Raw genomic sequence first — 144179 nt, 5'->3', positions numbered from 1 at the left:
CATATTTCTTGTATACTGTGTAAATTGGTTATTCACATTGCCTCTGAAATACAAACAAATGAGAAATTTTGCAATCTTACAATTGTAATTAATCACTTGTATTGAAGAAATAAATTTTATTTCCACAAAAAATTTGCTGACAACGAGTTTTCAAATTACATGCCAGAAAAAATGAATTGTGCGCCAGAACAATAAAATGCATTTTACAAAAGTTGGTGTATCAACCTTGCCACACAGTACCAGTAAAACCAATGTCGCATAAACAACACCTTACTTGACAAATCTACAGAAGCCTTCAAGTACTGACTTACCAGCAGCTAACGTGATCCTTTGTCCAATTGCAAGAAAAACTCTTGTCTTTCTTGTTAGATAACCCAATATTGTGGCTTACATAACTTGAGTCTATTCACTTTGTCACATATCAATTGAGATGAATCTAAATATAGGTATGTGGTGACTGAACGAGCAAATGGCTATGTAAGTGAAAGACATGCTAGGTTCGCCACCAAGCAACCGTTATATCAAACATTCCATTGTGATGGGCTTGTCGCAGTCAGAAATTAAGTGACTTGAAGAATAGCTCCATATTGAAAAAGTCTGCTATGGCACACCATTTCAACTACTACATCATATTAACATGCTGCCACGACAAACGTGTTGACGCTATTTGTATGCAACGTTGCACTTCCTCATGACATTTACCTGATTAACAGATTTATAATTTCCGAGGAAATGTGTTACATCTAATTTGAATGTCATCCATACAATTCTCTTCGTATAATTCAAGAAGTCTTTGAAGTGGGTGTCAGCAATTACCCTTCATATATTTTTTTTGTTTGTTTTGGTTTTAGGGCGCAAAACTTCTATGGTCATTAGCGCCCGGTCCGTGACTTAGAAAACAGTAAAAAGCCGAAATTGAAAACCAGCAGCAATGGGAACGAAAGTCATAAAATTGGAGAGACTAAAAGCAGAAGGAAGGCTTAAAAATCCACTACGGAAAGGGGTTGGTTGTCCCCAAAAAAACTTCAAATGACTGACGTCATTTCACTGGCACTAATAAACTTGAGAACGCGATCGGCTGAGCGCGTGTCATCTGCTAAAATCGACGATATATCAGGCGATAGCTGTAGACGGGAGCGTAACGGATTAAAAAGGGGCACTCAATTAAAAGGTGTCTTACCGTCCACAGCTGAGAGCAGTGGGGACAGAGTGGGGGAGAATCGCCGCTTAAAAGATGTCGATGGCTAAAAAGACAGTGCCCTATCCGGAGTATAGTTACAATTACCTCCTCCCGACGACGCGTTCGGGAGGAAGAGGTACAAGCATAAGGAAGAGCTTTCATGTCCCGCAATTTATTATGGGTAAGTGTCGACCAATGCGTGTGCCATAAATGAACAACACGTCGACATAGAACGCTCCGTCGATCGGCGAAGGGAATCGATTGAATAGCTGGCCGAGGAAGAGAGACTGCAGCCTTGGCTGCAATATCGGCCGCCTCATTTCCACCGATACCAACGTGTCCCGGGAGCCAGAGGAACGCCACCGAGACGCCCCCCAGGTGGAGCAAGCGCAGACAGTCCTGAATCCGGTGGACCAGAGGGTGCACAGGATAAAGAGCTTGGAGACTGAGGAGAGAGCTGAGAGAATCTGAGCAGATAACGTACTGTATCCGCTGATGGCGGCGGATGTAGTGGACAGCCTGGAGAACAGCGTAGAGCTCCGCAGTATGAACCGAACACTGGTCGGGAAGCCGAAAGTGATTTGGGGTGTCGCAAACAATATAGGCACTCCCTACACCTAACGATGTTTTCGAGCCGTCGGTGTAAATAAATGTGGCGTCCGTCATTTGTGCACATAGAGCAGCAAATGCCCGACGATAAACAAGTGAAGGGGTACCATCCTTGGGAAATTGACAAAAGTCACGGAGCAGGCAGATCCGGGGACGGAGCCAAGGCGGTGCTGTAGCCCAAGTTGTCAAGAAGGTTTTAGGAAAACGGAAGGAAAGAGAATGGAGCAGTTGACGGAAGCGGACTCCCGGTGGTAGTAGGGAGGAGGGGCGGCCTGCATACCCTACATCAAAGGAGGCGTCGAAAAAAAGCTCATGGGCTGGATTAGCAGGCATGGAGGACAGATGGCTAGCATAACGACTCAGAAGGACTGCTCGCCGAATGGACAGCGGAGGTTCAGCAGTCTCAGCATAAAGGCTTTCCACAGGGCTGGTGTAAAAAGCTCCAGACACTAAACGTAATCCACGGTGGTGGATAGAGTCGAGACGCCGAAGGATAGACGGCCGAGCAGAGGAGTAGACTATGCTTCCATAGTCCAATTTCGAGCACACTAAAGCGCAATAGAGGCGGAGAAGGACCACTCGGTCCGCTCCCCAGGAGGTACCATTCAGGACACGGAGGGTGTTGAGGGATCGCAGACAGCGAGCCGAAAGATAGGAAACGTGGGAGGACCAGCACAGTTTTCTGTCAAACATAAGACCCAAGAATTTAGCGACGTCTGTAAACGGAAGGTTGACAGGACCTAGATGTAAGGAGGGCGGAAGAAACTCCTTATGTCGCCAAAAATTAACACAAACGGTCTTACTGGGAGAAAAACGGAAGCCGGTTTCGATGCTCCAAGAGTGGAGGCGATCGAGACATCCTTGAAGACGTCGTTCAAGAAGGCTGGTCCGTTGAGAGCTGTAGTATTTCGCAAAATCGTCAACAAAGAGGGAGCCCGAGACATCAGGAAGGAGACAATCCATAATTGGATTGATGGCAATGGCAAACAGTACAACACTCAGCACTGAGCCCTGGGGTACACCGTTTTCTTGGGAGGAAGTACGGGAGAGAGTAGTGTTCACCCGCACCCTAAATGTGCGCTCTGCCATAAATTCGCGAAGAAAAAGGGGCAGCCGACCTCGAAAGCCCCAAGAGAACAGTGTGCGGAGGATGCCTGTCCTCCAACAGGTATCGTATGCTCTCTCCAGATCAAAAAATATTGCTACTGTTTGGCGTTTCCGGAGAAAATTGTTCATGATATAAGTGGAGAGAGCAACAAGATGGTCAACTGCAGAACGATGCTTTCGGAATCCGCATTGGGCAGGTGTTAAAAGACTGCGGGATTCCAGCCACCACGCTAAACGGTAATTCACCATACGCTCCAAAACCTTACAGACACTACTCGTGAGAGAAATGGGGCGATAGCTAGAGGGGAGATGTTTGTCCTTTCCAGGTTTCGGAACAGGAACGACGATAGCTTCCCGCCATCGTCTGGGAAAAGTACTGTCGGTCCAAATTCGATTATAAAGGCAAAGGACGTAACGCAGACTATGGGTTGATAAATGCAGCAACATTTGGACGTGGATACCATCTGGTCCTGGGGCGTAGGAGCGAGAAGAAGAGAGTGCATGTTGGAGTTCCCGCAAGGAGGAAACAGTGTTGTAGCTTTCGCGATTTTGAGAGGAGAAAGCAAGAGGTCGCACTTCCGCTACAGGTTTCTTCGGGAGAAACACTGGTGGGTAATTTGAAGAGCTCGAAATCTCAGCAATGTGCTGATCCAACGAGTTAGAAATTGCGACGGGGTCCACTAATGTGTCATGCGCGACAGTGAGCCCAGAGACCGGGGAGAAAGTAGGCGCGCCTGAGAACCGTCGAAGCCGACTCCAAACTTCCGAGGAGGGAGTTTTTTTTTTTTTTTTTTTTTGTTGTTTTAGGGCGCAAAACTTCTATGGTCATTAGCGCCCAGCCCGTGACGTAGAAAACAGGAAAAAAACGAAATTTAAAATCAGCAGCAATGGAAACAAAGTCAGAAAATTTGAGAAACTAAAGGCAGAAGGAATGCTTAAAAGTCCACTATAGAAAGGGGTTGGTTGTCCCCAAAAAAAAGCTTCAAATGACTGACGTCATTTCACTGTCACTAATAAACTGTAGAACGCGGTCAGCTGAGCGCGTGTCATCTGCTAAAATCGACGATAGATCAGGCGAGAGCTGTAGACGGGAGCGTAACGGATTAAAATAGGGGCATTCAATTAAAAGGTGTCTGACCGTCCACAGCTGAGAGCAGTGGGGACAGAGTGGGGGAGGATCACCGCTTAAAAGATGTCGATGACTAAAAAGACAGTGCCCTATCCGGAGTCGAGCTAAAATTACCTCCTCCCGACGACGCGTTCGGGAGGAAGAGGTCCAAGCGCAAGGAAGGGCTTTCACTTCCCGCAATTTATTGTGGGGAAGTGTTGACCAATGCGCATGCCATAAATGAGTAACTTGGCGACATAAACCGCTCCGTAAATCGGTAAACGGAAGAGACTGAAGAGCTAGCCGAGGAAGGGAGACTGCAGCCTTGGCCGCTATATCGGCCGCCTCATTTCCACAGATACCAGCGTGTCCCGGGAGCCAGAGGAACGCCACTGAGACGCCCCCCAGGTGGAGCAAGCGCAGACAGTCCTGAATCCGGTGGACCAGAGGGTGCACAGGGTAAAGAGCTTGGAGACTTAGGAGAGAGCTGAGAGAATCTGAGCAGATTACGTACTGTATCCGCTGATGGCGGCGGATGTAGTGGACAGCCTGGAGAACAGCGTAAAGCTCCGCAGTATAAACCGAACACTGGTCGGGAAGCCGAAAGTGATTTGGGGTGTCGCCAACAATATAGGCACTCCCTACACCTAACGATGTTTTCGAGCCATCGGTGTAAATAAATGTGGCTTCCGTCATTTGTGCACATAGAGCAGCAAATGCCCGACGGTAAACAAGTGTAGGGGTACCATCCTTGGGAAATTGACATAGGTCTCTGAGCAAGTCGATCCGGGGACGGAGCCAAGGCGGTGCTGTACCCCAAGTTGTCAAGAAGGTTTTAGGAAAGCGGAAGGAAAGAGAATGGAGCAGTTGACGGAAGCGGACTCCCGGGGGTAGTAGGGAGGAGGAGCGGCCTGCATACCCGACATCAAAGGAGGCGTCGAAAAAAAGGTTATGGGCTGGATTAGCAGGCATGGAAGACAGATGGCTAGCATAACGACTCAGAAGGACTGCCCGCCGATTGGACAGCGGAGGTTCAGCAGTCTCAGCATAAAGGCTGTCCACAGGGCTGGTGTAAAAAGCTCCAGACACTAAACGTAATCCACGGTGGTGGATAGAGTCGAGACGCCGAAGAATAGACGGCCGAGCAGAGGAGTAGACTATGCTTCCATAATCCAATTTCGAGCGCACTAAGGCGCGATAGAGGCGGAGAAGGACCACTCGGTCCGCTCCCCAAGAGGTACCATTCAGGACACGGAGGGTGTTAAGGGAACGCAGACAGCGAGCCGAAAGATAGGAAACGTGGGAGGACCAGCACAGTTTTCTGTCAAACATAAGACCCAAGAATTTAGCGACGTCGGAAAACGGAAGGTTGACAGGACCTAGATGTAAGGAGGGCGGAAGAAACTCCTTACGTCGCCAAAAATTAACACAAACGGTCTTACTGGGTGAGAAACGGAAGCCGGTTTCGATGCTCCACGAGTGGAGGCGATCGAGACATCCTTGAAGACGTCTTTCAAGAAGGCTGGTCCGTTGAGAGCTGTAGTAGATCGCAAAATCGTCCACAAAGAGGGAGCCCGAGACATCAGGAAGGAGACAATCCATAATTGGATTAATGGCGATGGCAAACAGTACAACACTCAGCACGGAGCCCTGGGGTACCCCGTTTTCTTGGGAGAAAGTACGGGAGAGAGTAGTGTTCACCCGCACCCTAAATGTGCGCTCTGCCATAAATTCGCGAAGAAAAAGGGGCAGCCGGCCTCTAAAGCCCCAAGAGAACAGTGTGCGGAGGATGCCTGTCCTCCAACAGGTATCATACGCTCTCTCCAGATCAAAAAATATTGCTACCGTTTGGCGTTTCCGGAGAAAATTGTTCATGTTATAAGTGGAGAGAGCAACAAGATGGTCAACAGCAGAACGATGCTTTCGGAATCCGCATTGGGCTGGTGTTAAAAGACTGCGGGACTCCAGCCACCAAGCTAAACGGTAATTCACCATACGCTCCAAAACCTTACAGACACTACTCGTGAGAGAAATGGGACGATAGCTAGAGGGGAGATGTTTGTCCTTTCCAGGTTTCGGAACGGGAACGACAATAGCTTCCCGCCATCGCCTGGGAAAGGTACTGTCGGTCCAAATTCGATTATAAAGGCGAAGGAGGTAACGCAGGCTATGGGTTGATAAATGCAGCAACATTTGGACATGGATACCATCCGGTCCTGGGGCGGAGGAGCGAGAAGGAGAGAGTGCATGTTGGAGTTCGCGCATGGAGAAAACAGTATTGTAGCTTTCGCGATTTTGAGAGGAGAAAGCAACATGTCGCACTTCCGCTGCACGTTTCTTCGGGAGAAACGCTGGCGGGTAATTTGAAGAGCTCGAAATCTCAGCAAAGTGCTGACCCAATGAGTTAGAAATTGCGACGGGGTCCACTAAGGTATCATGCGCGACAGTGAGCCCAGAGACCGGGGAGAAACTAGGCGCGCCTGAGAACCGTCGAAGCCGACTCCAAACTTCCGAGGAGGGAGTGAAGTTGTTAAATGAGCTAGTAAAGAATTTCCAGCTTGCCTTCTTGCTATCGCGGATGACGCGACGGCATCGCGCACGGAGCTGCTTATATCGGATACAGTTGGACAAAGTTGGATGGTGACGGAAAATGCGAAGAGCACGTCGCCGCTCACGTATTGCGTCACGGCATGCCTCGTTCCACCAAGGAACTGGGGGGCGCCGGGGCAATTCGGAGGTGCGTGGTATTGAACGTTCCGCAGCTGTGAGAATAACGTCGGTAAAATGTGTGACCTCATCGTCGACGCTGGGAAAGCGACGGTCATCGAATGTCGCTAGAGACGAAAAAAGTGTCCAATCGGCTTGGGCAAACTTCCAGCGTCGCGAGCGCATATATGGCAGTTGAGGCTGCAGTCTAAGAACACATGGAAAGTGGTCACTCGAGTGTGTATCATCAAGGGCGAACCATTCCAAGCGCCGAGCTAGCGGAACAGTACCGACCGCAAGGTCCAAATGAGATAAATTTGCCGTGGAGGCAGACAAAAATGTGGGGACCCCAGTGTTGAGGCAGACTAGATCCGCTTGGTGGAAGACGTCTAGCAATAGTGAGCCACGTGGACAAGGATGTGGAGATCCCCAAAGCGGGTGGTGGGCATTGAAGTCCCCAACCAGCAAATAGGGGGGTGGAAGCTGATCAAGAAGATGAAGGAGATCAGCTCGTGCCATTGGTGTGGACGATGGAATGTATACCGTACAAAGAGAGAACGTGTATCCAGAAAGGGAAAGACGGACGGCGACAGCTTGGAATGAAGTGTTTATGGGGATTGGGTGATAATGGAGAGTATCATGGAGCAGAATCATGAGTCCTCCATGGGCTGGAGTGCCTTCAACAGAGGGGAGGTCATATCGGATGGACTGAAAATGAGGGAGAACAAAGCGGTCATGGGGACGCAGCTTTGTTTCCTGAAGACAGAAGATGACCGGCGAGTAGGATCTTAAGAGGATCGACAATTCCTCCAGATTGGCGCGAATGCCGCGGATATTCCAGTGGATAATGGACATAGGGTGAACAGAAAATGGAGGAACGTCACCAAGGGTGCTGTCAACTCAACGACTGCTCAGAGCTTGCGACCGACAGCATGGAATGGCATTCAGTCGAAGGCAGAAGTTCCTGATCCATAGGTTGGTCAGGAGCAGCTCCTGCCACCAACGATCGGCCAGTTGACCGGCCACCAACAGTGCGCCTCGGCGACACAGAAGATGGCCGAGGGCGATTTCCGCCAGGTGGTGCTGTAGATGGGACACACCTTGGCGGAGAAGGAGAGGAACTGTGTTTCTTCGTAGCCTTCTTGGAGGTATGTTTAGATGAAGGAGGAACCGATGGTTGTGAAGTTGCAGTACGTAAAAACTCTTCACGAGAATGCTCTTTTTTTGAAGACTTGGCGTCTGACTTTTGGGCTCGAGATTTAGCAGAACCCGACGAAGGGTGAGCCATAGAGTGGGCAGGCGAAAGTGGTGAGGTTGAACGGGCGATCTTTGCGCTGGCCGATCTGACGACCGTGGTACTAAATGTAAGATCGCAAGTCTGCGTGGCCGCCTCCTTTGTTGGCCGAGGAGAAGCAAGAACAGTGCTGTATGTTCCTTTCTGAGGCACGGTGGGCTGTCGACTGGCGAGTAACTTTCGAGCAGCAAAGGTCGACACCTTTTCCTTCACTCTTATTTCCTGGATCAGCTTTTCGTCCTTAAAAACAGGGCAATCTCGAGAGGAAGCAGCGTGGTCACCCATACAGTTGATGCAGCGAGGGGATGGAGGTGGACAAGCACCCTCATGGGCATCCCTGCCACACGTAACACATTTGGCCGGATTGGAACAGGACTGGCTGGTGTGATTGAACCGCTGACACCGATAGCAACGCGTAGGGTTTGGGACATAAGGGCGAACGGAAATTATCTCATAGCCTGCTTTGATTTTTGATGGGAGTTGAACTTTGTCAAATGTCAAGAAGACAATGCGGGTTGGGATGATAACCCGATGAACAGCAGTGACGCCCTGGTCAGACAGGTAGTGCTGAATTTCTTCGTCAGACAATCCATCGAGGGAGCGTGTATAAACGACTCCACGCGAGGAATTTAAGGTACGGTGCGGTTCCACCCGGACAGGGAAGGTGTGGAGCAGAGACGTACGCAGCAATTTTTGAGCCTGGAGGGCACTGTGTGTTTCTAACAACAGGGTGCCATTCCGTAATCTGGAACAAGACTTTACAGGACCCGCAATTGCGTCGACACCTTTCTGAATAATGAAAGGGTTGACCGTGGAAAAGTCGTGACCTTCGTCAGACCGAGAAACAACAAGGAACTGTGGCAACGATGGAAGAACCGTCTGTGGCTGAGACTCAGTGAACTTACGTTTGTGAGCAGACATAGTGGAAGGTGAGGAAACCATTGCGGAAGAATCCCCCATGATTACCGGCGTCTCCGATGGCGCGCTCCTCCCTTGTGGGGGCCCTCACCGAGGGCACACCCGCCTTAGGTGATTGTTCACACCTCAGGTCACACCTCCCGACAAACGGACGGAGGGACCAATCGGCACTTTCGGAAGGTATCAGCTCGGGTAATCACCCCTCCCTGGGCCTGGCCGTTACCAGGGGGTACGTACGTGTCCTACCTGTCTACCCGGGGCGGGGAATTACGCGTTACCCCGTCACCGGCTACGCATGGAAGTGCGTGGGTCGGCCTTCAGACACGCACAGGGAGGAAGAAAGAGACAGGGAAAGGAAAGAAGAGAGGTCTCAAACGCCGCAGCGGAGAAAAGGGTAAAGAGAAGAGGTAAAGAGAAGAGGTAAGGAAAAGAGAAGGACGAAGAAAGATGAAGACATACAAGCAAGGAAGGCGAAGAGTGCGGTACATTTACAAGCGTCCGTCTCCGGACGTAGGCACAAACCATACTCCCAGAGGGGGAGAAAGGGAAGGAAAGAGCCAGAGGTGAGGGGGGGGGCGAAGATGGGGGATGGGGAAGGATACGGAAAGGGAAGGTATGCAGCCCGGAAAGGAAGGAAGGCCACATTAGCTCGGGGTCCCGTGCTCGCTACACACGTATCCACAAAAGAGTTGTGGATCCCCTGGGGGGCCGAGGAGGGAGTGAAGGTGTAAATGAGCTAATAAAGAATTTCCAGCTTGCCTTCTCGCTATCGCGGATGACACGACGGCATCGCGCATGGAACTGCTTATAGCGGATACAGTTGGCCAAAGTAGGATGGTGGCGGAAAACGCGGAGAGCACGTCGCCGCTCACGTATTGCATCACGGCATGCCTCGTTCCACCAAGGAACTGGGGGGCGCCGGGGCAATTTGGAGGTGCGTGGTATTGATTGTTCCGCAGCTGTAAGAATAACGTCGGTAATATGTGTGACCTCATCGTCGACGCTGGGAAAGTAACGGTTATCGAAAGTCGCTAGAGACGAAAAAAGTGTCCAATCGGCTTGGGCAAACTTCCAGCATCGTGGGCGCATGTAGGGCAGTTGAGGCTGCAGTCTAAGGACACATGGAAAGTGGTCACTCGAGTGTGTATCATCAAGGGCGAACCATTCGAAGCGCCGAGCTAGCGGAACAGTACCGACCGCAAGGTCCAAATGAGAGAAATTTGTCGTGGAGTATTGAGGCAAACTAGATATGCTTGGTGGAAGACGTCTAGCAATAGTGAGCCACGTGGACATGGATGTGGAGATCCCCAAAGCGGGTGGTGGGCATTGAAGTCCCCAACCAGCAAATATGGGGGTGGAAGCTGACCAAGAAGATGAAGGAGATCAGCTCGTGCCATTGGTGTGGACGATGGAATGTATACCGTACAAAGAGAGAACGTGTATCCAGAAAGGGAAAGACGGACGGCGGCAGCTTGGAAGGAACTGTTTAAGGGGATTTGGTGATAATGGAGAGTATCTTGGAGCAGAATCATGAGTCCTCCATGGGCTGGAGTGCCTTCAACAGATGGGAGGTCATATCGGACGGACTGAAAATGAGGGAGAACAAAGCGGTCATGGGGACGCAGCTTTGTTTCCTGAAGACAGAAGATGACCGGCGAGTAGGATCGTAAGAGGATCGACAATTCATCCCGATTGGCTCGAATGCCACGGATATTCCAGTGGATAATGGACATAGGGTGAACAGAAAATGGAGGAATGTGACCAAGGTCGCTGTCAACCCAACGACTGCTCAGAGCTTGCGACCGACAGCATGGAATGGCATTCAGCCGAAGGCAGAAGATCCTGATCCATAGGTTGGTCAGGAGCAGCTCCTGCCACCAGCGATCGGCCAGTTGACCGGCCGCCAGCAGTGCGCATCGGCGACACAGAGGACGGCCGAGAGCGATTTCCGCCAGGTGGTGCTGTAGATGGGACACACCTTGGCGGAGAAGGAGAGGAACTGGGTTTCTTTGTAGCCTTCTTGGAAGTATGATGTTTAGAGGAAGGAGGAACCGATGGTTGGGAAGTTGCGGTACGTAAAAACTCTTCACGAGTATGCTCTTTTTTCGAAGTCTTTGTGTCTGACTCTTGGGCTCGAGATTTAGCAGAACTCGACGAAGGGTGAGCCAGAGAGTGGGCAGGCGAAAGTGGTGAGGTTGAACGGGCGATCTTTGCGCTGGCCGATCTGACGACCGTGGCACTAAAGGTGAGGTCACAAGTCTGCGTTGCCGCCTCCTTTGTTGACCGAGGAGAAGCAAGGACAGTGCTGTATTTTCCTTTCTGAGGCACGGTGGGCTGGCGACTGGCGAATAATTTTCGAGCAGCAAAGGTCGACACCTTTTCCTTCACTCTTATTTCCTGGATGAGCTTTTCGTCCTTAAAAACGGGACAATCTCGAGAGGAAGCAGCGTGGTCACCCATACAGTTGATGCAGCGAGGGGATGGAGGTGGACAAGCACCCTCATGGGCATCCTTGCCACATGTAACACATTTGCCCGGATTGGAACAGGACTGGCTGGTGTGATTGAACCGCTGACACCGATAGCAACGCGTAGGGTTTGGGACCTAAGGGCGAACGGAAATTATCTCATAGCCTGCTTTGATTTTCGATGGGAGTTGAACTTTGTCAAATGTCAAGAAGACAATGCGGGTTGGGATGATGTTCGTGTCAACCCTTTTCATAACTCTATGAACAGCCGTTACGCCCTAGTCAGACAGGTAGTGCTGAATTTCTTCGTCAGACAATCCATCGAGGGAGCGAGTATAAACGACTCCGCGCGAGGAATTTAAAGTACGGTGCGGTTCCACCCGGACAGGGAAGGTGTGTAGTAGTGAGGTACGCAGCAATTTTTGTGCCTGGAGGGCACTGACTGTTTCTAACAACAGGGTGCCATTCCGTAATCTGGAACAAGACTTTACAGGACCTGCAATTGCGTCGCCACCTTTCTGAATAATGAAAGGGTTGACCGTGGAGAAGTCGTGACCTTCGTCAGACCGAGAAACAACAAGGAACTGTGGCAACGATGGAAGAACTGACTGTGGCTGAGACTCAGTGAACTTACGCTTGTGAGTAGACAAAGTGGAAGGTGAGGAAACCATTGCGGAAGAATCCCCCATGATAACCGGCGTCTCCGACAGCGCGCTCCTCCCTTGTGGGGGCACTCCCGCCTTAGGTGATTGTTCACACCTCAGGTCACACCTCCCGACAAACGGATGGAGGGACCAATCGGCACTTTCGGAAGGTATCAGCTCGGGTAATCACCCCTCCCTGGGCCTGGCCGTTACCAGGGGAAAAACAAAGACAGAGAAAGGAAAGAGGAGAGGTCTCAAACGCCGCAGGGGAGAAAAGGGTAAAGAGAAGAGGTAAGGAAAAGAGAAGGACAAAGGAAGGATGAAGACATACAAGCAAGGAAGGCAAAGAAGGCGATACATTTACAAGCGTCCGTCTCCGGACGTGGGCACAAACCATACTCCCAGAGGGGGAGAAAGGGAAGGAAAGAGCCAGAGGTGAGGCGGGGGGGGGGGGGGGGGGCGAAGATGGGGATGGGGAAGGATGCGGAAAGGGAAGGTATGCAGCCCGGAAAGGAAGAAAGGCCACATTAGCTCGGGGTCCCGTGCTCGCTACGCACATATCCACAAAAGAGTTGTGGATCCCCTCGGGGGACCCATCATGTATGAACACTGCTTTCATTTTCGCATGAATCTACTGTGGAAACTTGTTGCACAGGTACCAAAAAGCATGTGTGTTATGTAGTGCTTTCACGAAATTGTTCATTAGCCCCAGCTTGGAGAAAAGCAATGGAATAATAACCTTCACAGTCAACACAACACGAAGGACATCAGTATTTCCTAGCGTATTCCGTTTCTATCTGACCAGTTTTTCTTTTGGATTGATTATGGGAGACAAATAGCACAGTTTAGACAAGAAGAAAGGAAAATGGACAAACAGATAAGTAAAAGGAAAGTCAGAGCAGCAGAAAGAGGAAGTAACAGTAGCGGGATGAGAGGGGGAGGGGGGTGTCGACAGTGAGAGCAGGGTGCCCCAGAATCGCTATGCTCATTGTAGCACCATCACCACCTCCAACCCATCGCAATCCCATACCATACCATAATCATGACGTCAGGACAAACCAGGGTAAAAAGAGACAACAGATGAGGAAAAGAAGAAACCTTCATACAGAGCACTGTGGAACACCATTCTCCTGCGTCTGTGGAGAAAAGAGAGTGATGCCAACCTCCAGTTATGAACGACCAGTGGGACAGGAACTGGCGAATAAAAAAGGAATGGGGCCCCAAAGACCCAAACTCAAGGAGCTTAAGGAGGATGCAATGGCACCAAGCTGTTTTGTAGACCTTATAAAGTTTGATGAAAATTGCGACAAGATGGCGACACTGAGAAAAGGCCTGCCAAACTGCAGTTTCCAATCGAAACCAATGATCGCTCAGACTGTCCCTCGTGAAAGCCACAATAAGGACGCAAAAAGTGCTGAGCTTCAAGGACCCAATTGATTCTATGTGGCACCATCCATTCTAGTAACTTACGGGGGACATTTCTCGAGTTGATGGACCAATAAGTATCAAGGGACGATGGATCCTTGTCAGGTTCAAGGACAGGAACAACATTACTGTCTCTCCATTGAGAGGGGAAAACGCCTTCTACCGAAATGCAATTAAACACTTGAACGAGATATTATCCTTGTGGAGAACTTAAGTGTTGAAGCAATTGGTTATGAATGGTATCAGGGCCAGGGGCTGAATCATAGGAAAAAGACTGGGCCAGAAGAGGCTCCCATCAGTAAAAGGTGAATTGTAGGATTCCACACGACAAGGGATAATACATATGTGAGAAACTTCAGCCTGCTGTTTGGAGTAAAGCAGCTGGATTGGAGGCTGATGCCAATATAAAATGGTTCCTTAGGTGTTCTGCAAGAAGTGGTGGATCTTCCTGAAACAGGAAGGAAAAGGTCTGGAATGGAAGACTGCCTCTGATAACCTTGGAGCATGCCGAGTGTATCCCACACTTGTGATAAGGGACTGAAGAACCTACAGAGGAGGCAAAGAATTCTCAATTCACCCACCTGCATTGTTTGATTAAGTAATTGACTGTGGCACGAAGACGTTGAAAGATGATAACACCAGCGGAGGACAGATGCCACTGAAGACGGTTCAAGGCACAAATATGATCACAGATGACGGTGGCAATAGCTGTGCTCTACCATGGAAAGGGCTGACAGTGAATGGGTCCCACCGAGTGAAGAACGTCAATTCTGGCAGTATGGGTTATTTTTTCAGACACATCGCGGACGCCTTCATCAATAGTCCCACTAATAAGGTGTTCCACGACCTGAAAAGTATGCAGAGGCCTAATAGTATGCTGGAAAGCTCAGTGGGGTAAACTGGTCATTGGAAGGTGGGAAGGGAGTGAGAGAATCAATGTGAAGTGTTCACTATGACAGTGATCATTATGAAAGAAAGGAAGAAGGGGGAGGAGGTGAGTGAAAAATAACTGGCAGAGAAAGTGCCTCATGTGTCATAAAATGAGTAGAGGACCAATCATTAAGAAGGCACAGGTGGTCGTCAACAAGACATTTGTCAGTGAGGGCCCCCCCGACTAGACAAAAATGCACTGCTCCACAAAGGGTCATTGGTATTAAAATAACGAGGAGGAGTAAGTGACGGGTGAGTTGCTAAAGGATGGCAGTTGGAACAGCAGGTCCAGGTGGCCTGTTAGGAGGGAAACAGAGATTGGAAACTGACCACACAGTCCAAGTAGACACAGTTGGCAACTGCTCTTAATGTGGTACAAAAATAAATCCTTCTACTAGTAACTTCCCTATGGGCCCATTCCGATGAAGTACAGAACCTATGAAGGATCAGTGGGTGAGTATCAGTAAAATTAGACTTGAGATTACTGGAAAACAACAGAAGCTGCGTGGTGGTGATGGTGATATTTGGTTTATGAGGCACTCAAATGCACAGTCATCAGCACCCATACAAAGTCCCATTGTTTTTACACAGTCCAATCTAACTACTGTCACGAATGATGATGGTGAAATTATAATGCCAACACGAGTGCCCAGTGCGTGGGCAGAGAAAATCCCCAACCCTGCCAGGAATCTGACCTGGGACCCCATGAACCCGAGGCAGCAACACTAGTTTCTAGACCATGAGCTGCAGATGAGGGGTCAGGAAAGAAAGGCCCATCGCCAGTAGGCGCTGAAGCAGGGGAAGAGGTCCCTGGCTGGAGGAGTAGTGGCACCTGGAGGGGGGGTGGGCATAGGGACCAAAGGGGAGTGGGAGAGGGAAGGTCGCAGGACTGGGGTAAGGATGAAGGATGAGGGGCATAGGACGTAACAGAGACCAAGGTAGAAGTCATTGGCACATAGTGAAGTCGCTTGTATTTCTGAGGAGGCTCAGTGTAAGATCAACCATCAAGGGACCTACTCGTGTGTGTTCTTTACTTTCTTATAGGGTGGGCAATATGGTGAGTGTGGAGAGTGACAGGTATGACAACATACACAGGCGGCAGAACACATACGCTCCCCTAATCGAAAAGGCCTCATTCACAGCTCAAAGGGTCTGCCATACAGCATTAAGACATGAGCTGTAAACAAGGGCTGAAAGCACCTAATGCATGGCAGGATGTACAGCTCCACATCACCCCAATAACACACAACCTTGGGCACCTTCAATTAGGTATCTCCCTCAAATGCCAGAATAAAGGCGCCAGCACCAGTGCAATTGTTCTTACAACCTTTCTGAATGAACCAAACGAAACGAACGCCCCATTGTACCAGATGGGTCCAAAGTTAGTTCATTTGATGCTTAGGATTTCTATGAAAAATGACTCCGTGAGCAGTGCTCAACGACTGGATATGGGTAAAGGACACTGGGACGTCGTCAATATAATTGCAAGAATGAAAGGCTGCAGATTGGGCGGCAGATAAGTTTATCAATAGTCAACTGCATGTTACCGAGACACTCCATTTTTTCCAAACTCGTCTTCGGTATTTTCCACAAAGACTAACGGGTTTGTGGTGGTGAACGTGTCCCTGCCTGTCCTGGTGCAAACCAGGTAGCGGGGAAAGTGTTTTACTCCAAGCCAGAGAGCCTTTCCTCCTACCAGTGTGTGGCCAGAGAAGGGAAGCCCACAGGGCCATAGGAAGCAGCATTAAATGATACATTACCAAATGAAGAGAGTGCCATAGAAGAACGACCAGTTTTTTGGAGTTTTCTATATTTCATACACAAAGCATCCATCCTGATACCACCTAATTCTATCAGGGGCTCTGCCCATGGGTGCCATCCAGCCACAGAAAGGGCTCTCTGGCAAGGTGGTTGTTTCTGGTAGTTCTGATGATCCAAAATGACAAGCAACCACTCCCAGGCTTACATGGAGAGCCAACAGTTCAGATATCGGAAGTGTGATCTCTATGTAGTCAGGAGGCACAGCCAGATGGGTTCATAACAGAACACCACACTGGCTGGCTACACGTGTTGGTGACCTAGTGGGTTGGAAGGGGCTTTGGCAGGCAAGAAAGAGGGGAAGGAAGGGGGGGAGGGGTATCCACTCCAGAGATGCTACAGAGGGAATTCTTCCTACAATAGTTCACACTAAAGGGAGAAAATTTAAACGTGGTCAAACCCCTAAGGGGGACCAAAAACGCCAAAAAAGGAAAGAGGAAAGGTTGACTTAAGTAAGAACACAGAGAGGGGGAGGATGGGGCAAAGGGGAAGGAGGATCATGGGGAGGGAAATACAGCCCAGGCATAAAGAATAGGCTGCAGTTAGTAGGGGCCTCGTGTGCGCCATGCACCAAGTCACAGAAGAACGTGAGCCCTATGGGCTTGACAGTAGGAATGAAATAGGAGAAAGACTAATTGAGTTCAGCAATAAATCTCCACTAGTAGTAGAGAATTCTATGTTCAAAAATCCCAAGAGGAAGAGGTATACTTGGAAATGACCAGAAGATAAATGAAGATTCCAGTTAGATTACATCGTGGTCAGGTAGATACTCTGAACTCAGATAGTGGATTGTAAGGCGTACCCAGGAGAATAATTTAAAAGCAAGGGCAGTGGGAATTACACTGCCAAATTACACTGCCAAATGCAGAGAACACATAGCTGGAAAGCACACAGTGAAGGCCTCTGAGAGGGAGAGAACCTCTCTGGTGTGATAAAAGAAGGAGAGTCGACAGGGAAGGGAGAGTGGATCTAATGTTAAAATCGGAATTTCGAGGACGTTTGGAAGACTGAAGCTCAAATAAGATAACATTCCAGTAAAAATTCTGACATTATTGGAGGAAGATTAAACAAAATGACTATTTACGTTGGTGTGTAGACTGAGATCGACGATATACCATCAGGCTTTCAGAAAAACATTTCGGAAAACCACTTTCATAGGGTTCAGTTTTTAACAGTTCTTAAGCCATGCAGAAAATTGCTGAAATTACAAAAATCAACAATGTTAGTTTAACGAGAGGTCGCAGTTCCTTATTGTTGAAAAGATATGTTGTGGCAGTCAGACAGCAGCCCCACTGTGAACACTATTCAGGCAGTGCACGAGTTAATTGCTGTTCGTAGGCAGCCTTAAATCACTGTGACTGGTTTTAAACTTTCAGTAGCTAATGCAAGTGGGTGCGCCTGATGGACTATAATGTCATTTACTAGAATTACCACTGCTGCCTCGAGCTTATGCTGTCCAATGTATTCTGTCTCCTGAAGGACGTCTACTCCACAACTAGACGGAGGGGCAAGTCAGTGGTACATCTAATGCCCTGCACAGAGGAGGTGGGGATCAGGGAGAACTCAAGGTACAACTATCACCCGTCTGATCAATATGAATGAGGTGATATCTCTAACAGAAATTCCCACGCATGGGGCTCACGACTTTCAAGAGTACGTGCGTGGCGAGCATGGGTCCCTGAGCTATTGCAGCCTTCCTTCCTTTCCTGGGCTGCATTTTCTTTCCCTTCCCCTCCTGTCCTGTTCTTGATCATTCCCTGTCCTTGCTCCTTCCCCTTTCCCTCTCTTCTCCCTCCCTTGGTGTCCTTAGTTATGTTGGCTTCGCAATTTGGTTTTGTTGCATAATTACCTCATCCTTTTGGCATCCTCTGGTCCCTTCTGGGGTTTGAACTCCATTACAAAATTCCTATTCCATAATGTGAGTCATTTGGGGAAGAGCACCTTAACTAGTGTCCACGGCATGTGCCCTCCTAGTTCCCTTCCATCTTATCCTTCATGTTGTCTGATTCTAGGGTACATAGCCAGCACGGTAGCCAGCCCATGTGGTGGGGTCGCTATGTACCCATGTGGTTGAGCCCCCTGAAAACACAGGGATCACATTTCTGATACCTGATCTGTGACCTCGTTATGTAAGCCTAAGAGTGGTGGCGGTTGTCCTGGAGCATCGGAACTCCTGGCAATGGCTGCTGTGCCAGATGGCCCTTGCTGTGGCTGGGTGGTACCTGCGGGAAGAGCCCCTGATCGGAGGGGGCAGTATCAGGGTGGACTCTATGCAAATGAAACGCATACGGGTCCAGAACTCTGGCCATTCTCCTACAGCCATCTCTTTGAATGGATATGAATCTTTTAGTGCTGCTTCTTCGGCCCCTTCGCCCTTCCCTTCTGTGGCTACTGCCTTGGAGGAGGGTCAGGCTCGTGGGCTCAGGGCGAAACCTTTTCCCCACTATCTGGTTTGCACCAAGACTGATGGGGATACTTACACCAATACCAAACCTTTATTTTTTGTGGAACACATTGAAGACAAGTGGCCAAGTGGACTCTGAGCAAGATGCAGTTGGGTTTGTTGTTGATCAAAACTGCTTCAGCTGACTAGTCTGCAGTCCCTTCGTGCCTGTGATCATCTTGGCACAATTCCTGTGGCAATTACCAGCACCAGTCTTTGAATATGATTCAAGTTGTAATTTTTCACAGGGACCTCATCCTTCAAACTGATGAACTTAGGGGCAATCTAGGACGGTGGGGTGTTCACTTTGTTTGGCATGTTCAGAAGGCACCGAAGGACAATCACATTGATACTGGTGCCTGTATCATGGCCTTTGAAGGGGAGACCCCCTGAGATTGTAAAGATTATGGTCTATCGATGTGACGTGAAGCTGTACATCCCACCTCCCATGAGATGTTTTAAGTGCTTCCATTTAGGACACATCTTCCCACTGTTCACAAACGGCTCTCTGTTGTGACTGTGGACATCCACTCCATGAGGGGAGTTCCTGTGCTCCCCCCTCCTGTGTGTGTTAATTGTCATGGCAATCATTCTCCATGTTCACCGGATTTCCCAGGTTATAAGAAGGAAATGAAGACAGAGGAGTACATGTCGCTTGATCGTCTAACCTACACACAGGCTCGGAAGAAGTATGCATGCCTTTGTTTTGTGTCAGTGACATCTAGCTATGCTTTAGTTACATCTTCACCCCTTCCTCTCCCTTCCTTATCCCGGTCCCAAACCCCTCTCCTCCCCCATCACCTGCGGTTCCCACACCCTCCCCTCTGGACGACGCTCCCCCTCCACAGCCAGAGAAGTGTCCCACTTCTTCATCTGCTGGTCAAGGGCACCCCTCCCGAGACCCTCCCCCTTCCTGGCACCTCCCAGGCCAAAGGTCTGCTGCCCCACAACGACCACGAGAACCATGGTCTCTGGGCCCACAAATCGCCCACACACTTTCTGTTCCAGATCTTGCTGCAGCTGGCTCCTTTTTGCAGCACAGACCTCCTCGATCTCAAACAGAAAAGAAGAAGAAACATAAGTCCGGCGACAAGAAGCCTCCAGTGTCGCCAGTGGTCCCATCCTCACCTTCACATCCTGATTCTGACGTACTGTTCAAGGATGTTGCCCCCCTCCTTTTCATTGACAGATGGTGACCTGGCGGTATGATTGGCTTTAGCCTGTTCACCCCCCATTTGAATAATCATTCTGTGATTAGCCAATGAAGTTGTAATGGATATTACAGTCACCTTCCAGAGTTTAAATCCCTTATTTCGTTTTAATTTGCAGATTGTGTGGGTCTACAGGAATCTCGTTTTACTGATGATCACTCACCGAATCTCTGTGGGTTCAGTCTTTTCTGTCGAAATCGGGTCAGCTCCCTGTGGGCTTCTGGTAGCGTTTGTACGTTGGTCCGTAAAGACGTTGCTAGCATGTGGATTCCTCTTCAAACTACACTGGAAGCGGCTGCTGTTAGGGTCCACCTGGACTCTGAGGTCGCGGTTTGCGATATTTATCTCCCTCCTGACAGGCGTTAACTGCCCTTCTTCAGCAATTTCCTCCTCCATTCCTCCTCTTCGGGGATTTTAATACTCATCATCCCTTGTGGGGCAGTGCATTTCCATCTAGTTGGGGTCTTCTCATGTACCAATTTCTTGCAGACCAGGACTTGTGAATTCTTAATGGTGGCTCCCCTACCTATTTCTGTGCCGGTCATGGTACCTTTTCTACCACTGATCTTCCTCTTTCTTCTACCTCCCTCCTCCCTTCCTTACACTGGTCGCCACAAGACGACCTTTGCAATAATGACCGCTTTTCACTGATTCTCTCGCTCCCTTCCGGCTCTCCGATGGACAGGTTACCTCGTTGGTCTTCCCATCGCGCCGATTGACCTCTATATACTGCACAGGTCGTTTTTTCTCTCTCTTTGTCGGGTTATATTGATGACGTCCTAAGTGACGTGTCTGATGGGATTGTTCACACTGCTAGCCTTGATATCCCACGCTCATCTGGATCATTTCGCCGCCGGCAAGCCCCATGGTGGAGTACAGCCATTGCCACTGCCGTCTGTGATCTCCATCGAGCTTTGCAACACCTTATGAGGCACCCATCCACTGCCAATCTTATTGCCTTTAAACGCCTTCGCACCAAAGTCCGTTACTTATTGAAACGGAGCGAACGGGTGTGTTGGGAATGCTTTGTTTCTTCCCTCGGTCCTATTGTCCCTATGTCACGGGTATGGGCTACACTGCGCTCTCACCAAGGTTGCATCGGCAGTCTGCCCTCTCGGGCCTTGCACAGACCCATTGATTCCAGGGGAACATCTTGGAACCCATTTTGCAACAGCATCAGCAACAACCTCCTATCTGGCTGCTTTCCTTCACCAGAAATAGCGGTCCAAAGTTTCTGCCGTATATTTTACCCCTTGTCATTCAGTATATTACAATGAACGTTTTACTGAGTGGGAACTTTTCCCCGCTTTCTTCTTCTCGTGATACGGCCCCTGGCCCAGACTACATTCATAACCAATTGCTTCAACGTCTCAGTGCTCCACAACGACATCTTCTCTGGGTGCTTAACTGTATTTGGCTCCAGGGTGAATTCCCTTCTCTATGGAGAAAGAGAATCGTGGTTCCCATCCTTAAGCCTTGTAAGAACCTCCATTTTGTCTAAAGCTATAGGCCAATTAGTCTGACAAACGTTGTTTGCAAGTTACTTGAATGTATGGTAGGCCGTCAGCTCAATTGGATCCTCGAATCTCTGGATATATTGTCCCATTACCAGTGTGGCTTCTGAGAGGGACAGTCTCAGATCAATCATTTACTTTGCTTGGAATCTACAGCTCTGCAGGCTTTTTCCCAGCGCCACCATTTGGTTGCAGTATTTTTGGACCTTCACAAGGACTATGACATGGCTTGGCGCCATCACATCTTACTTGCACTTCATGAGTGGGTTCTTTGGGGCCCACTTCCAATTTTTATCAGCCCGTTCCTGTTCCACCGGTTGTACAGGGTTTTTATAGTCTCCTGGCTGAAGCTGTGATTCCCACCCCCCTCTCTTTCTGTTCGGCGGTCCCAGCTTATGGTCTCTTATGCAATTGCTGTATGTTCCTCTCCCACTCATCCTTCCTATTCTATGCTGTTCCCGTCCCCAACAATCCCCCCCCCCACCCTTGGTTAGTTCCTCAGCCCCGGATTCGGATGGATCTCCACCGAGGTCCGAATGATTCCATTACCCCCGATGGTGTTCCGTTGTTTCTTCCGTCGAATTTTATGGGAGTTTCAGGATGCTGTTTTTTACACCGATGGCTCTAGTTCTGATGATCGTGTGGGATATGCCTCCACGTTTTCTGTTGGCATCTAAAATCATCTCCTGCCAACTGCATGTGAGGTGTTCACTGCAGAATTGATAGCGATTTCCCAGGCCCTTACCTTTATTAAACAATCCCAACTCAACCGCGTTTTGTTATGTACGGACTCAATGAGTGGCCTTCAGGCTATTGACCGGTGTTTTTCCCACCATCCCTTGGTCTCAGCCATATATGACCACATCGCTTATCTTCACCATGCTGCTTGTTCCGTTGACTTCCTTTGGGTCCCTGGCCATGTGGGTATCCCAGGTAATGAGCTTGCTGATCGTTTGGCTGGGGGAGCAGTCACTTACCCCTTTCTCTGCAACCCCTCCTGCGGAGGATTTACGGCTTCATATCAAATTCCACATCGCACAATCATGGGCCAACTCTTGGGAGGCTACCTCCCTGTCTAATAAAATTTGTGCACTTCAGGTGACACCTTCCAGGGACGTTCTTCCTTCCGCCTCTCCCGAAAGGATTCTACCACCTTTTATCGTCTCCGCATCGACCATACCAGGCTGATGAATGGTTTTGTTTTGCGCAATGAGCCACCCCCACTTTGTGATTGTGGAGCTTTCCAGTCAGTAGCCCACATTTTGGTGGAATGCCTCCTTCTTTTGGCTCTGCGTACTAAGTACAGACTTCCCTGCACTTTACCTTTAATACTGGCAGACGATTCGTGGACGTTTGAACTGGTTTCCTCCATGAAAGTGGTTTTTATTTTCAGTTCTAACGTTTTTAATCTCCCTCTGGAGTAGGGGCAGGCGGTGAGGGTTGGTGTGTCTTCCACTGTGAGCTGTATTTCGAGATTCCTGACTCCCCTCCCTAGCCAAGATCCTGTTTTCTCTCCCTTTTACTCTTTTCTTATCGTTTTTAAAATTTGGTTAGTGTCCTTTTACAATACGCATTTCTACATTCTTGTGGTTGAGCGCTTTTGAATAGCAGGTGGTCTTGCCTGTACTGCATCAGAGATGGGATATTTCCTGCCTCTAGCATAGCCTTCGGGTTGCCCACCTGCAGACTTCCCTCCTTTTGTTTTCTCCATTGACAACATGACTGCACTTCTACGTTTTTTTAGCCTTTTACCTTTTATCGTTTTAACACTCTTGAGATGTAAATCCGTCCCAATGGACCACCTTTGACACACAGGACTGATGACATTGCTGTTTGGTCCCTTAAACCCCAATCAACCAACCAATCATCTAACATAAATTGAAACAGCCAGTACAACGAAACTAAGAACAGCCTCTTGAGCCCCGTGTCAGGGACTCAAGTGCGAAACACAGAAATCGGTTAATCGTCGGCGTTTGAAACACATGGCGAATAATTTAATCTCTTAGGGAAAACGCATCACTTTGTGCGCTCACTTGCCCTCAGGCAAGCAAACTAAAAGCATTCTGTATTAATTACAGGGTGCAACATTATAGAATTACTTGTTATGTTCGAGAACATGTTACGTCATATGTGTATGTTTTCAGTAAAATGCCGCAGGGGTATACGTCAGAACGCTGCCTCCGGTTTCCTCTTATAAGCTAACTGCAGAAAGCTGGCAGGACACGTAAGAGTATATATACAGGGCTATTACAAATGATTGAAGCGATTTCATAAATTCACTGTAGCTCCATTCATTGACATATGGTCACGACACACTACAGATACGTAGAAAAACTCAATGTTTTGTTCGGCTGAAGCCGCACTTCAGGTTTCTGCCGCCAGAGCGCTTGAGAGCGCAGTGAGACAAAATGGCGACAGGAGCCGAGAAAGCGTATGTCGTGCTGGAAATGCACTCACATCAGTCAGTCATAACAGTGCAACGACACTTCAGGACGAAGTTCAACAAAGATCCACCAACTGCTAACTCCATTCGGCGATGGTATACGCAGTTTAAAGCTTCTGGATGCCTCTGGAAGGGGAAATCAACGGGTCGGCCTGCAGTGAGCGAAGAAACGGTTGAACGCGTGCGGGCAAGTTTCACGCGTAGCCCGCGGAAGTCGACGAATAAAGCAAGCAGGGAGCTAAACGTACCACAGCCGACGGTTTGGAAAATCTTACGGAAAAGGCTAAAGCAGAAGCCTTACCGTTTACAATTGCTACAAGCCCTGACACCCGATGACAAAGTCAAACGCTTTGAATTTTCGGCGCGGTTGCAACAGCTCTTGGAAGAGGAAGCGTTCAATGCGAAACTTGTTTTCAGTGATGAAGCAACATTTTTTCTTAATGGTGAAGTGAACAGACACAATGTGCGAATTTGGGCGGTAGAGAATCCTCACGCATTCGTGCAGCAAATTCGCAATTCAACAAAAGTTAACGTGTTTTGTGCAATCTCACGGTTTAAAGTTTACGGCCCCTTTTTCTTCTGCGAAAAAAACGTTACAGGACACGTGTATCTGGACATGCTGGAAAATTGGCTCATGACACAACTGGAGACAGACAGCGCCGACTTCATCTTTCAACAGGATGGTGCTCCACCGCACTTTCATCGTGATGTTCGGCATTTCTTAAACAGGAGATTTGAAAACCGATGGATCGGTCGTGGTGGAGATCATGATCAACAATTCATGTCATGGCCTCCACGCTCTCCCGACTTAACCCCATGCGATTTCTTTCTGTGGGGTTACGTGAAAGATTCAGTGTTTAAACCTCCTCTACCAAGAAACGTGCTAGAACTGCGAGCTCGCATCAACGATGCTCTCTAACTCATTGATGGGAACATGCTGCGCCAAGTGTGGGAGGAACTTGATTATCGGCTTGATGTCTGCCGAATCACTAAAGGGGCACGTATCGAACATTTGTGAACGCCTAAAAAAACTGAGTTTTTGTATGTGTGTGCAAAGCGTTGTGAAAATATCTCAAATAATAAAGTTATTGTAGAGCTGTGAAATCGCTTCAATCATTTGTAATAACCCTGTACATGTGAGCACATGTCGTATTAATTCATACAATGTACTCCTGGAGTTATTATTTAAAGGCCAACACCGGCCGAAATTTGTCGTCGGTAACTAGTATTAATTACGAAGTAGAGTGCAGTAGTAAGCATATGCTGCAAGGCTGAATACTCGCCATTGTGAGGGTAATGACTACATTACACTTTCACCGATGTATTTAATTTTCACATAATGCTGCATATCGTTTCAGATTTCACCTGCTTACAGTGCAGGTTCGATAGAAGAGCTGAACTAGACAACAGTCCAGGAGGCAGATAGTTGGGGGCCGCCTAATTATGGGCGGAAGTCAACAACTTTCCTGAAGCTGTCGGCTTAGCAGTGTTTATTTTCCTTCAGAACTACTGAGTCATATCGCCAACAACTTGGTAAAAATATGAAAACATACGCATAGACATATCACAACAATGTAAGATTATTTTACAGAATTTACTTAGGCCATGGACTAGAGCCAATGAATCTTGACATGATGCAAAAAGAATCCAGTAGGTTTTAGAGTATATAGGTGTTAACGTAACTACTGATAATTACTTTGATATTTTTATGACAAAGTAAACCCCATTCTTCATATTCACAATGAAAGTTTTAGTTATCTTCGAAAAAACTGTTGGGAAACAGAGCGTGGTTTATATATCTCCCTCTTCCGACAGCTGCTGAGAGGTTTGTCCTTGATACCTATCTGGTGTAACTGGAAAAATTTCAGCCATCACTATTAAGAATTCTTAACAGAATAGTTATCAACTTCCTCTTCTCCTAAAAATTTTGAGACTAGGGATTTCTAATTAGGGGTTAATTCTCAGTGCAATACTCTGCATTAAGACAGTCTTAAAGGCTTTCTATTCCTCGTCATCCAGTTTCCGTAAACATGTCTGGAGGGAGGTAGTGATGGCCCTTGTAGGACCACATACACTGCCTTCCTTCCCTGACTGATCCACCTTGTCATTCTGAACCAGACCTACAGAACTTAGGGACCATGCAAGAGTCTCGCACCTGTTCTCTTGCTGTGTACAGTTTCTAGAAAATTTGAAAGTTTTACTTCCCCACCTATTGTTTTCAGTAGACTGCAATATATTTTTTGGAATGACGACCAAATGTTTGACCGTATCGTATCAAACTGCTTTGGTAGTAAATATAGTTCTATATCGGTCAGTTAAAATTCCTCGCAGAACTACTTCTTTGGGATAAACAATACACATCCTACAAATGTTTAGATACTGAGAGCCCACAGAGGTTAGTGTAAGGGCTGAAACTTTAATTAGCTGTTCAAACGGAACCTCAACATGAGACCATGAAATAATTAGATTGAGTTCAACACTAGTAGCAGACAAAGATTCCACATACTCGAGATGGGCCTTATGAACGAAGGTATCTCATTTCTTGTAGGATGTTATTAGAGAGTTTTTCCAAAACTGCTGAATAACAAAATGAATAAACCATTATTCAGACGAGGATACCCAATCCATTAAAATCCGCAATACTGCATGAAAGTATGCACACATTTAAATCTAATACCAATGATAGCAGATATAAAGTAGAATCCACTTCCTCATCACAAGGAGTGACTACTACTACTACTACTACTACTACTACTACTACTACTACTACAACTACAACTACAACTACAACCTTTAAGGAAGACATTTTTTGTACTGCCTGCAGAATCAAAATAGAGGGTACACAGACGGGCCCCTGAGCCCCATTTGATCGCCAGTGACAAATGGATCACTAACACCATTACCCTTGAGTATGCCACTGAACAGTCCTTGAGTGTGTGGCACTTATTTTTTCGGCGTCCTGAGAGTTGACAGGCGCATTTTCTAATGTTTCGGCAGGTATTTCCAATATCGTTCTTGCAATGTAGCTGGAGCCAGCTCAGACGAATACTGCTCATTACGTCTTTCATCCACGTTACGCCTTTTCCGTTAAAGAATTACTTAAAGCAGAATTTTGCGTGCCATTTGGATATAGAGCTAGAAATCAGTGAAGTGTTATACTCGTTTTGATAATACGCATTACCAGGAACTGTAAGTGACTAAGGATAACCATTACTGAACAGTGATGGTACCGTCCTGCACGCTACCATCATGTAGCAGCGCTGCTCGTTCGCTGCTGGTGTACTAGTTATTCTTAATGTCTTACTATCCCTGTCAAGACTTATCGATAAAACAAACATCTGAACATCCCACTCAACTAATTTTGACCACTATATCGAATAGGGACATAAGTCTGTTTTAAAATCATTTTTAACAGGAAACATATCGACACTTTCCGTCTACACTGGGTACCGCGTGAAAGACGTTGTGAGCAGTGTTTGTCTGGTCTAACTCCAGCTATGCCGTCTGGTGCAAAGCATCGCAGTTAGATATAAATATTCATGGATTAAAATCTTGCATTGCCGTAGAGGTAGAACACAGAATCTTGTGACTACGATTATTAGTGAGTCATAGTTGCAGTAAATTCAAACATTTCGATGTAACAGTTCGTGAGAGTAAGAGTATTCAGTCGTTGGTACAGAAGCCGGTAGATTTCGGGTCAGTGACAAGGTATTTGTGTTAGGGGCCCTAAACGACGAGATTATCAGAGACCAGGTATGTCATGCACTTTCAAGAAGCGGTGTGCAACGGTTGTCACGATTACTGGAATGTGTTTGACCCATACGATATAGGATGATTATGGGTTATTGAAAGTGTGGACAAAGATTGATTTGACCCACGGGAAAGTATCGCGGAAATGCTCAAGAACCTGAACTTAAAATCGCTTAAATATAGACGCCTACTTACGACGTTTCAAATCTTTTATTCAGGAATATGCCATAACCTACCTATTGTTCGTTTAGGGACTGCGAAGAGAAGATTAGACATATTGCCGCGCGCACAGCGATTAAGCAGTGCTGCTTCCCACTTTCCAACGCGAAAGAACAGAAAGAAATCCAAATAAATGCATCACAGACACCATCTCCCTTTACTGTGATAGCAATATCCTAAATATGGATGCAGATTTAGACGTCAGTTGTAGGTAGTAGTATTAAATTTTAGACTGGCATACGAAAGAAAATTTTAATAGGCCACTTGAAACTAGTTACAATGCTGATTCTTTTTAATTCGGCTTAAATAAAAAAAAAAGAAAAGAAACGCTGGTTTTCAGACTCAGTAAGCAAAGCTGCAGCTGAGGTTCTTGTCTGAGCCGAAGAGTCTGCAAGCGCAAGACCGCTACGGTCGCAGGTTCGAATCCTGCCTCGGGCATGGATGTTTGTGATGTCGTTAGGCTAGTTAGGTTTACCTAGTTCTAAGTTCTAGGGGACTAATGACCTCAGCAGTTGAGTCCCATAGTGCTCAGAGCCATTTGAGCCGAAGAACTGAACCGATGTTTCAAATTAAACCAAGTAAACCACATACGAAACAGATGTTCATTTATTACTTTATGGGGGTAAACGACTGTAGTCACGAAAAATTCTGCCTAAAGCATGTTATTTGCAGTACCTCCACGAAAGTCCATCATGAGTTATCAATGAGCATCTAGTGGACATTGTGGTATCACAGGTCGAAATGAGGTAACTTATTATTAACCCGCTAATGCCCATTTCGCAACCACCTACACCATGTGATCAAAAGTATCCGGACACCTGGCTGAAAATAACTTACAAGTTAGTGGCGCCCTCCATCGGTAATGCTTGAATTCAGTATGGTGTTGGCCCACCCTTAGCCTTGATGACAGCTTCCACTCTCGCAGACATGCGTTCAGTTAGGTACTGGAGGGTTTCTTGGGGAATGGCAGCCCATTCTTCATGGATTGCTGCACTGAGGAGAGGTATCGATGTCGGTCGGTGAGGCCTGGCACGAAGTTGGCGTTCCAAAACATCCCAAAGGTGTTCTATAGGATTCAGGTCAGGACTCTGCAGGCCAGTCCATTACAGGGATGCTATTGTCGTGTAACCACTCCGCCACAGGCTGTGTTTTATGAACTGGTGCTCGATCATGTTGAAAGATGCAATCGCCATCCCCGAATTGCTCTTTAACAGTGGGAAGCAAGAAGGTATTTAAAACAGTAGTGCAGGCCTGTGTTAGAGTGTCATGCAAAACGAGGGGTGCAAGCCATCTCCATGAAAAACACGACCACACCGTAACACCGCCGCCTTCGAATTGTACTGTTGGCACCACATACACTGGCAGATGACGTTCATCGGGCATTCGCCATACCCACACCCATCATCGCATCGCCACACTGTGTACCGTGATTCGTCACTTCACACAACGGTTTACCGCTGTTCAATCGTCCAATGTTTATGCTCCTTACACCAAGCAAAGCGTCGTTTGGCATTTGCCGGCGTGATGGTTGGCTTATGAGCAGCCGCTAGACCATGAAATCCAAGTTTTATCACCTCCCGCCTAACTGTCATAGTACTTGTAGTGGATCCTGATGCAGTATACAACTCCTGTCCGATGATATGGATAGGTGTCTCTGCCTATAACACACTTCGACCCTCTTCAACTGTCGGCGATCTCTGGAAGTCAACAGAAGAGATCGGCCTGTACGCTTTTGTGCTGTAACTGTCCCTTCACGTTTCCACTCTACTAACGCATCGGAAACAGTGGACCTAGGGATGTTTGGAATGTGGAATTCCTGCGTACAGACGTATGACAAGTGACACCCAATCACCTGACCACGTTCGAAGTCCGTTAGTTCCGCGGAGGGCCCCATTCTGCTGTCTCACAATGTCTAACGACTACTGAGGTCGCTGATATGGAGTAGCTCGCAGCACAATGCACGTAATATGAAAAACTTATGTTTTTGGGGGTGTCTGGGTAAGTTTGACCACATAGTGTATGTTTCCCTGAGGTCTGGGAACAGGAACTCAGTAAGCTACTAGCTGAAGGACATTGCCACAGTACACACTGATTTTCGACCTATTTTTATTCTTCCTGTACTGTTGAAGGTCTTAGAATGTGTAGTCCACGACTAGCTAATGAACTACCTAATTACAAACAAACTACTAGACGAACACTTACCAGACATCCGTAAACATCGAAGAGTAATGAAGGAAACAGATGAGCTGAAGCTTACCATTTTTTTTTATGATGCACGAGACGCGACTATCGTGTTGTTCTTAGACTTCAGCAAAGCGCTTGACACTGTCGACCTCTATGACGTCTCGCCAACAAGGCGTCATGTCCTACCGCAAATACCAGACGTACCCTCATGACCATCAGTTGTATCCAAGTGCGAAGCCAATAAACTTGTAGACAGCTATCGAGAGTCTCAATACCGACCAGTGTGAAGTACTACATTGGGGACAGTATGTAGTATTAAACGCAACCCATTCAGAACTTAAGCTATACTGGTTGGTCATTCTAGGCCCATTAGCCCCAATTACTGGGAATCCCTACCGTCTTTAGTAATAAATAGGACAAATATGAACTTCTCACTTACAGCAACGAGTCTAGAAGTAATAACGGATAAATGTCTACATTGGACTGAGCACGTAACTCCTACGTGCAAGAAGGCATCACCATCTCTCCATGTTCGAAAAAAAGAAACATCATCAAAAACCTCTTCCCTCTTGAGTTGAAAAGAAACTTTTACCAACACTTTCAGTTATTGATTACAGCGATGTTATCGGAGAAGATACTTCTCAGGAAAGACCATGACGCCTGGAACTGACAATTAATATCTGTATTCGACATATCTGTAGTATTCGACTCTTGAATCACTTTTCACCATCATATGCTCAGCTATCCTGGCTACGTTGAGACAAGCGCAGTGTATTTGCATACATTCTCTACTCTACTGTCTTAACGTTCACAGTCCGTCATCTCTCCTCAACCTTAACGCTTTTGTCTGAACAAGATTGCAGAAATTACTGTTCCCGTCAGAACAAAACCCTTTCTGTCCCATTCCATCGTCCAGTCACTTTCTCGATGTCCTCAGTAGCAGGAACCCGACTCTGAAATAAGGTCCCGGTTTATATTAGAGAAATGAACACCGCCTCCAGCTTCAGAGGATAGTTAATGATATCTGTTAAAGCAACACTAATGATTACTATTGACCGTGTTTGCAATAGTTACTGTTTTACATCCTTGTTTCCGACCCATCTTCCTTATTTCCAGTTCCTTAGCAGATGATGCCTCCTTTAATTTCCTTTACCCAGAACACGCTATATCAGGAAACACCTACTTTGCATACCTGTTAATTCTTTGTATATCTGTCGTCACCACCACCACCACCACCACCACCACCACCACCACCGGCGGCGGCGGCGGCGGCGGCAGCAGCAGCAGCACTGCCAGTGTTTAGTTGATTAGTTCGTAATCAATATCATTAACATTGTCAGTAAAGACAATATTGTCCCAGAAGAAGCTGTGGTGTAGTGGTTATGATACTAGACTGTTGCATGGAGGGTCGTGAGTTCAAAACTCACCTGAACGGTAAAATTTTAATTTCTATATTCGGTTCGAGTACATTATAGAAATATCCACAGATCTCAAGATCTGCCGGAGGCAGTTCGCTCCACGCTCTTGTATGTGCAAGTGCTGAATAAACCATCGTTCAGTGAAGTTAGTGTTCGTCATTCATCTAATTACACCTTTTTCTACGTGGCAGTATGTCATATTAGAATTGTTACTTCTTAGGTACTATGATGTAAAGGAAGGTATTGTATGTATGAGAACCTTGTCCGATGTAAGATAGGGGCCGATGGCCCTAATCAGATCGGGTTAAATAAATAAGACTCTAGGAAGTTCACACTCACGGTGACACACAATACTAGAACATGTTTCAAATCCAAACTAATTTAATGTTGTCCTCGATGGGACATGGACATTTTAGAATCATTATTGAAAACTCTGAAATAAATGATAGTAACAACGTACTAACAATATTGATATGCACAACTCTAGGAGCTGAAGTGTCAGTTGTGAACACGACTTTTGGATAGTGTGTGACTACTTCAGAATTTCTTGGCCAAGTGTGGTTTAGGACAATATGAGCTTCGAATCCCAACTGCGACCTCAGCCAAATCTATAGACAGAACTGAAATCAATTTCCGTGAGAAACTTTATAAAACGACTGGCATCTGAACAGTTAGGAAAGCTACTACAGCCAATCGCTCTACTCCTACAATATAGTTTGCTGGGGCTCACGGCCCGCCATTCAACAATTCTTATCTAGAAAGATGTTTGAATTTTTCTGTAGATCCCAAGGAACACATGCCTCGGCTGAAGAAGTGAACAAAATCCATACTCCATCAATATCACCAATAGAAGAGATGACAACTTATACAGACAGATGTGGGTTGTTGAACACACTTAAACGACTTTTGAATGATGTTGCTAGGGGCTATTGGAGAGAGAGCAACGACCTATTTTATGATGGAGAAGACTATGGGAATCTCTATAGTAAAGGCACAATGAGTGTCCATAAGCCTGCAATTGAACAAGTGTATCATTTTTCTGCTGGCGAAAGATTTCTGATAAATTCATTCGGCTCTCTTGGAGGGGACTTCCAGGGGACACGACAAGAACAATGAGCAATGAGAGGGTAAAACTCTACGTGTCGGAACGTTTGATGTCGGGAGTCATCAGCGAAGCTAGAAAATATGCAAAGGGGAAAGTAAGGACTCAATATAGATATAGTGGAATGGAAAGAAGACACGGATTTGTGGCCAGACAATTTAAGGAAATTATTAAAGAAAATTGGGAACAGGAGTATGATTCATCATGAACAAGAACTTAGGGTTGAGGGTGACTTACTGGGAACAGTTCAGTGATAGAATCGTCATCTGAATTGAAAGCAATCCAAAACTGATAATAGTTTAGGTACAGATGTCGATATCACAAGCAAGACGAGAAGACGAAGTATATGAGGATATTGAAGGTGTAAGTCAGTACGTACTGGGAGATAAAATGTAATGATCATTGGCGATTGGACCAGTGAAGTGTGGGAGGAAACAAAATAGAGTTGCTATAGGAGCCTGAACGAGAAAGGAAAAATGATAGACTTCTGCAATAATAATAATTAGTAATAGCAATTACATGGATCAGAAAACATGAAACGTGGATGCGTACTAGGAAAAACCCTTAGGCACGACAAGATACCAGATGGATTACCTCTTGGCCAGATATGGCGAAATCACATAGCGAAGTATAATGCATATCCAGAAGCAGATGCAGGCTCAGATCACAATTTAGTACTGAATAGTAGGATGAAATTTAGGAGAATCATCTGGAATAATCAGCCTGGAAAGAAGTGAAATGCTGACGTACTGAGAAATGAACGTTTCAAATTATGTAAGGCTGTGGGTATTGCCATGATGAATACCACAGTAGTTGATATCTCTGGAAGAGACGATCACAGAACCTGGACAGACAACTATGTACAAGGAAGATAATGGATGGGAAAGCATGAATAACAAAAGAAACACTTCAATTGATCGATAAAAGAAGTAAGTACAAAATTCTAAGGGAAAGACGGGAATATAATAATCCAAGTCACTTATAAATTAAATAAACAGGAAGTACAGGGAAGCTAAGGTGAAATAGCTATAGGGAAAAATAAAGCAACAGGAAGAAAAATGAAATTCGGAGGGACAGATACAGCATATATCAAAGTCCTAACAACCTTTGGTGACACTGAAAGCAGATCTCTCGACGTTGCAGAAGGAATTCTGCTTTTAAACTGGGAGATTTTTTTTGTGAGCGAGGGGGAGGGGGGTGTATCATCAGTCTTCTGACTGGTTAGCTGAGGACCGCCACTATTTTCTCTGCTGTGCAAGCTACATCTCAGAGTAGCACTTGCAGTCTACGTCCTCAATTATTTGCTGCATGCATCCCAATGTCTTCCTCTTGAGTTTCTGCCCCCTACAGCTCCCTCCAGTACCATGGAACTCATTCCCTGATGATGTAACAGATGTCCTATCATCCTGTCCCTTCTCCTTGTCCGTGCTATCCACATATTCCTTTCCTCTCCGATTCTGTTCAGAACCTCCTCATTCCTTACCTTATCAGTGCACCTAATTTTCAACATTTTTCTGTTGCACCGCATCTCAAATGCTTTGATTCTTTTCTGTTCTGGTTTTCCCATATTCCATGTTTCACTACCATACAACGCTGTGCTGCACACGTAAATTCTCAGAAATTTCTTCCTCAAATTAAGGCCTATATTTGATACTAGTAGACGCCTCTTCGCCAGGAATTCCCTTTTTGCCATTGCTAACCTGATTATGATGTCCTCCTTGCTCCATCCGTCAATGGTTATTTTGGTGCCTAGGTAAAAGAATACCTATATTTCATCTACTTCGTGACAATCATTCCTGATGTTTCTCGGTGTTCTGATTCCCACTACTTTTGATTACTTTTGTGTTTCTTCAATTTCCTCTCAGTCCATATTCTTTACTCATGAGATTGTTCGTTTCACTCAGCATATCATGTAATTTTTCACTTTCACTCAGGATTGCAATGTCATCAGTGAATTATATCACTGCTATCGTTTAACCTTCGATTTTAATTCCACTCCTGAAACTTTCTTTTATTCCTATCATTGTTTCTTCCAAGTACAGATTAAGGGGAAGACTACATCCCTGTCTTACACCTTTTTTAATCCGAGCGCGTTCTTTATCGTCCACTCATTATTCCCTCTTGGCTACTGCACATTTTGTGTAGTACCAATCTTTCCCTATAGCTCACCCTGATTTTCTCAGAATTTCGAGCATCTTGCACCATTTTACATTGTCGATCGCTTTTTCAGGTTGACGTCCCCTCTGAACCTGTGTTTATTTTTCTTTAGCCGTGCTTCCATTATCAACAGCAAAGTCAGAATTGCCTCTCTCGTGCTTTTACCTTTCCTGAAGCCAAAGTGATAGTCATCTAGCACATCCTGTTTTCCTTTCCATTCTTTTGTGTATTATTGTTATAAGCAATTGGATGCATTAGTTGTTAAGCTGATTGTGCAAAACTTCTCGCACTTGTCTTCGGTCTTTGGAATTGTGTGGATGTTATTTTTCCGAAAGTCACATAGTATGTCGTCAGACGCATACATTTTACACACCAACGTGCATAGTCGTTTTGTTGCCACTTCCCGCAGTGATTTTGGATATGCTGATGGAATGTTATCTATACCTTCTGCCTTATGTGAACTTAAGTCCTCCAAAGCTATTTCAAATTTTGATTCTAATACTGGATCCCCTGTCTCTTAAATAGACTCCTGCTTCTTCTGTCGCATCAGACGAATCTTCCTTCTCATAGAGGACTTCAATGTACTCTTACCACCTATCCGCTCTCTCCTCCACATATAACAATGGAACTTCCACTGCGCCAAATGTTACCATCCTTGCTTTTAATGTCACTGAAGGTTGTTTTGACTTTCCTGAATGCTGAGTCAGTCCTTCCAAAATCATCTCTTTTTCGACTTTTCACGCAACCCTTTTGTCTTAGCTTCCCTGCACTTCCTATTTATTTCACTCACTTCTGCATTGCTGAATTTCCCTGAACGTTTTTGATCTTTCATCGATCAACTGAAATATTTCCTCTGTTACCTATGGTCTCTTCGCATTTACCTTCTTGGTACCTATATTTTTCTTTCCAACTGCATTATAGCCCTTTTTAGCTATGTCCATTCCTCATCAACTGTACTGCATACTGAACTATTCCTTGATGTTCCGTCTATAGCCTTGGAGAACTTTAAGCGTATCTGGTCATAACTTAGTACTTCTGTGTCCGACCTCTTTGCGTATTGATTCTTCCTGGCTGATCTCTTAAACTGTAGCCTCCGCTTCATCACTATTGCATTGTGATCGGAGTCTGTATCTGCTCCTGGGTACGCCTTACAATCCAGAATTTAATTTCGGAATCTTTCTGACCATGATGTAACTGGAATCTTCCCTTAACAACCTGTCTTTTCCAAGTATACCACCTCCTCTTGTGAATATTTAACAGAATATTCGCTATTACTAGATGAGATTTATTACAGAACTCAGTCTTTCTCCTCTCTCATTCTTTGTCCCAAGCCCGTATTCTCCTGAAACCTTTTCTTCCACTCCTTCCTCTGCAACAGTATTCCAGTCACCCATGACAGATTTTTATCCCCCTTTATGTATTTTATTACCCTTTGAATTTTCTCATATACGTTATCTCTTCATTTCCAGCTTGCGAAGTCGGCATGTATTCCTGAACTATCGTTGTCGGTGTTTATTTGCTGTTGATTCTGACAGGAACATCCCTATCACTGAACTGTTCACAGTAACACTCTTGCCCTACATTTCTATTCGTAAAGAATCCTACTCCCGTTGTACCATTTTTTACTACTGTTTATACTACCTTACACTCATCTGACCAGAAACCCTTGTCTTCTTTCCATTTCACTTCACTGACCCCGACTATATCTAGATTGAGCCTTTGCGTTTCCCTTTTCAGAATTTCTAACTTCCCTACCGCATTGAAGCTTGTGACATTCCACTCCCAAACTCGCAGAACGTTAACCTTTAGTTGATTATTGAATAGTTTTCTCTTGGTCCCCTTCCGGAGTTCAGAATGGGGAGCTGTTTCGCAATCTTTTTTCCAATGGAGAGACCATCGTGACACTTTCAACTATAGGCGAACTGTCCTGTGGATACACGTTATGTCTTTAATGCAGTGGTTTCTATTGCCGTCTGCTTTCTCATGCTGTTAGTCATTAGCGATTCTTCCGCCTTTAGGGGTAGTTTCCCATCCCAAGGACAAGAGAGTGCCCTGAACCTCTGTCCACTCTTCTGCCCTCTTTGACAATGAATATGACTTCTTATGCCGGAAGTCTTCGGCCGCCATTTGCTGATTATTAATCAAAATTTAAGCGGTGGCTGGTCTTGAATCCGGGACCAAGAATGTTTTGATTACTAATCAAAGACCCTAGCCCTAGATCACAACGTCTACAGAGAGTAGCGAGAGGACATGCGGAGAGAGTACGTCGGAGGCCTCTTGCAATGGGATGAACTATCCGGTAACGCTATAGAAGATTGGAATCAATGCGGAAGACGTGGAAAGATACAGTATTTGCATCGAAATTTGAGCTTTGGAAGACATACGATCGATTAATGTGTAATATCTGAAATCATCGTGGGACATGGGAACGTAACGACTATTCCGTTTAATGTGAAAAATCTCTAAGTCTAGAAAGATACCATATGACTTTAGGAAAGATATCGTCCATAGTATCACGAAGTTAACAAGGGCGGGTAAGTGCGGGCAGCGGGCAACATACAACCCATTGAAAAATGCTCCTATCAGAGAAGAAAAAAGGCGAATATGATCATGTTTATTAGAAGACAGGATGAGGTAGCTGGTATTTCACTGTCAATCGACCTCCCTCAGCACCTTTAAAAATTTTCTGGAAAACGCCCTTTTAAACATGCAACTCACCTCTCACTCCGACAAGCTGCCCAACTAACTTGCTCACACCTACTAGTCCATCGCTGTAAGTCGCTCATACCCATCCACCCCCTTCTCACTCATTCGTCATTTATCAACCATTCGTCATTTATCAACCATTCGTCATTTATCAACCATTCGTCATTTATCAACCATTCGTCATTTATCAACCATTCGTCATTTATCAACCATTCGTCATTTATCAACCATTCGTCATTTATCAACCATTCGTCATTTATCAACCATTCGTCTTTTATCAACCATTCGTCTTTTATCAACCATTCGTCTTTTATCAACCATTCGTCTTTTATCAACCATTCGTCTTTTATCAACCATTCGTCTTTTATCAACCATTCGTCTTTTATCAACCATTCGTCTTTTATCAACCATTCGTCTTTTATCAACCATTCGTCTTTTATCAACCATTCGTCTTTTATCAACCATTCGTCTTTTATCAACCATTCGTCTTTTATCAACCATTCGTCTTTTATCAACCATTCGTCTTTTATCAACCATTCGTCTTTTATCAACCATTCGTCTTTTATCAACCATTCGTCTTTTATCAACCATTCGTCATTTATCAACCATTCGTCATTTATCAACCATTCGTCATTTATCAACCATTCGTCATTTATCAACCATTCGTCATTTATCAACCATTCGTCATTTATCAACCATTCATCATTTATCAACCATTCATCATTTATCAACCATTCATCATTCAGTCTCATTGTCATTATCTCTTTGTGCCTCTCTGTCACTACCTCTCGCCTCTCAGCCATTGTCTCCATTCTGTCCGTCCAATACTGTCTCCTCTGACCGTCACTGTCTCCCTCTTGCTCTCTCTTACTGCTACCACCTCATTCACTCCTTCCCACTGCTGATCTCTCTCCTCCTCGTTGTCACTGTCATATATTCTCTTTTATTATCACTGGCTCTCATCAACTTCCACTTTCTCCTCCTCTTTATTCATCTACCACTGGCACAGTCTCCTTCCCTCTTTTCCTAGTACTGTTCTGTCACTGCCAACTATGTTGCACCATGACCACTGTCTACTGTCTCCTGTCTCCCAGACTTCTGCATCTTTCGGACATCAGCATAAATAAAGGGCGAGTATGTTCACATGCCAAGATTTTTGGAAAAATTTTTGAAGGTGCTGAGGAACGTAGAAAGGAGCAGCTAGTACCTCGCTTCAGTCAGTATTTTAATAAACAGGAGCAAATTCGCTGCTTTTGTGCTCCACTAGGAGCATTTTTCCGCTTATTCCCTTCTTGCTCCTGCAAGAAGCAGAGCATGTCACTGATATGAAAAGAACTTTATGGGTCAATAAAACAGGTAGTTTACATATGTAGCTAACTAATGTCACATCTCGAACCGGTTTTTCCACGCTCAAAAATTATTTATGTGCTTCATTACTACAACATGGGGTTCCGGGAACCATTCTGATTACAGACACTTCGCAGAATATTTATCCGCGCTACGTCACTATATAAACTGCGTTCTCGGCCCCCTGCCGCCGTTGGATAAGCAGCTGCCACCAGAAAGTCGTATACTCCTAGCTCACTTATTTGTTACATAGTTTAATTCTTAATTTCTTTGCGTGTTTTTGGTACTTGCATTGTTTAATTCATAAATTTCTGGCGTATTATAGTATTTGAGAGTTGTAGCATCGCGTTTTAGTACCTGAATAGTGTAAAATCGCGTAGTCTCCTTCCGCCGCCGAGCAGTGTGTCAGCAGTGCGCAAGTAGCAGCATTGCTGCATTTACTAGGAAATCTTGCATTTTAATAACCGTTTAAATTTTGTGTCGATTTGTTTGTGCTCTCTGTAGATTAGTTCAGACGTTCTTTGCACAACAGTTTTTAGCATGGATAGGGACTGCAACTGCTGTGTTCGGCTGCAGGCTGAGTTGGCATCCCTTCACTCCCAGCTTCAGGCAGTGTTGGCTTCAGTCATACAGCTTGAGGCTGTTGCCAATGGGCATCACTGTGGGGGTCCGGATGGGGGGTTTGTCGGGGACGGCCAGCTCGTCCCACGCATCCCCCGATCGGACTACGACTGTGGCTGCCCGGGATACTGCCCACATTGAGGCTGATCCCTCACCTGTGGTAGAGTGGGAGGTCGACTCAAGGTGTGGCAGGGGGCGAAAGACATTCCAGAGGGCTGAACGGAAGGCCTCTCCAGTTCGTCTGACGAACCGGTTTCAGGCTCTGTCTCAGGCTGATATTGATCTTCGGCCGGACGTGGCTGCTTGTCCTGTTCCAGAGGTTGCCCCTCAGTCTGCAAGATCCGGGCAGTCGCAGAGGGTGGGCTTACTGGTAGTTGGGAGCTCCAACGTCAGGCGCGTAATGGGGCCCCTTAGGGATACGGCAGCAAGAGAGGGGAAGAAAACCAATGTGCACTCCGTGTGCATACCGGGAGGAGTCATTCCAGATGTGGAAAGCGTCCTTCCGGATGCCATGAAGGTTACAGGGTGCACCCATCTGCAGGTGGTCGCTCATGTCGGCACCACTGATGTGTGTCGCTATGGACTGGAGGAAATCCTCTCTGGCTTCCAGCGGCTATCTGATTTAGTGAAGACTGCCAGTCTCGCTAGTGGGATGAAAGCAGAGCTCACCATCTGCAACATCGTCGACAGGACTGACAGCGGACCTTTGGTACAGAGCCCAGTGGAGGGTCTGAATCAGAGGCTGAGACGGTTCTGCGACCGTGTGGGCTGCATACTTGGGCCATAGGGTGGTGGGGTTTCGAGTTCCGCTGGATAAGTCAGAAGTCCACTACACGCAGCAAGCGGCTACACGGGTAGGAGGGGTTGTGTGGCGTGGACTGGGCAGTTTGTTTAGGTTAGATGGCTTCGGGCAAGTACAGAAAGGGCAACAGCCTCAAAGGGTGCGGGGCAAAGTCAGGACATGCGGGGACCAAGCAGCAATCGGTATTGTAATTGTAAACTGTCGAAGCTGCATTGGTAAAGTACCGGAACTTCAAGCGCTTATAGAAAGCACCGAGGCTGAAATCGTTGTATGTACAGAAAGCTGGCTGAAGCCAGAGATAAATTCTGCCGAAATTTTTACAAAGGCACAGACGGTGTTTAGAAAGGATAGATTGCATGCAACCGGTGGTGGCGTGTTTGTCGCTGTTAGAAGTAGTTTATCCTGTAGTGAAGTAGAAGTGGATAGTTCCTGTGAATTATTATGGGTGGAGGTTACACTCAACAACCGAGCTAGGTTAATAATTTGCTCCTTTTACCGACCTCCCGACTCAGCAGCATTAGTGGCAGAAAAACTGAGAGAGAATTTGGAATATATTTCACATAAATTTTCTCAGCATGTTATAGTCTTAGGTGGAGATTTCAATTTGCCAGATATAGACTGGGACACTCAGATGTTTAGGACGGGTGGTAGGGACAGAGCATCGAGTGACATTATACTGAGTGCACTACCCGAAAATTACCTCGAGCAATTAAACATTGAACCGACTCGTGGAGATAACATCTTGGACCTACTGATAACAAACAAACCCGAACTTTTCGACTCTGTACGCGCAGAACACGGAATCAGTGATCACAAGGCCGTTGCAGCATCCCTGAATATGTAAATTAATAGGAATCTTAAAAATGGAGGAAGGTTTATCTGTTTAGCAAGAGTAATAGAAGGCAGATTTCAGACTTCCTAACATATCAAAACGAAAATTTCTGTTCCGACACTGACAATGTTGAGTGTTTATGGAAAAAGTTCAAAGCAATCTTAAAATGCATTTTAGACAGGTACGTGCCGAGTAAAACTGTGAGGGACGGGAAAAACCCACCGTGGTTCAACAACGAAGTTAGGAAACTACTGCGAAAGCAAAGAGAGCTTCACTCCAAGTTTAAACGCAGCCAAACCCTCTCAGACAAACAGAAGCTAAACGATGTCAAAGTTAGCGTAAGGAGGGCTATGAGTGAGGCGTTCAGTGAATTTGAAAGTAAAATTCTATGTACCGACTTGACAGAAAATCCTAGGAAGTTCTGGTCTTACGTTAAATCAGTAAGTGGCTCGAAACAGCATATCCAGACACTCCGGGATGATGATGGCATTGAAACAGAGGATGACACGCGTGAAACTGAAATACTAAACACCTTTTTCCAAATCTGTTTCACAGAGGAAGACCGAACTGCAGTTCCTTCTCTAAATCCTCGCACAAACGAAAAAATGGCTGACATCGAAATAAGTGTCCAAGGAATAGAAAAGCAACTGGAATCACTCAACAGAGGAAAGTCCACTGGATCTGACGGGATACCAATTCGATTCTACACAGAGTACGCGAAAGAACTTGCCCCCCTTCCAACAGCCGTGTACCGCAAGTCTCTAGAGGAACGGAAGGTTCCAAATGATTGAAAAAGAGCACAGGTAGTTCCAGATTTCAAGAAGGGTCATTGAGCAGATGTGCAAAACTATAGACCTATATCTCTGACGTCGATCTGTTGTAGAATTTTAGAACATGTTTTTGCTCGAGTATCATGTTTTTGGAAACCCAGAATCTACTCTGTAGGAATCAACATGGATTCCGGAAACAGCGATCGTGTGAGACCCAACTTGCTTTGTTTGTTCACGAGACCCAGAAAATATTAGATACAGGCTCCCAGGTAGATGCCATTTTCCTTGACTTCCGGAAGGCGTTCGATACAGTTCCGCACTGTCGCCTGATAAAGTAAGAGCCTACGGAATATCAGACCAGCTGTGTGGCTGGATTGAACAGTTTCTAGCAAACAGAACACAGCATGTTGTTATCAATGGAGAGACGTCTACAGGCGAAGTAACCTCTGGCGTGCCACAAGGGAGTGTTATGGGACCATTGTTTTTCACAATATATATAAATGACCTAGTAGATAGTGTCGGAAGTTCCATGCGGCTTTTCGCGGATGATGCTGTAGTACACAGAGAAGTTGCAGCATTAGAAAATTGTAGCGAAATGCAGGAAGATCTGCAGCGGATAGGCACTTGGTGCAGGGAGTGGCAACTGACCCTTAACATAGACAAATGTAATGTATTGCGAATACATAGAAAGAAGGATCCTTTATTGCATGATTATATGATAGCGGAACAAACACTGGTAGCAGTTACTTCTGTAAAATATCTGGGAGTATGCCTGCGAAACTATTTGAAGTGGAATGATCATATAAAATTAATTGTTGGTAAGGCGGGTACCAGGTTGAGATTCACTGGGAGAGTCCTTAGAAAATGTAGTCCAACAAAGGAGGTGGCTTACAAAACACTCGTTCGACCTATACTTTAGTATTGCTCATCAGTGTGGGATCCGTACCAGATCGGGTTGACGGAGGAGATAGAGAAGATCCAAAGAAGAGCGGCGCGTTTCGTCACAGGGTTATTTGGTAACCGTGATAGCGTTACGGAGATGTTTAGCAAACTCAAGTGGCAGACTCTGGAAGAGAGGCGCTCTGCATCGCCGTGTAGCTTGCACGCCAGGTTTCGAGAGGGTGCGTTTCTGGATGAGGTATCGAATATATTGCTTCCCCCTACTTATACCTCCCGAGGAGATCACGAATGTAAAATTAGAGAGATTCTAGCGCGCACAGAGGCTTTCAGACAGTCGTTCTTCCCACGAACCATACGCGACTGGAACAGAAAAGGGAGGTAATGACAGTGGCACGTAAAGTGCCCTCCGCCACACAGCGTTGGGTGGCTTGCGGAGTATAAATGTAGATGTAGATCGGATTTTCACGCACGTATCTTACGTGCAGAAGTAGACTAACTTTTACCCTCTGTATCTCGGAAACTGATAAAGATACCAAGAATTTTCAATTCGAGATGGGGATCTTAGAATATATCGCAAAAATTTCAAGCATTGGCTGTGCATAGCGGTCTTCAAATCCGCAGCTAGGCTCTGGTACCCAAAAACCACGTGTTTTCGGTTTTCGTCAGGAACCGCCCCTGAACGAAATGGCGTCTCCGTAAGCCCCTTAAGGCGCACCACAGATCACATATAACTCTAGGAGAACCAATCGATTTGCTCCATTTGCCTAAGTTGAAGGAAATGTATCATATGCAGACTCTGACCCTGTATTGTAGGATAACATTATGACGATGCTTCTGTTAACAAATGGCCCCTAGTTCAAGAGCTACCTGAAACACTATCACGAACAGAACCCGAGGTATGTGCCCCGGAAAAATCCCGTTTATATGCTCGGCGCTTTGGAGCACGTTAGGTACCGCATGCTGTCGCATACGTTGAGATATTTACAAGAACCAAGAGAAATAAATGAGAATGGAAGACCAAACAAGAAGTGCTCGGATTAAAAATGAGGTAAGACAGGGATTTCGTCGTTTGCCTGTTATTCAGTTCATACACCATAGGAACAGTGACGAAAATTGAAGGAAGCGTCACGAGTTTGGTTAAAATTCTGTGATAAGATACGACTGTAAGTTTGCTATTCTCAGTGAATGTGAAGAAATAGGATCCTTTGAACTCAATATGCAGTCTTCGGTTTACTCTGTATTATAAGTGATGAGGAGAAGGAAAGAGACTGGTGATGAACGTATCAAAACTGGGAATACTGGGCGATTTTAAGTGATTCTGTTATACTGTCAGCCAAACAACATATGGCTGACTAAACGAAGACATAAAAAGCAGGCTAGCCCAGGCAGAGAGGACATTTCTGGCTAAGAAGTCTACTGGTATCAAACATATTCCTTACTTTTGAAGAAAATTTTCTGCAGTGCATGTCTGGGGCGCTGAATTATGTGGAAGTCGATCACAAAATGCGAGAAAACCAGAAAAAGAATGGAAACGCTGAGAGGTGGTGCCAAAAATGTTTAGTTAGGTGGCCTAATAAAGTAAGAAATGAGAGACTTCCCCCTCAAATTCGATGCTCAGAGGAACACGTGGAAAACATTGGCAAGAAGACGGGGCAGAATACTAAGACACGTCTCAAGATAAAAGGGAATAATTGCCACGGTACTTAAAGGAGGTGTAATGATGAAAACGGTGGAAGAAGATAGATTGGAATACAAACTAATAATCGACTACGATGATTAAAAGCTACCCTGAGAAGCTTGGCGTGACAGGCCGCATGAAGGCAGTCTTGAGTCTTATGGAGGAGACATCTCCAATTTAATAATTAGCGACTGGGTATCCCGTAACACTCAATAAATGTTACTGTGTTGAAACTTTATGGCAGATTAGAACTGTGTGGCGGGCCGAGACGCGAACTCGGGACTACTAGCTTTCGCGGGCAAATGTTTAATATCTTGAAAAAAAAAAAAAAAAAAAAAATAGGTTCACGTACCCAGCTCGACATCGTGTCTAGTGCCTCTGACGAGCACAATGAAGTGGACATGGACTATCTCCACGCTATAACTGTTTAGTGCTGACACGCTGTCAGCTGTAGATGGTCTGTGGTTAAGGTTCTTTAAGACCTTCACTGTTCTGACCCCCCAAAATTTGGGTGTTTTACGTGTTGCGTCTGCAGTCGTGACCAAAAATTGATTAAGGGCTCTGAGAAATGTTTTAGCGGTGGTAGCTAGATAAGTTATTACGACAGGCTTAATTATAAACCATTTTGTTGTTTGACATCTTGGACATTCGGGAATCCAGCCGGATGTTCGCATCGTTCTCGCACGATATTTCAACAGCGTGTCTCGCTGTCTTCTTCAGGTACTACCTGAAGTCTCAGGTAGCACCTGAAGAAGACAGCGAGGCACGCTGTTGAAATATCGTGCGAGAACGACGCGAACATCCAGCTGGATTCCCGGATATCCAAGATGTCAACAGATCGCCGGGAAAGCGTGAAGAATTACATTTTGTTGTTTATTTGTGTATCTTCGCATGACATTTCCATATGTTGCTTGATGTATACTTCCATCAGTGGTTTGTCCAACTTTTATCAAGCACAACATTACGTGACATCTGGAATCTATGGTCCTACTTTGAACAAAATGGTGGACAGCTGAAGTAAAGCAATAAATTGCAACAGGAAACTGAGGAGCACCGTAAGAATAGTAGTATTTAATATTGTGTATTAAACATGACGATGGTTATTACCTGGACTTAATTATATTTAGGTCTTCGACCTATTTGATTTGCATATTCAGAAACAACTAAGAAATTGAGGGACTTGCGGTCGTCAACGATGGTAACAATCAGGGGAAAGGTCTGGAAATGAATATGCAACTTTATACATTTTATACAATGACGAGGTGTAACACCTAGAAGAATTTCAGTCATCTACATCTACATACATACTCCGCAATCCACCATACGGTGCGTGGCGGAGGGTACCTCGTACCACATCTTCTCATCACGGATATCTTCTCTCCCTGTTCCACTCCCAAACAGAACGAGGGAAAAATGACTACCTATATGCCTCTGTACGAGCCATGTCTTTCCGCGACATGTAAGTTGGCGGCAGTAAAATTGTACTGCAGTCAGCCTCAAATGATGGTTCTCTAAATTTCCTCAGTAGTGATTCACGAAAAGAACGCCTCCTTTCCTCTAGAGACTCCCACCCGAGTTGCTGAAGCATTTCCCTAACACTCGCGTGATGATCAAACCTACCTGTAACAAATCTAGCAGCCCGCCTCTGAATTGCTTCTATGTCCTCCCTCAATCCGACCTGGTAGGGATCCCAAACGCTCTAGCAGTACTCAAGAATAGGTCGTATTAGTGTTTTATAAGCGGTCTACTTTACAGACGAACCTCATCTTCCCAAAACTCTACCAATGAACCGAAGACGACTATCCGCCTTCCCCACAACTGCCATTACATGCTTGTCCCACTTCATATCGCTCTGCAATGTTACGCCCAAATATTTAATCGACGTGACTGTGTCAAGCGCTACACTACTAATGGAGTATTCTAACATTACAGGATTCTTTTTCCTATTCATCTGCAGTAATTTGCATTTACCTATATTTAGAGTTAGCTAGCATTCTTTACACCAATCACAAAACCTGTCCAAGTCATCTTGTATCCTCCTACAGTCACTCAACGACACCACCTTCCCGTACACCACAGCATGATCAGCAAACAGCCGCACATTGCTATCCACCCTATCCAAAAGATCATTTATGTAGATAGAAAACAACAACGGACCTAACACACTTCCCTGGGGCACTCCAGATCAGAAGCACTCCAGATGATACCTTCACCTCCGATATACACTCACCATCGAGGACAACGTACTGGGTTCTATTACTTAAGAAGTCAATCGTGACACCAGCCGCAAAAGCCTACGTAGTTACATCATTGTTTAAGTGATTTGAAATACTTGACGCCTGATGACCACTGTTTGGTTCGAAATGCGTCACTAATAATGTCTTAAAATAAACTGACATTGTGCCTGGTTAGGGCACACACATTTCCTTTATTATAATTGTAACCAAAACCGTCAATAACGGCATTGATTAGTTTGAGGTATTCAAAAGACTTAACATCAATATTTAAGTTGACGGAACTTACCCGTGTTTCTGTAGACCTCATGTGGCTGCATCAGTGGCATGTTATCCATACTGCGGTAATATGATGGTTGCGACGGCTGATGATGATGCCGTCGGCCGCCGCCACAAGTAACTTCACTCCTACAATGCGAAGTGTTAATGAAAGTGTGCATCTTAGGTGGATATATTGACCATATCAAGCATATGACAGGCTCCGAATTCGCCCAGTTCGAAAATTGTGTCATCAAGACTGCCTGTCACTATCGCAGGATATCGCTAAAGAGAGGAAACAGCCCATGCTACTGCTGAGCTCCTGGGTCAGTGTTGCGGTCAGCAACGGTAGGATCTGGTGCTGATGACGCAGACAGAGTATCTACTGAAACAGTGGGAATAGATGTTGGTGGCACTTCAGTCTGGTTGTTACACTTCATGGTGGCAGCAGCTGTTCTCGGCACCATTACTATTACACTTTGACGCACATCGTGAGGTTGTGTTACCATTCCATATGGTGGTGTTCGATCGACGTTAGCTGCAGAAATCTGTAGTGCGACCGCAGACCCTGTCGAAGGACGGGTAGGTCGATGCATACGCTTTGGAGTGCGAGGTGCTGCGACAGTTCGTGGATATAGGAGTGGACTTTCTGGGAAAAGTGGTGGTGGTCTGGGTGTCACAAATTTCGGAGTAGGTAAAGAAGTAATCCCCGACTGTGGGATATGCCTTCGGATGGCATAATATGATGAAGCAGGAGGTGGAGGCAGCTGGAGCCGCGGCGGAACACCAGGTGGCTGTAATGGTGGCTGCTGTCTGGTGTCACTCCGCGAGAGATCAAGTGGCTGCATCTCAGCAGGTTGTGTGACGAATTTGTTTGCACCTATTACGGCAGATGATTGAGGTACCTGCCACCTGGTTGGCAAATTTCGCTGGTTCGTTTGGACTGAAGCAACCTCGCTGAATTGTAGGGATGGCCACAGTGACGCTTGACTCATCGTGCTGCGCTCTACACGTTCTCCCTCAACACGTGAAGTCTTTGCTTTCGAAGCCACTGAATAATTTAAGTGCTTTTCGTGTGTACCTCTCGAAAGTACTGTCTTTGCAATTTTTTTTGGCACCCTTGTCTGAGCTCCTAGAGAGTTACGAAATTGTGACATGTTAGGTAACATAGAATTTTGGACAGAAGACGTAATTGTGTTTTGCATGGTTGATGTAGGGAGCATCGCCAGTGTCACATTAAGGGACAGATCTTCTGTTGGAGTTGTGACAGACGAACAATGGGTATAGCTCTTGTGGGGGTACTGTGCTAAATGGCTCCTAGCTTCAGTTATCGGCGCAGAGCCTTCTCGCTTTGTCGTCGTCGATCCAACGCTAGTATTCTCCGTGCTCAAAGCAGCTTGTTGGCAGTTTGACCCAGGGACTGTCGTCTGGTCATGCGTGGGTTTCGGAAGTGCAGTGCTATGCGCCGGTGCACAGAAGTACTTCACGTCCTGTGAAGTCAACGTGGCCAGTTTTGTGGGCATAAATTCTCTGTCATTAGATTTGATGCTTGATGATCCCGTACCACCAGAATCCGGTGTTTTGCCTTTCATCTCTGTTACCGTACCTCCTACCCACGTTATTGTACAGTTTACAGGTCCTTTACATGTAACATTAGGAACTACTGTCTTTTCAACTGTCTTTGGGGTACTTTGTGCTGTCACAGAAACATGGAAGTTTGACAGGTTAGATAGCATCGACATTTCGACTGATGACGTAGGAACCGTGGTTCGTGAGCTTGATGCAGGTGACATCACTGTTGGGTTAATAGGCAGACTTCTTGGAATGGTGAGTGGCGACGAATTAGGATTATCCTGGTGGAGGGAATTTGCCATACTGTTCGTGGTTTGAACTGTAGGTTCTGATCCTACCACCCCCGTCACTGTCGGTTCGACACCGTTAGTTTCCACTGGTGAAATGTTCTGTTGAAAGCCTGAAAATGTGTATGAATATGGCCCTGTAAGACCAGTCATTTGTGTGCTTGATGTCGGTAAACTCAGTACCATCGGATTTACGGACATATTTGCTTGGTGAAAGGGAGTCGGTGACGAATCAGTATGGGAACTATACGGAGAGAATGCTGCGAGGTACGTAGCTCCGGCTATCGGTTCTGCCATCGCCGATCTGAAACCACCAGTCTGTGCAGCACCTCTACGTTTGCGCATAGTAAGTGCCCTACGAAGCTTGGATTGTGTGTTTTGTGTTGGCATTCTTAAGGGTGTCTGACTAGCAATCGGATTTGTTGGCAAAAAGAAACTTGGGACAAAGTCAGAAGGTATCGGGTAGGGAGACAGTACTGAGCCGTACGTAGCTCCAGCAATCGGCACTTTGTCTAGCACCTGTGGTGCTGCCGATTGAACTCCACCTGTTGGCACTGATAAAGTAGTCCACTGAGTGCCCGACAGTAGCTCTGCAGAGGGCTTCACCGGCTCCATCGTCTGGGCTGGCGACGACTTGGGAGGCTCAGTGGTTACCACCGTTGCACCAGAGTTCTCCGAGTCAGCAGAAGTCACCACACCCATCACATGAGATCCCACTCTTCCATCCAGAGATTCGTTGTCATCAGAACTGATACTTATAACCCTGGTGTCACGAGCAGCCGGTGCTGTTCCTTCACCTTTATTTGTTTCTGCTTCATCTTTGCACTTCGATTCTTGTTTCATATCAGAGGACTCCAACAATGGACAAGCTTCTGAATCAGTGGTCGCATCCTGAAACACCAAACAGTTACGTTAGATATATATTTCTACACAGACATAAGCAGTGCAGTAATAATTGATGAATGCAAGAGCTGAATCTGTGATGACTCAAGCCGAGACATTCTAGTGACGTCCAAACTCTAATAGAACTGAAAGAGTGAAAAAAAATAAATAAAAAAGCCACCAGCCCAGTTTAGAGCTACATGCGAGTCCTGAAACCGACAAATTCCTCCTGAGGATTCTGAATGTGAATCCTAAATAATGACTACATCGAATTCTACTCGCGGCGAAGGCTACATCGTGTACCATTGCAATTTCCACTATCTGTTGCAGTGGTGTATGGTTTGCAGAGAGTACGACTGCTGGTAAGCGTCCGTTTGGGCTCCGACCTTTAACTTTGGCTTCCCTCGAGATGGACGTGGGAGGAAGCAATGTATTTGTTTACTCTTCTAGGAACGTACGCTCTTTGAACAGTAAACCGCACCGTGACTAAGAACGGCTCTCTTGCAGCGTCTGCCAATGGAGTCGGCCGAGCATATCCATGATGCTTTCGCGCTTATAAAATGAACATGTGACAGACAGTGGTGCTCTTCTTTGGATCTTCTTTGTCCCCTGTATCAGACCTACTTGATACGGATTCGATACTATCTAGCAACGTTAAAGTATTGGTCTCAGTGTTGGCCGAACGAATGCTTTGGAAGGTGCTTCCTTTGTTTATGGACAGCATTTCCTGAGCGTTCCTCCGATGAACCTCATCCTGACACCTCATTCAGGATTAATTTTAGGCAGTCGTTCCACTTCAAATCGCTCTATAAGCACACTCTTGGACATTTTATGAAAGTAACTTCTTCCAGGTATTGTTCTGCAATTTTATAATCATACAATAAAGGGTGTTTGTTTCTATGTATCCACAATACGTTACATTTCTTTATATTGAGAATCAATTGCCAATCCTTGCACCAAGCGTCAATCCTCTGCAGGTCTTCCTGCATTTCGCTGCAATTTTCTAGCGTCGGGACCTGTCTGTAGACTACAGCATCATTCACGGAAACCCTCATGGAACTTCCGATGTTAATTACCAGGTAATTTATATACAACGTGGTTATAATTAAACTTTTGGTACTTGAGACAGTGTAGACGGACAACTATTAGGTGCGTTCGACAGCTAATGCAACCATTTCTTACCTGAAAGCTGGTTACTTTTATTCAGGATTCCAATACAACAGACTATTCCCCACTCTTTTGGCTATAAAACCCTAATTTTCAACATAATCTCCATTCCATGAGGCAGCCTTACGCAACTATCTTACTTGGAGGGCCTGTGTGGTACCACCCTACCAGTCGACGTCTGACCCCGACGTCTTACTGTATTAATAACTTCATCACTAAGCGAGGTGGCGCAGTGGTTATCAAAATGGACTCGCATTCGGGAAGACGACTGTTCAAACCCGCGGCCAGACGTCCTCATTTAGGTTTTCCGTGATTTCCCTAAATTGCTTCCGGCAAGTGCCAGGATGGTTCCTTTGCAAGGGCACGGCTATTTCCCTCCCCAACCTTCCCTATTCCGATGGGACCGATGACCCCACTGTTTGGTCCCCTCCATCAAATCAGCCAACCAACCTCTCCATCACCCACGTTCTGCTTCTCGCGGAGTCCATACTTTATTGGGCGAAACAGATGGAACTCGGAAAGTCTGACATCCGAGCTGTAGAGTGGATGAGGGAGAAATTCCAATAATGTTTTATGAGTTCCTCTCGCATTCGTAGACTTGTGTAAGGCATAACGTTGTCTTGGAGAGGAAATTCGTTTGCATTTTTGTGGCGACGAACAAGATAAAGTCTTTCCTCCATTTTGCTGAGGGTAGGTCAGTACACGTTATAGCTGATGATTGCATCTTGAGTCGGGACATCTAACACAACTCCTCCTTTAGAGTCCCAGATACGCTCTGTCGTTACCTTACCGGCTGAGGGTGTGTCATCCTCTGAGCAGAGGTGATGTGGCTCCCTCCATGGACTGCCGTTTATTTTCCGGTTCAAAGTGACAAATCTAAGTTTTATTCTTAGATTCTTTTTTGGCGGCGACGAACCCTGCGGGCAGCCACCTATCAGTACCCCAACTGGCGAACGAGTGTGTTACCACTACAGACAGAGACTTCCAGTTGGGCAGCAAAGTGTTTTATCGTGATCCATGCATCACCTCGAATGAAAATGTGGCCACGCTCCAACACTGCACGAGTCACAGCTGTGTGTGGATGCCGACACGCGGAAGATCAGACGATCTATGCCTCCCAACGACCTGCCGAGCTTTTCTTCACTCCCAGATCTCTTAGATAGTCTGCAAGGGTCTGAGTATTTGTAATGCTCTGATTTTCCGCCAACAGAAACTCAATGACAGGTCTCTGCTTGGAACGCACCTCCTTTAAAGACGCCATTTTGAAGGTCGCATATAGCGCCACTAACTATACGAACTTCATTGAGCTACGGGGGGCTGAAGATAGACAATTCCGTATTTTTCAACCAAAACTGGTCGAGAAAAAATGTGTTGCATTAATTATTGAACGCCCCTCGTCTACTACATCTACGTGATTACTCTGCTATTCACAATAAAGTGCCTGGCAGAGGGTTCAATGAACCACCTTCAAGCTGTCTCTCTACCGTTCCACTCTCGAACGGCACGCGGGAAAAACGATCACTTAAATTTATCTGTGCGAGCCCTGATTTCCTTTATTTTATCGTGATTATCATTTCTCCCGATTTAGGTGGGTGCCAAAAGAATGTTTTCGCAATCGGAGGAGAAAACTGGTGATTGAAATTTTATGACAAGATCCCGTCGCAACGAAAAACGCCTTTGTTTTAATGATTGCCACTCCAGTTCACGTATCATGTCTGTGAGACTATCTCCCCTATTTCGCTATAATACAAAACGAGCTGCCCTTCGTTGTACTTTTTCGATGTCATCCGTCAGTCCCACCTGATGCGGGATCCCACACCGCACAGCAGTACTCCAGAATAGGGCGGACAAGCGTGATTTAGGCAGTCTCTTTAGTAGACCTGTTGCACCTTCTAAGTGTTCTGCCACTGAATCGCAGTCTTTGGTTTGCTCTACCCACAATATTATATATGTGATCGTTCCAGTTTAGGTTATTTGTAATTGTAATCCGTAAGTATTTAGCTGCATTTACAGCCTTCAGATTTGTGTGACTTATCGCGTAATCGAAATTTAGTTGATTTCTTTTAGTACTCATGTGAATAACTTCACACTTTTCTTTACTCAGGGTCAATTGCCACTTCTCGCACCGTACAGATATCTTATCTAAATCATTTTGAAAGTCGTTTTGGTCATCTGATAACTTTACAAGACGGTAAATGACAGCATCATCTGCAAACAATGTAAGACGGCTACTGAGATTGTTTCCTATGGCGTTAATATAGGTCATGAACAATAGAGGGCCTATAACACTTCCTTAGGGAAATCGGGACATTACTTCTGTTTTACTCGATGACTTTCCGTCTATTACTACGAACTGTGACCTTTCTGAGAGGAAATCACAAATCAAGTCGCACGACTGAGGATATACTCCGTAGGTACGCAGTTTGGTTAGAAGACGCTTGTAAGGAACGGTGTCGAAAGCCTTCTGGAAATCTAAAAATATGGAATCAATTTGACATCCGCTATCTATAGCACTCATTACTTCATGAGTGTAAAGAGCTAGTTGTGTTTCACAAGAACAGTATTTTCTGAATCCGTGCTGACTGTGTCAATCTTTTTCTTCGAGGTACTTCATAATGTTCGAATACAGTTCATGTTCCAAAACCCTACTGCAAATCGACGTTAGTGATACAGGCCTGTAATTAAGTGTATTACTCCTACTTCCCTTTTGGGGTATTTGTGTTACTTGAGCAATTATCCAGTCTTTAGGTATGGATCTTTCTGTGAGCGAGTCGTTGTATATAATTGTTAAATATATTTTATCAGCATACTCAGAGGAATCTGACTGGTATACAATCTGGACCGGAGGCCTTGCCTTTATTAAGTGACTGAAGCTGCTTAGTTACACCGAGGATATCTACTAACTTTCTCATCTTGGCAGTTGTTCTTGATTGGAATTCGCCAATATTTACTGCGTCTTCTTTGCTGAAGGAGTTTCGGAAAACCGTGTTCAGCAATTCTGCTTTAGTGGCATTGTCATCAGTGACTTCACCGTTGTTATCGCGCAGTGAAGGTATCGATTGCGTCTTGCCACTGGTGTGCTTTATGTATGACCAGAATCTCTGAGTTGTCTGCCATATTTCGAGACAGAATTTCGTTGTGGAAATTATTAAAAGCATCTCGCACTGAAGTACGCACTATATTTCGAACTTCTGTAAAACTTTGCCAATCTTGGGGATTTTGCGTTCTTTTAAATCTGTCATGCTTTTTTCCGTATGTACGTTAAAGGTACCCAACTTTACAGGAATCATGTTCAGATTGTGCGCTTCGGGATTCGCGTTGTTTGGAGTGCGTCATAACTTACCGTTAGGCGTCAGTGCTGGTGCGACAACTTTGGAGGAACTCAGACCCCCAAGGACGAAGGACATGCAGCGTGAACGGCACACGTTGCTTTGATCTGCTTTGCCAAGATGTGATTCCTGCTATTCTGGGAAGACGTTTTGAGTCGTCTGTTTTTATGCACAAGGGTACTACTACTGACATTGCTAGTGAAGTCACTGTTACTCTGCAATAAGTTTGGAGAAAACAGAATCATTAACCGTCGTTCCAAACTGCGTGTCCACCAAGATCATTAGATTCGAACCAGTGTCACTTCTGGCTGTGGGGTTACCTGAAGGTAAGGATTTATCAATAGGATATTAACACATGTAGTCCAGTCACATGGCGATTCTCGTGAAAACTTCGTAGAAGTTTTTGACAATCTTTTTATATTTTCGAAGGCGCTGAATCCGAATTATTTAAGTCCAACCAAAATAGCTACACAGAAATGCGCATCTGCAACCAAGTCAGGAATTGGCCCAGTCCAACATATTATTGAGCGTCAGAATTCACTGCTTTGTCTCAGCAAGGTTCAGAACAGTCTCTCGCAGCCCACTTTAGGCACACAGTACGCCAGATTCCGTTGATTGCCTGGAAGCGTTTTTTGCTGACCCAGAGATTCTGGTGTAATAGTCGATCCGCACAAAAATAGTTTTTTTTTTAAATCAGATTCCAGGTGAGCAGATCGAGTTACTTTTCGTCTGGAACCAGCCGTAGCCTCTTCGCCTCCACAGAGATTAACTTTTTGTTAGTTTACTTTTTCGGCATGGTTCATGATCCTTAGTTTTGCCCTTCGAAAGAACAGCTATATGATTCCTTCTCTTACTTGGTTCAAGAACACCCTTCAGGCGCACTTCGGGCGTAAGTGACCACATTTTTCTCCCACAACCCAGTACACTGTAAAACAGAATGCACTACTCCCTTGAACTCATTATGTAAGAGTATTTTCTACATTTAAACCGAATTTATCGATCGCAAATGCAAATACATCGTAGGGGGAAAGCGTAAACAACAACCGGCGTAGGTGACCAACGCAAAGGACCGGCTTTCCGCCGTCAGGAGTAGAAGACACCTGTCTTCTCACGAGCAAAGTACCAACCACTGAAGTAACATCGTAACTGCTGGAGGATGGAATTCTGCAATGGGTATGTAACAAATTACGTTAAGGCCTCGGGGTTGTAGGTCTTGAGATAGCGCTATTTCGAAGCTGAGGACATGGACCAACGTCGACACGCTCTATATGCCATACTATTTGACGAAAATTTAGCTCATATCTAACATGCGGGAAATTTTTCCTTCTTTATTTTCATAAACAGTCAATTCTGCCGGGAAGTGCGTCGTTTCCGAGTTATACTATAAGCGAAAAAACAAGAAGTCCAGTTTCGTGGTTTGTAAATTTTTGACCCGTTTCCGGACCGACATTTTGGTTGGACTTTGAAAATTCGGATTCAGCATCATCGAAAATATGTAGAAATCTTGTTAAATTCCTCTGCGAAACTTGCAGCTATTTGGTGGTTAGGGCAACATTCGACTCCATTAACGGTGAAGATGAGTGTAGCGGGCGATAGCAGAGCAGTGTGTAGTGCTGTTCCAGGTTGTCGTAAATACATATGGTCTTCACATTTAGCATCGTTTGTAAACTGGAATGTGAACACAAAGTTTGATAGTCCTATGATCACTCGTTTTTCATGGGGATCCTCTGAAGTAGCGAAAGGCTAATTATAACCACCCTATAGATTATGAAAATGAATGGTCTTGTGAAAGTACCCTGTGACACTCGCGAACTAATTTTACGTCTGAGGTCACCTCTCAGTCCAGAATGATGTGTGTTCTGTTTAGCAAGAGCGGCAGATAGACATTTCAGATGACCCCTGAGGTCATCAAGAAAATTCCAACTCCGGCACTGAAAATGTTGAGCTTCAATGGACCATATTACAGAGCATCGCTAAACACGCCTCCGACATGAGCTGAACACGGTATTGTGAGGTATGGAAGAGACCAATCGTGATTTGACAACCGTGTTAGGAAGCTGTTACGAAAGCAAAGTGAGATTCACTGTCAATTTAAACGCAGGCAAAGCCTCACAGACAAATATCTAACGATACCAAAATTAACGTAAGAAGAGCCATGCGTCAAGTGTTCAACGAATGCGAAAGTAAAACTCCACAACATTGACAGAAAATCCTAAGTTGCTCCGATCTTGCGTTAAATTAGTAAACCGACCGAAGCCATCCGCATACACACACTGTGACCATAATGGTACTTAAATCTAGACTAACACAAAAAACGCCGAAATACGAAGCGTCCATTTTCAGAGCTGTTTCTCAGAGGAAGGTAACACCATAGTTCCTTCAAGCTGTCGTACTAACGACAAAGTGAGAGGTACCGAAATAAGTGACCATTGGATAGAACAGAAACGTGAAATCGCTTAAGCTAGGGAAGGCCACTGGACCTGACGGGATACCATTACGATTTTACACAGTTTGCTAAAGAACTTGTCCTTCCCAAGCAGCAGTGTACCACATATCCGTACAGGGGTGAAGCGTTCCTGACGATTGGAGAAAAAGAAGTTACTTCAGTTCTCAAGGAAGATTGCCAAGCAGAGAACAAAACTATAGGTCCCTATCTCTGACTTAGGTCTGTTGTGAAATTGCGGAACATGATTTGCGCTTTCACACAATTTTTTCTCTAGGAACCAAAATAGGTTACGAAAACAACTATCGTTTGTAACCCAACTCGCTTTGTTCTTCCACGGTACCCGGAACGCAGTAGATACAGGTTCCCTGGTGGCGGCTGCGTTGCTTGACTTGCAGGAGGCATTCGATACAGTCCCGAACTACCGTCAGATTAAGAAAATACGGGTGTATGGAGCATCAGACCAACAGTGTGATTGGCTTGAAGAATTTCTAGACAGAAAGGTCTTCCTGCTTTCCTTTGTCTTTCTATTCAGAACCGTATTCAGTAATCCTGTAATTGCCTTATGGTCACTGACTCCCCATCCTACGCTGATTAGGAAAGTTCGAGTCTGTGTCACGAACTTGTCTAAGACCTTGTCTAAGACCTTATCTTCACCAGTCTCTAACCGCCCAGGCTGATTTTCGGTTAAGGCACCTTGAACAATTTCGCATGATGCTCCGTCCCTACGATCCGTCATAATCACTTTAGTCTCGCAGTTTATACCTGAAAAGTTAAAATCTCCACCTAAAACTATAACGACAGAAATTTAAGCGGAAACATTCCAGTCGAAGTTTAAACTTTTATTGCGATTTACATCTGGTTTCAGCCACTTCTTGTCCCCCTAGTATAATGTGACTATACACCACTGCTCGTAAGAAAATCTAAAACTGTTAAGAGATTTGGGGGGGGGGGGGTGGAAGGACGAAAAGGTCCCAATAATTTTGGTATATACGACGAGGCAATACGAGAAACTGTCTTTCTAATGCTTGTCGAACTGATGTTTGTGACAGAGCATCTATTTGGAGGACTCAACCATCTGATGCGCCATTGAATTAAAATGTCTAGATTAACTGGTTTCATTCATGTCTTTGGCATAGTAGATGTGTGGCTGGACACCACCGACGTGATTGTAGGAATGGTAACGGGAAAGAGGGTCGAATAAACAGGTGTTGAACGCAAAAGGGAACCCCCAGGAATGCTGCGCGGAGTTCCTGGTAAGTTTCGACACAACGAATATGAATAATTAGTTTTGAAGTCTAGTTGGAATAGTGAAGGGGAGAAAGCACAAGTCTTTAACACACACAGTGGGCATGTGTCTGTGGAAAGTATGGATCTCGTAGGACAGAAGCGATTAACCCTCCATGGTACTACAGGGTGGCGCACGAAATGTGTTACCAATTGTTTCTTTCGCAATTTACGACGCACATTAGATATCCCGCTGGGATCTCTACAGCAGTACCAGCAGAGCTTGGAAAACAAATGAGTTACGAAATGACGTGTAATTCACGATACTGCCGTTAGGAGACTAGTAAGCAGCAATGGCTGACAATGGAAGACTGACGACATAGCAACGATCGGCAATTGTGTTACTTTTTCATCAAACGAAAAGCCTTGTTGTGACTCAGAGGCGTTTTCGACAACAGTTTAACACACGATGGGTCCCTTGCAAGAAGACTATACATAGGTTGTACGATAAATTTGTACAGGAAGGAACAATATTGAAACCGAAGCGACCTCGGCCTAAGCCTGTTTGTTCGCCGGAGAATATTGAAGCGGTACGAGTTGCTGTACAGAGAAGTCTCGGGAAATCGTGTAGAACGGCAACATTCATGTGGGTTTTTTAGGTTAGAGAATTCCCTCCCTAGGCCCGACAAGACGCCTCCTGAGACGCTGCAAGGTAGGAGTAGGCAAAATGCAACAGGGAATAACAATATTAATGTGCTAATAGTAAACTGCAGGAGCGTCTATAGAAAGGTCCCAGAACTGCTCTCATTAATAAACAGTCACAATGCCCATATAGTACTAGGGACAGAAAGTTGGCTGAAACCAGACGTAAACAGTAATGAAATCCTAAACTCAGATTGGTATGTATACCGCAGAGAGAGGCTGGGCAGTGAAGGGGGAGGCGTGTTTATAGCGATAAGAAGTGCAATAGTATCGAAGGAAATTGACGGAGATCCGAAATGTGAAATAATTTGGGTGAAGGTCACGGTTAAAGCAGGTTCAGACATGGTAATTTGATGTCTCTATAGGCCCCCTGGCTCAGCAGCTGTTGTGGCTGAGCATCTGAAGGATAATTTGGAAAATATTTCGAGTAGATTTCCCCACCATGTTATAGTTTTGGGTGGAGATTTTAATTTGCCGAACATAGACTGGGAGACTCAAACGTTCATAACGGGTGGCAGGGACAAAGAATCCAATGAAAATTTTTAAGTGCTTTATCTGAAAACTACCTTGAGCAGTTAAACAGAGAACCGACTCGTGGCGATAACATATTAGACGTTCTGGTGACTATTTGAAACAGTTAATGCAGAACAGGGAATCGGCGATCATAAAGCGGTTACTGCATCGATGATTTCAGCCGTAAATAGAAATATTAAAAAGGCAGGAAGATTTTTCTGTTTAGCAAAAGTGACAAAAAGCAGATTACAGAGTACCTGACGGCTCAACACAAAAGTTTTGTCTCAACTACAGATAGTGTTGAGGATCAGTGGAAAAAGTTCAAAACCATCGTACAATATGCGTTAGATGAGTATGTATCAATCAAGGTCGTAAGAGATGGAAAAGAGCCACCGTGGTACAACAACCCAGTTAGAAAACTGCTGCGGAAGCAAAGGGAACTTCACAGCAAAACAAACATAGCCAAAGCCTTGCAGACAACAAAAATTACGCAAAGCGAAATGTAGTGTGAGGAGGGCTATGCGAGAGGCGTTCAATGAATTCGAAAGTAAAGTTCTATGTACTGACTTGGCAGAAAATCCTAAGAAATTTTGGTCTTATGTCAAAGCGGTAGGTGGATCAAAACAAAATGTCCAGACACTCTGTGACCAAAGTGGTAATGAAACAGAGAATGACAGACTAAATGCCGAAATGCTAAATGTCTTTTTCCAAAGCTGTTTCACAGAGGAAGACTGCTCTGTAGTTCCTTCTCTGGATTGTCGCACAGATGACAAAATGGTAGATATCGAAATAGACGACAGAGGGATAGAGAAACAAAATCGTTCAAGAGAGGAAAGGCTGCTGGACTGATGGGATACCAGTTCCATTTTACACAGAGTACGCGAAGGAACTTGCCCCCCTTCTTGCAGCGGTGTACCGTAGGTCTCTAGAAGAGCGTAGGGTTCCAAAGGATTGGAAAAGGGCACAGGTTATCCCCGTTTTCAAGGAAGGACGTCGAACAGATGTGCAGAACTATAGACCTATATCTGTAACGTCGATCAGTTGTAGAATTTTGGAACACGTATTATGTTCGAGTATAATGACTTTTCTGGAGACTAGAAATCTACTCTCTAGGAATCAGCATGGGTTTCGAAAAAGACTCGTGTGAAACCCAGCTCGCGCTATTCGTCCACGAGACTCAGAGGGCCATAGACACGGGTTCCCAGGTAGATGCCGTGTTTCTTGACTTCCGCAAGGCGTTCGATAGAGTTCCCCACAGTCGTTTAATGAACAAAGTAAGAGCAGATGGACTATCAGAGCAATTGTGTGATTGGATTGAAGAGTTCCTAGATAAGAGAACGCAGCATTTCATTCTCAATGGAGAGAAGTCTTCCGAAGTAAGAGTGATTTCAGGTGTGCCGCAGGGGAGTGTAATAGGACCGTTGCTATTCACAATCCTAAGGAAATGCAGTCCGAAAACAAAGGAAGTAGGTTACAGTACGCTTGTTCGCCCACTGCTTGAATACTGTTCAGCAGTGTGGGATCCGTACCAGATAGTGTTGATAGAAGAGAGAGAGAAGATCCAACGGAGAGCAGCGCGCTTCGTTACAGGATCATTTAGTAATCGCGAAAGCATTACGGAGATGATAGATAAACTCCAGTGGAAGACTCTGCATGAGAGACGCTCAGTAGCTCGGTACGGGCTTTTGTTAAAGTTTCGAGAACATACCTTCACCGAAGAGTCAAGCAGTATATTGCTCCCTCCTACGTGTATCTCGCGAAGAGACCATGAGGATAAAATCAGAGAGATTAGAGCCCGCACAGAACATACCGACAATCCTCCTATCCACGAACAATACGAGACTGGAATAGAAGGGAGAACCGATAGAGGTACTCAAGGTACCTTCCGCCACACACCGTCAGGTGGCTTGCGGAGTATGGATGTGGATGTAGATGCAACTGGGAATATCCAGACGCTCCGTTCAACGCATTCTTAAAAGTGACCTCCATATGTACCCATACAAGATAACCTGTGCACAGAAGCTCACTGAAGAACACAAGCAGCAGAGACTGTTTGCTCAGTGGGCGGAGGATAGGGAAGATACTCTCAACAACGTTTGGTTTTCAGTCGAGGCGCATTTTCATTTAGACGGTGTGGTTAACAAACAAAATGTAAGCTTTTGGGCCACTGAAAACCCACAAGTGCTTCATTAACGACAACATTATTCTCCGAGGATTACAGCGTGGGCAGCAATTTCCAGTCACGGACTTATTGGACACTTTTTCTTTGAAGAAACTGTGAACAGCGAGCGTTATTTAAGCATGCTTCGCAATAGCTTCATTCCACAGCTTCTTGTTACTGCCTTGCCCTTCAACACGCAGTGGTTTACGCAGGATGGATCAAGGTCACATACTGCAAACACCGTGTTGGAGTTTTTACACGAGCATTTCGACATGCGGATCATTTCACTCAGGTTTCCAGGTCGCTTAAATGACGCACAAAATTGGCCCCACAATAGTCCAGACCTCAATCCATGTGACTTTTTTCTTTAGGGGTACCTAAAGTAAAATTTTCCCGAAACGTCCACGTGATTTAATGGAGCTCAGAAGACTTATTCTTCAAGCTTGCAGTGAAATTACGGAAGACATGTGCTGTACGGTAATCACTAACTTCAGTGTTCGTTTAAAGGAAGTTAGGAACGAAATGGACATATTCAGCATGTGTTGAGTTAGAACAAATCTCCATGGACGGCTCTTCATTGTAATATATGTTCCTTTCAGATTTTATAGACAATAAAGTTTATATTCAGAAATAAAATGGTAACACATTTCGTGGGCCACCGTGTATTTACGTGGCGTTTGGGATAGTAATGTGGAGTATTTGGGTCCAGCAGTGACAAGTTTTCAGGCGGGGATATTGCGTTTTAATCAGTAGGTAGATGTCGTGCTCCGAGTAAGTTATGGTTACTGCATGATCTTAGGACTGGACTTTCTGACAGCACAGCATGCCAAAATTTACCTTAGCTTAACTTAGGGGGACGTTCCAGCTAGAGGAGACGGCCACCAGTGAAATACGAACATGAAGTGCAACAATCTAAAGATGTAAACCACTGAAACGGCAGTCAATACAAATAATGAATAATTCGTACTTCATTATGCAACAAGGTACCTGGAAGTTGATCTGAGTAAATGTGGGTCCGGAACGGCCTGTTAATGCATTGCGCTTGGTAGAACCACTGGCAGAAAATTGTGTATTAAATTTATCACGTAGCTTCCTAAGGAGAAGGGAACACAGCTCACCAAGAGAATCTTGGAAGCTAATTTGTAAGTTATTGGTGATGTGGGTAGGGACAGACTCAGTGTGCACCAGAGTAAAGTGCATGTTACCCATACAACAGCATTGCTTAGGGAATAGGGTATTTATTTTTTATGTATGGCTTTCAAAAATAATTGTAACGCAGCGTCGTTACGATAAGTGATTCGCTGCCACATCTTAGACCTTACCGTATACCACAATGTACGTAACCCATATTAGAGCAACAGCTCGCGGATGGAGTAATAGAGGGAAGCACAGTCTGGGTGCAACCGTTGCTATTTTACTGAGAAGGACATGAGATGGGACCAAAAGATGTGGATTCCGTTGTGACAGACCATTTAAGTAGCAAAACCATAACCGATGCATAATTAAAGCCAAAATTCCTGAAACTACTGACGATTTGGCGTAGAGTACTTCTCTGCCTCCACCTTGAGTGGATACTATCAGTTACAGGTACATCCGGAGAACAAGTCAGGAAACAGTTCTCGGTCCCTTGGGGCCATTTTCAATATTGTAAAACGCAGTCATGGTTGAAAACATTGTCGCAACGTTTCACCATTTGCTGGGTGGAGTGCTGAGGGCATTGAAACCTCACCAGTGCACGATGAACCTGGATGATGCGCAATTTTTGGAAAGGATATGGGAGAGCACATACAGCGTTTGCGAAACATTTTCGGAAGACTGAGCAGCAAATTTACCATTAAACACGGAAAAATGTCGCTTTGCGTTAGAATAAGTTAAGTTTTTATATGTTAAGACAGATCCGAGGTTGATACAGGCAGTGTAGGAATTTATGGTTCCTAGTAATATTAAGGCATTACAATCTTTTGTGTGTTTAGACAATTATAGAGAATTCATAAAAAGGTTTGCAGATTTACTGGAACCACTTAAACGACTATTAAAAAAAAAGGGGTTGAAGTTCGAATGGACAAAGCAATTCTGTCATGTACCCACAGTTAAAGAAAGAATTGACATTAAGCACAGCACTAATTTTTCCAAACTACGACAAAGAGTATCTTATCAAATGACACTTCCAATCAGGTTATAGGAGGCGTTCTCAGGTATGTGGAGCAGCATTCGGTAGCGTATGCTTCTAGGCAGTTTAACAGAACAGAGAGGAGCTATTCGACAACGGGAAGGGACATGTATAATGTGATATACGGTACTAAATATTTCAGGTTTTATTTGCATGGATAGAGTTTGAAGTGGTAACAGAAAATGCAACCCTTAAATGGTTGTTCGGGCTTAAGGACCCCTCTAGTACGCTGGCTAGATAGGCATTGAGGTTAAGTGAATTCGGGTACGAAGTTACACACAATGCTGGTAAGACACACAAACCCAGATAGTTGAAGCCAAAAAGTGACAGGGCCCGACACAGGATCACAACACTGCATAATGGCCAGGAGTGCAACAGGCAGACTTGGAATGCAAACAGTGAGTCACACTATGTGGGACGGGTTATTGTGTAATATTGCGAGGTTGGGACTGCAGGTAGTAGTACCAAGCAAGCTGAAAGAGGAAGTGCTGAAAGAAGTGCATTATCAAGTGTTGTGTTCTGACAAGAGTTGCAGAACAACGAATAGGCGAGTACCGGAGCACTGCTGGTGAAAGTGTAGGAAAAAAAATATGGATCGGTATGTAAGCGGTTACCAGAGGCAACCGAGCTTTTTAAAATGATTCAGCTGAACGATTTTAGGCCGTTCAATAATACTCCAGCTAGGAATCTCTGTTAATGATTATTTATCATTTTTCTAGATATGTGCAAATGACAGGTATCTCTAAACAAAAGGCAGCAACAATAGCACAAGCTTTGGTAAACAGGTGGGTGTTCAAATCTGAGATCCAGAAACTATGATCACTGATCAAGGGACAAACTTTTTCCGATTTGTTGAAGCAGCTACGTAAGTTGCTAGAGATTAAGAAGCTAAGGACGAGGCTATTGCAACCTCAGGCTAACTGTAGGACAGGGTGCACATCGCACAGTCGGAAAAGGATGTTTACCTATCATGTGGACGTACACCGTAATGATTGGGACGTGTATTCATCTTCCATCGTGAGCGTATGAAGTTTGAAAGTCCATTCAATGACAGGGTTTAACACTATATGAGGTATTTTACAGAAGGTGCACGCCATCATTATTTGATAAAATAAGGCCAAAAGCTGACAGGGACGGGGAGTCCGTTAATGAACTTCTTAAGAACGTGACGAAAATGTGAAAATTCAGGGAGCAGATACCAGAGCTCTGGAATGTGAAAGGCGGTTGGGGAATCGTGTGGGCAAATTAAAACAGTATAAAATCGGTCAGTGGGTAATGTTACCAAACCAGTACTATCCAAAGGGTAAGACCAAGAAATCTGTAACTCGTTAGCAAATGCTGATCGGGTAGTTGAGCAAAGTTCGCCGACAAACGCAAGCTTCAGTAACTGACTCTTACAACTATAGTATTTGCGGGGCGCCTGAAGTCGTTTAGAGATGCTTCAGATGAGCTGGTGCATGTGTCGTCCGTTGAGGGTAGGAATATGGGTAGTAGGAAGAAGTACGGAAACTTTGCATGACATGTACAAGAGATCGTGTACGTATTAAGATGAAGGAAGTAGTAGGGAATAGTTTATGTTTGGGTTACACTGTACGTGCTATTTAGAGACATAGGTGAACATCAGAACAGCAGCGATTGAGCGTAGGGGGAAGAAACTGTTCATGGTAGATGTAGGAAAATACTTTTACGTTCATTTGTTAGAAGATTAGGTATTTTAGGGTTGAGTTTTCTTTGATATTTTTGTGTAACGGCAGGCTTCTTGAAGGGGAGAAGGAATTGGTGAGAGTTCCCTGTTTCCACATTGCCACTGGTCGAAGTAGAAGATGAAGATCCTTATCTCAGCAATGTTGCACCTCTTCACCAGGAGTGGAGTGGGGACACTGCGGGTACTACCATTGGAACTTAGAGTACTTTTTAAAAGGTCAGAAGATGCTGTACTCTTAAATAATCGTTGGACACTGAAGCTGATAAATTTGGGAAAATTCATCCAAATAAGGACAAAGGAGGTACTGTTGATCGCAGATAATGGTAGTTACGCGGTGACGTCACTAACCGAACTAACATTGTCAGAGGGAAAGGGTTAATATTTTCCAGACCCAGGTGAAGCAAATGGATATCACCACGTGCGAGATGATGATGTACTTAGGTCAAATGGATGAGGATAGACACTTTACTTATTGGAGCCGAGACACCATTTTCAGCAAGCAGGTTTGCGCTGCATGGTTTCTGTGAACACTACCAAAACGGTATTAGCGAACTGCTACGAGTAAGATAAATTTCAGGAGCTGAAATTTCTGATCTTCACCTGAGTGGAACACTTTAATATGACGGACAGTGATAGAACAGGTCAGACATTTCACCTGTCAACCTGTGTTACTGTAGAATCGAAGTTTAACATTAAGGAGCCACAGCTGTACTGGCAGGCGAAGCCACTAGCGATCGCTCCAGTGAAAAATGTTATCTGCATGAAAGAAACGTTTAATCCTGACCCAATCCTGTCCTTAAATTGACTGACAGACTATCAAGACAGGCCATTTTGAGTACAGCAAATCTTTTCAGATGTTCAGTACTGTCTTGAGCAGCAGTACACGAAGACCATAAGCATCACAACTACAGCCGCTATGTTAATGTTGACTTTTGGGCAGCTACCGTCTATGTATGTCGATGCCTGTGCACGGTTGAAATTATCGAACACCTCAGATACCGCTGGACCAGTTAATCGTTCTTACATGAGAAGGTACGATAAGCGCAAAAGCTAGATGTAGTGATAAGAGTTATACTGTAGGAAGTAACTAATTGTGATTCGAAGGACTAGAGATTTGGATAGTGTTGAAACGAAAGCTGTTGCTTACCGTACAAGATACCTTGAGGGTCCGTTAAGGGGACTTCATGTAAATAGTTGTTTAAAGTTTTCGAGGGATTGAAGGTTGAGAGAGAGGTCAAACGGAAACGGAAGTTGTACACTGAGGAGACAAAAGTCATGGGGTACCTCTTAAAGTAGTGTCAGACCTTTGCCAGGCATAGCGCAGCAACTCTACGTGGCACGAGGGTAACAAGTCGTTGGTAGACCCCTAAAGAAATATTGAGCCATGCTGCCTCTATAACCGCCCGTAATTACGAAAGTGGTGCCGCTGCAGAATATATGGGTGGCCACATCATTCGCTCCAATTGTTCATAATGTTCTTCAAACCAATCGCGATTAGTTGTTGCCCAGTGACAGGTCGCATTGTCATCCACATAAATGAAGTCCATGAATGGCTGCAAACAGTCTCCAAGTAGCCGAACATAATCATTTCCATTCAATGATCTGTTCATTTGGAACAGAGGACCCAATCCATTCCATATGAACACAGCTCACACAAAGAGCCACCACCAGCGTCCACAGGGCCTTTCTGACAACTTGTTTCCATGGCTTCGTGGGGTCTGCGCCACACTAACCCTGCCATCAGCTCTTACCAACTGAAATCAGGTGTCATCTGATCACGTCGCGATTTTCCAGACGTCTAGTGTCCAACCAACACGGGCATGAGCTCAAGAGAGGGTTGCAGGCGGTGTCGTGCTGTTAGCAAATGGGCGCGAGTCGCTCGTCTGATTCCATAGCCCATCAACGCCGTATTTCACCGCGCTGTCCAAAGGGATACCATCGTCGTACGTTCCTCATTGATTGCTGCGGTTATTTCACGCACGGTTGCTTGTCTGTTAGCACTAACAACTCTCCGAAAATGCCGCTGCTCTAGACCGTTAAGTGAAGAAATTTTGTATTCTCGGTACTCTCTCGACAATGTCGACCTCTGAACATTGAAATTCTTATTGATTTACGAAGTATTATGTCCCATGCTTGTAACCCGAACTACCATTCTGCGTTCGAAGTCGCAACTTCCATCTTGCGACGATAATCATGGTTGAAGCTCACGATGTGCAACATCGAGCGACTTTAAATAGCCAGTGTTTCGTGACTGTATAGTCACTGTGTGACTGCGAAGTGGGAGATCCGCGTTCAAATTTCCCTCGTACCCACACACTATTTTTTCACGAAATTACGGCCTGTCCCTCCGGTCATTGATGCGTCTGTTCGCTGTATTCAGATTCCTGTGTGTTGTGGTGTAACGTCCGTTCGCAACAGCGAGATGTTAGGAAGGGTCATCTAAACGTACTTACCTCCTATTCGTTTTATTCAAGTACAACATGTTACGACTCTTGTGTTCCGGCTTGGAAGTTTTGACCGTTCCCTTTGTTGTAACGTAGTTCTTGCCCCTTTCTCCATAGGTTTCGTTTATGTGAAAGATCTTTGCGACTTCTCGGATGCTCTCGCTATTCATCACATTTACTTGCTACGGTGGGATATTCTTACCACATGACTCATACTCTAGAGGCAATGTATAATATCGCAATTGCCAAGAGTGGAGAACATCAACTATCATCGCTGAGGCCGGAATAAGATCATGCAAGAATGGGACCAACGACTGAAGAGAGTCGTTCAACATGACAGAAATGCCACCCTTCCGCAAATTGCTGCATATTTCAATGCTGAGCCATGAACAAGTGTCAGCATGCGAACCATTGAACGAAACCTCAACGATATGGGCTTTCGGACGCGAAGGCCCACTCTTATACCCTTGATGACTGCACGACACAAAGCTTTGCGCCTCGCCTGGGTCCATCAACACAGACATTGGACTGTTGATGACCGGAAACATGTTGCCTGGTCGAATGAATCTCGTTTCAAATTGTGTCGAGCGAATGGACTGTACGGGTATGGAGACGACCTCATGAATCCATAGATCTTTTATCTCAAGATGGTGGAGGCTCCGTAATGGTGTGGGTCGTGTGCAGCTGGAGTGATATGGGACCCCTGATACGTCTAGATACGACTGACGGGTGACACGCACATAACCATCCTGTCTCATAACCTGCATCCATGCATGTCCATTGTGCCTTCCTGCGGACTTTAGCAATTCCAGCAGGACAATGCGACACCCCACAAGTCGTCAACAACAACAACAACAACAACAACAACAACAACAGAGTGACTCCAGGAACACTCTTCTGAGTTTAAACACTCCCACTGAGCACCAATGTCTGTCCCGGGGACTTCGCGATACAATGGAGAGCGATAAATCAGGTGCCACAGTAGCACCGAAATTCTGCCTTTGAGGACAGCAGTTCACGGCCAGCGCCCTCCGCATCGGAGCGATCTCGTAACCTAGTAGCCGCGCGCGCCTAAGAGAAATCAGGAGACGTACACATCGCTGAAACTGCTCACTCACGGACGCTTAGTGTTAGCTCAAGCGCGCGCTACTGAGTGAGATAAGCAGTGTCAGTAAACCAGGGCACTCACGTCGAGCGGCCATCCCAACACAGCGGCATTCCGACGTCATCGGCATCACCGGTGGACCGTCTACCAGCAAAGGGCGAATCCAGGGACGTTACAGCACTTCGCCGCCATTGTAGTCCAAGATGAATAAAGTGTGTTTTATCTTGCAGTGAAGTTTTCCTAGTCACCCCTGGAAAGCACCATCGCATGAACTGCCAGTTTACCACCTGTACGCCGTGACGGCTTAACTCGATTCTGGTCGCTGTGTAACCATAGATATGTTAATCTTTAAATGATTTATTAATTATGGATATGGAGGCATCTTTGTAATTTATAAATGACTTACTTTTGTAAGTACATTACTTTGAACAGATAAACGATGGATCTTATTTATTTTATTGTAAGTGACAATGATCAGTCTATTGGAAGTAAAAGTAGAGCAGTGAAAATCAAGCTATTGGATTGAACGGTTGGCTTGGCGTCCTGTGTTGTGATGTGCGCAGCGGTAGCGGGAAGACAGACAGTGGCGAGCTCTTGAAGTGTTAAGAAGGGCTGTGAATGTGAAACTGTGGTGCCAAACGGTACATCGAAGCGGTATGAGAGTGGTTTGATATTAACTGTGATCATTTAAACTTTTTATAAATTAAGCCTTTTGCATTTGCCGCTCTGTTTTCCACTTACTGACGTCAGTTTTGCTGAAGGAAAGTTCACAATCCAAGTAATAATTTTCAATGAATTAATTACGTAGAAGTCTTTAAGATTGCTGCTTGAAAGTGGCATTAAAATCATTATTGCTTCCTTTCATCTTGCATTGTTAAATATGAATCACAGTTAAAAGGAATGCTTATTTAATTCACAGTAAATTTCAGAATTACTCAAAATGAAATTAGCTTCTTCAGAGCTCTGCGACCATACGAACCTATACACTTTTATTTCTGAAGTTTTAAGTAAGTTTATTCACCATCATCTGTGCCTATAACAAGAATATGTTCAACTGACAAATGTAATCACGATATCAAAACGATACCGGAGCTAAGTAGTATTACACGGTATTTTTCAGTAGTGGATGAAATATACGATCGAACCCTTATCTACTGGTTACTTCGGATCCAGTAGTCTATTGCCTCAATTGTTCAGTGACTAATCACTACCTGCGAACACTGTTTGCTTTAGCGAAAACATTGATAACATCCTTATTTCCCAAAGTAAACACAATCCAAACACTACATTCAGTGATAAAGGCTGTTACGTTCGCCGAAAACTTTGGCGAACGCAAAAGTTGCGATCTGTTTTCGAGCCACGGTCGCGCGCCACGGGCGCGTACTGGACAGGTGCAGCATCAAATTTCTCATGTATCGGCCGGTTACGCTGAACAATAACTTTCGTAAATCAGTGTAAGTGTTTTGACAGCACTTCGCGCATTTAAATGCTCGTAGCTCCTGCAACAAACAGTAAGGCCTACTGGTCACTAAGTGTCAGTCTCCTAGTGACAAGTAAGAAACTTGGTAAGATAGTTTGCAACATAAAAACACCAATTTTACGTAAAATTGTGACGGTTCGGATACAAGGTGCACGTGAGCGAAATATTTTCGCATTCGGAGGAGAAAGCTGGTGACTGGATAGATCAACTAACCACAGAAAGTCTCTTTAGAAGATTCGTTGGAACATTCAAGTCTTCTACCAGTAAGACATCAGTTCACCGCCTCCACTATATTTTGAGTGTGATTGTTTGAATTTAATGTATTTGAATTTAAGTTATTTGTTAATGTAATCCGTTGATATTGAATTGAATCGACAGACTTAAAAGTTTTGATTTTTATTATACAACAAGAATTCAACGAATTTTTAGCACTCGTGTGGTGTAGCTCGCCTTCTGTAGTTGATTGTCAACTGCCACTCTACGGATACCTTGTTTAAGTAATTTTTCAGTTCGTTTTGACATGATGATTTTAACAGATGGTAAATTACGTCATCTGCAAACAAACAAAGATGGCTGCTCTGACTCCCAAATCATTTATATGGGTGATTGTAAGTGAAGTTAAACTTTCAAAACGCTGTAGAAATAACACCACTGGTCAGAATGACGTCGAAGTGCAACGGAGTATTATCGGAGAAGGGGGGGAACTTAGGGCAGAAGATAAAAATAGTGTGGAAACGGATCAATAGATGGCACTGTATGCGTCAGAATATGTAAATGTAAACCTGTCATGCGCACGACCCATTGAAGTTGGTGTAAACACGCCAGGTACATTGCTTTTCCTCCTTTCGCGTCTGCGACGTTCGCCACGACTGTCTCAGTGCAGGATCGCGCTCTGCTTGTGAAGCTGTATTACAAGAATGGTGACTGTGCATAGGTCACTCTGCACAAGTTCCGGATACTGAAGGGTTTGAAGAAACGCGTTGGCCCGATGAGTGCCGTGGGTCTGGAGAAAATGATTTTAAAAGACGAGCTTTTTTTGTTGTGTGACCTGGTAGAGGGGGAAACGAATTTATTCAATGTCAGTGGAAGCAGTGGCCACAGCAGTGCAGGAGACGAGTGGTGGTGTGCAAACGTGGTGTGCACGGAGAATTGCCCGAACATTGGACATAATCCTGAGCACAGTGCGTAAAATCTTACGAGACATCCTTCTTTGCTATCCATTCAAAATTACCCATGTGCACGAGTTGCTTCCTGCTGACCTGCCGGCAAGAGATAATCAACACACAGAATTGTCGAATATGGGCAACGGAAAATCGACACGCAAATCAAATTAAAATGGCTCTGAGCACTATGGGACTTCACTTCTAAGGTGACCAGTCCCCTAGAACTTAGGACTACTTAAACCTAACTAACCGAGGGACACCACACACATCCATGCCGGAGGCAGGATTCGAACCTGCGACCGTAGCCGTCGCGCGGCTCCAGACTGTAGCGCCTAGAACCGCTCGGCCACCACGGCCGTCGTCACGCAAATCAACCAGTACCACTTCATCCTGAAAAGATCACTGCGTGGTGCGGGTTTACGGCATCCTTTATCATGGGGCCATATTTTTTCCATGAAGAGATGCTTCCGGTCGTGTCAGCTGTACCGCGCTATGAGTGTCTTGTGCGCAACCACGTCATTCCAGCTCTCCAACAGCGTGTATGGGATCATTTATATGCAAGATGGCGCACCTCAGGATACTGCCAATCCAGATAAGCAGCTGCCGAAGCCCATTTCGGAAATGCTAGAATTATCAGCCGCCATTTCTCTACAGCCTGGCCGCCCCAATCACCTGATCTTGATCCGTGTGACTTCTGGCTGTGGGGCTATTTGAAAGATATTGTGTTCAGTGTTCAGATTGCAAACGTAGCTGCTTCGAAGGCACGCATTGCACAACACATTCTGAACGTAACCCAGGAAACACTTGGATCAGTTGTGCAACATGCTATGTCTCTGTTTCATTTTGTTGCAGAAAACGGTGGACAGCGTATTGTACACGTTTTGCGCTAGTCACGCGGAAATTAATAATCCGATGCCTTCTATGTGGTTTTTGGCCTCAGGACAGTTAAAAACCGAATTTTCCCATCTGATGTGATACGACCTTGCCGTGGTGGATGGGCTTACGTAACTAACAGTATCACACCTGTACACCCATGCACCCTGAGTAGTGCAGTTTAACGTCAAACGTACACCTCAGGCATTGTTGCAGCATTCATTTGTCATTTGTAGTCGACCACTATTAAATTATGATGCTTACAGCGCCATCTGTTGCTACATTTTGTAGCTATTTTTCTTCTGCCATAGGTTTTCCTCCTCTGATAATATTCCGTTGAAATTTGACATCTTTGATCAGTGGTGTTATTTCTACAGCGGTTTGATAGTTTAGTTCTGATCACCCTGTAGATTAGGAACAGAGGGTCTGGAACATTTTCTTGTGAGATACTTCAGGTAACACTTCAGCTTCAGTCTGTGCGTTTTTATCAGGTACTTTGGACTGTGACCTGACAGGAAATCGAGTCGCACAACTGAGACAGTCCATGCGCACCCAGTTTCATTAGAAGCTGTTTGAAGAAGTGTCAGAAGCATCCTGGATATCTATAAATATGGGGAATGTGCAGGCCACAAAGTATTCGTAACTATACCTCTAAGGATTGCAGTCATATGACTGCACTTGATTAGTTCCATTACAGACAACCAGGCTTTTTTTTTTACACACTGAATCTGAATACCCGCCCGAACTCTCGGTCCAATAACTGGAAGCTAATTTAGATGTATGTACATTCACATAATTTAGGATTTGCAGGGTACTTACTATCAGCTTAGCTTTTGGGAAACGGTTCTGACTTTGCATTTGATAGCGGAAATAAGACAAGAATGAACAAGACACGTTGTTAGGAATTGTAGAGAGAGAAAAAGCGTTACACAGTCTGAAATGGTGCTAGACATTTGAAGTTCTCAGGAAAACAGGTAATGCTATATGGGCAGATGATCAATACAGACTTCACAGAAGAACCAAGAGATGAAAGTAATGGAAGACCAAGAATCTAGTTCTCGAATGAAAAATGTGCATGACATATGCAAAATAGATGAGGCACATCAAGGGCGATTTAAAAAGCAGATTAGTACCAGTGGACCTTTTCGCCCGAAATAAGTTTGCTAGAACCAAACTTCGGCCCTAATTTGAGACAGACATTTCTGAGGGTATATATATATATATATATATATATATATATATATATATTCGTTAGCTGTTGTTACATGAAGTAAATTGTTAAACACAGCGCAATGAGAACCACTGTGAAGTTCTTCAGCTCTGACTTCAGATGGGCATTAGGATCGATAACTTACATCGAAGCATTCTATTCAATGCCTACTATGGCGTAGTGACATCCCTTTGTTAGATGTTTTAGCACTTTCTTTAAACATGCTGCTTGCGGTTCCCAAGGTAACATCCAAGTAACCAGAACTTGCCACCGGTGGGACCTCATACTGGTGGTCACTGCCTAACAAATCACCTATGGGGAGGCTGACGGACATAGCACCAATACATCTGGTGGTGCATATCGCGCTATTATCAGTGTCATTGCTGGAAGGACCATCCAGTGCCTCTGTTCCTGATCACTACTAGAGGCACTTCTGGGTGCCAGGGCCTACCTGTTTAGTGGAGCCAGGGTCAGTTGACTACGTGACTTCTGATAGTGCAGTACATTCCAGTGGGTCATTGCGAGTCATTATCTGATGTAGGATCGAGTACACTAACAGCGTGAAAGCATTTTCTCACACTACGTTCGTTTTCAGACTGCCAGACCGCAGCCTGTATGAATTCAGCAACGTTGCAGGAATAGTAGTCTTGTGGAGGACCTGATAGCCGAGCAGAAATCTGGAGACAGTGGAATTCCTCTGCCATTGGCACTAGGCGTCAGACATAGAACTGTCAATCTTAACGAATCAATGTTTATGTGCTAATAATGTTATATTAAACTTGGAAGATGCTCTACAGGTTCCACAACGCTATCCTAACAAAGCATAGAGTGTGTACGGTACCTCTAGGGTGCTATAGGAGGATATCTAAATTAGGAGATCTTCCAAAGAGTTACTGATGACGTAGAAGTTTTTACTGTGTGTTAAAACATCTAAGAATAACTTTCATGGTAATTGAGAGAGTTGTATAGGAAAAAACTGTATAGGAGGAGACTGGAATATATTCAGCAAATAATTGAGATCGTGTAGTTGCTACTTAGATGGAAAGGAATTCGTGGTGAATCTCATCGAACTATCGTAGGTCTGATGGAGGATTTTTAACAACAGCATATGATGGGGTAGTAACATTATATCGATCGTTTGATACAAGATTTGCCCCAAGTTCATATAGCTGATGAAAGTATTTTCCTTGATAGTGAAGGTAATATGCACGTAAGATGGAAATCTAGTAATGCCCATCAAATAGACACGGAACACTAAGAGATCTCTCTAGTCCCTGTTAGTCACTTCTGAATGCCGTTTTGGTTCGGAAAACGTCTAATTGCCTACAATGAACGTGTGGAAAAATTCCGCAACACAGAGACATCAGCGATACACGCCTACAGCTATGTGCATCTGTTTGAACATCTTTCTAGGAAATGAGAATCGTACAATTTAAATAAGTTGCATTCATTGCACCAGCGACCTGCAATGAACAGGTACTAATAAACGAGTCTTTTTTACTCATAATCTAGATTGAACTATACAGCTATCCCACCAGGTGCAATCTTCTCTTGCTGGACTGGGTTTCAGGTAAGTTTCCACGAAGCAGAAAATCAGAGTGGAACAATTTATGGAGACAGAATTCAGTATTTTGTCCATCTGTCAGACATCCTTCGTTTCAGTGTCTCGTGGACTAGTTTCACGTAAACGCTTTAAATTAGCTAGAACTTGAGAACTGTTGCGTATCAACTTCAGCATTTACAGTGGAGATCGAACGTTTGGAAATAATTGTGAATGGACTTACTGGATGTGGATATAGCAAGCGGTAGGCGCTCCCTGGATCTTGTCCCGCCCTGCCCTGTGTTGACAGCGACCAATCCACAGATGAGCGAGGCTGGTCTGCAGACGAAGGCGGCGAAGCAGCCAGCAGGTGCTTCTGGCTTTTGGTCCTCTGCAATTGCGGCGATATTATTGTTACTGAGTCGTCACTCTTCGCAGGGCTCTGCTCCCGTCGAAGACGAGGAGACTTACAGGGAGTTGCCGCATCGATGTGGCCACTCTGCAACGTCGACGGCAATGCGCGTCAGGCACCAAATAATGCTCCCAAGAGTATTTTCAGGGACAGTCTAACCATTATCTCAGCAGACGTTTTAGATGATCAACGAGGTTTTCGAGAGACTCAAATCCTCCAACGATTTGTAACAAAGTACTAGCCTTGAAGCTGTGACTACTAACACAGACCATTCGTGTACACACACCCTGTTCTTACCAGTGAAATTCTTTTCTGAGCAGTAAGTATGAGCAATTTTCAAAACACACAACAATGCCAGGAGAATAACTAAAAACAATAGTCAATCTCTGACAAAACACTGTTGATCTTGCTTCACTATGTAAGTACGTTCACTTATCGCATATGGACACCGAAAACAGCATTGATAATTACTGTAACCAGAAAAGGAGGTAATCGAAGCATTTGGCGTATGGTGCTATAGAAGGATGCTGGAAATTACGTGGACTACTAATGAAAGAAGTAAGGTTCCCAGCAAAATTGGCGTAGAAAGGAACATATGGAAAACACTAACAAGAAAAAATGATAAGAGATCAAGGAAGAACTCCATGGTAGTAAAGAAAGCTGAAGAATGCGCAAACTATAGGGGAAAACAGATTGGAAAACATGAAACAAGTAATTCAGGGCGCAGGTTTCAAGCGATACTCTGCAATGATGAGGTAGTCCAAGACGAATCCGTGGAGAACCACAATGAACTTATCATAATATCGACGACTTAAGAAAACTGTACCATGAAACAAGATCTACACAAATTAAGTTTATTCAAAACAGCACTTTCTACCGAGAAATAAAATTATACATTAAACTGCCGAAGAAGATTAAGGGGGGAAGGGGGGGGGGGGAAATATTCATGAAAAGCCTACACTATTTAAAAGATGCACCAAATCCACAATTCTGAAGATACAGAAATGAAATTTTGTACCATGCTTTGGATTAAATTAACACATGTGCTGATAAGCGAATTGGATTATACGTATTTAACTTTTTTGAACGGACTTTAAAAACTTTGTTTTCGAAAGAATAATGCACGTACCTTTTTCTCAGGAACTGTTCAGAAGATTACTACAAAATTTTCTGTTTAATCTCTTTGCACATGGTAAGCTTCTGTAATGAGGTTCTTTTAATGTGTCCAACAGGAGAATTTTAGTGATTTTTTTAAAGTGTAATTCTGTAAGCAAACATAAAATCCATGCAAAATTCAAAGGATTTTACCACATATCTCAGTTCACACTCAGAAGTTTCAATTTACTCTTGAGACAATATTTATTGGGTTTATTGAAATAAGTATGCAAAACTTCGTATTTCTGACCTTCAGATACTGATAAAAAGATATATAATCATTAAAAAAAACGTAATTTTCAGGAAATTCAATTCTGAAGTTCACCCTAAAGTTTTTCTGATGTCACCTCTTGAAAACGCCCCAGATTTGTACTCAGGGTGTTTCATCCTCTCAGGTCCTCTTTTCTGGTTCCTTATTTTCTTCCTTCTTTCCTTTATCAGGTCTTTAACTGACTTTTCAGCTGCAGAGAGGCACTGGAACCCATTTTTCTCAATATGTCTTGACTGACCTTTCCTATCTTAAAATCCAGTGTCTCTAATATCTTCACCTTCCTAACGTTCCAGTCATTAAATACAACAGCGTCGTAAGTTGCATTTCTGGTAACTGTAGCAGATGAAAAATATGGTTTTAGGGTCTCGTTTCCATGTAAGTAAATTTAGAGACTCATTTTGCAATAACGCACTTGTTTAGAAGATCATCGGGCTGAAACCTTTAAGTGGGCTTGACAATGTCCAGGATACAATTTGGAAGCCTCTCCTTGTTAATGTAGAGGTTGTCATCCCTCAGAGCCTGTAGATATTTACGTTAGTTAATGTTGCACAGATAATGAATGGGATGTCTTGCATTCACTAAAATCTGCAAACGCAGTGTCTCTCTTTCCCTATTGAATGATGAAAGAATGGAACACTTGCGCACACCTCCATCAGTTGCAAAATGCAAAACCAGAGTTGTTTCTTCCTAAATTAAGCAGCTGGTTTGGTATATTTTCTAACAGTCACGCATTACCTATAAAAGTAGTGAGTATGCACCATAGCCTTCTAGATATATCCCGTCCAAGTTTACTTGAAACTAATCCATGGAATCTTTGGTCACGGAAATATTGTATTTCTGCTTCAAGAAGTGGACGTAGCAGGACGGTCGCGTCACAAAATTAATGGATGCGATTTCATCACTGAAACTTTGTTAACTCACTGACGATGAGTTCTAGTTGAAAACTGACATTCTCAGTTAATTTCATTTGTGTCCCCCCTTAAAGAGATTGCTAAAACGTACTTATTTGGAAAGACAATTAACACGATATTGGGTGTTGGTTATGGTAAGCTGCATACCCGTATGAAGCGCAGGACCATACTTTAGTGACCAACGGAGTCAGGGAGAACCCCAAAAAAATCAACCAGATTAGTTTAAAACAAGGATAATACCATGCAATGCATATTTATTATTTAATGAATGTTAATAAGGGTAGCTCAACTGAGCATAGAAGAAGTGGGTACCACATCATTCTCATAGATGTTTTAATGGGAGAAGGGATATTCTGATTACATATTGAAAAAATGACCATTGTAACAATGATTTATTGTCCTTAAACATGACAATTACCCACTGATACATTGAGAGTCATAATTCACAAACGCACAAGGGATTACAACTGAAGTGTAACCTTCGCACAGGTAAGTGAGGAGGCTGAAACAGTGTTACTTTAATAATGTGCGAACATGGCCAGCGACTGCGTAAGTTGTTGGTTAAATGTAGAAAGCACACTAAAAGGTGGGATTGAATACCCTGAGACTGCCACAACGCGCATTGAGAGTAACAAGCTGGATGCATGCCTTTGAGTCTGCACACTCGGCTCCTGAATGGAGCGAGTTAACTTCGCGTCCAAAGGGCGTCCGTGCGTGCAGTGGAGACTCGTCTTACCCAGCGGGTAGCGCGTGAATAAATCAGACGGTGGCAGTAGCGGCTGGAGCTTCAGATTCAGCTGTCTCTTGTAAAGACGTCCTAGTTGCAACAAGGCTCGTCTCGTCAGGCATCTCTAATGAAGTCTCACTTCTGTCCTAAATTCTGCGAAGACCTAAAGCGAAGGCAGTTCCTTCTCGCTCATACGTAGCTCTGCTTTTTTTGTCAGAGCAGAAACTGTATGGCCAATGGTGGTTAAGTTTACGATCCAAAACCAGTGAAGTACAAGTTAAGATATAAAACAATCCCCTAGTCTTGGGGATTTTTGCTATGTTGAAGTAAATAGTGCTCTGATGTGCGGAGAAACGCAGGAAAATCTTTCCCACTCCGTGGTACAGTTCTGAATAGAGGCTATCCAACGCTCTGCACTAACACACAGTGAAGAAGTGCGGGCTCTCCAGAAAATAATAGTATGGCCCAATCAGCAAGCTTGTCTGGAAGTTCAAACCGAATGTTATTCTGAGACGATGTAACGAAAATTCACACGGCCTCCGAGAAGTCACATCTGGTGAGGGATTTTTATCTTGCTAAAAGGCATCTATGAAGAATTCGATGTTTCTTCCAATAGAAGAAAAAGGCATCCCATATACCGCCTGCAGAGTGAGCTGGGATACAGGAATGCTAGTCGGACTGCCTGAAGCTGTGACTCAGCCAAGATCTCAACGTTTTTATGATGGCCAACTCCTCTTAAAAGAATTCTTATCTCGTGCAACCAGCTTGTAAGTTTTCAATTATTTGGAACCTCCACTGTACTACAGAGGAAACAAACACAAAGTGAAGTGGAAACAGCCACTGCTGATGCTAAGCTAATTCTGCAATTTCAGAACAGTGTAACTGATCTACTACTTTATCAGGAAAATTTACGTACCATTCTCCCAAATGAGTTAGTTGACACTTTCACAAAAAAGTAGCCATCTTACAACTACCTATTTTTCTAAGCTATTAACTCTCTACACTGAAGGATTATTTACTTAACACAGAAAGGTCATGGTAAAAAAAAAGAGGTAGCGACAAGCCGAGAGGTAGCGACAAGCCGAGAGGTAGGACTACATCACGGCAGGAGCGTCACCTGCAAGAAGTGAATATAAGCGTCGCTCCTGCCAGCCTCGGCCGGACATTAGTGGACCATTAGGATGGCCTAGCAGAGTGTGCTACGATATCAGATTGTGGTGATCCATATGCATTGATTGTTTGAACATTGTGTATAGCCACGACTGATTTATGTTGCACGTCGCCCATCGAGTGCGACACCTTTGTAGATTAAAGTTAAGTATTGTCAATCCGCTTTGTAGAAATAAAATTACTAATGTTATTTGCTTGAATTATTGTATAGCATTCCAAGAACCCAGCATTCCTTTGGCACCCTATACGAGACAAGTGGGCAAGACCCAACAATAACCAACATCAACGTAGAAACTCCTGTACAGAGTGTGCCGCTATTTATAGGGACAATGAATATTCAGGAACATGCAAATATTACATACATAACGATGGAAAATCTTCCAGAAATAACGAAGACTAAATATCAATGAACCGTATGTGACATCCGACAAGTGATGGAAGGAGACGATGCGACCGAAAGCAACACTTCAGTAACGTTTTCGACAGCCTAAATTTCCGCATAGGAGTAGTAGTTGGCAGCTAGTCTTCCGGGGTATGCTTGGCATTATAGTGCTCTCGGACCTTCTCCAGGACGTCAGTAAGCGCCATAATTTGCGCAAATTTGGCTGTGAAAGTGACACTGCTGGATCCATGTTCGGCACGTCAGTACTGAACTTACCACAAATTCACTATGTAAAAACCTTTGCAATTCGCACGTTTATTTATGTACCCCCCAATGCATCAAAAGTACTTGCACACCCGTGTACAATGCGAAACTGACCACTAGATGTCACGAGAAGCGGACCCACCAGTGTAAAAGTAGGCGTAGGGTATTTATAATTTCAGTAGGAAAGCAGCAGCTGCGAAGTGGGTCCGTCAGGAAATCTCAGTCAGTGACTCCAAGTGCGGTTCAAGTGAGTAACGAATCTACAAGGGAAATACCAATCTTTATGCAGATGCTTAAATCGGCTATTGATAATGTGACTGAAGCGGAAACGCGAAAAAACACCTAGAGCTACAAGACCAGACAGATCTGATGATGTACTGACGCAGAGGGACCGTCGAGCATTGTAGAGGGTGGTTGTAAAAAAATTACATGAAATCAGCGGAAGGACTCACTCGTGAGAAGTGCTACCAGCAGTACAGACAGCACAGTGATTGTGCATACGGAGTTAAAAAGAATAGTGTACCAAAGTCCAGCAGCTCCTCATAAGTCACACGTTTTTGTAGTCAAGGCTAGGCAACACTTGAAGTGGTGTAAAGAATGACACGACTGGACAGCTTGATAAGGGCAAAGGACTAGGGCACAGAATAATTCCCACTCGCTGAATGGAGCATTATAGGGCTCCAAGTGGTGTGTATGAAAGGTAAGTATAATCGTTCAATCCACTGTTTAAGGAGACGAAAGACAGGTTGATAGTTCTGACATGCAGAGGATTAGGGCATAAGGCAAAGCAAAAAATTTGGCTACAGTGACTAGGTCAGTGGAATAAAAAAACACCACCATTATAGGAAATACCAAACACACCTGCAGAGGACGTATCATTAGAGGTACCTGATCTTCCCCTAAACCTTTAGAGGCGGCATACATGGTGCAATGGTTGAAATGTGTCATTCCCAGCATTCTTGCTTCTGTCTTTTTGTGAAGTGACAGACCCGGGCACAGAGCCATTTAAAGGTAATGAAATGCTCGACTGATGGATGTTACTTATGGCATTGGAGAACCTGCCTACGATCTCTAATGGCCTCAGCAATTTCGACGTCCACCAAGATATTACCTTCCAAATGGGCATTCCAATGAATATGGGATCGCTAAGTCGGCTGCTTATAGTATGGCTGCTGTTGCTTTCTGGACAGTCTCGTCAGTGCCTCCATTTTGAGGTGATCTCAGAACAAAAGTGGGTTGAAACGATCCCATTTGGCATTGTGGAGAGCCCACCTAGTCAGACACCCAGGGGAGTGGTGCTGAGGGAGGTACAGGAAGCTTGGGAAATGGTACCACATAAATCATTGTGGAACCTCCAGTTGATGAATGGGAGAAGACCAGGGATGTTAATAGAGTGATCAATGGGCGAGTGAGTTCCATGTGTCACACTCAAGCGAGTATAGGCAGCAGTATTCAAGTGAGAGGTCGCGATCTGTCAGGATGTTTTCAGTGTCCTTACCACAGCCAGTGATCGTGGTTTTACCCCACGAAGGGTTATGGGCTCCGAAACCGACCAAGATTAGGAAACATGGGGGACCTGAGAAACCAATGCAGGTAATGTATTCTGAGGCACTCTTCCACTGGGAGGGAGATAAACATTTCAGTTGGCAAAATCCTGAAATGCCCTTACCTGAACCGCTACAGCCTCGAAAATTTCATTAAGAAGCCAACGTTCGTTATATAGAAAGATCAGAACTCCACCTGACACTCTGTCAAACAGCACGATTCTTAAATTATACGCAGTAGCCATGAAGGGCAGGGTCCACATTGCTGGAAACCAAGTTTCCTGAAAGGCAATACAGAAAGCAGGGGAGGAGCTTAAGAGATGGCGCAGTTCAGACAGGAGATCGAAAAAAAATTGCTGTAATTTCTTTCACCTTTCAAGACTATCTTCACTATGACCAGCAGCCTGTGGCTCCTTCATCCACTGGCTGATATCTGATTGCAGACTGGCAGAAACCTTTGAGGGAAATGCCCAAGCGACCCCTTCCTGTCGTGAGAAGCCGAATGAGGTTGATGTATTTCCAGATGGGGGACAGGAATCGGCATCTCCGCTAGGTAGGGAGCTATTGCTGCCAAAGTGGGTGTGGGAGAAGCAGCAGGAGGAAACCCTCCAACCATCAGAAGGGCAGGCATGGTCGAGCACCCCTGAGGTCTCGCTGTAGGTTGCGTGATGGAGGTGAGTAGCATTGACAGAGAGGATGACACTGTCATAGCTGTAGCATATGATGCTGTCACGCATGCAGGATGTAGGCTTTCGTACTTTTTCTTTGCCTCTTGGTATGTCAGTCTGTCCACGGTCTCACATTCTTGTCCTTTCTCTCTGAAAGACTGTACAATCTGGTGAGCAGGTAGAATGGTGCTCTCCACAGTCGATGCAAACAGGGATTGAGCACAAGGAACAACATAACAGTGGTAATCGACAATCCCTACAGACTGTACTGGTATTGCAGCGTAAGATCATGTCCCTGAACTTCATACCACTCTACTTGGGGAGGGGGAGGAGGAAAACACAGTTTAACATCACATAGATATACCATTACCTTTATCTTTTCAGGCTACGGATCGCCCTCAGAGGCTACGATTAACGCCCCACTCGCAGCCTTATTGTCCTTTTCCCCCTATGCCCCATCTCTCCATGACAGCGCGCAGCTCCTCCTCTGACTGCAAGACGAGGTCGCGATGGAAAATAATGCTCTGGACCATATTTAGACTATTATAGGAAATGATAGTCACCTGAATGTTTCCCAGCTTGGAACGAGCAAGCAACCCCTATTACTGGGCAGGAGACGCTTTTTTATGAAAATTTACCCAATGTTCATTTTGAAGATGGCTGCAACTTCCACAAACTTATCCGTTATAGTCTCCACAAAGAATAAATGCTTGTGGCCAAAAAGGAATCCCCATTCGTCCTTGTACAAACCAGGTATTGGGCTGACTGTCTCCGTTTGTCGCTTAGCCCAACTTTCCACCCACAGTGAAGCCAGGGAAGGAAACCTTGAGGTCTTCGCTCTCTGCATTGAACGAGTTCTTTCCTTCTGTGGAGACTACTAGAGTTTTATGACCACCAGGAAGACGAAGTCTTATCCATTTATACTACCTTATTGGAAACGAAGGATGCTATTGTGGAAAGGCAGAAAGGTGAAGCAGCCACCACACTGGGTGACCTCTTCTGCACAATCCACTCTTCTGAAAAATTTGGAAAAGTGGTGGCAGGTCAAACCCAACAATGAAGACCATTTATTTATTAACTAAAAGATGTAGAGAGCGCTGGAAGTGAAATGGATATCTAGGGTCCTAAATCATGTACTGGGCCCATGCAGGGTCTACACCACTAAGAGCATTATATGGAAAGGTAGAAGGAATAAAGGAACATACTCATCGAAGAGTTGAGAGACCCTCTGTATCTTCCTTTCCTTCTCATAAACCAGCTAACATGGAGTTTTGGTTGTGGCAATTAACCCACGCAGGCGGCAGAACACAGGGGCTCCCCAGATGGAGACTGTGTCCACAATCATAGAAAAAAGGGTACTCTGTACAACACGTAAATGTACCTAAGATGCAACACCAAAAACACTTCAGGAATGGAGAAAGATACAGTTCCACATCACATTGCTAAGCCATAACCTTCACATCTCTGGAAGGATAATCCTCCGAATGCCAGAATAAATGTGCCAGTATCGGTTGATTTGTCTTTGTGCCTTTGTGAAACACGCTGAATAAAGTAACCATATGGATACTGGGATACGTCTAAGATGGTCATAGGCACTATGAGCCGCAGACTTGACAGCAGAAGAGTTACGATCAACAGCGAACCCGACCCCATCTTACTCAGAGTGTTCACTTCACCAAACTTGTCTTCGATAGTTTCCACAAAAAGTAACGGCCTGGTGGCGTTAAAACTGTCTGTTAGACCTGATGCAGACCAGGTAGTGGGGAAAGGATTTCACCCCAAGCTGGCAAGCCTGGTCTCCCTCCTAGGGGCAGTCAGGCAGATGATGTCACAGGGTCATTAGAATCAGGTTTAAAAGATCCATCCCCGACCAAGGAGAGAGCCGCAGAAGAAAATTTTTTTAAGCTTAATGAGTTTCATATGCAAAGCGTTCGGCCTGATACCACCCATTCCAATGGTGGGCTTTCCCCATGGGCACCTCTCATCCATATCAAGGGCTGTGTGGCATGGCAGCCGTTGCCGGGAGTTTGCATGCTCCAAAATGACAAGCAGCCATTCTTAGGCATTCGCAGGGAGGCAACAGCTCAGGTACCAATTGTGATCCCAAATGCGTACCTAGTAGCTCCATCCCACAGATTGGCTACTCTGCTGGCTATATGGCATTTAAGGACAACGGCGTCGAGGTAGAGACGGAAGTGGTGTTAAGGCCACACTTCTAAGACACTGCTGTTTTTCCCTAGTTGGCTCTCACAACAGAGACGAATTTTAGAGGAGGGAGATAAACCCTAAAGGGGGACCTAAAAAACACCGAGAAGGAAAGAGAGGTAAAACGAACAAAAGGAATAAAACTATAAGAGCAAAACCCAGAAAGGTAGCCAGGGCAATGTAAGCGAGGCACGAAGAGAGGGGGAAGGAAGAGGCGGAGGAGAGGGAGCAAGGACACGAAGGAGCACAGGGAAGGGAATGCAACCCAGGAAGGAAGAAAGGATCACGGAAGTTCAGGGCCCCGTGTGCAGCATGCACCCACTCGTGGAAGAGCCTTGAGCCTCCCGAGGGGCATTCTTGAATGCTAGTTAATAGCACTCTTAGCTTAACAGAGCCAGAAAGCAAGAGAGAACGAGCAGGTTTATTTATGAGTTCCTTGTATACTGTTCTGTGAACCATTGAACCAATCAAAATGCAGCCACACTGTGAATGCCGTTCTCTAAAAGAGGATGAGATCGTTTACTCTCGCAAGCAGTTGAAAATCATCCTGATTACTGCAAACCGATTGGAAGCTGCTGTGGATTGTCGTGTTGGGATAGGTCCAGAGAAACATGTACCCCAGATACCGAAGGTATCTTAAGTACTACGCTCTCCTGCGGACCCTATGTCCCCTGCACAAAGAACTAAATCCATCATAACTCGTCCCCATGGCTGCGTGGCTTATCAGTAATAGGATGCAAGTTAAATAAGGCAACTAGTGCGTAGCTGGAAGCCGTAAGGTGCTGAGAAGGAAAATTGGATGTTTGTACCAGTAGAGCACTTATTTGAAATAATCAGTTAAAAAGAGTTACCTAAAATTTAAGATACTCCACTTTGCTTTTCATTACAAAACGCTTACTGATGGCAGCAGAAGGAATGAGTTACAACTCAAAGAATTCGAAAATAGAACACTTCTCTATTAAAACATTTAAGCGAATGAGCAACAATTTAAAAACATTGAGATATCAATAACTTAACTGCAAGATATACATAGAGGTGAAAATTGGATAATCGCTTCCGCTGCCCCTGGTTCAATCATTATCAGATAAATAATACAATAACAGAACAAAATTACATTACACACATTGATCAGAAGCAAAATTCAAGGACATATAAGAATCGCCCCAGATGAACTAGTGAGTGGTCATAACCAATCAAAATCCAAACAAGTGAGCACAATACAACTTTCAGGTACAATTAAGAAAATGGGAGCGCAGCTATTGCACGAACAATGGGGCTCAAAATACTGAACTTTAAGCAAAGCCCACAGAAAGTATCCAAGAATACCTTTTCACGAATCGAAGTACAAGCAAATGCCCAAATTGCGCCAGAAGAAATTTTAGTAGTGGCAGTTATTAGGGAAAGAAAATTTACGCTTCAAAGAAAAGTTTAAATGACATTTAAACAAACAAATTAAGAAAGATAGCAATGACAGAGTCTGAAAAAATTCAACTGGCCCATGCTTAGCAAAATAACTTCACTCCATCCAACACGCAAATATGGCCAACACCTTCCAGGTCAATGGGCCCAAAAAAAGAGGAACCACTAGGAAACTTGAGCTTGCATGTGCAATTTTCACGTGGGGCACACGCTTGATTAACGCATACGCATCAAAAGGCAAGTGCTACCGTTGCACGTAGGCAAGAAACACTAACGCCGTTACCGGTACTCCTCCCTTGAAAGTGGGTGCACTTAACCGCTGAGCACAAGCACGCTGCAGAACCAGGCAAGACGTTCAAGAAACAAATCCATATGTGACTGCTGCTCCACTCTGTCCGTATACCCACGGACGGAGCAGCAAAAGAGAACCAAGGCCGTGTTGTAACTCTAGTGTCGTGTTTTTCAAGCAACTGACCTTAGCAATGCAAGACCCACTTAACAGACAGCGCAATGCGGAGAAATGCTCATCAGTTTACAGCCCCACGGAACGACCACTTGTCGCTGCTCAGGAACTAGCGGGAAGGTGGAACTGAGCAGGAGATAAGGTAGGTGGTCGCGTGCACGCCTTCTCGCCGCACGTCAGGAGGGAGGTTACATAGCGACCGCCAAAGGTGTAGCATCGGACTAGCGATGACAACTCTATAGAGCGAACGGCTGACAAGGGAAACGAAGACTAGGGAATACTCATCTCCCTAACCAACAACTTCCAGGTACTGCCTTTGAGTGAAGCTGAAAGTGAGCCAGTAAGACTTGCTTCGCCTGTTCCAAAACCTGCCGCGCCCTGTGCCAAGAGGTGGCGAACGCAGCAGGATAGTGTGTTATTCGTCCATAGTTTAAATGTGCAGCCCCCTTACAGAAATGGCAGAGAGGAGTGAGAGGGCAGAACAGTTGCACTCCGTGTTGTAACACGTCCGATTTATGTATCCCGCTCGATCGGGATCTGATAGCTGCCCAAATAAATATTAATTAATGTGACCGTGTACCTAATGGGGCTGGCAATCGGATTTGACTGCTACGGAGTTGTTACATTCCATTTTGTCCTTCTCAAATGCTGTAATAATGAAATGTCTGCTAACAAGGAGAACAACAACACAGCTTCTCTAATCAAGACCTATATTCGTCTCAAAAACACAAGAAAAAGGAGACAGCCACTGCCTTCGTCATACATATTTAATCACGGCTAATCTCAGCACAGGCTTCTTCGTTATTCATAATCGTCACACGCAAATTCAATCACTGTAATCCAACACTGCAATCCAAATGATGCCGGCGCGGTAGACGCGAAACCAAATAAATATCGTCACAAAAATATCACTGATCACTCTCGTAATTAAACTTCTTCACCTTCCCGTATTATTCTAACACAAAGGGGTTAAACCGCGGCGATGGCCACTCCCTTTGTCGGTAATCCTTGCCGACATCAACCGGTCTCCACACGGTGCGGCCCGCAACCAGGGAACAGGCTGACAACTCTCACTCGCTCTCGCAACCCGACACTATCGATTGTTTGCCCTTTCGACCTGTGCCGAGTGCAAACTTATAGTAAGGGCCTTCGGACCCCTTACAGTGTGTATGCCTGGAGGCTTCGTTAAAAATGCTGAAAAGGCTATTCGCGCAGCCATTAAAGGAACATGATGCAAACAACTGAAAATTGTGGTGCACATTGGAACAAACGATGCCTGCCTGTAGATGAATTATTGGGTTGTATGGATGTGTATACTAGTAAACGACAGATGAAAACGATAGGGCAATAGCTGACGACGTTCATCGATAGGAAGAGACGTATAGGTCTCAGGCCATCGTCTTCATCTACAACTCCGCAGCTGACACTTTAGTGCCTGACGGAGGGTTAATCGCACCACCTTCCGACTAATTCACGATCTTGCGACACTAACGGCACGTGGCAAAAACGAACACCGATGTCTTTCCGTACAATCTCCGATCTCTCTTATTTTAGAACGGTTACCATTCCCCATGAATTAGGTGGATGTCAGAAAGTATTTTCGTATTCGGAGGCAAAAAGTTGGTGATGGGAATATCATGACAGGATCTCGCCACAACAAAAGAACATCATTGTTTTAGTGTCTGTCAACTCCAGAAGAGGGCGGAGAAACCCTACCATAGAAAGTGTCTAAGACTTGTTGGAACTGCTAACCGTCCAGCCAAGAAAACACAGTCTTCGGTTCGCCTCATCCACTACATTTTCAGTGTGATGATTTGAATTTAAGTTATTTGTTAACATACACTCCTGGAAATGGAAAAAAGGACACATTGACACCGGTGTGTCAGACCTACCATACTTGCTCCGGACACTGCGAGAGGGCTGTACAAGCAATGATCACACGCACGGCACAGCGGACACACCAGGAACCGCGGTGTTGGCCGTCGAATGGCGCTAGCTGTGCAGCATTTGTGCACCGCCGCCGTCAGTGTCAGCCAGTTTGCCGTGGCATACGGAGCTCCATCGCAGTCTTTAACACTGGTAGCATGCCGCGACAGCGTGGACGTGAACCGTATGTGCAGTTGACGGACTTTGAGCGAGGGCGTATAGTGGGCATGCGGGAGGCCGGGTGGACGTACCGACGAATTGCTCAACACGTGGGGCGTGAGGTCTCCACAGTACATCGATGTTGTCGCCAGTGGTCGGCGGAAGGTGCACGTGCCCGTCGACCTGGGACCGGACCGCAGCGACGCACGGATGTACGCCAAGACCGTAGGATCCTACGCAGTGCCGTAGGGGACCGCACCGCCACTTCCCAGCAAATTAGGGACACTGTTGCTCCTGGGGTATCGGCGAGGACCATTCGCAACCGTCTCCATGAAGCTGGGCTACGGTCCCGCACACCGTTAGGCCGTCTTCCGCTCACGCCCCAACATCGTGCAGCCCGCCTCCAGTGGTGTCGCGACAGGCGTGAATGGAGGGACGAATGGAGACGTGTCGTCTTCAGCGATGAGAGTCGCTTCTGCCTTGGTGCCAATGACGGTCGTATGCGTGTTTGGCGCCGTGCAGGTGAGCGCCACAATCAGGACTGCATACGACCGAGGCACACAGGGCCAACACCCGGCATCATGGTGTGGGGAGCGATCTCCTACACTGGCCGTACACCACTGGTCATCGTCGAGGGGACACTGAATAGTGCACGGTACATCCAAACCGTCATCGAACCCATCGTTCTACCATTCCTAGACTGGCAAGGGAACTTGCTGTTCCAACAGGACAATGCACGTCCGCAAGTATCCCGTGTCACCCAACGAGCTCTAGAAGGTGTAAGTCAACTACCCTGGCCAGCAAGATCTCCGGATCTGTCCCCCATTGAGCATGTTTGGGACTGGATGAAGCGTCGTTTCACGCGGTCTGCACGTCCAGCACGAACGCTGGTCCAGCTAAGGCGCCAGGTGGAAATGGCATGGCAAGCCGTTCCACAGGACTACATCTAGCATCTCTACGATCGTCTCCATGGGAGAACAGCAGCCTGCATTGCTGCGAAAGGTGGATATACACTGTACTAGTGCCGACATTGTGCATGCTCTGTTGCCTGTGTCTATGTGCCTGTGGTTCTGTCAGTGTGATCATGTGATGTATCTGACCCCAGGAATGTGTCAATAAAGTTTCCCCTTCATGGGACAATGAATTCACGGTGTTCTTATTTCAATTTCCAGGAGTGTAATTCCTTCACATTTAACTGAACCAACAATTTTTAAAGTTGTTTTTTATTGAGCAACAAAAATTTAACGGGCTTTTAGCAGTCATGAGGAGCAGCTCACTTTTTGTAGTTTAGTCTCAATTGCCACCATACAGATATCTTGTTTAAATAATTTTTTAATTCTTTTTGATATTATGATAATTTTAATGGACGGTAAATGACAGCGTCTGCAAACAAAGAGGGCTGCTCTGTCTCCTAATGCGTGTACGTATATTAGGAAAAGAGGCTCTGCAAAATTTCTTTGAGAGGAACATCACATACCACTTCAGCTTCAGTCTTGGGGTTTGTCAATCATTTCTGATTGTTACCTGACAAGAAATCAGGAATCAAATCTTACAGTTAAGACGGCACTCCATACGCAACCAATTTCATTAAAAGCCACTTGGGAGAGAAGTATCTAAGGCCTTCTGGAAATCTAGGAACATGGGGAATGATTCGTGACTATACCTCTAAGAATTACTGAGAGGTTTCCCCAAGTAAGTGTCCATTGGAAGGCTGCACCATACGGTGTGGTGGCCATGAAGTTGCGAGCCAGAGCTAAGGGTGACTTATTTCACTGCTACCGAAATAGCAAAAACCGATCGAATATAGGTACGAAGTGGTGATTAGCTACGTCGAACTATAAGACAGACGAGAGAGCACATATGAAAACCCAAAACAAATTCGATTTTATATCAGAGACAATGAAAGCCTTATACTTGGCTTTGTACTTACGACTATTACTCAAACGCCTTATGTGACAAAGCAAGTGTCTTGACTGGGCTCATCTAGTGCCAATAAGTACAACGAGATTTTTTCTAAATCTTTTTTGAATAACAGACCAAACTCTCAATCCGATGATCAAAAGCTAATTTAAATCTACGTACATTCACAAAATTTAGGATCTGCAGGGTACTATCAGTTTAGCTATGGGAAAGAAAGCCACAAGCGAAGCAGTTCTGACTTAATGCTTGATAATGGAAGGCAGACAAGAAAGAATAGTATACATTCTTAGGAATTTTAGAGCTGGGTAACTGTTACACAATGTAAAATGTTACTTCACCTTTGAAGTTCTCATAAAAACTGATAAACCTATACCGTCAGAAGTTAATATAAAGCACATACGAGAACAAAGAGCTGAAAGTAATAGAATACAAAGAACCAAGTTCTCGAAATAAAAATGTGCATGACGGGGATGAAAAATAGATTAAGTGAGGCAGTACTAGGTATTATGAGCTAATCAAGGGCGAATTGAAAACCATAATAGTACTTGCAAATAGTACGTTCCGCCCAAAAGTCGTCTGCAAGAATCAAACTTCAGCCTTAATTTGAGGCAGAAATTTATCGGGGTGTCTAGCAGATGAATCCTGAATTGTGAGAAGCAAGGACGACATTTAACGTACAGAAACATGTCTAAATGAGACTGAATGACGAAGAGGTTCTCCAAAGAATCGGAGATCAGAGAAACATGTGCTAGATGATAGGACATGTGCTAAGACCTCAAGGAACAGCTTTCGAGGGAACAGATAGCAGTAGATGATCTGAACTGTATAGTAAGACAGACTGAAATATATTCAACGAATAATTGAAGACGCTGACTCTAGGGGCCACTTAGATGAAGAAGAATTAGTGGTGACTCGCATCTAATTATCATAGGTGTGATGAGAGATTTGTCACACTAGCATATGACAGCAGTATCAGAATATCGAACACTAATATACGACTTGCCCGAAGTTCGTGTAGTCTATGAAATTAGTATTTTTCAATAATGACAGTAGCATGCAAATACCATGGAAATCTAGGAATATGACATCAGCCGGTCACCTAACAATAAGAGACCCCTGCCTCTGTAATCCATATTGGTCACTACTGAATGGGCTTTCGATTCTAAACAAGCCTTACATAGCCTGCGTTAAACATGTTGGAAATTTCCTCAACACAGTGACGTCATCAATATACGTCTGCAGATACATGAGTCTCTTCGATGACCCTTATTGGATATCAGAATAACATACAATTCAAATAACTTCCATTCTTCGCACATGCGACCTACAGCGAACATCTACTGGGAGAGAAAACAGTCTTTCTTCACATAACCTGGATAAAAGTGTGCAACTACCCCACCAGATGCACTCATTTGTGTACTGACGGATTGAAGTAAAATTCCACGAAGCAGGAAATCAGAGTAGAACTATTTACGAAGATAGACAACAGAATTTAGTTCACCTGCCCGATATCCTTCGTTTCGATGCTCTTGGGAACTATTTTCGTGTATACGCTTTAAATTCTGCATCACCTGACAATTGTCGTGAATCAACCTCAGCATGATGTTGTTGTTGTTGTTGTTGTTGTTGTTTTCAGTCCTGAGACTGGTTTGATGCAGCTCTCCATGCTACTCTATCCTGTGCAAGCTTCTTCATCTCCCAGTACTTACTGCAACCTACATCCTTCTGAATCTGCTTAGTGTATTCATCTCTTGGTCTCCCTCTACGATTTTTACCCTCCACGCTGCCCTCCAGTACAAAATTGGTAATCCCTTGATGCCTCAGAACATGACCTACCAACCTATCCCTTCTTCTAGTCAAGTTGTGCCACAAACTCCTCTTCTCCCCAATTCTATTCAATACCTCCTCATTAGTTATGTCATCTACCCATCTAATCTTCAGCATTCTTCTGTAGCACCACATTTCGAAAGCTTCTATTCTCTTCTTGTCCAAACTATTTATCATCCATGTTTCACTTCCATACATGGCTACACTCCATACAAATACTTTCAGAAATGACTTCCTGACACTTAAATCTATACTCGATGTTAACAAATTTCTCTTCTTCAGAAAAGATTTCCTTGCCATTGCCAGTCTACATTTTATATACTCTCTACTTCGACCATCATCAGTTATTTTGCTCCTCAAATAGCAGAACTCCTTTACTACTGTAAGTGTCTCATTTCCTAATCTAATTCCCTCAGTATCACCCGACTTAATTCAACTACATTCTATTATCCTCGTTTTGCTTTTGTTGATGTTCATCTTATACCCTCCTTTCAAGACACTGTCCATTCCGTTCAACTGCTCTTCCAAGTCCTTTGCTGTCTCTGACAGAATTACAATGTCATCGGCGAACCTCAAAGTTTTTATTTCTTCTCCATGGATTTTAATACCTACTCCGACTTTTCTTTTGTTCCTTTACTGCTTGCTCAATATACAGATTGAATAGCATCGGGGAGAGGCTACAACCCTGTCTCATTCCCTTCCCAACCACTGCTTCCCTTTCATGTCCCTCGACTCTTGTAACTGCCATCTGGTTTCTGTACAAATTGTAAATAGCCTTTCGCTCCCTGTATGTTACCCCTGCCACCTTCAGAATTTGAAAGAATATTCCAATTAACATTGTCAAAAGCTTTCTCTAAGTCTACAAATGCTAGAAACGTGGGTTTGCCTTTCCTTAATCTATTTTCTAAGGTAAGTCGTACGGTCAGTATTGCCTCACGCGTTCCAACACTCCTACGGAATCCAAACTGATCTTCCCCGAGGTCGGCTTCTACCAGTTTTTCCATTCGTCTGTAAAGAATTCGCGTTAGTATTTTGCAGCTGTCACTTATTAAACTGATAGTTCGGTAATTTTCACATCTGTAAACACCTGCTTTCTTTGGGATTGGAATTATTATATTCTTCTTGAAGTCTGAGGAAATTTCCCCTGTCTCATACATCTTGCTCACCAGATGGTAGAGTTTTGTCAGGACTGGCTCTCCCAAGGCCGTCAGTAGTTCTAATGGAATGTTGTCTACTCACGAGGCCTTGCTTGGACTTAGGTCTTTCAGTGCTCTGTCAAACTCTTCACGCAATATCATATCTCCCATTTCATCTTCATCTACCTCCTCCTCCATTTCCTTAATATTGTCCACAAGAACATCGCCCCTGTATAGACCCTGTACATGCTCCTTCCACCTTTCTGCTTTCCCTTCTTTGCTTAGTACTGGGTTTCCATCTGAGCTCTTGATATTCATGCAAGTGGTTCTCTTTTCTCCAAAGGTCTCTTTAATTTTCCTGTAGGCAGTATCTATCTTACCCCTCGTGAGATAAGCCTCTACATCCTTACATTTGCCCTCTAGCCATCCCTGCTTAGCCATTTTACACTTCCTGTCGATCTCATTTTTGAGACGTTTGTATTCCTTTTTGCCTGCTTCACTTACTGCATTTTTGTATTTTCTCCTTTCATCAATTAAATTCAGTGTCTCTTCTGTTACGCAAGGATTTCTACTAGCCCTCGTCTTTTTACCTACTTGATACTCTGCTGCCTTCACTATTTCATTCCTCAAAGCTACCCATTCTTCTTCTACTGTAATTATTTCCCCCGTACCTGTCAATTGTTCCCTTATGCTCTCCCTGAAACTATGTACAACCTCTGGTTCTTTCAGTTTATCCAGGTTACGTCTCCTTAAATTCCCACCTTTTCAGTTTCTTCGGTTTTAATCTACAGTTCATAACCAATAGATTGTGGTCAGAGTCCACATCTGCCCCTGGAAATGTCTTATAATTTAAAACCTGGTTCTTAAATCACTGTCTTACCATTATATAATCTATCTGAAACCTTTTATTATCTCCAGGGTTCTTCGATGTATACAACTTTCTTCCATGATTCTTGAACCAAGTGTTAGGTATGATTAAGTTATGCTCTGTGCAAAATTCTACCAGGCGGCTTCCTCTTTCATTTCTTAGCCCCAATCCATATTCACCTACTACGTTTCCTTCTCTTCCTTTTCCTACTGTCAAATTCCAGTCACCCATGACTATTAAATTTTCATCTCCATTCACTACCTGAATAATTTCTTTTATCTCATCATACATTTCATCAATTTCTTCGTCATCTGCAGAGCCAGTTGGCATATAAACTTTTACTACTGTAGTAGGCATGGGATTCGTGTCTATCTTGGCCACAATAATGCGTTCACTATGCTGTTTGTAGTAGCTTACCCGCATTCCTATTTTCCTATTCATTTTTAAACCTACTCCTGCATTACCCCTATTTGATTTTGTATTTATAACCCTGTATTCACCTGACCAAAAGTCTTGTTCCTCCTGCCACCGAGCTTCACTAGTTCCCACTATATCTAACTTTAACCTATCCATTTCCCTTTTTAAATTTTCTAACCTACCTGCCCGATTAAGGGATCTGACATTCCACGTTCCGATCCGTAGAACGCCAGTTTTCGTTCTCCTGATAACGACGTCCTCCTCAGCAGTCCCCGCCCGGAGATCCGAATGGGAGACTATTTTACCTCTGGAATATTTTACCCTAGATGACACCATCATCATTTAACCATGCAGTAAAGCTGCATGCCCTCGGGAAAAATTACGGCTGTAGTTTCCCCTTGCGTTCAGCCGTTCGCAGTACCAGCACCGCAAGGCCGTTTCGGTTAGTGTGACAAGGCCCATCAGTCAATCATACAGACTTGTCCCTGCAACTATTGAAAAGGCTGCTGCCCTCTTCAGGAACCACACGTTTGTCTGGCCTCTCAACAGATACCCCTCCGTTGTGGTTGCACCTACGGTACGGAGGCTATCTGTGTCGTTGAGGCACGCAAGCCTCCCCACCGAGACGGTTGTGAAAGGACTTACTCGATTTGGAGACGGTTGCGAAAGGACTTACTCGATTTGGAGACGGTTGCGAAAGGACTTACTCGATTTGGAGACGGTTGCGAAAGGACTTACTCGATTTGGAGACGGTTGTGAAAGGACTTACTCGATTTGGAGACGGTTGCGAAAGGACTTACTCGATTTGGAGACGGTTGCGAAAGGACTTACTCGATTTGGAGACGGTTGCGAAAGGACTTACTCGATTTGGAGACGGTTGCGAAAGGACTTACTCGATTTGGAGACGGTTGCGAAAGGACTTACTCGATTTGGAGACTCCTGGAGGCAGACGCGTCCTGGATCTTGTCCCGCCCTGCGCCGTGGAGACAGCGACCAATCCACAGACGAGCAAGGCGGGTCTGCAGACGAAGGCGGCGAAGCAGCCACCAAGTGCTCCTGGCTTTTGGTCCTCTGCATTTGCGGCGACGCTACTGGTAGCGAGTCGTAATTCCTTGTAGGGCTCTGCTCCCGTTGCAGACGAGGAGACTTGTAGGGAGTTGCCGCATCGAAGCTGTCACTCTGCAACGGCGACAGCAATGTGCATGAGACACCGAATACTGCTTCCCAGAGCACTTTTACACAGCCTAACCATTACCTCTGCACAAATTTATGATCATTAATGAGGTTTTCATCTGTTTCGTGAAGTTCCATACATGGAGCTCGTGACTGGTAGCAAAGTCACGAGTACCTGCCTAGCGCGTGCCCACACACACACACACACACACACACACACACACACACACACACACACACACACACACAATTCTTAGCAATGGGCTACTTAGTGCATTGGTAATTAATGAAACCTGGGCAGGAGAGAATCTAAGCAATTGAGGTGTGTAAGATGTGATGCTATAGAGAAGGATGTTGAAAATTAGGTCGACTAAAACGGTAAGTACTGAGGAGGTTCTTTGCAACATCGGCTAAGAGAGAAATGTACGGAAAACACGAAGAAGTAGTATGGATAGAATGACAGGACGTGTGTTAAGACGTCGATGATTTACTTTCATTACACTAGAGAGAGTTATGGAGGTTAAATCCTGTGGGGGAAGACAGACTGGAAAACATCAGACAAGTAATTCAGGGTGTAGGATTAAGTACTACTGTGAGAGGATGGGTTTGGCCCAAGACGGGAATATGTGGAGGGCCACAGTAAACCTATCAGAATGGTGACAGCGTTTAACACCACCGAACAAGATCCAGACAACTTACATTTACTTTAAACAGCATTTTCTACCAACGAATAAAGCTGTACGTCACAATGCCCAAGGAGTTGAGAGAGATTAGTAAAGAAAACGTATTTGAAAAGGCAGTTAAAGAGTACCTGTTTAGCAATAAAATCTGTACAGTGAAAGGTTACTCGTAACACAATACTAGTTTTCTAGAAGGGTAACAGTTTATAATAGTAACAAAAAATTATAACGAAACATTTCACGTAACACAGTCACGCATTTTTCTGGAAAATCATACTCCCAAAGCTATGCAGTGTATAATGTTAACATCTTATCCTCTTTCTGAGCCAAACATCTCACTCATGATCCAGGAATGCTGACTATGTTCCAAGCTAGCACCCAGAAAACTCCGTTACACAAAATGAAAACCAAGTGGTGTCGCTATGCTCCTAGTCAGCTGATAGTGTATGTACTGGTATTATGAAATATTGTGTGTGCAGCGACAATGGAGGAACAGTGTAGCATTAGCCTTTTACACTATTTAGTAACTTTTAAATAATTACTATTAAAAACAGTCTTGATCACGATTTATTTAACAAGGTGACCGGTTTCGACCACTACTGTGGTCATCTTCAGACCACTGAGTAGGAACCTCTTTCTGTTGGAGAATCACCAGCAGAAAGAGGTTCCTACTCAATGGTCTGAAGATGACCACAGTAGTGGTCGAAACCGGTCACCTTGTTAAATAAATCGTGATCAAGACTGTTTTTAATAGTAATTCTTTATAAGACATTGATCACTGCTGTTCCCGTAATGCATTCAAAAGTAATTTAGTAACTTCTTTGTAAAACGGTATTCTGTATTAGAGATGACCAGGTCTCTCTTAAACTGACGGGACTTTTATTCGCAATAGGGTTGAGGTTAACAACACCACCACTTGCAGTAGTAGTAGTAGTAGTAGTAGTAGTAGTAGTAGTTGTTGTAGTTGTAGTAATAGTCTCAGTTTATTACTTGGTCCGTCCCAGAATTAACAATAATTCCACGTATGTTTCCCTTTGCTTTACTCTCAATAAATCAATCTACAGCAACCATCGAGAACTAAATACGCTAAATCAGTTACTAGAACTCAATAAACTCTCAATAATTGCTTTAAGCTGAACATCAGCGTCCTTAGTTAATGGGTGCAGACTTGTTTGTCCATATTACTATACAGGCATTTTGGGCGAATAAACCTATTTGACCCTCAGGGAGACGAGTTAACATTACTGATTTCAGGTCTTATATGTGAAGAACGTAGAATTATGTGCTCCCAGCAAGATGTTTGCCAGCACGTGAGCGTTGGTAGTATTGGACTATTCAGAATGCCAGATAGAAGAGAGAGCACAATAAACTGGCGTTCTAAATAGCCCTACTTTACGTCTCCAATTTTATTTACGCATAAAAAGATACACCGGTCTGATATTTAACGGTAGGAAAGGCTTTCTCCGGATCTACCAGACTTATAACATTTCGAGAATATTAGATGCTACGAAAGCAAATTCGGCGTTAGTAAAATCGTGCTTCCTAAAAAAAACTTTAAATAATTAAAAATCTATCAAATATTTCCTGAAACTATTTTGCTACAACAAATAAAATAGATTAGAGGAACATTTAACGTCGCTTTGAATGATGCTCGAAATCATGTACAGCAAATGAGGCGCATTAAATGTTTCATTTGTCATTTCTTACTTTTAGACAAATCGTTTTACAAAACTATTTTTCGATATTTAGATTAATTGATACCCTTGGCATGAACATTGATTGGTAATGAATTAAGTTCCCAACAATCTAGAAATAGTAAAATTTCGTGGTTGTTCGGAGTGTTTTATTAGGAATTTAACGTGTGTTATTCTGGGTGACTTTTTCCACTGTGTAAAAATTCTGGTCATTTATCGATGAAAGAACACGCAACAAAAAAAGATACAATGAACTTATGTTCGGAAATGCATTGGTTCCACGCTAGAGACCATATATTCATTCATACATTGTTACAGAGACTGTGGTATAATACGCGCTGTACCATGCAGCCATTTACAGTATGTGTTGAAAATTGTTTTCATGTGCCTCAATGCATGTGTGTTACATGGTTCTGTTTCATGTTCACGTATGTCGGGCTGCATCCCAACAGAGTCAAAGGCAGCATGAATACGCTGCTCCAGTGTCTCCACATCTCGGGTGGATTCTGCATACTTTCGAGATGGCCCATAACCAGAAATCGCACTGGTTGAGATCTGGTGAACGAGGCCATGCAACTGGACCCCTCCTACGATCCGTCGACAAGGGAAGACAAGACAGATGAGTCCGGACGTTATCGGTGAATTGGGCTGGAGCAACATCATGTAGCAATCACATAACCCTCCGAATCATTAATGGCACTTCTTCCAGTAAGGGAGACAAAGCCACCGGCAATAAACGCCAGTAGTTCCGGTCTGTTAGGTGACGTGGAAGGAAGACTTGTCCCAAAATACGGTCTACAATTACCCCGGCCCACACATTCTGGCTCCACAGATGCTGATGATTCGCTGTCACCATACGATGGGGGTTCAACGTACTATCCCACAGATGATGTATAATAAGTTGAAGATACCACTCCGCATGAAGGTGGCCTTATCTGTGAACAGGAGGAATGACACAGATCCCGGAATCGTGGTTGCCTGGTGAAGAAAACAGTGCAGAACTGCTTCCGATGTGGAAAGTCTGACGCTAGTAAGCCCTGCACACGCTGTAAGTGATAAAGGTAGTAATATTTGTCATGGAGAATGTTCCTCACGATCGTCTGGCTTATCCTGAACTGGCGGTCCAACTGCCTGGTCGTGATACGGCGATCGCCTTCCACAGCGTTTACCACATTTTCCTCAAAGTCTGGTATTCCAACATTTCAGGTACGTCCTTCATGACTCCCTGCTTCCTGAAACGACCCTGTCTTAGAGAAACGGCGAAACACAGTTGCAGACATTGAATGTTGTGCTGGTTGTCGGCGGAGCAGATCTCCTGATATAACCTTGCTGCCCGCCGTCCGTTGCCATTTGCCTTTCCTTAAGTAAAGGCATTGTTACTAAGCTCTGGATTCGAACAAGGAACCTTTGTGTACAATGCTTTATCACATCCGCTACAAGGTGAGTCAGCAAGAGAAGTGAATCGAACACAACATTACCCATTACTATGGCAGGAGAGGGCGCTAGGGTATGACTTATAAGGAACAGTACCACCCCCTAGGAGAAAAACCACGCGTACTGTAACTATGGCTGCATGGTGTAGCGCGTATTAGACCGCAACCACTGTAACGAAGTATGACTGAATAAATAGTGCCTAATATGGAAACCATTCATTTCCGGACATAAGTTCTTGTTCCATATCCTCTCCTCTATCAATCCCTAGAGTTTTTACACGGTGGAAAAAAAAATCATCCTGCATACCTTGAAAATACACTTTGAAATTGAGTGTAATGGTTAGGTGTAAAACTGGGTATACACAACACTATAGTATTATAGCTGAGTCAGTCAAAATATAACAAACAGCCGGATCCAAAACCAGGATCCACGACAATTCAGATAACTAAAGACGCTATCGCTACACTATGAATACCTCATGGATAAAGTCACTCGTTTTTTCACACATACGTTAGCCATTCTTTCGGAATTATCGACTGTTCAAAGTTCGTGATCAGATAAATATTTTTCTTTAATTCGTCAATGAGATGATCGAATATATATCTGCACATCCGCGTGTATTCCGAACATTTGTCTGATGATCCTCGTAGTTGATACAAATTATAGAAGTCTCCATTAAGATTCCTTCCTTTGTTAATGCACCGTGCTTCGTTATCGGCTTATTTTGATAATTAAAGCAAACTTCGTGGCCTTACTCTCGAACTTCAATATTTTATGGTTATTGAGCGCCGTTTTGTAGGAACAGTTGGTCGGTTCTAGCAGTCAACTTGCGGCGGGAATTTGTCGGTCCACCGCAACACACTCGAGCGCATAAAAAAGGGTTCAAATGGCTCGAGCACTATGGGACTGAGGTCATCACCTAGGCTTAGAACTACTTGAACTTAACTAACCTAAGGACATCACACACATTCATGCCCGAGGCAGGATTCGAACCTGCAACCGGCCTCGAGCGCCTCGCCCGACGCTGCTTCTTGTCGCTGGGATGTTGGAAATCCACATGTCGTGCACTGTTGGTCGCTTATTTCGTTAACGCGGGACGCGGCCTAAATCGGTGTATCGCAAGTCTCAAATTATTTCTTTGAAGGGTCAGGTACTAAGAAATTCCCGCAACATGTCCAACTATAATTGAACGTATTACAAATACATGCAGACTGACGAAGAAATTCTGTCAAGTTGTCAGGCACCAGCCACAGTGAAGTAACCGATTTTGTGACATTTTACGAGTTCATAACCAGGAGCGAATTGTATAGTTTCATCTGTGTGCTTTGGTTGTTCAGTTTTTGAATCTCTGTGTCTTGAACTAATATATTAGACGCAGTTCTTGCGGTTTTCATCAGTGTCTACACTAGAGTTCGCGTGCTGATGGTCCTCCGTTTCTCTGGGTAGTGTAGTTTTCCACGGTATTAGCATGGTTAGGGGCTGTGATTGCAATGTGTGGATCCGAGCTGCTGACACTTCGCTCACAGCTCTCGACTGTGATGGCTTCGGTTATGCAGCTCGAAGCTGCAGTGAGTTGGTATCACTGTTGTGGGTCGGCCTTGGGGATCCAACAGACTGTGTGGGGCGGCGGGTTAATACTGGTAAACCCTAAGTAATAGTAAATATTAGAATAATTTTCACAGTCCTTTACGAGAGCCTGTGGTCAACCAAAAAGTGATGGAAAACATACTGACAATCGTTCCCAGTGTGGAAGTCCCCATTCCTGTCCAGCCCTCTGAAAAATGTTTCTAATCTCTATTTACTTAGCGGGATCAGGACTAAGATTATAAATGAAGATTGAGTTCTAATTGATAGATATATTTGATAGATTTCCACGCGCACAACATCGTAATATTCATGATGTTAATACTAATAATAAATCTCTAAGCTAAACAGCACCATTAGCAGTTCAGAGTCGACCTCTCTGGTAATTTCCCATTAAATGGTATTTTTCCCTGACTTCTGATATTCAAAATAATTGCTCGCCACAAAAATGGAAAATAGTTGTCACCTCTTGCTGCGCGGATTTGTTAACATTATGGGTGACACAGTGACAGTGACTTCTGTGAAATCTATTCGATCCAGGACGGTGTACAGTCCTTGCGAGGTCACTTCCGATTTGTACCGAAAACTTGAGTTTAATTGCAGTCCAGCACGTCTGGGTCCACCGATCGGTCCGCACAGGTCGCCAGCCCAGTTACTGCTCGCACCGAGTTTGACCTCTCATCCATGGTAGAGTGGGAGGCGGCGAAAGACTTCCCATGGGCCGCACTAAGCCCTCCCTGGTTAGTGTGACAAACAGGTTCCACGTGCTGTCTGTGGCTGACACTGTCCCTAGGCACATGCAGTCTCTTACCTGTTTTAGAGGAAACCTCTCAGCCTGCAAGATCCAAGAAATCACAGAGGATGTAATTGTTGGCATTTGGGAGCTCCAATATTAGTCACGTTATGGGGGGACTTAGGGACATGGCTGCCAAGAAAGGGAAGAAAGCCGATGTACACTCAGGGTGCATAACAGTTGGAATAACTCCACAAAAAAATGGTTCAAATGGCTCTGAGCACTATGGTACTTAACTTCTGAGGTCATCAGTCCCCTATAACTTAGAACTACTTAAACCTAACTAACCTAAGGACATCACACACATCCATGCCAGAGGCAGGATTCGAACCTGCGACCGTAGCCATCGCACGGTTCCAGACTGTAGCGCCTAGAACCGCTCGGCCATCGCGGCCGGCATAACTCCATATGTAGAACAGGTCCTTCCAGATGCCACGAGGAGCGCAGGGTGTAGCAGATGATGGTTGGTTGGTTGGTTTAAAAGGGGAGAAAGGGACCAAACTGCGAGGTCATCGATCACTTGTTCCCAGTAGAACAATTACTCACATAAGGCACAATAATAGGATAAAAGAAGAACCAGAGGAACGACAGAAGGACCACAAACACTACAATTAGTAAAACAGGAAAAGTAAACGACAGAGACACGCAAGAAACAGGGGGAAGAGATTAAAAACAAGAAAGATTACAACAGCTGGCTGACCATGAGAGTAAAGAAGGAGAAGCCAGCCACTCTGCAACACATTAAAACCGCCACCTTAAAAGCCCTAGGGTGGAGGACACTAAGGCACACAGGACATGCGCTAAAACTCAGATCAAATGATAAAACCCACCCTCACGAATAAAACGTAAAACTAAAGCTGCTATTGAGGCATTGTCGCCCAACACCGAAGCCAGGGTGCTGGGAAAGTTAAAAGTCCGCCGCAGAGCGGATAAAAGTGGGCAGTCCAGCAAGAGGTGGACGACTGTAATCCTGGAGCCACGGGTGACACTGATGTGGGTCCTCGCAACGGAAGAGGTAACCATGAGTGAGCCACGTATGGTCAATGCGAAGCTGACGAATGACAACTGATTCCCTGCGAGAAGCCTGCAGGGAAGACTTCCACACATTCGCCGTCTCCTAAATGACACGCAGTTTATTGTGCATACTGCTATGCCACCGTCTCCCAAAGCCGAAGAGCCTTGCACCGTAAGACAAAATACAGGTCAGTTTCAGAGATGCCCATCGCCAGGAGCGGTTTCCACGTAGCCTGTTTGGCCAGCCCATCATCAAGTTCGTTGCCTGGGATTCCGACGTGTCCTAGGGTCCAGACAAACAATACTGAACGACTGGACCGTTCCAGGGCAGAGATGCACTCGTGGATGTTCGCTACCAAAGGATGTCGAGGGTAGCACTGGTCGATAATTTGTAAGCTGCTCAGGGAGTCAGAACAGAGGAGAAACGACTCACAAGAACAGGAAAGGATGTATGGCCCCAAGCTCTGCAGTGAATACACTCCAGCCAAAGGGCAAGGAATGCTGTTCAATATGGCATCTGCAAAAATAGGTGAAGCCAACATTACCATCAGCCATCGAGCCCAGGAACACGTCAAGAATTGAGAGGAAGCGACAGCGGAGAGCGGCAGGAGTAACTGAGTCCTTAGGGTCATGCGAAAGGTTCAAATGAATCTGCGGTGTAGGTGTACACCATGGAGGCGTATGCAGAAAGACCTGTATGGGAGGTGGTAAAGGGAAGGACTCTAGTTCAGACAAAAGGCATCCGACATTAAAATCAATCGTTAGCCATGGCCTGGGCCGCTGATGCGGGAGATCAACTGCCACAGGCGGAAAAAGGCAGTAATTCGGATACTCAGGAAAGCTACGAATGTGTGCAACTTAACTGGCGAGCAGTTTTTCACGTAGGAGCTGCAATGGAGGGACTCCAGCCTCCACCAGAACACTGGTCACCAGACTCGTTCTAAAAGCTCCCATAGCTTGCCCGCTTAGAGACTGCTCTCTGCAGTTGACACAGATGGTACATGGGGCACATGGAGTATTGGGATGCGATGGACGTTCACAATCTCGACAGGTGGGGCTAGAATTACAGCAGAAAATCGTATAGCTGAACTTCCACCACTTAAAGCATCGCATCGGGGGAGGAATATATGGCTTGACGTCACAGCGGTAGACAATCACCTTGACCTCCTCGAGTAGTGTGTCACCATCGAAGGCCAAGATGAAGGCACCAGGTTATCCCTGAGACTCCGACGGACGCGCCGGACGAAATTAACTCCTCGTCGCTCTAAATTGGCGCTCAGCTCGTCGTCTGACTGCAGAAGAAGGTCACTGTGGAATGTAATACCCTGGAACATATTTACGCTCTTATGGGGCGTGATGGTTACAGAAACATCCCCGAACTTTCCACAAGCGAGCAATGCCCATGACTGGGCAGAATGTGCTGTTTATCAAAACTGACCCAGATCGCATTTTGGACAAGCCCTCCACCTCCCCAAACTTGTCCTCCAAATGCTCCTCAAAAAACTGAGGCTTCATGTTCGTGAAAGATTCCACATCAACTCTCGTACATACGAGGTACTGAGGCGAATAAGTTTCACTGCCATCCTTAGCCTGGCGTTCCTCCCATGTTATGGCCAGGGAGAGAAACGACTTGGTATCATATTTCTTGGCATTGAAGTTAGACTTTGCCCGCTTAGAGACTGCTTCATTCCCTCCAGGTATCCAACTTTGAACCCATCTTCCTCAAAATATTGGGGAAATTGATATCCTTTCAAATTTCAAAAGCGTTATGGTTTTCCTATCACATCAAGTATATCTTGTTGAAGCTCACTTTCATCAACCCTCCCTCCGTCACCAGTTTTCCCTACTCTCGTCTACAGATTTCTCTACTGAAATTCTGTATTTCCTAGAGACCATTGTCACATTTTTATTACTATGACAAATTATTACTTTTTGTTAGTAATCCAAATTATTGTAATTTTCATGAAACATTTTTGTATGTGTTGTTTCTGGCCAGTGGTAAGGGGAGGGGGGGGGGGGGTGCGCCTTACGGTTGTAATCTGTTCTGGGTAAGTAAGGAATGAACAAAATGTATCTAACTGTACACATGTTCTATGTGTACAGTTAGTTCACAGGAACACGCGTGAACCGCTCGGTGGATCTATTTCGGAATAAGGTATATAGTGTGTAGCACATCTCTCCAACGTCGCCTTTTTGGGTGGCCGTTAAACTATTTCAGGCGCTTGTTCCACATTCTGTACTACCTGATGGCTGTTTCACACCAGCCTCACCGTATGCAATACATATGTAACATTTGGACATCCTTGTGGGTAGACTTACTAGATTTCGTGGTGACTGTTGGCGAAAGAGACGCCCTGGATCTTGTCCCGCCATGCGCAGTGGAAGGTGCGATGAACCAGTGGAGGATTCAGCCCGGTCTGGAGGCGAAGGTGACGAAGCCACCACAGAGTGTTCCTGGCTTTGCGTCCTGTAGAGTTGATGCGGTGCTGTAGTAGTAGTAGTAGTAGTAGTAATTGTCGTCGTCGTCGTCGTCGTCGTCGTCGTCGAGACCATATCAGAACTCTCAGTGCTTTGATCCGGCCCTTGAGGCGCAGATCTACAGGGGATCGCCACATCGAACTGGTCACTCTGCAATGGCAACAGTAAATTTAAAAATCGCCGCGTGTGCGCGCGCGCGCGTTTATGCTGTAAAGTTCTCTGGCAGCACGCATCCAAAGTGAAAGTTAAAAGAACATTTCGATGTATAATGCTCACTGTAACATATAATTTATATGTATTTCTATTAATTGAATTTCAAAAGGACACTTAATTTTGTGAGGAAAAAGATAATTATGAATTTTGCTATTACAAATGACTATTCAAAGAGTGTGAAATACTATCTGTGGCGGAGGATGTGAAAACCACCACAGAAGAAACGACATGTATTCCAAACTGACGAAGACTGTACAAGAATTAGTTAAGATATAAATAGGCAATATATTGTAATAGAATCGCTTGTCTTCTGCACGGACTGAATGGGAGAGGAACCCGTGACGTTGCATTAGGCTCTTACGTAGTCTTCATTTATCATAATTCGATGATCGACGCCATTTGTAGCTGGGATTGTAAAAGGTGTGTAAAGATTTTAATTGTTTCTGTTAAAATATATTTCTCCAGTAAAATCTGTCACAATTACTGCAGAGTTCGCACCGGACATTATCCATTTTATTTAAGAAACTTCAGCATTTTATTGGATATCGCTGGCGGTGCGGAGCTGTGCCGCGAGCGACCAGTCTGCAACAGCGGCAGATTTAAATATACGATAGCAATAACGACCACATCTAAAAAGTGTACAGGTAGAGGCGAACGAAAACAATAAAGTGTTTCTTTTCACAGTATTCCAGACGCAGAATAAAAAGAGATAGTCAATTTTACCTTGTGCATTCATTCACAGGTGGATACAAGCTGCAGCTTTTGTAAATTTTCATTAAAAAATGATAAATTCTGAACATATAGTAAAGTGTATTTAAAAGTGGATAATTTTCATGAGAGCTTAGCAATATAACACAAGAAAACGTTTTCATATAATAAAGGTAGTATTATGCTTCAAAGCTAGTCAGGATATATAAAATTAAACAAAAATCCACTGCAACATGAAAATGTTTGCTAAGTTCCATGGACATTAATATTTTCATTCTTGCACAAACAGCTTTAGTACTTGAATAAAAATAAAGCTTAAATCATTATTTTGGGAATATTCAAATAAAGTCATTTTTATTAATCTGCAACAGAATATTTCATATGTAAAGTAATAATCACAGATGAAAAATTTATTGCAACCTTTCATTTTTCATGTCCATCCATGTATATGTTAAGTTCAATCTCAACGGTTTCCCAGTCAAATTAAACGCAAAAAGCAAAGAAAGTTTAAAACCAGACGGTCAACTCCAGAATAATTAAAACAGGCAGAATCGCATTAAAGTGCGTATGTTTGTAAAAAATAAACTTAAGAGTGACTGGAAAGGACACCTGCTGTATGCACACCAGGGGGCATTGTGTACTTTAAGTGTGGAACTTCGTCATGTGCTGGACATTACAGTCAAATGTGTCATTTCTGAACGTAGGTACAGTGTCAGCCATCATCAGCTCAGAGGGTTTCTTCGAGATATGGAGACATACCTTGCCGCTACACCTTCAGTTGATCAGCAGAAATAAGGTTCTTTAGTTTCTTGTAACTCGTGAAGAAAGGGCTAGAAATTCCTTACTTCATAGAACCAAAATGGATATTAGATGTTGCTTTTCTGGCTGACGTCTCGCTATAGGGGCAATATTTGTTGATAGTACACATGCTTGACCAGCTCAAGGCGTTCCGATTGAAGCTCCGTTTATTTGAGAAGGAGAAAACTGAACTATAACGTTCTTCACTCGCCTTTTAGTCTCTGAATTTAGTTTTCGACTTCTCCTTTGTAAACTATGAACGTATAATTTATCAGCTAATTAATAGTTTCCTGTCATAGTTCCAAGAGGGCACTTCTTACGGAAGAAATTACAGTTGCTCAATGCTTCTTTATCAATTACACCTGATTTGCCACCGGCCTTTTGAGTAGTCAGCGGTCCGCCAAGAATTCCTCTCCTGCGTCAACATTTTCATCTCTCAGTAATATCGAAACCTACGTCCTCAGTTATTTGCTAGACGTATTCCAATTAGTGTCTGCCTACAGTTTTCTGTTCCTTCTAGTACCATGGAATCTATTCTCTGATATCGTAACAGATGTCTTATCGTTCTGTCTCTTCTTATCAGTATTTTCCATTTCTTACATTAGTGGTCTATTTTGCGGAGAACCACATACCTTACCTTATCACTCCACCTAATTTTCAACATTCGTCTGTCACACCGCATCTCAAATGCTTCGATTCTGTTCTTTTCCTAAAGTCCATGTTTCACTGCAGTACAATGCTATGCTCGAAACGTACATTGTCAGACATTTCCTTCTCAAATTAAGGCCTATGTTTGATACTAGTAGGCTTCTGTTTGCCTGGAATGAACTTTCCGTCAGTGCTAGTCTGCTCTTCATGACGGGTCTTGAATAAATAATGACATTTTTTTCTCTGCCAATTTCGGTTGAAAAATGCTAAATTTTTTGTGGGACATCGTGAAATATTTCCGCGTCATTGCCACTAGTTCCATGAAGTATAATGGTATATATGTATCTTCCGAAATGATGTCCGTAACGGAGGTCCGTTCCAACCACAGACCTGTGATCGAGTTTCTTTTGATGCTAAGAGGGGGGGGGGGGGTATAAGAACGAGGGAAGGGGCGCAGAGGGAAGGGACAAAGGGCGTGGGGGGGGGGGGTCCGCAGAGGGCAGAGGGCAGAGGGGGGCCAGAAGAAGCAAGGGGAGGGGGCAGAAGAAGGAAGAGGGGGGGCAGAAGAAGGAAGAGGGGGGGCAGAAGAAGGAAGAGGGGGGGCAGAAGAAGGAAGAGGGGGGGCAGAAGAAGGAAGAGGGGGGGCAGAAGAAGGAAGAGGGGGGGCAGAAGAAGGAAGAGGGGGGCAGAAGAAGGAAGAGGGGGGGCAGAAGAAGGAAGAGGGGGGGCAGAAGAAGGAAGAGGGGGGCAGAAGAAGGAAGAGGGGGGGCAGAAGAAGGAAGAGGGGGGGCAGAAGAAGGAAGAGGGGGGGCAGAAGAAGGAAGAGGGGGGGCAGAAGAAGGAAGAGGGGGGGCAGAAGAAGGAAGAGGGGGGGCAGAAGAAGGAAGAGGGGGGGCAGAAGAAGGAAGAGGGGGGGCAGAAGAAGGAAGAGGGGGGGCAGAAGAAGGAAGAGGGGGGGCAGAAGAAGGAAGAGGGGGGGCAGAAGAAGGAAGAGGGGGGGGCAGAAGAAGGAAGAGGGGGGGCAGAAGAAGGAAGAGGGGGGGCAGAAGAAGGAAGAGGGGGGGCAGAAGAAGGAAGAGGGGGGGCAGAAGAAGGAAGAGGGGGGGCAGAAGAAGGAAGAGGGGGGGCAGAAGAAGGAAGAGGGGGGGCAGAAGAAGGAAGAGGGGGGGCAGAAGAAGGAAGAGGGGGGGCAGAAGAAGGAAGAGGGGGGGCAGAAGAAGGAAGAGGGGGGGCAGAAGAAGGAAGAGGGGGGCAGAAGAAGGAAGAGGGGGGCAGAAGAAGGAAGAGGGGGGACAGAAGAAGGAAGAGGGGGACAGAAGAAGGAAGAGGGGGGCAGAAGAAGGAAGAGGGGGGCAGAAGAAGGAAGAGGGGGGCAGAAGAAGGAAGAGGGGGCAGAAGAAGGAAGAGGGGGGCAGAAGAAGGAAGAGGGGGGCAGAAGAAGGAAGAGGGGGGCAGAAGAAGGAAGAGGGGGGCAGAAGAAGGAAGAGGGGGGCAGGAGGCAGTACCCATGTTTATTTTTTTTTTTTGCCTGATGTGAGGCAATGGGATGTTTATCTGTGGGGTAACAGGAAAGATCAGTGTTTGGGAAGGCGTGTTTTTTTTTTTACTCATGCGTTCTATTCATTGCATGAAACAACCGCAACCTGGTGATTTATGCTACATTAACTTGAAGGCCGTGAGCGTAATGCCACAGTCTCCAGCTTGTTCGTGCATTTGATGAGATGCTCAATAGCATGGTTGCTGATGTCGCGAGTTGTCTTGGGGCAGGCCGCTTGTGCCTCTGTCTTGGTTCGTATTGCTCTCCAGCATTTTATTAATGTTTCTGTGAGTTTATTTGTTCCAATATAACCTTAAGGTTTCCTATTTGTAATTGTTCCCCTGTCAAGGTCTTTGGTCACGACTTAAAGAGGAATTTTTACAAATTATTTGGTAGTGTCAGTGCTCTTCATAATGAACTCAGTGTGTTTAAGTTTATTGTATTGAGCTGAAGGTTTCCAAGCCCATCACTTATTTAATATTGTCTCCTGCCAGGGTGCTAGAATCAGAGTTCCTGCTCATTTGTGCTTAATACTGGTCATTCATCAATTGTATGTTCATGTTTTAATATGTATTCGTTTTAGTTATGTTTAGATTCGTTGCCTAGATAGGTCCCCACGGCTTTTATTGGGGTCGTTATTATGGAGGAATTGGTTAGTTGCTCGCCATTGCCCTGTGATTTTGAGGTAAGGTATAGTTTAGCTTTTCTAATCTTACGTTCAAGCCTCAAACGCAAAAATTTTTGGGGTGCTGTTGGACTTCTCATTATCCATCAGATTAAGTAATTTTTTAACTGTTTTCAATTTAACTAATTGGTGCTGCAAAGTATATTAAATTTAATTTGTCTACTTTAGAGTTTTCACTAAGTTTTTTGTGTATATAATTTAATGAATATTCAAATTCTAGCGCACAGGCCAGTAACTTGATCATTTAATTGTAACTAATTGAAGGGACTTACGTGTCTCTTGCGCAACCTTTGGCGAAGGGCTATTGTGCCTGTATTACAGTTTCATTGGGACCTGTATTGCTTAGGCGATTTCATCGCTGCGCTGTTTCCTACCACGCAGTGTTTCTCGCCTTGGTTGCGTGATAAGGGGGGAAACCGGGACTGGAGTCAGTGTATTGCTGTGCGACTCCAAAATTCTGGCTGTTGGGCAGTGCGAGGTCTGACGCCGTCACTTACCTCTGCGGGCAGCTTTCATGCCGCTTCGTCAACTCTCTTAGTTGAGTTTGCCTTTCCTTCTGTAACGTTTAGCCCATTGTTCCTCAGTGCCTCGCATCCTGAGATTCTATCTAGCCCACTGATCGTAAGTGCTGGTGCAGGCCTGTGATATTAAGGACTTACTGCCATTGACTCAAACACTTGTTAATCAGTTCTTGCTAATTTATTCATTCTGAAGAAGGGCCTTTCTTAAAGACTGTTCTGAAACAGTTTCGGGGCCCATTGCTAACTTGGTATTGCTTAATATACAATTACATCTTTTTTTTACCTGACTGGCTTTGCTAAATTCACAGTTTATTCAGTATTAAACGTTTGTCCAGCAACTGGTATGCCGATTCTGTAGTTGTCATTCAGCACCGCCTCAACTAAAAGTTTTAAATTTTTGTTGCTCCCTTCTCTTTAAAAACAATGGATTGTGAAGCACAATATTTGAACTTACGTCATTCACTATTTACAATTGTTCGAATTCTTTGGAGCAAATGAACCCTTTCTCAGTTGTGATTATCTCATAAAAAAATAAATGCAAACTGCGAGAAATAATGTCGTAATTGGGGCTTAGCCTTCCACGAGGAGTTCCAATCCCTGTCCTGTTCCTGGGGATTTCACCATTTGTTCATGGGCGGTACCTGAGAAAACACCGCAAACTACAGTTTTTGGGTACCGCACGGATAATCGCCGAAACTTTTACCATACATTCCGAAGATGATGATCTCCTGGAATCTTCAAACTTTTTTCAATATTATTATCCGTTACCGAGCTTCAGAAATTCAGAATTATGGTACTTCTACACGCACTTAATATCCAGTCTGAGGTAAATGAAGTTTTGACGGATGTACTGAAAACATTTCCATGTTTCTGGTGTCATCTAAACAATTCTAACGTCGCCAAATTACAGTCAACATTCTCTTTTTTTCAGCAATTAAATTCTATGGCACTTTCCATGCAGTGGACACTGCACGCCTACACAGGCTTTCTGGACCCCGAAATGGCAGTATCAGCACCCCACAAAAAATCTTTTTACCACAGGGAATTCTCTGTACTTACAAGTCTAACGCCGCATTTTATGTATACGGTAGGTGTACCCTAAAGGTGATGTGCATTTATATGTGCAGTAGTATAAAGCGAATTTGTGTTGGATGAGAGACCACCTGTCAAAAGCTGGAATAACCACTTTTTGCGGTATGGACCGCTACAGGACAGTCAAAGTGTCTTGGGTTCTGGAAGGAACCAGCAGGAATGTAGAATCAAGCTGACTAGTGCCGTGGCCTTCCGCGCTAGGTTTCTCGGTTGAGGATATAGTCCGTTTCGGACTGTCTTTCACTTTCTCGATTGCGTTTAGATATTAGGGGGGAGGGGGAGGAGGGGGGGAGGGGGGAGGGGGGGATTTGGTAGCCAGGGCAGTACGGTAAAGTCATCCTGCTGCTCATCAAAACACACATATACTCTGCCAACTGTGTGACATATTGCAGTGTCCTGCTGGTAGGTGCCATCATGCTGAGGAAAATTAAACTGCATGTAAGGGTGGACATTGTCACCAAGGAGAGACGCATACCTGTGTTGTTCCATTGTGACTTTCAGAATTACGTCATCTCACAGGGAATGCCAACATTCTCCAGACCATAATGCTCCCTCCTCCGGCCTGGACCCTTCCGACAATTGCTGCAGGCTGTTTGCTTTCAGACATTTCACGCTGGTGAAACGTAAAACTACATCTGAAAATTTCACCTGTCGTCAGTCTGTGGACGTCCAGTTGCGTTATTTTTATCCAAATTCTAGCCTTCTTCGCCAATTAACAGCTGTCAGCGTGGGCACCTCTTGCATGGGCCCATAGACAGCAACGTTCGCTGAACGACAGTCGAGGAGACTGGCTAGCCCCTTGATTCATCTGGGTAGTCAGCTGCTCAGGAGTTTGGTCTGCATTCACCCCTGCTCACCTTCATAGCCGTCGTTCACCCTTGACATCTAGGGCCATCAGCCTGTGACGAACACAGTTGCCTCAGCACTGGTTTTGGATAGTGCCATATTCCCGTGCGCGATATACTTCAACCATGATCGCACGCGAACGGTTTACAAACTCTGCGTTTCGGAAATACTCCCACCCATGATCATGCTCCTTTGAACGTTACATAAATCGCTCCGTTTCTTCATCATGACAATGACTGCACAGTTTTCCGCGTTCCCTCCTTGACACTTCATATAGGGTGGTCAGACATAATTTGAAAAGCTTGAGTGTTGCAAAGAAGTTGCAGTGAGAAATAACAAAAAAAAATCGATACGTTTCGCCACTTCCGAGTTAATTAGCACTGAAATTAGACAAGCTGGCCGTTGCGTGTGCAAACTCAAGCAGCCCGCTGATTACGGTTAGTGTCAGTTGTTCTCATATAGCAGATGACAGCAGACGGAACATTTCAGCCTTCGGCTCGGGTTCGATCCCGAAGCCAAAATTTTTTGTTAGAAATGTGAAATGAGAACCGTGGCAGCCGACTCAATTTTTGTCAGTCTTTTAAAGAGGAGCGTATTAGTTTTTTGTGGTTTGACAGGATTTTTTTCAATGGGTAAAGTTCTTCAACTATTCCCCAATATAACTGGTTGTTTATGTGTGAGACCCAGGGCGCTCGTCATCTACGGCCTTCATAGAAAAACTTGTACCTCTCATAAACCTTCATTTACTATAAGAAAGTGATGTAATGAATTAAAGCTGGGACTTTAACCTCCTGCTTGTTTACTCATAAACTCATCGAATAAATATTGAACGTTTCTAAAACTTTGCTGCACACTATATCGTTCTCATAGCGGTATTTAATACAAGTCCTGTGATCCCCTTATATACAAAATATCGAATCACATGTAACTGTTTTTGGTAACTAAGGATAAAAATTCAATATGGCTGAAGTAAATATATTTTTCTACATGGTTACCAACACAACAAGAAAATTGCGTGAATCTAATACTATACGGGAAATTACAAAATTTCCTCTACTTTTTGGACAAACTTCGTATAGGTGTTTAGGAGAACAAAATGTTTTTCTCCCAGGACTCTGCACTCCTTACCACTTGAAACCGCCCGTGGTAACCCAAAGTAAGTTTCGTGTAGTGAACGATCGTGTGTCACATCTTGGAGAAGAAACTTAAAAAAATTGTAACTTTCCACTACCTACTTTTTTCTCGCAGAAAAGAACGAAAAACTAGTTACGTGCACTATTGTAACGAAGTCTAAATGATGATAGTACATCCGGGATACCATTACATAAAGGGAAGCGATGTTTACGTAAATATAGCAGTACCGAAACAGGGATTGCTGTTAATCCTACTGAGTTCGTATTCGTTCAGTTTTGCGGAACATTATTTCGTTGTTGGTCGACCCTCATTGCATACTGCTCTGTTATGAATACTTCCTATACTCCAACTAAAATTACTTGATAGTTGACACTTTACTCGTTGTAGCTGGTTTCCTCCAATCGGAGCGCTCAACGTCACGCCCGAAACGTTCGCCGTTGCCAAACTGTCACAACAATTAGTTCACTTCAAATTCCTTGTTCCGCTTCCTTAATGTGTTTGGATCCCAAATCCTCGATCTATCCCTTCCTTCTATTTAGTATTTCTCACACATAACTACAGGGCACACGCACACACACACACACACACACACACACACACACACACACACACACACACACACACTATGCTGACATTATACAACTTTTCATACACAGCGCTAACAAACGCTACAGCATTCCTCCGCACAATACGCGGATATCTGCTTACATTAGATAAGCTTTCAACAGCATTGTGTTAACTAGAATTTTAGAAGGCTGTAATTAATCGTGTCAACGGGGTTACCAGAGTCAAGCACAAAAACCTTTCTCAGTGTAATGGTACAGCATAGCAGTTAGCATATAAACCTGACACGCTAAAGTTCGTATGTTTTAATCCCGTCAAATTCAACGAATTTTTTTATTCTTCTAAATCTAATCAAAAGCTATCTTTGATCATTAGTTAATTATATTTTTTGTATTTTTAAAGCTTTGCCGCAGCATTGTAATCGTCGTATTGACTTTATTTGCTCTTATTTTTCTTGCTATCACGTTTTTCGTTTAGAACATGTCTATTACATTTCAGTCAGTGTTCATTTCAAAACAGCTGTCGATAAAGCCTCACCGATCTCCGTCATACTTCGCGGCGGTGGCGGCTGCTTCCGACATTACATATTAAAAGCCGTATTTGTATTTCGCCTATAACCGAGTGGTAGCCGGCAGCCAATGTGGCAACACTGTAGCGGCAGACACAGACGTCAGCTATGAAGTAACTTAAATTGGACTCGAGTAATGAACGTTATATAGTTTTCATCTTGAACCAACTTCGTCGATCATATGGTAGACTCAGCCGTTTCTTTTCTTTTTACAGAAATATTTTAACATGAAACAGTAGCCTAAGTATTGAGTCAAATGAAGTATTCCGTGAACAAATTCGAACAATTTTACCGTTTTCAATCCGAAATCCAAATCACTAATAGTACTGCTCTTCATGTTCAAATTTTACTATGTAAATAACGTCTCACGCCTAACTTGGTATCACGTTTAGGTTTGCCGGATGCGAAGCTATTCTTCTATCAGTGGAAACTTGTAACCGAAGGGAAGGACACGACCAAGAACCGTAACTTTTTTGTTTTTTTTGTTTTGTTTTGGTTTAGGGCGCAAAACTGCTATGGTCATTAGCGCCCGGTCCGTGACTTAGGAAACAGTAAAAAACCGAAAATGGAAACCAGCAGCAATGGGAACGAAAGTCAAAATTGGAGAAACAAAGCAGAAGGAAGGCTTAAAAATCCACTACAGAAAGGGGTTGGTTGTCCCCAAAAAAAGCTTCAAATGACTGAAGTCATTTCACTGGCACTAATAAACTTGAGAACGCGGTCGGCTGAGCGCGTGTCATCTGCTAAAATCGACGTTATATCAGGCGGTAGCTGTAGACGGGAGCGTAACGGATTAAAATAGGGGCACTCAATTAAAAGGTGTCTTACCGTCCACAGCTGAGAGCAGTGGGGACAGAGTGGGGGAGGATCGCCGCTTAAAAAATATCGATGGCTAAAAAGACAGTGCCCTATCCGGAGTCTAGTTAAAATTACCTCATCCCGACGACGCGTTCGGGAGGAAGAGGTCCAAGCACAAGGAAGAGCTTTCACGTCCCGCAATTTATTATGGGGAAGTGTCGACCAATGCGCGTGCCATAAATGAACAACACGACGACATAAAACGCTCCGTAGATCGGCGAAGGGAATCGATTGAATAGCTGGCCGAAGAAAGACTGCAGCCTTGGCTGCAATACCGGCCGCCTCATTTCCACAGATACCAACGTGTCCCGGGAGCCAGAGGAACGCCACCGAGACGCCCCCCAGGTGGAGCAAGCGCAGACAGTCCTGAATCCGGTGCACCAGAGGGTGCACAGGATAAAGAGCTTGGAGACTGAGGAGAGAGCTGAGGGCATCTGAGCAGATAACGTATTGTATCCGCTGATGACGGCGGATGTAGTGGACAGCCTGGAGAACAGCGTAAAGCTCGGCAGTATAAACCGAACACTGGTCGGGAAGCCGAAAGTGATTTGGGGTGTCGCCAACAATATAGGCACTCCCTACACCTAACGATGTTTTCGAGCCGTTGGTGTAAATAAATGTGGCGTCCGTCATTTGTGCACATAGAGCAGCAAATGCCCGACGATATACTAGTGAAGGGGTACCATCCTTGGGAAATCGACAAAGGTCACGGAGCAGACAGATCCGGGGACGGAGCCAAGGCGGTGCTGTACCCCAAGTTTTTTTTTTTTTTTTTTTTTTTTTTTGTGGTTTTAGGGCGCAAAACTTCTATGGTCATTAGCGCCCAGCCCGTGACGTAGAAAACAGGAAAAAAACGAAATGTAAAATCAGCAGCAATGGAAACAAAGTCAGAAAATTTGAGAAACTAAAGGCAGAAGGAATGCTTAAAAGTCCACTATAGAAAGGGGTTGGTTGTCCCCCAAAAAAAAACTTCAAATGACTGACGTCATTTCACTGTCTCTAATAAACTGTAGAACGCGGTCAGCTGAGCGCGTGTCATCTGCTAAAATCGACGATAGATCAGGCGATAGCTGTAGACGGGAGCGTAACGGATTAAAATAGGGGCATTCAATTAAAAGGTGTCTGACCGTCCACAGCTGAGAGCAGTGGGGACAGAGTGGGGGAGGATCACCGCTTAAAAGATGTCGATGACTAAAAAGACAGTGCCCTATCCGGAGTCGGGCTAAAATTACCTCCTCCCGACGACGCGTTCGGGAGGAAGAGGTCCAAGCGCAAGGAAGGGCTTTCACTTCCCGCAATTTATTGTGGGGAAGTGTTGACCAATGCGCATGCCATAAATGAGTAACTTGGCGACATAAACCGCTCCGTACATCGGTAAACGGAAGAGACTGAAGAGCTGGCTGAGGAAGAGAGACTGCAGCCTTGGCTGCTATATCGGCCGCCTCATTTCCACAGATACCAACGTGTCCCGGGAGCCAGAGGAACGCCACTGAGACGCCCCCCAGGTGGAGCAAGCGCAGACAGTCCTGAATCCGGTGGACCAGAGGGTGCACAGGGTAAAGAGCTTGGAGACTGAGGAGAGAGCTGAGAGAATCTGAGCAGATTACGTACTGTATCCGCTGATGGCGGCGGATGTAGTGGACAGCCTGGAGAACAGCGTAAAGCTCCGCAGTATAAACCGAACACTGGTCGGGAAGCCGAAAGTGATTTGGGGTGTCGCCAACAATATAGGCACTCCCTACACCTAACGATGTTTTCGAGCCATCGGTGAAAATAAATGTGGCTTCCGTCATTTGTGAACATAGAGCAGCAAATGCCCGACGGTAAACAAGTGTAGGGGTACCATCCTTGGGAAATTCACATAGGTCTCTGAGCAAGTCGATCCGGGGACGGTGCCAAGGCGGTGCTGTACCCCAAGTTGTCAAGAAGGTTTTAGGAAAGCGGAAGGAAAGAGAATGGAGCAGTTGACGGAAGCGGAATCCCGGAGGTAGTAGGGAGGAGGAGCGGCCTGCATACCCGACATCAAAGGAGGCGTAGAAATAAATGTCATGGGCTGGATTAGCAGGCATGGAAGACAGATGGCTAGCATAACGACTCAGAAGGACTGTTCGCCGATTGGACAGCGGAGGTTCAGCAGTCTCAGCATAAAGGCTTTCCACAGGGCTGGTGTAAAAAGCTCCAGACACTAAACGTAATCCACGGTGGTGGATAGAGTCGAGACGCCGAAGAATAGACGGCCGAGCAGAGGAGTAGACTATGCTTCCATAGTACAATTTCTAGCGCACTAAGGCGCGATAGAGGCGGAGAAGGACCACTGGGTCCCCTCCCTAGGAGGTACCATTCAGGACACGGAGGGTGTTGAGGGATCACAAACAACGAGCCAGGACCAGCACAGTTTTCTGTCAAACGTAAGACCCAAGAATTTAGTGACGTCCGAAAACGGAAGGTTGACAGGTCCTAGATGTAAGGAGGGCGGAAGAAACTCCTTACGTCGCCAAAAATTAACACAAACGGTCTTACTGGGAGAAAAACGGAAGCCTGTTTCGATGCTCCAAGAGTGGAGGCGATCGAGACATCCTTGAAGACGTCGTTCAAGAAGGCTGGTCCGTTGAGAGCTGTAGTAGATCGCAAAATCGTCCACAAAGAGGGAGCCCGAGACATCAGGAAGGAGACAATCCATAATTGGATTTATGGCAATGGCAAACAGTACAACACTCAGCACTGAGCCCGGGGGTACCCCGTTTTCTTGGGTGAAAGTACGAGAGAGAGTAGTGTTCACCCGCACCCTAAATGTGTGCTCTGCCATAAACTCGCGAAGAAAAAGGGGCAGCCGACCTCGAAAGCCCCAAGAGAACAGTGTGCGGAGGATGCCTGTCCTTCAACAGGTATCGTATGCTCTCTCCAGATCAAAAAATATTGCTACTGTTTGGCGTTTCCGGAGAAAATTGTTCATGATATAAGTGGAGAGAGCAACAAGATGGTCAACTGCAGAACGATGCTTTCGGAATCCGCATTGAGCAGGTGTTAAAAGACTGCGGGATTCCAGCCACCACGCTAAACGGTAATTCACCATACGCTCCAAAACCTTACAGACACTACTCGTGAGAGAAATGGGGCGATAGCTACAGGGGAGATGTTTGTCCTTTCCAGGTTTCGGAACAGGAACGACGATAGCTTCCCGCCATCGTCTGGGTAAGGTACAGTCGGTCTAAATTCGATTATAAAGGCGAAGGAGGTAACGCAGACTATGGGTTGATAAATGCAGCAACATTTGGACGTGGATACCATCCGGTCCTGGGGCGGAGGAGCGAGAAGAAGCATGTTGGAGTTCCCGCATGGAGAAAACAGTATTGTAGCTTTCGTGATTTTGAGAGGAGAAAGCAAGAGGTCGCACTTCCGCTGCACGTTTCTTTGGGAGAAACGCTGGCGGGTAATTTGAAGAGCTCGAAATCTCAGCAAAGTGCTGACCCAACGAGTTAGAAATTGCGACCGGCTCCACTAATGTAACATGCACGACAGTGAGCCCAGAGACCAGGGAGAAACTAGGCGCGCCTGAGAACCGTCGAAGCCGACTCCAAACTTCCGAGGAGGGGTGAAGGTGTTAAATGAGCTAATAAAGAATTTCCAGCTTGCCTTCTTGCTATCGCGGATGACACGACGGCATCGCGCACGGAACTGCTTATAGCGGATACTGTTGGCCAAAGTAGGATGGTGGCGGAAAACGCGAGGAGCACGTCGCCGCTCACGTATTGAATCACGGCATGCCTCGTTCCACCAAGGAACTGGGGGGCGCCGGGGCAATTCGGAGGTGCGTGGTATTGAACGTTCCGCAGCTGTAAGAATAACGTCGGTAATATGTGTGACCTCATCGTCGACGCTGGGAAAGTGACGGTCATCGAATGTCGCTAGAGGCGAAAAAAGTGTCCAACCAGCTTGAGCAAACTTCCAGCAACGCGGGCGCATATGGGGCAGTTGAGGCTGCAGTCGAAGGACACATGGAAAGTGGTCACTCGAGTGTGTATCATCAAGGGCGAACCATTCGAAGCGCCGAGCTAGCGGAACAGTACCGACCACAAGGTCCAAATGAGAGAAATTTGTCATGGAGGCAGACAAAAATGTAGGGACCCCAGTGTTGAGGCAAACTAGATCCGCTTGGTGGAAGAGTCTAGCAATAGTGAGCCACGTGGACAAGGATGTGGAAATCCCCAAAGCGGGTAGTGGGCATTGAAGTCCCCAACCAGCAAATAGGGGGGTGGAAGCTGACCAAGAAGATGAAGATCAGCTCGTGCCATTGGTGTGGACGATGGAATGTATACAGTAAAAAGAGAGAACGTGTATCCGGAAAGGGAAAGACGGACGGCGACAGCTTGGAAGGAAGTGTGTAAGGGGATTGGGTGATAATAGAGAGTATCATGGAGAAGAATCATGAGTCCTCCATGTGCTGGAGTGCCTTCAACAGAGGGGAGATCATATCAGATGGACTGAAAATGAGGGAGAACAAAGCAGTCATGGGGACGCAGCTTTGTTTCCTGAAGACAGAGGATGACCGGCGAGTAGGATCGTAAGAGGATCGACAATTCATTCCGACTGGCTCGAATACCGCGGATATTCCAGTGGATAATGGACATAGGGTGAACAGAAAATGGAGGAATGTGACCAAGGTTGCTGTCAACCCAACGACTGCTCAGAGCTTGCGACCGACAGCATGGAATGGCATTCAGCCGAAGGCAGAAGATCCTGATCCATAGGTTGTTCAGGAGCAGCTCCTGCCACCAGCGATCGGCCGGTTGATCGGCCGCCAGCAGTGCGCCTCGACGACACAGAAGACGGCCGAGGGCGATTTCCGCCAGGTGGTGCTGTAGATGGGACACGCCTTGGCAGAGAAGGAGAGGAATTGGGTTTCTTTGTAGCCTTCTTGGAAGTATGATGTTTAGATGAAGGAGGAACCGATGGTTGGAAAGTTGCGGTATGTAAAAACTCTTCACGAGTATGCTCTTTTTTCGAAGTCTTAGTGTCTGACTTTTGGGCTCGAGATTTAGCAGAACCCGACGAATGGTGAGCCAGAGAGTGGGCAGGCGAAAGTGGTGAGGTTGAATGGGCGATCTTTGCGCTGGCCGATCTGACGACCATGGCACTAAAGGTGAGGTCGCAAGTCTGCGTGGCCGCCTCCTTTGTTGGCCGAGGAGAATCAAGGACAGTGCTGTATTTTCCTGTCTGAGGTACGGTGGGCTGTCGACTGGCGAATAATTTTCGAGCAGCAAAGGTCGACACCTTTTCCTTCACTCTGATTTCCTGGATGAGCTTTTCGTCCTTAAAAACGGGGCAATCTCGAGAGGAAGCAGCGTGGTCACCCATACAGTTGATGCAGCGAGGGGATGTAGGTGGACAAGCACCCTCATGGGCATCCTTGCCACACGTAACACATCTGGCCGGATTGGAACAGGACTGGCTGGTGTGATTGAACCGCTGACATCGATAGCAACGCGTAGGGTTTGGGACATAAGGGCGAACGGAAATTATCTCATAGCCTGCTTTGATTTTTGATGGGAGTTGAACTTTGTCAAATGTCAAGAAGACTGTGCGGGTTGGAATGATGTTCGAGTCAACCCTTTTCATAACCCGATGAACAGCCGTGACGCCCTGGTCAGACAGGTAGTGCTGAATTTCTTCGTCAGACAATCCATCGAGGGAGCGTGTATAAACGACTCCACGCGAGGAATTTAAGGTACGGTGCGGTTCCACCCGGACAGGGAAGGTGTGGAGCAGAGAAGTACGCAGCAATTTTTGAGCCTGGAGGGCACTGTGTGTTTCTAACAACAGGGTGCCATTCCGTAATCTGGAACAAGACTTTACAGGACCCGCAATTGCGTCGACACCTTTCTGAATAATGAAAGGGTTGACCGTGGAAAAGTCGTGACCTTCGTCAGACCGAGAAACAACAAGGAACTGTGGCAACGATGGAAGAACCGTCTGTGGCTGAGACTCAGTGAACTTACGTTTGTGAGCAGACATAGTGGAAGGTGAGGAAACCATTGCGGAAGAATGCCCCATGATTACCGGCGTCTCCGATGGCGCGCTCCTCCCTTGTGGGGGCCCTCACCGAGGGCACACCCGCCTTAGGTGATTGTTCACACCTCAGGTCACACCTCCCGACAAACGGACGGAGGGACCAATCGGCACTTTCGGAAGGTATCAGCTCGGGTAATCACCCCTCCCTGGGCCTGGCCGTTACCAGGGGGTACGTACGTGTCCTACCTGTCTACCCGGGGCGGGGAATTACGCGTTACCCCATCACCGGCTACGCATGGAAGTGCGTGGGTCGGCCTTCAGACACGCACAGGGAGGAAAACAGAGAAAGGGAAAGGAAAGAAGAGGGGGTCTCAAACGCCGCAGCGGAGAAAAGGGCAAGGAGAAGAGGGAAGGAAAAGAAGGACAGAGGAAGGACGAGGACTTGCAAGTCTAGAAAGCAAGGAATTTGGAACAGTTTCGAGCGTCCGTCTCCGGACGTAGGCACAAACCATACTCCCAGAGGGGGAGAAAGGGAAGGAAAGAGCCAGAGGTGAGGGGGGGGCGAAGATGGGGGACGGGGAGGGATGCGGAAAGGGAAGGGAAGGTATGCAGCCCGGAAAGGAAGAGGGCCACATTAGCTCGGGGTCCCGTGCTCGCTACGCATGTGTCCACAAAAGAGTTGTGGACCCCCTGGGGGGAAGAACCGTAACGACGGGAAATAATGAGACCGCAGTGTTAGCTTTCGTTGCTGTAAACCCTGGCATGCATTCCTTATTATTCTAGAATATTACTGACTAGTGTTCTCAGAATATTACTCCTTCGATGCATCTTCAGGAACTTCGAGCGATGTACGTTTTCAGACGACTCAGTTTGCACGGTTAATGGTAAGCAATTGGCCACACTTATCACTGGAGCTGGTAGCACCTATCACTGGAACCAGGCGAGTCTGCATTGGACGCGTGAGAAACACTAGCGTCTTTACCTAACGTCTGCTACGGAGTATGTTTGAATATCTCTCGTAACAGCACCGAAGGAAAAGCTGTTTCCCACGCAGACATCAGTAACCGACGGCCTACGTGGCGCAGTAGCCCATCATGGGAGTGAGAAGAGGTAGAGAGCCTTGAGAATTAATCTTGCCTGGCGATTTATACATAGGAGAATCATGTGTGTTCTGGTACAAATCTATATATTCTCTTTATTGGCTATTATCAACCGCCACTTTTAGCATAGCAAATACTAGGGTAAGTCTATGGATCATTAGAGCTTTAATATGATAATAATACTACTTAGTAAACGAGTAGACAAAACAATATTGTTAAGCTACCGACGAGGTACAAATAGCTATCAGGTTTTACAAAATATGCAACAGTTTGTCGTCAGTCAGCGATAGGAAGTACTCAGATTATCTTTTTTCATAGTCGCCTTTACCATTATCACCAATTTTATTAACTTTTTGAAATTAATCGTTTCACACTAATTTTAACTATTTTACAAATGTTTGCTAATAAACGCATTGTAATTGCATCCTTTAATTTATTTCTAAAATTAGCTGCCTGCACATTCACATATAATCACAGATACCAAACTGCACGTTTTGAAAAATCCACTGCTTCGAGGGGAAAACGAGAGATTCACATGAAGTAAAGCCTATACGAACAGGCGAACGCGATACGGCGCTATGAGTGTGTTATCAACCATCATTACCTTGTTTGTTTTGTTTCTGTTTCAAGTCGCAAAGACAATTAGGCTCATATGCGCCCATGTGAAAATTTTAAATCACGAAGACAAAGAAAAGAGTTGAAAACGACTACACGTCAATCTCAATGGACGAAAGAGAAGGCAACTAAAAACAGGGATCGAAGATGTGTATATAAAATACGCCATAGAGAAACGGAGGTCCTGAACTAAAAACTAAATGGCCTTCGGCATATTGCTACGACGGATAAAAAGTAAAATCCCGTCGACTGCCCGCGCGTAGTTCGTTAAAACGGGCGCTAACTCAGACGGCCAACACAAACGAGAACATAAGCGGTTACGAAAAAGGGCATAACCTCAGGAAATGGCAGACAGTTAAAAGCTGGACTTAATGTGAGCGAATTGGTGGGAGAGAACCACTTAAATGTCGATGGCTAAAAAGACAGTGCCCTATAAGCAACATTGTTAAAATGATGTCGCGGCGAGGCGGCCGAGAGGAGGTAGTCCAACCCGCTGGGAGAGGCTTAATAACCCGGAGCTTGTTCCCATGAAGGGAGGACGCGTGGTGATGCCAAGGTGACACCACCTGCTGATAGATGGCGATACATCTGAGGGAACGTTAAGAACTAGCGGGCTGAGGTACAAGGACTGCAGACTTGGCAGCAGCGTCAGCGGCCTCATTTCCTGTCAGACCGACTGACCGGGAACCCACATGAACATCACAGTGGCTCCATCAAGAGTGAGCAAGTGACAGCTTTCCTAGACCCATTGCATTAAGGGATGGACGGTGTGCAGCACACACAGGGTCTGAAGGGCACAGAGAGTCTGAGCATTTGACGCAAGTGAAAAGCCTGTGTCGCCGGATGTACTGTGTGGCCTGATACAGGGCGAATAGCTCTGCTGTAAATACTGAGCCGTGTTCCGGAAGCCAATACCGAAAAATGTCGGCGCCGATTTCGAAGGTACACCCGACTTCATGGTCAGTCCGAGAGCCAGCAGTGTACACGGAGTCACTACGGCCAAGTTCTATGCAAAGGTCGTGAAACTTAAGGCGATAGAGCGAGGACTGAGTAGTGTCCATAGGAAGTGAATGAAGGCCAAGGTGAAAACGAACCGCCGCACGAATCCAAGGTGGTGAAGCTGCAGGCAGCGTGAAGTTAAGCTGCTGGAGCAAGAGCCGAAAGCGAACTCCAGTAGGTAAGCAGAAGAGGCACCCCATACTGCCGATCAAAGGAGTCATCTAAGAACGAGGTGTAGGATGGATGACCACGCATGGCAGATGAACGGCAGACAAAAGGCGTATCTGTTGAGGCGAAAGTCAGGGCGGTAGGACAGCATTAGTTCGGTATCTTCTGTATATATACTCTCAACTGGGCTAGTGTAAAATGTGCCAGCAGCCAAACGGATGCCACGATGGTGGATAGTATTGAGACGGCGTAAGAGGGGTGGACGCGCCGATGCATAAGCGGAACATCCATAGTCTAGTTCCGAACGGACAAGGGACGAGTACAAATGGAGGAGTGATGTTCGATCCGCACCCCAGTAAGTACCATTGAGGACAGGTAGGACACTGAGGGACTGCATACAACAGGCTGTCAGATATGACACGTGGGGGGAGCTAGAGTGTTTCCTATCGTGCATGAGCCCCAGGACTTTAGTAGTTTCAATGAATGGAATAGCAACAGGCCCTAAGATGTATAGGCAGCGACAGAAACCAATTGCGCCACCAGAAACTCATACAAACGGTTTTGTAGTCGAAAAGTGAAAGCCATTGTTGTCGCCCCATGAGTAAAGACGATCGAGGCACCGCTGAAGGCGCTACCAGGAAAATTCCGTGGAGACCTGCAATAAACGGCAAAATCGTGAACGAAAAGGGAGCCAGAGATGCCCAGTGGGAGAGAGGCAATTATAAGGTTAATGGCAATAGCAAAGAGGACGATGCTCAGGATGGAAGCCTGAGGCACACCATTCTCCGGGATAAAGGCGTCCGACAAGGTACAACCCAAACACATCCTGAAAACTGTTTTAAAAATTCCCAATGGAAACGGGGCAATCGGCCACGGAAAACCCGTGTGTAGAGAGTATGGAGGATACCAGTCCTCCAGCATGTGTCTTAGGCTTTCTCTAAATCGAAGAACGCAGTCACAGTCAGATTTCCGCAGAAAACCGTTCAAGGCATGGGTGATAATGAGATGTTCAATCGCAGAACGGAGCACTCTATATCCACACTGTGCAGTTGTTAGTAAATTGCGACACTCGAGCCACCACACCAGTCAGGCATGAATCATACGTTCCAGCTCCTTGCAAACACAGCTGGTGTGAGAAATGGAGCAGTAGCTAGAAGAAAGGCGTTCTTCCTTACCAGGTTTAGGTATGGGTATGGGTATGACATTGGCTTCCCACCATCATTTGGGATGATTGGTTGACCGGTCGTTTGGTTTGTTTGGGGTATAAACAGAACAAACTTAGGGTCATCAGTCCCTTTTTCCTGACTCAAGCAAGGCTCAATGTACGAAAATACCCAACACCACACCCAAAAAGAAAACTAATGAACAAAAAACAGGGAAAACTTACACCACAAGGAAAAGTAGTAGAAGAAGGTATTAAAACCATAGAGCACATGGTCTGGGCTGGCTGATCACAATAACAAAAAAAGTGGAAATGAGCGTTTGGCGGGACAGATCCAGCCACCTTGTGGCAGGTCTCATTACATTCTACGCCACATTTGGCGACCTGCGCGCCGGATGGTGGTGCAATGATGATGAAGACAACAACACCCAGTCCCTGAGTGGAGAAAAATCCCCAACCCAGCTGGAAATTGAATCCAGGCCACTTAGGACAGCAGTCCGTCACTCTGACCATTCAGCTACTGGGGTGGACACAATAATAAAAGAGGATCAGCCAGCCACTCTGCAACACATTAAAATGTCCACCCTAAAAAGACAAAGCGAGATGAATTCATGTAGGGGAAAGACCACAAAGACAAACAAATGCAAAGAAAGTGCAACAGAGTTAAAATGGAGGGAGTGTGGCAACCTCAGAAGGCTAAATGCCCACCCTTAGATGGTACGATAAACCATCCCCCTCACGAATAAAACTTAAAACTAAGTCTACTGTTCAGGTTAGTTGGTTTAGAAGATGGGGGAAGGGACCAAACAGTTAGGTCATCAGTCCCTTGTTCCAAATGAAACAATGCCACAAGGGTGAGAATAAAACAAGCAAGACTGACAACAAAAACGGAGAGGTAAGGAAAAACCACAACAATGACAGAAGACCAACAAACACTTAAATGTACAAAAGGGGAGAAGAAAACCACAGAAACGGAAGAGACGGGTATAACAGATTAAAACGACGAAACATCATGGCTGGCTGACCATGAGAATATAAAGGAGAAGCCAGCCACTCTGCAACACATTAAAACCTCCACCCACATACCACTAGGGCGGAGGACACAGAGAGACACAGGACATGTGCTAAAACTTAGATCAAATGATAAAACCCACCCTCACGAATATAATTTAAAACTAAATCACCCAATGAGGCGTTGTCAGATAAAATCACCGGCAATAAATCCGGTAATCGAAGTTTTCGTCTCGGGGCAGTCAAAGTGGGACAGTGCACCAGAATATGGGCCACTGTCAACTGGGCACCGCAACGACACTGAGTCGGATCTTCACGGCGCAGGAGGTAGCCGTGGGTCGCCCAAGCGTGGCCAATGCGGAGCTGACAGAACCACAGAGTTCCTGCGAGATGCCTGCATGGAGGACTGCCAAACATTCGTAGTCACCTTAATGGCACGCAGTTTGTTGTGTGTACTGAGACTATGCCATTCCATCTCCCTAAGCCGAAAAACCTGACGGCGTAAAAACGAACGCAGTTCAGTTACTGGAATGCCGGTCTCTATAAGCGGTTTCTGTGTAGCCTGTTTGTTCAGCCTGTCAGCAAGTTCGTTGCCTGGGACTCCGACGTTACCTGGTGTCCACACGAACACCACTGGACGACCGGACCATTCCAGTGCATAGATGGACACCTGGATGGTCGCTACCAAAGGTTGACGAGGGTAGCACTGGTCGATAGCTTGTAGGCTGCTCAAGGAGTCAGTACACAGAAGAAACGCCTCCCCAGGGCATGAACGGATATGCTCAAAAGCACGTAATATAGCCACCAGCTCTGCAATGGAAACACTGCAGCCATCGGGCAAGGATGAGTGGGTGGATTCCAGAAGGGACCATACTATGCGGTCATCACTCCCTCCGACCTTGGAGTAACTAAACCGAGACAACCTCACAGTATAAAAGGGAACTAAAATGGCCATAATATTACAAAAGATTGACAGAGAAGGAAGGGAGGAGAGAGGAAGGAAATAAAGTGACTAATGACAGGGGCATGAAGGAAGAAGCACAGGTAGACAAGAAAGACACTCAAGAGAAAACAGATCCCACAAAGAAAGGAGTGGGAAGGCAGAGGGCGAGTGTGAACCACCAAGCCAAATCTTAGGCAACCCAATCGGGACGAAGGGGGCAGAAATATGGCCTGCCATCCCCTCCACCCACCTGTAAGGTTGAAGGTCCCACCCTTAAATAAAGCAATAAAAAACCTCATCAAAAAGAAATTATAAAACTTGATCAGCTACTGAGGTATTGTCTGTGAATGCCAGAGGTAGCGAGTCAGGAAAGCTGTAAGTCCATCACAGGGCAGCTAAGTCAGGACAGTCCAATAAGAGGTGAACCACAGTCAATATTGATCCGCAACAACAGAGAGGGATCCTCAAGACAGAGGAGATAACAGAGTCAGCCAGGTATGGCAAATGCAGAGCTGGCAAAGAACGACAGAGGCTTTATGAGAGGCCCATAAGGAGGACCACCACAGTTTTAGAATCCTTTATCGCCATGATCTTGTTCGGCAAAGAGAGAGTGCCATTCTGCATTCCAAAGTCCCAAAACCTGATGATGTAATGCCAAGCAAAGATCTATTTCCAGAATGATAATAGCAAGAGATGGCCGTTTAGTAGCCAATTTAGCCAGTCTATTGGCAAGTTCATTGACAAGGATCCCAACATGGCCTAGGGTCCAAATCAAAACAACTGAGCATCCACATTGATCAATGAGAAAAACGGAGTCGTGGATAGCTATGACCTACGGGTGGCGAGGGAAGCACTGGCCGATAGTTTGCAGACTGCCCAGAGAGTCACTACAGATAGTGAAAGACAGTCCTGAGAAGAAACGGACATGGTCCAGAGCGCGCAAGGTGGCTACCAATTCTACAGTAAAAACACTACAGCTAACTGGCAAGGAATGATGTTCTGAGTGTCTCGCATAGGTGTGAACATAACCAGTGTGACCAGCAACGATGGAGCCATCAGTATAAATCATTTCTGCAGCCTGGAATTAACTGAGGATACAGTAGAATTGCTGGCGAAGGTCCTCTGGAGGGACGGAATCCTTTGAATTGATGGAGAGATCAAGATAGAGCTGTGACTGAGAAACGCACCGTGGCTGGTAAGTGCATGAGCAGAGAAGAGAGATGGTAAAGGGAAGTGCTGGAGTGCAGAACAAAGCGACAATGCGGGCAGCCGTGCTAAGCCCACATCGTGGCCGCTGCGGGAGGTTAAGCTCCATGTCTGGATAAAGGATAGCATAATTAGGGTGCTTTGGGGTGCAGCGAATGTGGAGTGCGTAATATATCAGCTGTTCTTGGCGCAAACTCGCAGCAGTGGAAACCCCACCTCTGCCAGAAGGCTAATCACAGCGCTAGTCTGGAAGGCACCAGTCGCTAGGTGTACCCCACAATGGTGGATGGGGTCATGTCCTGCACTGTCGAAGGTGACACAGAACCCCAGACAGAACTCCCATAGTCTAATCGAGACTGGACCAGCACTTTGTACAATCGCAGGAGGATAGAGCAGTCTGCACCCCAGGTGGTATTGCACAGACATCTAACAACATTGATATGTAACTAGCACGTCCTCTTCAGCTGGCGAAGATGAGGGAGCCATGTCAACCAGTCATCTAAGACCAGACCCAAGAAGTGATGGGTGTCCACCACCTTGGAGGACTGGTCATTGAGGAACAGGTCCAGATGGGGATGGACTGTACAGCGACCGCAGAAATGCACGACAAATATATATATATATATATATATATATATATATATATCAGATCTGGTCCAGGAGCCGTGTCGGCACAAAGGTTGAGGGCGCTGGTAAATTCTCACTCGATAAATGGGGCATTATAAGGCTCCAAGCAGCGTGAAACTAAAGTCAAAGGCAGTCGTTCTGTGCACTCTTTCAGGAGGAGGAACATGGTTTAATACTGAGTCGATGCAGAGGCTAGGGCAAAGTGTTGAGCTAAATGCTCTGCGACAAAGTACAGATAGGTAAGGGCAACACCATGCACAGAAATTCCTGCAACGCCGGTGGGAGGACGATGGCCAAAAATTCGCCCAAGTTCGGCCCAGATTGTGAAGAGGGGGAGTGCGGTCCTATGGCAGCCACACATCGCTCCCACCAAATCCGTTTCTGAAATTTGATTAGCTAGCAGGTCCAGGTGTTGAATCTTTTAAGGACCAGAACGAGAGCAGAAGGGTGCCTTTTGAAGTATTGAAGAGCACAGTGGCAGGCTTATGGCCACAGCAATTTCCAGAGTCCACCGAAGGACCATCTTGGTTGGTTGGGTGAAAGATTAAAGTGACCAAACTACAAAGGTCATCGGTCCCTTGTTTCATAAAAACACAGAGCACAGTGAAACTCTCCACCAGTCAGGTGAAGCACTAAAAGAAAAATTCCGGGGGAAGAAAAGCCCCATAGTCCATTGTAAGACAACACGGAAAACAGAGCACAGCAACAAAATCAACATAGAGAACAAAGGCAGAAGGAATTAAAACTGCACAGCAGAGGACTGTGGCTGGCTGATCACGAAAATAATAGGATGAGCCAGCCACTCTGCAACACGTTAAAACCTCCAGCCTGAAAGTTTAGGGTGGAGTCGAATCACAACACAAAACTAATTAGAAGAGACAGCTCAAAAGAGGGTGATGTTAAAAAAAATTTAAATGGACCTATAAAAGCCGCTTGCGCGAATAAAACTTAAAACCCGATCTGCCATAGAGACATTGTCACCTAAAAGAGATGATAAAGCACCCTGGAGATTAAAAGTTCGCCTGAGGGCGGTTAAAAGTGGACAGTCCAACAATATATGGGCCACCGTCATATTCGCACCACAGCGACAATGAGGGGGGTCCTCTCGACGCAGCAGATGACTATGCATCAGCCAAGAGTGACCAATGCGGAGCCTACAGAGAACAACAGAATCCCTGCGAGAGGCCCGCATGGAGGAACCCCACACGGTCGTGGCCTCCTTTACACGCCGCAGCTTGTTGGGTACAGACAGAGTGCGCCATTCGTCTGCCCACATCCCAAAGACCCGACGGCGTAACACCGACCGGAGATCAGTTGCCGGGAGGCCGATCTCCAACGGCAGTTTGCGGGTGGCTTCTTTAGCTAACTTGTCGGCGTGTTCGTTTCCCGCTATCCCAACGTGTCCCGAGGTCCAAATGAACACCACTGAACGTCCACGCCGTTCAAGAGCATGAACGGACTCCTAGATGGCAACAACAATGGGATGGCGTGGGTAGCACTGGTCAAGAGCCTGTAGACTACTGAGAGAGCCACTGCAAATGACAAAAGACTCGCCAGTGCTGGTACGAATACGCTCAAGGGCACGAAAAATGGCTGTTAGCTCTGCAGTGTAAACACTGCAGCCGTCCGGCAAGGAGCGCTGGTCTACATAGTCCGCATGAGCGTAAGCGTACCCCACATGGCCATCAACCATCGAGCCATCTGTATAGATAACCTCCGAGTCACGGGCTGCGTCAAGGAGAGCAAGAAATTGGCGGCGCAAGACTGCAGGAGGAACTGAATCCTTTTGCCATTGTGAGAGATCCAGCCAAAGCTGCGGCCGACGAATGCACCAAGGTGGTGTATGTGGGTGGACCTGAAAAGCAGATGGAAGAGGCAAAGACTCGAGTGCACTAAGGAGTGACCAAACACGGATCCCAATTGCGTGGCCTGATCGCGGCCGCCGGTGTGGGATATGGACTGCCGCATCGGCGAAAAGGAGACGGTAGTTAGGGTGACAGGGAGAACAACGGACATGGGCCGCATAGTTGGCTAAGAGTTGGTGACGCCGAATGTGGAGCGGAGGAACCCCAGCCTCAGCAAGTAGGCTATTAACAGGACTGGTGCGCAATGCTCCTGTCGCCTGTCGAACTCCACAGTGGTGAACGGGGTCCAGCAGTTGCAACGCTGAGGGCGACGCTGAGCCATACGCCACACTCCCATAATCCAGTTGAGACAGCACAAGGGCTTTGTAGAGCTGCAGCAGCGTGTTACGGCCTGCACCCCAAGTTGTGTTGCTGAGGCAGCGGAGGGCATTCAGATGCTGCCAGCACTGACGCTTGAGCTCACGAATATGTGGAAGCCAAGTAAGCCGGGCATCGAACAGCAATCCCAGAAAACGGTAAGTGTCAACAACCCTGAGCATAGCATCCTGAAGATGGAGCTCAGGGTGGGGATGGACAGTTCGACGCCGACAAAAGTGCATAACACAAGTCTTCGCAGGAGAAAACTGAAACCCATGGGCTAAGGCCCACGCCTGCGCCTTGCCTATGGCTCCCTGCAACCGACGTTCTGCAACACCAATGGTGGAGGAGCTGAAAAAGATGCAGAAATCGTCAGCATATAGCGTGGGTGAGACAGACGACCCTACTGCTGCTGCAAGGCCATTAATGGCCACAAGGAAAAGGGGCACACTCAATACAGAGCCCTGTGGAACGCTGTTCTCCTGGATATGAAGTGAACTATGGGATGTGCCAATTAAAACACGGAATGTCCGAACAGATAAAAAATTCTGAATAAAAATGGGGAGAGAGCCCCGGAGACCCCACCCGTGCAACATGGCGAGAATATGGTGCCGCCACGTCGTGTCATATGCTCTGTAGAGGTCTAAAAAGACGGAGACGAGGTGTTGGCGCCTGGAAAAAGCAGTGCGGATTGCAGACTCAAGGAAGACCAAAGTATCGGCGGTGGAACAGCCGTCGACTCACCATGCGTTCCAGTAGCTTGCACAGAGTATTTGTCAAGCTGATGGGCCGATAGCTATCCACAGTAAGCGGGTCCTTGCCAGGCTTCAGCACTGGAATGATGTTACTTTCTCGCCACTGCGACGGAAAGACACCATCACCCCATATGCGGTTGAAGATGGCAAGAAGACATCGCTGACAGTCCGGGGCCAGGTGTTTGAGCATCTGATTGTGGACGCCATCTGGCCCAGAGGCTGTATCGGGGCACTGTGCCAGGGCGCTCTGGAGTTCCCACAAACTAAACAGGGCGTTATACGCCTCAGGGTGGCGAGAAGCGAAAGAAAGCCGTTTGCCTTCCTCCCGGCTTTTCAGCGCGCGAAACGCAGGCGGGTAATTCCCTGACGCAGAGGCCAGAACATAGTGCCGTGCGAAATGCTCGGCAATTGCATCGGCATCGGTGGATACCGCCCCGTTGATGGTAAGCCCTGGGACACCTGTAGAGTACTGCAATCCAAAGATGCGCCGAATCTTCATCCACACCTGGGAGGGTGAAGTACGGGAACCAATGTTGGAAACGTACCTCTCCCAGCACTCCCTTTTCCGCCGTTTAATAAGCCTCCGTACCTGAGCATGGAGACGTTTGAATAAAATGAGGTTCTCCAAAGACGGGTGCCGCTTATGTCGCTGAAGAGCCCGCCGACGTTCTTTAATGGCGTCAGCGACCTCTGAAGACCACCAAGGCACTGACTTTCGCTGGGGGCACCCGAACAAACGAGGAATGGTACGTTCCGCAGCTGAAACAATCGCTGCAGTCAGTGTCTCAACCGCCACATCGATGGTACCATGGGGGAGAGATACAACAGTGGCAGCAGAGGAGAACGTGTCCCAGTTTGCCTTGCTAAATGCCCATCTAGGCAAGCGTTCATGGGAGCGACGCTGGGGTAGTGAAAGGAAGATGGGAAAATGGTCACTACCACACAAGTCGTCATGGACTCTCCAGTGGACCGATGGTACAAGCCCTGGGCTGCACAACGACAGATCTATGGCTGAGAACGTGCCATGCGCCACACTGAAATGTGTGGCGGCGCCAGTGTTTAAGAGGCAGAGGTCGAGTTGGGAGATGAGATTCTCGACCTCTCGGCCTCGGCCAGAAACCTTCGTTCCACCCCACAGGGGATTGTGGGCGTTAAAATCCCCCAGGAGAAGAAAAGGCGTGGGGAGTTGGGCGACAAGTGCAGCCAATTCGGTCAGGGAGACTGTACCACCTGGTGGGAGATAGACACTGCAGACGGTTATGTCCTGGGTAGTCCTTACGCGTACAGCCACAGCTTCCAATGATGTTTGAAGGGGCACAGGAGCACTATATACAGAGGTAAGCACATACACGCAGGCTCCACCTGACACACAATTGTAGGTGCTACGGTTGCAGTAATAACCCCTGTATCCACGAAGGACAGGGGTCCGCATTGCCGGGAACCAGGTTTCCTGGAGGGTAATGCAGAAAGCAGGTGTCAGGCTTAGAAGCTGTCGTAGCTCAGGGAGATGGCTAAAATAACCGCCACAATTCCACTGGAGGATCGTACAAAGCGTGCCCTGTAAGGGCATGAAGGTACTGAAAAAGCAAATTACTTCACAGGGTCACATGTTGCCACAGACTGAGTGACGGACGTCGCTACAGCCATGGTTTCTGAGGAGACTGCGAGATCCAGGTCGTCAGGGGACGCAAAGAGCTCGACCTCATCCTCAGAGGCTGAGCTGACAGGAAGCGTTCGTGCGGGAACCACTGGGTCCTTATCCTTCTTGGAGAGCTTCCTCTTCTCTCTCTTGTCTTTGGGAGGAGGGTTGGCATGCTGGGAGGGCTTTCCTGATGCATTATCGGGAACAGATGAAGAGCAGTAAGCCCTTTGACCAGCAGCTGGTGGCTTCTTCAGCCACTGGCTAGTGTCTTGGGAGACACTGAGGAACTCCCTGGAAGGTTTTTTTTTTTTTTGGTAGGGTTTAAGGGCGCTCAACTGCTGAGGTCATTAGCGCCCAGTCACTGGTGTTAGAGCACAAGGAACCTGCTAAAACTCAAGGGGATGGGGGGACATCAAAAGGACCTGACAAGGATGCAGATGAAATAAGTAAAAAGGTTAAATGTCTTTGGTCAAGCCAGTTAAAGTTATAAAACGCAGAAGACGAGCAGCTGCTCGAGCGTCATCAGCTAAAACATCCGGTAAGGTAGATGGCAGGGACAGGACAACACGAAATTGACTAAAACGGGGACACGACAATAAAACATGGCGCACCGTTAATGCCTGACCACAAGGGCACTGCGGGGCTGGGTCACCAGAGAGCAGGTAGCGGTGGCTAAACCGGCAATGCCCAATCCGCAACCTGGTCAGAAGGACCTCCTCGCGCCGAGATGGTCGGGAGGAAGTTGTCCAAGCAGTTGGGAGCGGTTTTACTGCCTGGAGCTTGTTTCCTTGGAGGGATGACCAAGCATCCCACCACAAGGACACAAGCCTCTTACATACATCCCCACAAACGTCAGATGACGGGACACAATGGGAGGCTGGCCGAGGCTGGAGGACTGCAGCCTTGGCTGCAGCATCCGCAGCCTCATTCCCAGGCACTCCTACATGTCCGGGAACCCACAGAAAGCTGACAGAACCGCCATTATCAGCGAAACAATGGAGGGACTGCTGTATTCGTTGAATCAAGGGATGGACCGGATAGGGAGCCCCAAGGCTCTGAAGAGCACTGAGTGAGTCAGTGCAGAGGACATACGATGAATGGCGGTGGCGGCGGGCATACTGAATGGCCTGATGGAGAGCAAAAAGCTCGGCCGTAAAGCTGGAACATTGGTCAAGGAGCCGGTATTTAAAGGTGGCGGTCCCGACGACAAAGGCACAGCCGACACCATCGTCAGTTTTGGAGCCATCGGTGTAAATAAAGGTGTGACCAGCAAGTCGAGCACGAAGTTCGACAAACCGTGAGCAATACACTGCAGCCGGAGTACCCTCCTTCGGGAGTGAGCTGAGGTCGAGATAAATACGAACCGGAGCCTGGAGCCTAGGTGGTGTCGGGCTCTCACCCTCTCTGAAGGTGGTAGGGAGGGCAAAATCCAATTGTCGAAGCAGGCGACGGAAGCGGACTCCGGGGGGCAGCAGGGCGGACACATATAACCCGTACTGACGGTCGAGAGAATCAGCGAAGAAGGACTTGTAAGAGGGGTGTTCGGGCATAGACAACAGCCGGCAGGCATACCGACACAGCAGTATGTCGCGCCGGTAGGTCAACGGTAACTCGGCAGCTTCAGCGTAAAGACTCTCGACAGGACTAGTGTAGAAGGCTCCGGTCGCAAGACGTATCCCCCGATGGTGGATGGAGTTGAGCCGGCGTAAGAGGGATGGCCGAGCGGACGAGTAGACGAAGCTCCCATAATCCAGCTTCGATCGGACTATGGACCGATACAAGCGAAGCAGGACAGTGCGATCCGCTCCCCAAGATGAACCGCTAAGAACTCTGATGACATTAAGGGAACGTGTACAACGGGCCGCCAAATAAGAGACATGTGGAGACCAACACAGTTTCCGGTCCAACGTGAGCCCTAGAAACTTAGTTGTGTCCACGAATGGGAGAACAACGGGACCGAGATGTAAGGATGGCGGAAGGAACGCTTTATATCGCCAAAAGTTGATACAAACCGTCTTCTCTTCAGAGAACCGGAAGCCATTTGCCACGCTCCATGAGTAGAGGCTGTCTAGACAACGCTGGAGGCAGCGCTCCAGGAGGCATGTTCTCTGGGCACTGCAGTAGATCGCGAAGTCATCGACAAAGAGAGAGCCTGAGACATTAGGTGGAATGCAATCCATAATTGGATTGATCGCGATGGCAAAAAGGGCTACGCTCAAGACGGAGCCCTGAGGCACTCCGTTCTCCTGGAGGAAGACGTCGGAAAATACGGAACCCACACGTACCCTAAACTTTCGATCCGTTAAAAAGGAATCAATAAAAAGGGGCAGACGACCGCGTAGGCCCCACTTGTGCATAGTGCGGAGGATACCTCCTCTCCAACAGGTATCATAAGCCTTCTCCAAGTCGAAGAACACGGCTACCGTTTGGCGCCTTCGCAAAAAGTTGTTCATGATGAATGTCGACAAGGTCACAAGGTGGTCAACAGCGGAGCGGCGGCGACGAAAGCCGCATTGGACATTAGTAAGTAGTCGTCGAGATTCAAGAATCCAAACTAACCGAGCATTAACCATGCGCTCCATCACCTTACAGACACAGCTTGTAAGAGAAATGGGGCGGTAACTAGAAGGAAGGTGTCTATCCTTCCCGGGTTTGAGTATAGGAACAACAACGGCGTCACGCCAACGCATGGGGACCTGACCTTCGGTCCAGACGCGATTGTAGGTACGAAGAAGGAAGCTTTTGCCCGCCGGAGAAAGGTGTGCCAGCATCTGAACGTGAATGGCATCTGGCCCCGGAGCAGAGGACCGGGACAGTGCAAGCGCACGTTCGAGTTCCCGCATAGTAAAGGGGGCATTGTAAGTCTCCAGATTCAGCGAGTGGAAGGAAGGTCGCCGAGCCTCGTCGGCCTCTTTCCTGGGAAGGAAGGCAGGATGGTAATGGGCAGAGCTTGAAACCTCCGCGAAAAAGCGGCCAAAGGCGTTGGAGACAGCCACAGGATCAACAAGAACCTCATTACCTGAGGTCAGGCCAGGTACTGAGGAGTGGGCCTTAATGCCCGACAGCCGGTGCAGGCTACCCCAAACAACGGAAGAGGGAGTAAAACTGGTAAAGGAGCTCGTGAAAGAGGCCCAGCAAGCTTTTTTGCTGTCTTTGATGACTCTACGGCATTGCGCTCGGAGTCGTTTGTATTCAATACAATTCGCCAACGTAGGATGGCGGCGAAAGGTGCGTAAAGCACGTCGTCGAGCACGGATAGCGTCCTTACAAGCCTCGTTCCACCAGGGGACGGAAACGCGACGTGAAGAAGAAGTAGTAGTACGAGGTATGGAACGTTCGGCAGCATTGATAATAACAGCCGTGAGGTATTCGACCTGACTGTCACAACTGGAAAAATCGCGGTCCGGAAAGGTCGCCAGGGAGGAGTAAAGTCCCCAGTCAGCTTTCAGTATGTTCCAGCGCGAAGGACGTGGGGATGGGGTGTGGTGCAGGAGACGAACGACACAGGGGAAGTGGTCGCTCGAATAGGTGTCAGAAAGGACATACCACTCGAACCGACGGGCAAGAGTGGTAGAACAGATCGAGAGGTCCAAGTGGGAGTAGGTATGAGTAGAGTCCGAGAGGAAAGTCGGGGCGCCGGTATTGAGGCAGACAAGATTGAGATGGTTGAAGACATCCGCCAAGAGTGAGCCTCTTTGACAGGATGCAGGAGAGCCCCAAAGGGGATGATGGGCATTGAAGTCGCCAAACAATAAGAACGGCGGGGGAAGCTGATCGATCAGGTGCATCATGTCAGCCCGACTAACAGCAGATGACGGTGGAGTGTAGACGGTACAAACTGAAAAAGTAAAAGCAGAAAGAGTAATGCGGATAGCTATTGCTTGGAGTGGGGTGGTCAATGGGATGGGATGGTAATAGACATCGTCCCGAACGAGCAACATGACCCCACCATGAGCTGGGATACCGTCCACAGGGGCGAGGTCATACCGCTCCGAGGTATAGTGGGAAAAGGCAATACGGTCAGTCGGGCGCAACTTGGTTTCCTGGAGACCAAGGACGAGCGGACAGTGCAGGCGGAGGAGCAGTTGTAATTCCTCTCGATTAGATCGAATCCCTCTTATGTTCCAATGAAACAACGCCATTGCTAGTCAAAAAGTTGGGGGAACGAGACGGGGAAGAGCTGGTCACCTCGATGGCCACGGAGGGCCAGGTTGCGAGGCAACAACGCTACAACTGACGGCAGGCGGATCCGGTTCCATCGACTCGTCGCCAGCTGCGGCCGCTGTCCCTGATTGTGTAGGAGGGGCCGCATCATTTGCCGACAAAAGGCCGGCGGAACGCCTGGCAGCAGAGCGTCCCGGCGAAACTGAGGACGGCCGGGAGCAGCGACTCACGGATGAAGCGTCAGATGAAACGCGCCGGGGTGGAGAGGGGGATAGAGATTTCTTCTTGGAGGCCTTCTTGGAAGGCCGAGGAGGCACAGGGATGGTGGGCTGGACCCGAAGAAGGTCCTCACGCGCGGGGTCCGTTTTGGAACGCCGGACCTCGGAAGCTGGGGTCCGGAACGTTTCCCCGATGGACGCCTGAGAAGAGGATCGCTTCTCAGGTGGCGTGGGGGGAGGAGGAGGAGGAAGGGTGGCCCCTGGGGCAGGGGGGGTGGGGGCCGCGGGGGAGGAGGAGTTGGAAGGGAGGGATTTGGGAGGCGGAGGCAGAGCCCCCTGACGGGTAGAGGAGGCGGAGGGGGGACAGGATAGAGGTGAGGATACAGCGGAAGGAGTGGACACAACTGAGGCAAACGAAGTGGCCAGTGACACGGGATGAAGGCGGTCATACTTCTTCCTGGCCTCAGAATAAGAGAGCCGATCCAAAGTTTTGATTTCTTGTATCTTTTTCTCCTTCTGATACGCGGGGCAGTCTGGGGACCTAGGCGAGTGGACGCCAGGACAATTAGGGCACCGAGGTGGTGGGGTGCAAGTATGTTCCTCACGAAGAGGACGTCCACAGTCGCCACAAAGGGGCTCAGCCTCACACCGGGACGACATGTGCCCAAAGCGCAAACACCTAAAACAGCGCATAGGAGGCGGGACGTAAGGTCGCACGTCGCCCCGGTAGCACATCACCTTTACCTTCTCTGGGAGAACGTCCCCCTCGAAGGCGAGGATAAAGGCCCCGGTGTCGATGCGACGGTCTTTGGGGCCGCGCTGGACTCGCCGGACGAAATGCACGCCGCGGCGCTCCAGGTTGGCCCTGAGCTCCTCATCAGATTGTAGCAGGAGGTCACGATGAAAAATGACCCCCTGCGTCCTATTGAGTGCCAGATGTGGGACAATGGAGACTGGGATGTCCCCTAGGCGGTCGCACGCCTGGAGTGCCGCCGATTGTGTGGCAGAGGTGGTCTTGATAAGAACGGACCCTGATCGCATCTTGCTGAGAGCCTCGATTTCCCCGAAGACGTCCTCAATGTGTTGAACAAAGAACATGGGCTTGGAGGTGGCGAACGTCCCCCCATCTGTTCGAGAACAGACCAAATAGCGGGGGAAGTACTTCGCCCCAAGCCGGCGGGCCTGTCCCTCCTCCCATGGAGTGGCCAAGGGGGAAAGGGCAGGAGAACCAGAACTAGAAACGGTACCTTTTCTTTTGGAAGACTCGGCCGCAGAGCGACCTGATACGTGTTGACGTTTCATGTGCGAAACGTCCGCCCCGATACCACCCACTCCGACCAGGGGCTCTCCCCACGGGCGCCACCCAGCCGCAGCAAGGGCCACCTGGCAGGATGACCATTGCCGGGAGTCCTGATGCCCCAAGGAGACGGGCATCTACTCCTTGGCCAACGTGGGGAGGGTGCAGCTCAGGTATCGGCAGTACGATCCCTGTGTTGTCAGGGGGCTACAACCTAGAGGGTACATGACGACCCCACCACAACGGGCTGGCTACCGTGCTGGATTTCTGGTGCCATGGAAAGTCCATCATGATCGCTGGTGCAGATGGAGAGGCACTATGGGCGTAACGTGGACAACCCATCAGGCGTTTAGGCCCAATTTGAGGAATAATGGGTATGGTGACAACGCCGGTGCAATGCTGAGTGCCAAGGTCTTAGTGCACTTAGGACCAGTGGTACACCACGTAAGGTGTCCTTCCCCAAAAGGCTCGTACTTCTGTAGAATTTTGAAAAATGGAGGTCAAACCCCAAGGGGGACCATCACATTAAGGCCAAAACATTTGAGACTCCTTTTAGTCGCCTCTTACGACAGGCAGGAATACCGCGGGCCTATTCTAATCCCCGGACCCGCAGGGGGGTCCCTGGAAGGGACTCCCCCAAGGGATCCCGTCCGAACAAGTGAGGCCGGAGGAGGCTGTTGCGTCTCCGGCTGAGCAGCTGGAGAGAGCTGTCACTTTCCCGGCTGAGGAGCCGGAGAGGGCTGTCGCCGCTCCGGCTGAGAGGTGGGGACTGACATCCCCGGTTGCTTGGGGCGCACTGCTCCCAAACTGGGTGTTTTGGGAGCAGTGGAAGAGAGAGTGGCCTGTCCCAGCGGTGGGGCAGACGTGACTTGAGTTCTCTGTGGGCCAACAGAGAAGGGAGTCTGTGCAGGAGCTGGTGGTGGCAGTGTGACGGTAGCATAACTCCTCAACATAGGTGAGGGGTTGAGTCGTTCTAGCTTCTTCTTTGCCTCTTGGTAACTTAAACGGTCCTAGGTCTTAATTTCTTGTATCTTCCGCTCTCGTTGATAGACTGCACAGTCTGGTGAGCAGGGAGAATGATGCTCCCCACAGTTAACGCAGGTGGGAGGCGGAGCCAATGGAGCATTAGGATGCGGAGGTCGTCCACAATCACGACATGTGGGGCTGGCAGTGCACCTGGAGGACATGTGTCCGAATTTCCAGCACTGGAAGCATCGCATAGGGGGCAGAACATAGGGCTTGACATCGCACCGGTATATCATGACCTTGACTTTCTCAGGCAAGCAGTCGCCCTCAAAGGCCAGGATGAAAGCACCGGTAGCGACCCTATTATCCTTCGGCCCCCTAAAGACACGATGGACAAAGTGTACACATCGTTGTGCCAGGTTCTCACGTAGCTCGTCATCAGACTGTAGCAGAAGATCTTTATGAAAAATAATCCCCTGGACCAAATTTAAGGGGAGTGACAGTAACGGGGATGTCACCGAGCTTCTCACAGGCGAGTAATGCCTGGGACTGTGCAGATGAAGCTGCTTGTATCAGCATGGCCCCACTTCTCATTTTGGAAAGAGACGCCACTTCCCCAAACTTATCTTCGAGATTGTGCACAAAGAAAAGAGGCTTAGTCCCCAAAAACGAATCCCCATCAGTTCTGCTGCATACAAGGTATCGTGGCGAATACGGCTCCTGTCTGTCTGCAGCCCTACGTTCCTCCCATGGTGTGGCTAGGGAAGGGAACGATTTCGGGTTATATGTCACAGCGTTAAATTCCACCTTACCACGCTTAGAGACATTGGCGGTCGGGCGACCACCAGATTGAGATTTCACCCGCTTCATTGCGGGGCATCCGCCCCGATGCCACCCACTCCGACCAGGGGCTCTCCCCATGGGCGCCACCCAGCCACAGCAAAGGCCACCTGGCAGGATGGCCGTTGCCGGGAGTCCCGATGCCCCAGAGAGACTGGCATCTACTCCTCGGCTTACGTGGGGAGGTGTCAGCTCAGGCATCGGCAGTACGGTCCCTGTGTTGTCAGGGGGCTACAACCTAGAGGGTACATGACAACCCCACCACAACGGGCTGGCTACCGTGCTGGATTTTTGGTGGCATGGGTAGTCCATAGTGATCGTGGGTGCAGATGGTGACGCACTAAGGGCGTGACGTACACAACCCATCAGGTGTGTATGCCCAAAATGAGGGATGGAGGGTGCAGTGACGACGCCAAGACGATCAAGAGTGCCAAGGCCTTAGGGCACAGAGGACTCACGGTGCACCACGTAAGGTGTCCTTCCCCAAAAGGCTCGTACTTCCGTGGAATTTGGAAAAATGGAGGTCAAACCCTAATGGGGACCATCACATTAAAGGCCGAAACGTTTGAGACTCCTTTTAGTCGCCTCTTACGACAGGCAGGAATACCACGGGCCTATTCTAACCCCCGAACCTGCAGGGGGAGAAGGACCATCTTCCGACGGGGTGAACCCAAGGAAGAAGGGATGGCTGGAACAGCTGCAGGAAGAATGACAGCAGTCAACGTCTGTGTAGACCCATCACTACTATTGTGTGGTAGTACAGGGGGGATGGTAACAGAGAAGGCACCCCAATCAGGTTTAGAGAAGGCCCACCTGGGAGGGTGACAGAGCGAGATATACTGAAAGAAGGCCAAAACTATTGGGTAATGATTGCTGTCACGTAAGTCATCGTGGACACCCCAACGAATGGAGGGAAGAAAGCCGGGACTGCCGATGGAGAGGTCAATGGCAGAGAAAGTGCCGTTTGCCAAACTAAAATGTGTAGGAGGGCCAATGTTTATGAGGTAGAGGTCAAGCCCTGCCAGAACAGCTTCAACTGTCCTGCCCAGAGCAGTAGCCGTTTGACTACCCCAAAGAGGGTTGTGGGAATTAAAGTCCTCCAGAAGCAGGAAGGGAGAAGGGAGTTGTTGAAGGGTGGTTAGGACAAAGGATGTGGGTGGCCTGTCAGGCAGGAGGTATAAATTACAGATCGTGATTGTAGTGGCTAGTGGAGCCTGACAGCAATTGCTTCCAGAGTGGTATGGAGGGAAACCCATTTACTAACAATATCCTTGCGGGCCAAGGTACAAACACCACCAGAAGGCCGCAAGGGGCCAATTGAGTTTTGACAGAAAGTGTGGAACCCGCTAAGGGTGGGTGAGTAAGAATTGACAAAATGGGGCTCCTGGAGAGCAATGCAAGCAGCAGAGTAGGAGGAAAGAACGGACTGCAACTCCAAGAGGTGACGCAAATAGCCATTACAATTCCACTGGAGGATTCTCAAGCTGGAGTCCATATTGGAAGTGAACGGACCGGAGTTGGTCACGCCGCCGAGTCCCCATCTGTCAACTGGTAAAGATAGGGTAATATCCATATAGGTGGGGTCGGACTCTATTGGTTCATTGACTGGAGGAGGGGAAGACTCACCTCAGGGGGTACCAGAGGGCCTTGCCCTTTTTCTTATGTTTCTGCTTCTTCTCTTGTGAAGGAAGAGAAGGGCAGACTGCAGCAAGGTTGGGCACAGAATTAAACCTGGCAATCTTTGCGCCCACTGGCCCCAGATCGCATGGCCAATGTGGAGCTGCAGTTCGCCTTTCAGGGTGGTGCCGGGAAGAGGAGTCCCGGCAGGGAGCTCCAGTACCAGCAACTGCCGAAGGATAGCACTTCCCTGGCAGGGGAGGAGAGCAGCACCTGAAGGGGTGGGTATGGGTACTGATGGGGAGGGGAAGGGGACAGGGAGTGGAAGACTGAGGGTGAGGTGGAAGGTGTGGGGCGAATGGGGCAGGGCTGGGAAGAGCAGGGGATAGAATGGGGAATGGATGTAACTGAAGCAAAAGTGGAATTTATAGGCACGGGATGGAGCTTGTCATACTTTCGACAAGCCTTGGTGTACGTAAGTCAATCTAAAGTCTTTTGAATCTGTCATTCTTTCATGTACACCGGGCATGCTGGTGAGTGTGGAGGATGCTGCACACAAGAATTTACACACACTGGTAGGGGAGCACAGGCACACCCCTCATGGAGGGGACGCCCACAGTCACCGCAAAGGGGATCACTGGTGCAGTGGAAAGACATGTGTCTGAACTGTAAGCATTTAGAGCATCTCATTGGTCATGGAATGTAAGAGCTTACATCACACCTATACACCATCACCTTGACCTCCTCTGGGAGGGTATCCCCCTCGAAGGCCAGGATAAAGTCACCTGCATCAGTGATTTGTTTTTAAGGTCTTGCTGTGTACGGTGGATGAATCTGACTCCTCACTACTCAAGGTTTGCACGGAGCTCCTTGTCAGTTTGGAGAAGAAGATCCCAGTGGAAAATGAAGCCCTGTACCGAGTTCAAAGATTAGTGGGGTGTGTTGAAGGCTGGGATGTCACTGAGATGGTCACAAGCACGCAGG

The 144179-nt window shown here is 46.1% G+C and overlaps 1 protein-coding gene across 1 annotated transcript; it reads right to left on the bottom strand.

Annotated features, from left to right (window-relative positions):
- Positions 1-47103: 47103 nt before the first annotated feature.
- Positions 47104-105537, bottom strand: LOC126416949 (mucin-5AC-like). The gene is made up of 5 exons (XM_050084829.1): positions 105304-105537; positions 95537-95791; positions 75013-75159; positions 49142-49545; positions 47104-47707 (listed from the first exon to the last, which is right to left on the bottom strand). Exons 1-5 carry the CDS (start codon positions 105535-105537, stop codon positions 47104-47106), a joined length of 1644 nt encoding a protein of 547 aa, XP_049940786.1.
- Positions 105538-144179: the final 38642 nt, after the last annotated feature.

Source organism: Schistocerca serialis, chromosome 8 (assembly GCF_023864345.2).
Source record: "Schistocerca serialis cubense isolate TAMUIC-IGC-003099 chromosome 8, iqSchSeri2.2, whole genome shotgun sequence".
NCBI classification, from domain to species: domain Eukaryota; kingdom Metazoa; phylum Arthropoda; class Insecta; order Orthoptera; family Acrididae; genus Schistocerca; species Schistocerca serialis.
Note: the sequence above shows the minus strand (reverse complement) of the source record. Positions and strands in the feature narration are given on the sequence as shown.

Excerpts from the sequence above, each read along its gene's own strand:
- LOC126416949 (XM_050084829.1), bottom strand. The coding sequence starts at position 105,537 with ATGGTCTCGACGACGACGACGACGACGACGACGACGACAATTACTACT. Across the intron at positions 75,160-95,536 it reads TCCAGGAGTCTCCAAATCGA|AGGACCAAAAGCCAGAAGCA; the intron begins GTAAGTCCTTTC and ends CCGCAATTGCAG. Across the intron at positions 49,546-75,012 it reads GCTTGCTATATCCACATCCA|GATGCGACCACTGATTCAGA; the intron begins GTAAGTCCATTC and ends TTGGTGTTTCAG.